This window comes from Acomys minous (genome assembly GCF_964271855.1).
Source record: "Acomys minous genome assembly, chromosome: 1".
Lineage (NCBI taxonomy): Eukaryota > Metazoa > Chordata > Mammalia > Rodentia > Muridae > Acomys > Acomys minous.
This window is the reverse complement of record NC_140483.1, coordinates 70,915,869-71,060,047: the sequence shown is the minus strand read 5'-3', so window position 1 is coordinate 71,060,047 and position 144,179 is coordinate 70,915,869. Positions and strand designations below refer to the sequence as shown.

At 42.8% G+C, this 144,179-nt stretch overlaps 3 long non-coding RNA genes and 1 pseudogene across 5 annotated transcripts in view; 1 reads left to right on the top strand and 3 right to left on the bottom strand.

Annotated features, from left to right (window-relative positions):
• Positions 1–10,183: 10,183 nt before the first annotated feature.
• On the bottom strand, positions 10,184–17,566 carry LOC311605961. The gene is made up of 4 exons (XR_014782126.1): positions 16,589–17,566; positions 13,730–13,851; positions 11,316–11,427; positions 10,184–10,251 (listed from the first exon to the last, which is right to left on the bottom strand). It is a non-coding gene; the product is annotated as an uncharacterized lncRNA (long non-coding RNA).
• Positions 17,567–56,887: 39,321 nt separating this feature from the next.
• On the bottom strand, positions 56,888–113,816 carry LOC311593478. Of its 2 annotated transcripts, XR_014777722.1 has the most exons (4): positions 97,176–97,218; positions 95,745–95,851; positions 57,483–57,532; positions 56,888–57,115 (listed from the first exon to the last, which is right to left on the bottom strand). It is a non-coding gene; the product is annotated as an uncharacterized lncRNA (long non-coding RNA). The 2 variants fall into 2 exon arrangements; XR_014777721.1 differs by lacking the exons at positions 95,745–95,851; positions 97,176–97,218 and adding an exon at positions 113,721–113,816.
• Positions 63,512–63,909, top strand: LOC311592098 (large ribosomal subunit protein eL27-like; annotated as a pseudogene). Its single transcript has one exon. The product of its transcript is annotated as a large ribosomal subunit protein eL27-like (transcript).
• A 28,152-nt stretch (positions 113,817–141,968) lies between the features above and the next one.
• The window catches only part of LOC311593493, a 12,777-nt gene continuing 10,566 nt past the window's right edge, over positions 141,969–144,179 (bottom strand). The window contains exons 3-4 of the long non-coding RNA XR_014777726.1: positions 143,735–143,902; positions 141,969–142,112 (exon numbers count right to left, since the gene is read on the bottom strand). This is a non-coding gene — a long non-coding RNA (uncharacterized lncRNA). The remainder of the gene's footprint in view (positions 142,113–143,734; positions 143,903–144,179) is intronic.

Here is a 144,179-nt window from a genome sequence, read left to right as displayed (position 1 = left end):
CTGAGATTACAAGTGCATGCCACCATGTCAGGTCGTCATCTTGGCAGGTACTTCCCTCCACTTGTGTTCTGTTCTCTTGTGTCCCACGCAAAACTGAAGCGCTCTCTCTGGTGGTTCACCATCTATGGCTAGCTTTGGAATATACTGTGGAGACCCACACTGGGAGATCTCTACCTGTCATACATTTCAATGTGTGTACTTTTTTATCACAGGGTATGATGAGAATATGCATAGTAACAAGTACTTAACAAACCTCGGTGGGTTTAACGAGCAGAAATCCATTTTACGCTCACTCCTTCACTATCTGGGCAGCCTCCAGGACTTCAGTGATCCAACATGCTTTGTCTTATGTTTCACAGCCATAAGAGTCTTCCAAGCTCCCTGTGGTGAGAGAGACTATGAGACCCGCATGTGGGCTTGTCACTGACCCAGCCAGATTGACAAACATATTGTTCCCAACTTCAATTACTTTGCCTGGAAGTGAGCACATTCTAACAGCAATGTATAAATACGTGTGATGTCCCTGTGACTAAAAAGGAAGAAAGACTAGATGGTGTGTAGCAGCCGTCTGGGCAGCCCACCAGTTTCTTCTGAATAGAAACCTTTCACTCTCAAAGGAGGCTTCTTAAACCTCAAGAAGTAGACAGCTCACAAGACTCAGGAAGTTCCTGAGATTTACAAGATTCATGAGGGACCCCCCCCCCATTCCTCAAGATTATAAATGCAGCAATGACTACTGTGGAGAGTAGACTCTACTCCAGCTCAACCTGCTGAACTGCATGCAAATCATGCAAGGAACTCCAAGAATATGTCTTTTGTGAGTCATCAACCCAGGCTGGGGTATACTTTTAAGTCATGCAGCTACCTTTAAGTCATCCATACACCTGTAAGTAGCACTAATAAATTTATCACATCACCAAATTAAGCTTTTGATAGAATTAATATTTTGTTCTGCCTTTTTTTTTTATCTACCTGGGGTGAGTGGATGTTTATTCAATATCTCCAGACAAAGTCACTAACACTCTTGGGGAGATGAAACAGCCTTGTGAGAACCCACTGAGCACAGAACCACAGTGCAGCAATAATGGCCCAGGAGATCCCATCCAAAGCCAAGAACATAAAGCTAGATTTTCCCCAGGGCTAAGTAAGAGAAGATTCTGGTCATTCAATAGAGCCATGAGTGATGGCAAATCCTTCTGTTTAGAAATAAACTTCTCACTTTAACAAATCCACACCATGCATGTTATTAATCTAATACAGCACTGGCTTGCACGCATGCCAAGATGTCAAAGTGAATGTCCACAGATGCCACAGGCTCACCGGGAGATGAGTGGGGAATTCCCAGAATAAATATGTGACAAGTGACAGTCACAAGCAGGCTGGCTCCAACTGGCTGACTTCTTGTTTTTGATGATGATAGAAGGGGCCTGAAAGCACTTAACAGCCAGACAGGAGGCATCGTCCACTGTCTAGTATCTATGGTGCCAGCATGGACATCAAAACAGCAATAAAAAAGATCCTCTGAGAATTCAGTTACAAAGTCCCAGAGGGAGGATAACAATAAGGTTCTGGCATTATGGGAAAGTATTGCAGCTAATCATAACACAGGTTCAGCATTAACAAGATCAGTGTGGGCCTAACAACCGATAAATATAAAGGAAACAAATGAAAGTGTCAACCCACACTGATTCAGTTTTTGATGATCTAGTCCTGATTTTTTTTCCTTGACTCAGAAAATTTTATTTTTATAAGAATAGACACTTGGAGTAGCTTTTTTAACCGTTGACATTGAAATGCTCTTTGCCAGCCTCAGTATAGCCTTATTTCTGAGCTGCTTCTAATGCCTCCCCACATGGAAACATAAACCTCAGCCAAGCAGCACTGGCAACCTGTTCCTAGCCCAGGAAACAACACACATTAAATGGAGGAACTGGTCCAAGACCCACAGGGATGGAGACAGTGGACTTGTCCCCAAATGGAGAGTGGAGACAGCTGTCTCACCCTGAGAGGTGCTCTGCCATAAAGAAGCTGGCCAACACTTCTTATCATCCCTATTCTTGGTAACCATTTCATCTAGGGACAGACACGCATAAACCAACCCCGCCATTCCATCCTTATGCCCAGTGTCCCAGCTCTTTTCTGGACAGCGCTTGTCAGTCAAACATTAGCATCCCAGCAGAACAACCTATAGTCTGTCATGGAGCCATTTAAAGAAAAAGAAAAAAAAAAGGTACTTTGCATTTATAGAAGGCACTTAGAGACAGGAACTTGTATCAAGTAATAAAATTTTAATTAGCTCTCTAAAATGTAAGCCGTGAGCTTGGTGTGAAGCAATACATTTGTCCAAAGTGATCATTCTTTCAGGATGAGAGAGTTACCCACTTGGTTAAAACAATGAGCTGACCCATCTAATAGACTTATTCAGCTGGAATAATGGTTTCTGAGTCTTGGAAGGAGCAAGTTTTCTTAGTGTGGAATTCAGTGACTCAATCTCTTTTACTTCTCCCAACAGACTATAATACTGAGGCTGAGTCCACAAAGAGAAGCCTGGCGTTCTCTTAGGCAGCATTGCAGCAAGAAGCCTCGAGCCAGGGGAGGAAGCGGGGGAAAAAAATTTTTTTTTCAAAGCTGTCTTAGTAAATGTACACATCGCCATGTCAAAACCCCTTACCAAAGCAGATTAAGGAAGAATTGGTGGATTCCAGCTGATGGTCCAGGGAAGGCAAGGTGGCAAGAACAAGAGGCTGGCTAGTCACACCCAATCAGCATCCAGGAACCAGAGAAAGGGTACAAAGTGGGTCCCAGCTATAAAGCATCAAGGCCTGCCCCCAGTGACATACTTCCCCCAGCAAGGCTCTAAAGGCTCTTCCCAAACAGCACCACCCTCTGGAGACTCAGTGTTCACACACCTGAGACTACAGGAGGCATTTCACACTCAAGTCACAAGATATTGATGATGTACTCAGACCTTGTTTAGGCAGCCACATTCTTAGGGTGTCGTGGGTGAGGCTTCCCTGCCATTTCTAGGAGACACAATCTCACAGCAGACTTCTTGGTCTTCTGCCTCTTACAGTCTTTCCACCTCTCCTTCTGTGATGTCACCCGGTGTGTTTGTGTATATACTGCTTAGGGTTGGGCACTCCGTAGTCAGTCCTTCTGTGCATTTTGACCAGTTATGGTTTTTCTGTTATGGTCTCCATGTTTGGCTAAGTAGTTTCTTTGATAAGGGGACATCTATATTTATCTGTGGGTATAACAATAGGTATTTAGAATACAGTTCAAAACTATACTGGTTTCTTAAAATGGTGGGAGAAAGTTCTTCCTAGAGGCCATGACCTCACTAGCCCCAGGCTATTGTGTAGGTTTCCAGTCCCAGGCATGATTTCCCCCTGTTTAGCAGGCCTGATGGCCAATCAAATGCTGTTAGTTCCCAACAAGATATGAGTGTTACTATGCCACCCTTGGGGATATCTTGCCGTGCTTGTCATTGCTATGGTTCACAGGCGTCACAGTGAGGATGGATTATTGGCTGCTCCCCCATTGCTTGGCAGTTTTCATGACACCTTCTGGTACTATGAAAGCATGTTCTTAAAAAGAAGATTTTCAAGCTGGATCCTGTTCAGTGTTATATCCCAAGAGAATGATGTCTTCAGCAAGTCACTTACCTTCAACCTCTGAGAGTAACCAAAAGCAGTAGCAATACCCTGGATTGTTTTGAAGTCTCCCTCGACCAACAACTGGCAAGGGAGTTACTTGAGCCTGGTACTGGGGTTTTTCTTAGGCTATGGATGTTAGGGAAAACATTGTCAGCCCAAGTAGCATAGTTTCATTTAAACTATATATGTATATGTGTGTAAATATTTATATGTATTATATGTAATTTTAAGTACATTAAAAAAACAATATGGTTCCTGTGGCTTTTTGAAAATATCTACAGTGTTGTTTTCTCCTTTCCCTTCCTCTCCTTCTATATTGATCCCAACCAAGCCATTTTTAAAAATTAAAAAATAAAATACTAGCCTCACAGGCCCAATATGTGGGTTCTAGTCCTGACTTTCTCCACTTTTTTTGTGAGAAGTTCTGTGAAATCATATCACTTTGAGCTGCTGTTTGCTTCACTGTCCAAGTTAACTCGGTATGTATGGCTAGGAAGGCATCCTCACTCCCAACCTGAATCTATGGCTGTCCAGGGTGAAGTTTCTATAAACATGGCCATGGAGCCTGATTCTCGACACCCCTTCACTAGGGGACTCCTGACCACCTCTGCTACAGAGACATTTCATACCTTGATAACCAGGAAGCAAAAGAACAGAGATGGGAGACAGGAGAAGTGGTTCAGTTCATAAAATGCTCATAACACAAACATGAGGAACTCAGTTTGATCCCCTAGAACCTGCGTAAAAAGGCTTGGTGTGGTGGTGTACACATGTAATCCCAACATTAGGGGGAAAGAGACAGAATAACCCTAGGGGCTGTCGGCCAGCCAGTATAGCTGAATCAGTGGACTCCAGGTTCAGTGATAGACTCTGTCTCAAAATACAAGGTGGTAAGCAATTGAGGAGACATCTATAATAGATTCCTGGCCTAACAATACACACACACACACACACACACACACACACACACACACACACACCAAAAAACCTGTTCACCAGGAAGGAAGTACAGGAGGTAGAGATGGAAGCTAAGGGCTGTAAAACAGGAGGAGCTGAGTTAGCTGCACCAGCAGGTGAGACCCAGGATCTTGTCTGTGATGCTCTGCCCAGAGTCGGTCCTTGCATTTAACTAGAACAGACACTAAATCTTGCAGAGACAGTGGATGCAAGAATGAAGAACAAGCATTAGAGGGCCAAGGTAGGCCAAGTGTGAAAGAATCAAATAGAACGTTTTTACCAAAGGTTATCTATTCATATCATAGCGCTAAAGGCAACCTCACTGATGATACAAGTCCAGGAGGCCCCATTCTCTACATAGAATATACACAGAGTTCTGCAAAGCTTGTGCAAAACCATCAGAAGCCAACTGTTAGTGCTGCTTCTGGCTGCCTCCTTTGAAATGCTCCAATGGAGGGGGTACATGCCCTGACCCAGGTGAAGTTAGGTGTTGATGGAGTTTGGCAGGAAGCCTCTGTAAACTTCACAGGCAACTATGAAACAAGCTGTGGGAGGCAAGAAGGCTGTTCATTGCAACACAATTCAGTAGCCCATATTAGTTCAAACTTCTGGGGTCTGACCTCGAGTTGTTTATTTTAGACATATTTAAACATAGCACAGTCTGGTGAAAACTAGCCTTGGGATGGCTAACTCAGTCCCATGTGTACAACAAATCTAAATCTCTTTGAGAAGCAAAGTTGCCAAATATGAATCAGAATGTGACTACATTAAAACTCTTAGCAAAGTACATGTGGCACACTCCATAAAGATTGATTCTACAGATTGGCTGAGAAAAACAACTTTATGAAAACAGATCTGGAGAAGGGTCAGTCCCAGAAAGTCTTCAGCCACACAGATTGCACAAACATCCCCAGGCTAGAAAGCACATCCGTTCCAGCCTTCTTTTTTTTTTAATTAATTTATTCAGATTACAACTAAATTGTTATCCCATCACTTGTATCCTCCCATTTCTCCCTCCCTCCCACTTTCACCCTATTCTCCTCCCCTAGGTCTATGACCGAGGGGGACCTCCTCCCCCACTATATGGTCATAGGCTATCAAGTCTCATCTTGGTAGCCTGCTGATTCTTTCTTTGAGTACCACTAAGCCTCCCTACCAAGGGGAAGTGGTCAAATACAGAGCACCAGAGTACATGTCAGAGTCAGTCCCCACTCTACACATGACTGTGGAGAATGTCCTGTCCATTGGCTAGATCAGAGTAGGCGTTCGATGTTTACTACTTGTATTGTTAGTGCAATAGTTTGAACAGACACCCCTGGGCCTCAATCCACCTGTCATGATATTCTTCTTGTAGGTTTCTAGGACCCTCTGGATCCTTCTATTTCCCCATCTCCTATATTTATCTTACCCAGAATCCCAGGAGGATGCCCTCACATCTATCCCAATGTCCTGGTAAGTGAAGACTTTCTAAGAAGAACCTAAGTTCCACATTCCTTCCCTTGAAGGAACAACCCTGTATACTCAACCTTTCAAGTTCTCCAGGGCATGTCTGTGAACACAAAGAACATGTACATTTTAAGTACATTAAAAAACAATATAGTTCCTGTGGCTTTTAAAAATATCTATAGTGTCGGTTTTCCCCGTTCCCTTCCTCTCTTTCTATATTGATCCCAATCAAGCCATTTTTAAAAATTAAAAAATAAAATGCTAGCCTCACAGGCCCAATATGTGGGCTCTAGTCCTGGCTTTCTCCATTTTTTGTGAGTTCTGTGAAATTATGGCTCTTTGAGCGGCTGTTTGCTTAGCTGTTTAACTTAACTTGGTATGTATGGCTGGGAACATCCATGCCCCCTACAAAGTTCCCCATCTCTCTTAGACATTGAAATGTGCTAAGACAATGATGTCCCCACATGCCTAGAAAGTAAAGGTAAGATGCCTTGGGCAAAATCAAGAATAAGATGTAGGGGGGTTGATTTTTGTTTGTTTATGTTTTTGTTTTTATTGTATATGAGTGCTTTATCTCCAGAAGAGGCCATCAGATGACATTATAGATGGTTTTGAGCCACCATGTGGTTGCTGGGAATTGAACTCAGGACCTCTGGAAGCGCAGGCAGCGCTCTTAACCATTGAGCTATCTCTCCAGCCCCAAGAATAAGATGTAAAATCAGGACCAACTACGGATATCCACAGAAGGCAATCCTCACCCATCTGCTTTCCTTGGATCCTAAGCCAACAGCCCCTCCGTGCCCTCCAGGTCAAGTAGGACAGGGCATTTTTCCTTAGGGCAGTTTTCCTTGCCTGTATAGTCTTCTAATAACTTTGCCCTCTCTAGCCCCACACTGTTCAAAGCTAATTCTATTTCCACAACACAGTTCCTAGTACATTACTGGTGCCTGACCAAAGCAAGTCTGGTTTGCTAATGCACATGGGTCTGCTGTGTTGCTCTTATCTGGTTAGCCCCGTTACTTCTCAGTGTTCTTCTTCCATGAGGAACATAATATAGCTCTCTGAGACAATGCTGTCTGCAGGGTGCTCATCTCCTAGCCTGTAAAACTCAAACATAGATTTAGAGAGGAATAATCTGGAAATATTATGACCTGACTACAATCTCCTCCTGTGGAGTCCCAAACAGCAGCTGAAGGCCACAGAGACCCCACTCTTTAGAAGTAAACGAAAGGGTCACATCACCCTCAATATCATGAACAGAGATGAATCTCATGCTGTCCTGCCACACATCCTTTTCTATCTTGCACGTTTGTCCAAACTGTGGGATGCATGTACCCTAAACTAGCTGTGAATGCTGCCCAACCTATGGTGACATACTTTCTCAAAACATTGAGGTTATTTTGTGTGATTACTCGATTTTTAATAGGAAATCTTTGATCCGTTTAACAATTTCATGCATATAAACAATGTATCTTAATCATATTTACCCCCAACTCTCCTGTATCGCACCCCCTAGGAACTCTCAATATGTCTCTCTCCTCAATTCATGTTTTCCCCCTTTTAAGCACACTACATCTAATAATTGATGCCAGATGGACTATTAACTGCTCTTGGTGGCTAGATCTTGGTCAGGTCTTATGCGGGTCACCACGGATGCAGTAGGTTTATGGGCACAAGGGCTATGTGCTTTCCAAAAGATAATATTCCATAGCGTTCCTCCACATTCTCTGGTTTGTACATTCTTTCTACACCTGCTTCTATGCTGCTCCATGAGTATTGGGAGATGGATTGATATAAATGGCCCATTTATGGGATGACACTTTTTTTTTCAGGGCACACCTAGAAGGCAAAGTGAGCAATGCACTTCCTTATTAATACAGCAAAAAACTTTAAAAATCAGAATTGTCCCTGGGGGAAACTTTCACTGTCTCTGCTCTTCAGAAATAAATGAAAAGGTCATAGCTCTCCTGATATTGTGAACACAGTCTTTGCCTCAGTTTGGGTTTCTATTGGTGCAATGAAACACCATAACCAAAAAGCAAGTTGGAGAGGAAAGGGTTTATTCAGCTTACACTTCCACATCACAGTTCATCATCAAAGGAAATCAAGACAGGAAGTTGAACAAGGCAGAAGGGGCGATGCTTACTGAATTGCTTCCCCTGGATTTCTCACCCTGTTTTCTTATATAACCCAGGACCATCAGTTCAGGCACGGCATCATCAACAATGGACTGGCCCTCTCCCATTGATCACTAATTGAGAAAATGCCTGACAGTCAGATCTCATGGAATCTTTTCTTTCAACTGAGGCTCCTTCCTCTCTGATGACTCTAGCTTGTATCAAGTTGACTCAAAACCAGGCAGGAATGTGTATGACCAGGACTGTGTATGTCAAATAAATTTGTTTCTCCTCAAGTTAGTTATTGTCATTATTACAGCAATAATAAGCAAACTAGGACAGTGGTCTTTCATTTCCCTCAAGTCTTGAAAAAAAAACTGGTTGGCTTGGGAGAAGGTTCAATTGTTAAGGTGCTTTCTACACAAGCATGAAGACTTTAGTTCAATGTGTCAGAACCCATGTAAAAATGTTTCACAGGATGGCCTGCCCTTGTAATTCCAGCACTGGGAAGGTGGCAGCAGGATGATCCTGGGGCTCTCTGACCAGCCAACTTGGCCAAATCTGCAAGCCAAAGGCACTGAGAAGACTTTAAAATCAAGATGAATAATGCCTCAAGTAGACATTGAAGGTTGACATCTGGCCTCCACATGCATGCACAACACATGTGCACACACATGTGTGCACATGTACATGTGCACACACAAACATATACATACACAAAACTGGTTCATATGTAAATATTATTATGATCTCTAAAAAATTCAGAAAGGGTTTGTGGCCAATCGTCAGTTCCACAAAGCACAGGAACACTAAGGTATTTGTGATAACTTACTAGACATGCACACTTAGTGAATTACCATAGAAATATTATTTTTAAAAATCAAGCAGGAAAACAATGAGAAGGATGGCATAACAATACCAGGGTAACAATTGGTTATTACTTACTATAATAAAAACCAGCCTGCCAACTGCAATTTGCCGTTGTATTTCTTGGCAGTCAAAATGAGAAGGGATTGTGTATGAATTATTCAACATACCTAGTCTGTTACAGAATATTTCAACTATTGTTTAAGGACAAAATACAACAAAGATTTAGTGCTCAGATTCAAAAAAGACACCATCCAAGATCTTCTTACACTGGACAGTTCCGGAAGAGTAGGAATAACTATGAGAAAGTTCCTACAGTAAACAAAAACTCCATCTCAGCAGAAACACTTCCTAAGAGACAACTAAAATGGGGTTTGGTGCTGTGGTTGGATCCTCAGAACATTATCGTAGTATCTTCAGATATGTAAATTAGATGGCTTACAGCAACAGAAACCTAGGTCTTATGTTGCTGGAGACTGAGCTGGCCAAAATCTAAAACCAGAAGTTTCAGTACCTGGTGAGGACCTGTGTCCTGATTCAGGGATGACCGTTTCCTCCCTGGGTCCCCATATGGTGAACAGACCAAGGCAGTTCCCTAGGATCACCCACTAACAAGTGCTTTGTCTCTTGACTGCTCACATACCAAAGCCCCGACCTCATAAAACCATCACTTCAAGGACTAGGTCTCAATAAATGAATTGTACATGTGTGTGTACCTCTGTACGTGTGTGCATGTGTGTGTGTTCATGTGCACAAAGGTGCACATGTGTATGTGGATATGTGTATGAATGGAGACCATTCTTCAAGTGCTGTCCATCTTATTTTTTATAAGGTGGAGTCTCTCAATGCCTGGAGCTCATCAAGTAGGCTAACCTGACTGGCCAACAAGCCCCAAAGACCCTCCTGGCTCTGCTTCCCCAGTTCTGGGATTGCAAACATATGCCACAGCAGTCAGGTTTGGTTGTTTAGCTCTATGTGGGCTCCAGGGCTAGAACTCAGGTTCTTGTGCTTGTAATAAGACAAGTGTTTATCAATTAAGCTGTCCCCCCAATCCCAACATACAAGTTTTGAAAAGGATACAACATTCAATCACTTGCATATATAAGCCAAAGAGACAGAAGCACTGAAATGGAGACCCACCTGCTTTGGCCATGCTGAGCCCACCTCATCCTCTGATCATGTTAGAGCTTTCCTTAGTATGTGGGCATCTGAAAATGAAAGAACAGTAGTGTTTAGAGATGGGGGATTATTCAAGACAGGGCTTGCTGGGTCATTCAGTAAGACTCAGAATTTCTCATCTACAGAAAGCAGTTTGCCAGCACTTGGTCCTGGCAGCCACCTCAAGAGAAGATGCACATGGCCAACCTTGTTTTAGTAAGCAAATAGTTAAATGTCAAATACAACCAAAAAACTGCTACCAGGTGCCAGCAATAACAGCTGCCTGGAAGAGGTGATGGTGACTGGAGCAGCTTGTGGCCAGCAGACCTCCCTGCTCAGTCTATTGTGTATGAACAAGACTCAGTCCCTGGGGCTATGCTGATGTTCAGTGACAGGTGTCTGGACCTAATCCTCAGACCTCTTTCTCCCTGGCACATGCTCACGGCATCCACCTGCTGGGATGGCAAGCAGCCTGCCATGGCAGAGATGTTCCATCCACTTTGCCCTGCCAATTAAGTCCAGACTAATAGAAAGAGGCAGAAGTGTGGCTCCTACCATGCTAACGGATTGCTCCAGTATCCAGAAACCAGCTGAGCTTCCTGGCAGTGATCGGCTGATTCCTAATGGCCTCAAACCCCTCCCCAACCTCAACCAAAGAAACCACCAGAAGAAGGTTGCAAATGCAGAGCCTTTCAGAGAAGTTGTTTATTCCACTGGCGGCGAGAGGAGGGGTGGAGGGTGAGGGTGGGAGGGAGGAGGAGTTTATGACATGCAAGAAAACTACAGATGCCTTTACAGGTTAGGTGAAGCATGGCCTGAAAGGGTGGTGGAGGACCAGGCCCACACATTCAACAGATGCCAGCAGACCATTGAGAGGCTGCGTCTATCTGACAGGTCCATTGACAGCAGGATTCAGTGGGAGTTGGCAAAAGGTGGCCCTAAGCATGACGATGACTCACAGCAGAGTCTGAATACATGTTCTTGTGACTAGTGTGGTAAACGAGCAGGAATCTAGATGCTGTCATCTACTTATTACCGCATGACCCTCTGTAGACTTCTACTACACAGCAAGAGCTTATAGACCCTCATCATATTGGGAAATAAAATACTTTACTGTATGCATGTGTAATCCCAGCTCTGAGGAAGAAGAGAAGAAGAGAGGCAGAATCCTGGGATTCATTAGCCAGCAAACATACCACTTGGTAAGCTTCAGGCCAATGAGAGACCTTGTCTGAAAAACAAGATTAAAAGGTAGCTAAAGTATAACACATAAAGTTGTCTGGCCTCCACACATACACACATGCACACAAACAAAGCAATTCTTTTAAGTTTCCTTAAAAGGGAATTTCTTCATTAGAGAAAATAAAAGCATGGAATTTGTGCATTAATCCATCAGCTGAGGGCTTACTAATTAGGGCGATGAACTTTTGGAGTTCATTCTAGCGACCTCCTCACATGCCTGGATACTACCATCTACATCAGTATGCCTCACTATTCCTCTAGCAAGCTCTAGAGAGTAGTGGAACTAAGACATAGAAGAAGAGAAGAAAGAAGGAAAAGGAAGGAAGGAAGGAAGGAAAGAGGGAGAGAGAGAAATGAATCCCTCTACAAGGGTAATCCCAGGGCCAATGAGATGGCTCAGTGGGTATAGGCACTTACCCCATGCCTGATGACCTGGGCCCCATGTGGTGGAAGGAGAGACCTGATACCCTTTAATTGTCCTATGACCACACTAGAACCATCCTCATACACACACACATACACACACACACACACACACACACACACACACACACACACAAATATATAATAAAAATGATTTAAAAAACAGTAATAACTTTTAAATTGAACAGAAGCACAAACTTCACTTTTCATAATCCCCTCTCAAATATAACCCTTCTAATTAGAAAGCAATGTGGAGCCCACTGTTTGATTGAATGTTTCACTTGCCTATCTGCCCAGCCTAATCTTAGATTGTGCTCATCAGTAACTCGCTTTTACATATTCGTGCAGAAAGACTCAATACTTTAATTATAGACGTTTTAATAATGTGCCTTTGTCTGGCCCTTGTGCTGTCACCCTTTATTTAGACACAAACCATCCAAGAATTTTTTTTAGATCCTCTACAGCAATTTCTCTTTTAAATACTTTCAGGGACAGAGTTACTTTAAAGTAATAAGCAAAGCAAGGAGACGTAGCATGAAATTACATTCCTTCTCTGGAGCCTTTGTAATTAAATAAAAATGTGTCACTTACAAAAGCTTATAATCGTAATGGGTGGGTTTTCTAGAAGAGATTGCTGGCTTTATTAGTTAATGGTGCTGATACCGTGTTCCTTAGACATCCCTACAATGAAGAGCACATGGGAATTCTCTGCCGAAGTGGTGTGTGTTCTCTGTTAAAAGCACTGGTGTTGGAGCTGGTGGGGGGGGGGGGATTGCTCTGCAGGGTAAAGCACTTGTGGCACAAGCATGCAGACCCAAATTCAGCTCTTTAGCATCCAAATACATTTCAGATTTCTGGAGTGAGCAGGCTACATGACTGGCTGAGTCAGCAAGATTAGGGTTCAGTGAGAGACCCTGCCTCCCTACAAAAGTTGGAGAGAGATAAAGAAAGACACTCAACTGATGACAGCCTATGATCTTCACAAGCACACACAGCATATACATTTAGCCACAAACATTTCTACACACATGTAAATACAGAGAGAGAGAGAGAGAGAGAGAGAGAGAGAGAGAGAGAGAGAGAGAGAGAGAGGCATTGGTCATTCCACTTAAAGACACATCATGTCAAAGATCCATGGCCTTGGCAACCAGGTAAAACCAGGAAAACTGGCATTTTCAACCTGAATAACTTTGAATCTTTTACTGGATTTCTCTGCACCTTGGTGATTTTGTCCAATTGGCATAATGCCTGTACACAGCTCTCATGGGAATCAAACAGGTTTGCCTGATATCTACCATGTATCTTGTGGTACATGTACCATGTAAATTCTTTTTAGACCTCTGTGTGTGTGTGCATGCATGTGTGTGTGTGTGTGTGTGTGTGTGTGTGTGTGTGTGTGTGTGTGTATAAACACACATGCATGGCAGTCCACTAAGACGCACTGGATCCCTAGAGCTGACACTCATTACAAGTGGTCGTGAGCAGCAGAGGGCACGACTGAGCTCAGATCTGCTGTGATGGCAGCTAAAGCTCTTAACTACTGATCCATCCCTTCCTGTTAGTGTTTTTATATTATGCCACTAGCAAAAGACAGAGCACTAAAATCTCCCCTAAATACAGCTCTTAACATGTTTGTCTAGGGGTAAATTGTAGCGATTACTGTGCCCCTTTGCCACAGGAATTCCAGCGAGTGAATAGCTCAACATGGCTTTTTTGAAACTTCAAATCATGCAATTTTCCAAGATAGGAAAATCTTTTTAGTCTAAGCCTTTTAGTAATAAAGAAAAACCTCCAGGAGCAAAAACATTTAAAGTTATGCTGTTAATTGCCAGAAAAGATTTTGTGAGAGCAGAACGCAGGGACCTTGCCTGACAGTGAACGACTGTTACTTTATGAGAGATTCTCACTGAAGCGATGCTGATTTTTACATCTTCCTGTGTGTGGTAGGAGGTGGGCAGAGGTGTGTCTGTATCTGGAGCAACTTTCTGTAAGAGAAAGGTGACACATGTGAGCACATTTGTACCCGGGCCTTTGAGGCCAGACAACTTTGCATGTCATTTCTCAGGAGCCACTTTTTATACGTGTATTTACTTATTCACTTTGTATTCTGATCATACTCCCCTCCCTCCTCTCCTTCTGGTCCTACCCCCCCCCTCTTCTCCTTATCTCTTCCCCCCTTCTCCTCAGAAAAGGAGAGCCGCCGCCACCACCACCAACCCACCACAGCACATCAAGCCACATCAAGACTGAGCACATCCTTCTTCACTGAGGCCAGGCAAGGAAGCCTCACCAAGGGAAAGTGACCAGAAAGCAGGCAGCAGAGTCTATGTCAAAGACAGCCCCTGCTTCTACTTTCTAGGGAACGCACATGAAGCCTGAGCTGCCCATCTGGTCCATATGTGTAGGGGACCTAGGTGCAGTCCGTGCCTGGTCCTTGGTTGCTGCTTCCATCTCTGCTGGCTCCAGATCAGCTGGCTCAATTGTCCTTTTTGTAGCGTTCTTGTCCCCTCCAGGTCCTTCTATCTGGAGCAATTTTTTTTGGGTTTTGGCTTGTTTCTTTGTTTTTTCTGACACAGGGTTTTTCTGTGTAGCCTCAGAGTGTGGACTCACTTTGTAGACCAGGCTGGCCTCAAATTCACAAAGATCCTCCTGCCTCTGCCAGCCCAAGTGCTAGGATTACAAGCATGGGCCACTTTGCCTGGCATGGAGCCATTCTTTTTAGGACAAGTTTTTTTCGAGCACTTCTAATGTCTATTCTAGTTGTCCTTCTAAATGAGCATTAAGCATCTTCTCTAGGGTTCTCCGTGTTATTTAGCTTCTGTAGGTCTGAGGATTGTAGTGTGATTATCCAGTATTATATGTCTATATATAGCCACTTATAAGTGAGTATATATCATGCGTGTCTTCCTGGATCTGGGTTACCTCACTCAGGATGATCCATTTGCTGGCAAATATCAAGATTTTCTTGTTTTTAATAGCTGAGTAGTATTAAGAGAAGAAACAGGATGGGGCCAACCACGGAGGTCCTCTGAAAAACTCTGCCCAGCAGAGGATCAAAGCAGATACAGAGACTTACAGTAAAACTTTGGGGCAGAGCACAGGGTGACTTTGGGAAGAGTTGGGGATTAGAAGGGCCTGAAGGGGACAAGATCTCCACAAGAAGAACAGTGCCAACAAATCTGGGCCCAGAGGGACCTACCGAGACTGATGCACCAACCAAGGACCATGTATGGAGAGGTCCTAGACCCTCTGCTCAGATGTAGTCAATAGGCAGCCCAGTCTTCAGGTAAGCTCTATTATATGGGTAGCAGGGGCTGCCTCTGACATGGATCCTTTCACCCACTCATGTATTACATCCCCCCTGGTGGGACAGCCGTGCTGTCCACAGAGGGAAACAATGCAGGCAATCCAGATAAAATGGTAGGCTGGGGTCAGATAGTAGGGGAGGAGGACTCCTCGCTTCTGAGGTCTAGGGGAAGTGGGAAGGGGGAGAGTAAGGGAGGCTGGGATTGGGATGAGAGGAGGGTTCTACAAGCAGGATGTAAAGAGAATAAATTAAAAATAAACAAACTTTTTTAAAAAGACAGGGTTTTTTTTTAACTCGCTTGGAACTCACCAAGTAGGTTAGGCTGGCTAGTGAGCCCCATTCATTCACCTGTTTCCATTTCCCAATTGTTGGGATTACAAATTCAAACCACTAGACTGACTCTCTCTCTCTCTCTCTCTCTCTCTCTCTCTCTCTCTCTCTCTCTCTCTCTCTCTCTCTCTCTCTCTCTCTCTCTCTCTCTCTCTCCCTGTGTGTGTGTGTGTGTGTGTGTGTGTGTGTACATGTATGGATATGTGTGTATGTCTACCTGTATGCAAGTAGAAGCCAGAAGTTAACATCAAGTGGCTTTCCTCTATCACTTTCCACCTTATTTTTTTAGACAGGCTTTCTTCATCAAACATGAAGCTCTCTGTTTAGGATAGTATCTAGCCAGGGAACACCCAGCATCTGCCTATCTCCTCCCACTACCCCTCCCCAGCTCTGATTACATTCACAAACTACCACCCCCATCTTTTCCATAGGTCCTGGGCATACAAACTCAAGTCCTCACACTTTTAAGGCAAGCACTTTACCAATAAGCTCCCTCCTCAGCCCAGCTCCTTTCTTTCTTTCTTTCTTTCTTTCTTTCTTTTTTTTTTTTTTTTTTTTTTTTTTTTTTTTTTGCAATTTTGTTTTGGTTTTGGTTTTTATTTAATTAATTTATTCATATTATGTTTCAATTGCTATCCCATCCCTTGTATCCACCCATACCTCCCTCCCTCCCTCTTTCACCCAATTCCCCTACCTTATGTCAGTGACCAAAGAGGGCCTCCTCCCCCACTATATGATCATAGGCTATCAAGTCTCATCTTGATAGCCTGTCTATCCTTTCTCGAATGCCGCCTGGCCTCCCCATAAAGGAGAAGTGGTCAAATATGAAGCATCAGAGTTTGTGTCAGAGTTAGTTCCCACTTTCCACTCATGTGTGGACAATGTCCATTGGATAGATCTGAGTAGGGGTTCACTGTTTACTGCATGTATTGTCCATGGTTGGTGCAATAGTTTGAGCAGAACCCCTGGGTGGAGTTCTACCCACCCTGATGTTCTTCCTGTAGGTTTCTAGGACCCACTGGATCCTTCTATTTCTCCATTCGCCCATACATCTCTCATCTAGAGTTCCAATAGGATTTACTCACATCTATCCCAATCTCCTGGTAAGTGAAGACTTTCATGGGACATGCCTCTTGGGCTAGTGTCCAATTATAAGTGAGTATATACAGTGTGATTCTTCTTCTGGGTTAACTCACTCAATATGATCATTTCTAGTTCCATCCATTTGTCCACAAATTTCGGTATTTCCTTGTTTTTAATGGCTGAGTGGTATTCCATAGTGTAAATGTACCACAGTTTCTTTATCGATTCTTCAATGAAGAGGCATTAAGGTTGTTTTCAGGTTCTGGCTATTATGAATAAGGCTGCTGTGAACATGGTTGAGCATACGTCCTTGTTGTGTGGTGGAACATCTTCTAGGTATATTCCAAGGAGTGGAATAGCTGGGTCTTGAGGAAGCCCAATTCCCAGTTTTCTGAGATAGCTCCAGATAGATTTCCAAAGTGGTTGTACAAGTTTGTATTTTCACCAGCAATGAATAAGTGTTCCTCTTTCTCCACATCCTTGCCAGCATGTGCTGTCACTTGAATTTTTGATCTTAGCCATTCTGATGCATGTAAAATGGAATCTCAGAGTCATTTTGATTTGCATTTCTCTAATGACTAAAGACGTTGAGCATTTCTTTCAGTGTTTCTCGTCCATTTGATATTCCTCTATTGAGAATTCTCTGTTTAGTTCTGAGCCCCATTTCTCAACTGGGTTATTTGGTTTGGTGGTGTTTGATTTCTTGATATATATATTGTCAGATGTAGGGTTGGTGAAGGTCTTTTCCCAATCTGTAGGCTGTTGCTTTGTTCTGCTGATGGTGTCTCCTACCTTACAGAAGCTTCTCAGCCTAATGAGATCTTATTTGTTAATTATTGACCTTAAGGCCTGGGCTGCTGGTCTTCTGTTCAGGAAGTTGCCTCGTGTGCCAATTTGTTCCAGGCTCTTCCCCACTTTTTCTTCTAACCAATTTAGTGTCTCTAGTTTTATGTTGAGATCTTTAATGCACTTGGACTTGAGTTTTGTGCATGGTGACAAATATGGGTCTAATTACATTTTTCTACATGTAGACATCCAGTTAGACCAGCATCATTTACTAAAGATGCTATTATTTTTCCATGGAATATATTTGAGCTTCTTTGTCAAAAATCACGTGACCATATGTGTGTGGATTCATTTCTGTGTCTTCTATTTGATTCCATTCATCAACCAGCCTATTGCTGTTCCTTTACCATGCTTTTAATTACTGTTGCTCTATAGTACAGCTTAAGATCAGGTATGGAGATTTCTCTGGAGGGTCTTTTATTGTATAAGATTGTTTTAGCTATTCTGAGTTTTTTGTTTCTCCATATGAAGTTAAGAATTGATCTTTCAATGTCTTTTTTAAAATGTGTAGGTATTTTGATAGGATTGCATTGAATCTGCAAATTGCTTTTTGTAAGATGGCCATCTTTACTATGTTAATTCTCCCGATGCATGAACAAGGGAGATCTTTCCATCTTCTAATGTCATCTTCAATCTCTTTCTTCAGAGATTTGAAGTTTTTTTCAGACAAGTCCTTTACTTGCTTGCTTAGGTATTTTATATTGCTTGTGGATATCATGAAGGGTGTAGTTTTCATAATTTCTTCCTCTGCATGGTTGTCATTTGTATATAGGAAGGATACTGACTTTTTTGAGTTAATTTTGTATCCAGCCAACGTGCTGAAGGTGTTTATCAGCTGTAGAAGTCCTCTGGTGGAATTTTGGGGGTCATTTATATACACTATCATATCATCTGCAAATAGGGATAATTTGAATTCCTCCTTTCCCATTTGGATACTCTTGATCTCATTTTGTTGTCTTATTGCTCTGGCTAGAACTTCAAGTACTATATTGAATAAATATGGAGAGAGTGGGCATCTTTGCCTCGTCCCCAATTTTAGAGGAATTTCCTTGAGTATCTCTCCATTTAATTTGATGTTGGCTACTGGCTTGCTGTATATAGCCTTTATTATATTGAGGTATGTGCCTTGTATCCCTGATCTCTCCAAACTTTAAACATGAATAGGTATTGGATTTTATCAAACACTTTTTCTGCATCTAAGGAGATGTTCACATGGTTTTTTCTTTCAGTTTGTTTATATGGTGGATTACATTGATGGATTTCCATGTATTAAACCATCCCTGCATGCCTGGAAGGAAGCCTACATGGTCATGGTAAATGATATCCTTGATGTGCTCTTGTATTAATCTTGCGAGTATTTTATTGAGTATTTTTGCATCAATGTTCATAAGAGAATTTGATCTTAATGTCTCTTTCTTTGATGAGTCTTTGTGAGGTTTAGGTATCAAAGTGACTGTGGACTCATAGAATGTATCTGGTAATGTTTCATCCATTTCTATCTTTTGGAGTAGGTTGAAGAGTATCAGTATTAGCTTTTCTTTGAAAGTCTGGTAGAATTCTGTGGTGAAACCATCTTGCTCTGGGTTTTTTGTTTGTTTGTTTGGTTGGTTTTTGTTTTTTGTTTTTGTTTTTGTTTTGTTTTTGGTTGGGAGAATATCAATGATTGCTTCTATTTCTGTAGGGGAAATGGGACTATTTGGTTTGTTTATCTGATCTTGATTCAATTTTGGCAAGTGGAATTGATTAAGAAATTTTTCCATTTCCCTTAGATTTTCAAATTTTATGGCATATATGCCTTTAAAGCAGGATCTTATGATTCTTTATATTTCTTCAGTGTCTCTTATTATGTCTCCCTTTTCATTTCTGATTTGTTCATTTGGATAGTGTCTCTTTGCCCTTTAGTTAGTTTTGCTAACGGTTTGTCTATTTTGTTGATTTTCTCGAAGAGCCAGCTCTTTGAATTTTTCTTTTTGTTTCTAATTTATTGATTTCAGCCTTGAGTTTGATTATTTCCAGACATCTACACCTTTTGGGTGTTTCTGCTTCATTGTTTTCCAGGGCTTCAAGATGTGTCATTAAGTTCTTTATGTGCGATATTTTCAATTTCTTTACAAAGGCACTTAGTGCTATGAATTTTCCTCTTAGCACTGCTTTCAATGTGTCCCACAAATTTGGGTATGTCGTTTCTTCACTTTCATTTCATCTTCATTTCAGGAAGTCCTTAATTTCTTTCTTTATTTCTTCCTTGACCCAGGTGTCATTAAGTAAAGAGTTGTTTAGTTTCCATGTGTGTTAGACCATGGTGATCTGATAGGATACAAGGTATTATTTCGATCTTCTTCTATCTGTTGAGGCTTGCTTTGTGACATACTATGTGATCAATTTTGGAGAAGGTACCATGGAGTATAATCCTTTGTGTTTCAGTGAAATGTTCTGTAGATATCTGTTAGATCCATTTGATTCATGACATTGGTTAATGTAGTTATTTCTTGCCTTAGTTTCTGTTTCAATGACCAATCCTTCAGTGTAAGTGAAGTGTTGATGTCTCCCACTATTAATGTGTGGGGATCAATGTGTGGTTTAAGCTTTGTTAATAGTTCTTTTACAAATGTGGGTAACATTGTATTGGAAGTGTAAATGTTCAGAATTGTGGTGTCATCTTGATTAACTTTACTTTTGATGGGTATGAAGTGTCCTTCATCATCCCTTATGATTAATTTTGGTTGAAAGTCTATTTTATTGTATATTAAAATGGCTATACCAGCTGGCTTCTTGTGACCGTTTGCTTGGAATATTTTTTCCAGCCTTTTACCCTGAGGTAATGTCTATCGTTGTGTCTATGATGTGTTTCTTGAATGCAGAAGAATGTTGGATCTTATTTATGTATCCACTCAGTTAGTCTGTGTCTTTTTATTGCAGAATTTAGTCCATTGATGTTGAGAGATATTAACTATCAGTGACTGTTAAGTCTCTTAATTTTGATGTTGATGATGTTGGGTACAATAGGGAGTATGTGTGGTTGTGTTTTTGCGATGGTGTAGTTATCTATTTCCTGTGTAGTTTTGGTTGTAGTTTGTCACTTTGGGTGAAGTTTCCTTCTAGTAATTTCTGTAAATCTGGATTTGTGAATACGTACTGTTTGAATTTGATTTTATCATGGAATATCTTATTTTCTCCATCAGTGGTTATTGAAAGCTTCACTGGATATAGTAATATGGCCTGGCATCTGTGGTATTTTAGGGTTTGCAGGATCTCTATCCAGGCCCTTCTGGCTTTTACAGTCTCTGTTGAGAAGTTGGGTGTAATTCTGATAAGTTTGATATTATATGTTACTTGGTCCTTTTCTCTCTCCACTTTTAATATTTTTTCTTTGTTCTGTATATTTTGTGTTTTGATTATTATGTGATGGGAAGTTTTTCTTTTCTGGTATATTCTATTTGGTGTTCTGTAGGCCTCTTGTATGTTTATAACCATCTTCTGTAAATTGGGGGATATTTTCTTCTATGATTTTGTTGAAAATATTTTCTGGGCCTTGGAGTCAAGTGTCTTCTCTTTCTTCAATGCCTATTATCCTCAGGTTTCATCTTTTCATAGTGTCTTCGATTTCTTGGATGTTTTGTGTCAGCAATTTTTCATATTTAGCATTTTCTTTAATGGTTGCTTCAAGACTTATGACTGTATCTTCTAGTCCTGAGATTCATTCCTTCATCTCTTGTATTCTTTTAGAGAAACTTGCCTCTGTGTTGTTTACTTTCTTCTCTAAGCTTTTCCCCATTTTTCTTCTGTCTGGGTCTTTATGATTGTTTCCATTTTCACCTTCATATCTTGAACTGTTTTATTGATTTCTTTCAACTGATTGTTTGGTTTTTCCTGGACTCCTTCTAGTGTCTCTCTATAGGCCTCTTTTATATCTTCTACCTGTTTGGTTGTGTCTTCCTGCATTTGTTTACAGATTTTATTTGTTTCTTTCCATTATCGTCTTCATTACTAGGGATTTGAGGTCATTTTCTTGTATTATAATTGTACTTGAGTTCTCCAGGTTGCTTTTTTTGGGGATAGCTGGGATTTGGAGATGCCATATTGTTTTGGGTTTTGATGTTCATGTTTCTGCACTGGCCTCTAGTCATCTTGCTGTGTCTGATGTTGTGAGGTATCTTCTGGAGTCCTTCACTGGTCATTAAGAGCAGTTTGTTGGTGAGTAATTGTTGATTGAGGTCCTTTGCCTGTGGTTGTCAGGATATTCTTCCCTGGGACAAGCAGGCACCCTGGTTTGGCTGCTGAAGACTTTTCTCCACACCCTGGGCTCCCCACTGGTCAGCCAAGGTAGGTGCTAGTGCTCTGCAACTGCAGTATTGGTTTTAGGTAGTGTATGTAGAGCCAGTTTTCCTATCTTTGACTGGGCTTTGAATACCCTGCCATCAGGCCTGGGGCTTTGGTCCTAGGCTCAGATCACCCTAGAGTGCCTGAACCTCTGTTGGCTTCTTGAAATTGTTTACATTTCTGCCTGCTCCAACCAAGTAGTAGGGCTTAGGTTTGGCCTGCCATGGAGCGAGCAGCTACTGCCGTTTGATTGTTATTGGTTGGCTAGATTTTAGCTCTAGCCCCTCTGACCTGCCCAGCCACTCCCAAGAGCATGAGAATTCCATCTAGGCTGTGGAGCCTGGCTAGGTTGGGTCCATTGTGACCAGTTGTGCCAGGGTAGTCCTCTGAGGCTAACCATCTGGCTTCTGCCCAGGCCTGCTCAGAGGGCTGCTGCAGTTCTTGATGCCTGAGGGTCTCTGGTCTCAGTTCATGCTGCTGTGGCTGTGTATACCTGGTTTCAGGAGCTCGCAGCTTGCAGGTGGGGTCCTGGCCAAGAGCTGGGGATTGGATTGCTGGCTATAGAGTCTCCTTTTCAGAGCATGCAGCAGCTGGAAAATGTACCCACAGCCATCTGGGCACCCTTGTGGCACCTAGGCTTTCTGTGGACTGGCATAGGGTAAGTGGGGGTGGGCCTGAGGCCCCAATCCACCCATTTCCCATAGATTTCCCTAGTGCAGGAGGTTTGAAGCACCCTCACCACAATTTCAGTCCCAAATCCTGAGTTCGCCCGCCAAGCAAGGCTGCCACTCATAACTCGTCACTTACAATCTGAGTCCTGTCCAGGCTTTGGAAATTGGTCTGTCCTCCTTTCTGGGGTGCTGGATGACCTGAGGTCTGACTCAACCATGGTCTGTTCTGTGTGTATCTCTCTCAACCAGTTATCCCCATCTCCCGTGGTCCATGGGTCCAGTTAGTATCTGTGGTCTCTTCCCTGCAGATCAGGCAGTGTGCATCTTCATCACCACCATCTTGACCCCCAGTTCACCCTTTTTTGCAAATTTTTTTTTTACTTTTGGTTTTCCGAGCCAGGGTCTCTCTGTGTTATCCTTAGCTGTCCTGGACTCATTTTGTAGACTAGGCTGGCCTTGAACTTACTGTGATCTACCTGCGTCTGCTTCCCAAGTGCTGGGATTAAAGGCATACACCACCAAGCCTGGCTTCTTTTTTGCAATCTTATACAGTTGAGTTTGGTACTGAAATGACTAACTGCCTCTGAGCAGCCATGAACAGTTGGATAGGCTCCCATTACAATCACACAGTGCTCTTCTCTCGTGGCCTCTGCGACAAGTGCCACATTGCAAAGGTGATTGCTTCTCTCTATAAAATAAATGAGATAAAAACAGGAGTGAGTAGACGTGGCTCAGCCTTGCCTGCCCATCTATGTGTGAGGACACACAGCTGCAGATACATCCCTTATAACAAGGCACACAGTTGTCTCTTTGCATCTCACTGACCAAGTAGTGTGAAGTTGATGTCCTGGGATGTCAAGAATAGCAAAAGGCCCTTTGATGGGGAGGGGAGTTACTTAGAAACCACAACTGGATCCAGAAATAAACTCACAGATTGTCCTCGTCATGTCTGTTACCGAATACCTCACACAATCAGCTTAAGCAAGGAAAGGTTTATTTTGACTCACAGCTCAAGATAATCATTCCATTGAGGTTAGAAAGGGTGATTGTAGGAGTGTGGTCACATGGCATCCACAGTGAGGAAGAGAAGAGATGAATACCAGTGGTCAGCTCACTTTCTCCTTTTATTCAGTACAAGACCTCAGCCTTGGAGCAGTCCTAGACACATTAAGGTGTGGGTCTTCCCATCTTAATTAAGCCGGTTAGAAACTTGATGACAGAAGTTCCAAGACATCGTCTCTAGCTGGTTCTGAACCCTGTCAAGTTGACAATGTTAACCATCACAGCCATGTCTGTTATACCTCTACCTACAGCTCACACTTAGAATGGCTACACTCAACTCCCTCCCAGGTCTAAGCTAACTGGTTAGAACCATAAGCTGGTTAACTTAGGTTGCCAGCTGTCAGTCTTCTGATGTGCCTTTTCCCATGGACTTCTTCATTCTCTTTTTCATTCATTACCAGACCACACTCTGACCTGCCTTTATCTGGGAATGGTGTTTCCCACAGCAGAGCCTATGGTACTTTCCCCTCCAGACAATGAATGCACCCCCTCTCACCCCATTCTTTAAAATCTATCAACTCTACTTCCAAGAAGGCTGTGACCTGGTGCAGCTTATAGGCTCATCTGCAAACACCTGGAACGCTCACTGAAGCTTCAAGGCTCTTGGCAGATGATGCTTCTACTATTGCTGCTACCGTGCCTACGTGGATGAGATACAATCATGAGTTGCATTCTAGAAATTTTCTAGAAGCTCCCTCAACTCAGTTTTTTCATAGACCACAGCATGCAGACAAATGGAAGTGACTGTGGAAAGAGCAGTCTGAGAGGCTGACCCTGGACAGATTCTTTCCCTCCTGAAAGTCACTAAAGCCTAATTTGCTAGGTTTGTACTGGATCTTGTTAGAGTCCAGCTCTACAACATACATTTACGACTTAGAAAGTGTTTGATTTGGAGCTGAAATGCCTCCTGCAAGCATATGTGTTAAGAACCAGTCCTAAGGTTAGCACTAATGGACATAATGATGAAACTTTTACTACATGGAGTCTGATTGAAGCTTCTTAGGCCAGTGGGGGGCCCTGAGAGGGCTATGGTACTCCAGCCCCTTACTCTTTATGATTTGCTTGTTTGTTTAGATTTTTGAAACAAGTCCCTTGTAGCCAAGGCTGGCCTCCTACTCACTATCTAGCTGAGGATATCCTTGAACTTCTGACTCTCCTGAGTCTACTTCCTGAAGGTGAGGATTACAGGAATGTGCCATGGTGCCTAATTAATGTGGTCCTGGGACTCAGGGATTTATGTATGCCTGGCAAACATTCTGCCACTAATGTGCAGCCCCATCCCCACCCTGACCCCCAGACATAGATACAGACCTTACCTGCCTTTTGCTGCCTGGTCATTGCATGCCTAGTTTAATTTTATCACACATTTCTGCCTCAACACAAAGACAGGGAACCAACTGACCATAGACTAAAAGCTCCAAAAGAGAGTCAAATGATCTTTTTCTCTTTATAAATTGATTTATCTCATGTATTTGTTATAGTGACAGAAAGATGGGTGACACATGAAGTTTCAATAGAGTTTGAAGCCCGAGAACAGACACAAAGCTAGTGTGAGACAGGAAGGGTCATACACACTACAAGAGGAGGGCACCCTAGGGTCAAGCTTACTGATTCTAGAGCATTCCAGCCTTAACAGATAGAACAAGAAAGACATGGAAAGATTTACACATGGATCATGTTAAGTCTTGTGACTTATAGCAATATACTCTTACCACACAGAATGGGGCAAAGGTCATCCCCACAAAATGGATTTCTGTTTGAAAGGAAATATATGGGCTAGCCTACAGTATATTGTGGAAGCAAGACATCTCCCATTTTAAAAGTTGGAGGGAGATAAAAACCTGTCAATTCCCTCTTTAAAATGTGTTCCATAAATTGCAAAAAGAAAGAAATTATTTATAACCCTTTTTAGCACAACCCTACCACCACTCTGATCTGTCTTTGCCTCCCTTTCCACAAACCTGTTATTTCTATTAAAAGTCCCTTTCATAAAAATCAATTTTCAGAGCAGATTTATAAGAGAGATGTTGGTAATAGATGGTGGTGGCCATTTCTGTTGACCACCAGTGCCATCAGCAGTCATGGGTGAGGCTATAAAAATCACCTGTGACCCTTGTATTTTATCAATGCCAGATATTTGCAGGTCTTCCTAATTGTTCTCCTGCCATCTGTTGACAGTCAGGGCCCAAATAAAAGTCAGTTAACCAGTTTACAGACCAGTAAGTCTTTGTGGAGCACAAAGTGTGCTCAGATCCTGCACTGGGGATTGAGGAGGCTGAAGACTGTGGCCATTCTTTACTGTGCATTTTACAGAAGTCACAGCATCTTAGCCACCAGTCATTGGAGTTACTCTGTGAGACAGTCAACATAAAGAGATGGGTGGTAAGTGAGCGAACAATTAGAGTTGTGTGTATCATGGCTAAGTGCTATGGGGACAGGGATAAAACAAGGCAGTGACTTGGAGAGAGAAAAGAGCTTGGGTATAATTTGTGTTTGGAGAATTACAGTGTCATAGCTGCTTCTGGAACCATGAATGTTTACTGTATGCCACATCTCCTATGGAGCAAGAGAAGGCTTACTGCATGTGGGCTCCACCATTCCTCTGACTTGTCACTTCTTAGGATCACCTCACCATTTTGCTTGTCAGTTCCCTGGGAGCACACATAAAGCCAGCTCTAACTGAACCCTTTCATCTCACTGTATACTATACTGAGAGCACAGTGCACACCTCACAAAATCTCACAATGCTTCAAAGGGATAGATACTGCTATTTTCTGTATATGCTCTTTGCTGTAGCTAAAAGAGGCTTAACACCAACACATTATCTATACGGTTTGAAGGTCTCTATTTCCTTCCACGTTTTGGCAGGGTAAACTTGGACATTTACTTCACTTTATTCCCAGGTCTTTTCACTTACCTGATTGCTCATCTAATTGCTTTTTCATAGTTTTCTATAAACTTCTTGAGAGTTTTTTATGAAGTTAGCTACAGAGAAATGATGGATGTATGCATGCATGTCTCTATACCTCACAATTTTAATATAGATGGCATAATGTTCAAAAACTGTTTCTATAGCTTACAGACATCCAGGGTAGGCTAGAGAGAGAGCTCAGTCTGTAAAGTACTATATTGCAGGCATGAAGACCTGAGTTTGATCCCTGTGACTCAAGGGCAGAAGTAGAGTATATTGGAACACACCTTGGCATGTACGTCTGCCTGCATCATCATTGAGTTCTCAGTGGCCTCCATCTGAACCATGAGTCTACACAGTGAAGGTTAGACACACAAAACTCTCACCAAGATCAAGTCATATGACCAAGATCAAGCTGTTCCACAATAGGTGATGACTCTGCTAGCCAGTTTTATGTCAAGTTAACATAAGGTATAGTCATCAGAGAGCTGGAAGCTTCAGTTGAGAAAAGGCCTCCATAAGATCTGGCTTTGCACAAATGTATAGGGCATTTTTATACTTACTGGCTGCTGGGAGAGGCCCAGATCATTATGGGTGGTATCACCCCTCAGATGATGGTCCTGGGTTCTATAAGAAGGGAGGAGCAGGACAGTGAGCATCATTCCTCTATGGCCTCTTCATCAGCTTCTGCCTCCAGGTTCTAGCTCTGCTTGAGCTCCTGTCCTGACTTCCTCTATTGATAAATAGTGACATGGAAGTGTAAGACAAATATACATGCCCAGTTTGCTTTGGGGCATGTTGTTTCATCACAGGAACAATAACCCTAACTAAGACACTAACTAATAACTGGATTTCCCTGCTATCTGCTTATTGATCTAACATGTGGGATGTTCATTCCTAGGGCATGAGGTGATAGGAATAGCTAGAAAATGTATACTCCCCAAATGAGGAACCGCAGCAAAACACGTGTGGAACTGTGAACAAAGAGTTGCTCCTATCTTTTCATGGATTAGTGAAGAAATGATAGTAGCCATTCTTCTACCCAGTGTGACTGATGGAAATAATCCTTTTATGATAAGAGAGACAGTGACTAATGTCACTCATGCTGAAATTCATGCCTGTTATGTGTGGCCCTTAAAATTTAACTCTTGGGAATTACTATGTACAGAAGAAAGCCACTGTGGCAGAAACCAAATCAGCAAAGTGTTCCTATTATAACAAAACTGACCAGCAAATTAAACCTCTGAGGAAAAATTATATGAAAAGAATTGATTTAGATTAAAAAAAACTTTCAGGCAAGTAAAAGTTGAAACTTTTGAAGACCATTTAATTATACTCCAGAGAGTTTTAAGAAATTAAAGTGGGAAATAGAGTTTTCTCTAAAAACACATTTTTAGTGACCATCACTACACACAGGTCTCACTCTTATTCAAATATTTGCATTTATAATGGGGAGTGGATGAGCTGAATGGAACAAGAGGGGGTCTTGGGACCAGGTACACACACAGTAGGTCTGGCTGCATTGCTGACCAAGCTGTACACATGGTTAGCTACTGTAGAGTGTAGAATGAATGAAGGAGCTGATGCTGCCCTAGTCCTCCTAGTCCCCAGAGCATCTTTCATAAAATCCTTCCAGAATCAGCTTTGTCTCTCAACCACATCTTAAAATGTTTAATCCAGAAAGAACAGAACAAAACTGTCACCAAGATTCAAACCTTTATAAGAAAAGTTCCCCTGACACAAAGCGCCCTTCATAGCTCATACATGTATGCTAAGTAGGCACACTCCCGGGTAGTTGTATCTCCAGGCCTTTTTGCATCCCTTTATTTTGAACAGAATCTTACTAAATTGCCCAGGCTGAGGATGAAGGAAGGCCTCAAACTTGTGATTCTTCTTGACCTCAGGAGTGGCTAAGATTTCAGGACCTTGCCACCATACACGGCTAAATCACCATGCCATTTTTCAATGTGTTTCTTTGCTTGGTGGTGGTAGTGGTGTGGAGGGGGCAATGCATGAGTGTGTGTATGTAATGCACATGAGAATATGTACATGTATAAGAGGCACAAGTGTAAGTACAAAGGTTGTGCATCTGTGTGTACACATGTGGAGACCGGAGATTAAAGTTGAGAGTCTTTATTCTTGATTACTCCCCACCTTAAATTGAGGCAAAGTATCACTTCCTTGAACTCACCACTCACTGATGTGGCTAATCTCTCTAGTCATTTTGTTCTAGGGATCCTTTGTCTCTGCTCCCCAAATTCTAGCATTATCCACAGCTACTGTATCCGTCCAGCTTTATGAGGGCTCTGGAGTCCTCAGCCTTTCCTGCCAGGTGCTTTATCTGCTGTCTTAGTCAGTGGTCTATTGCTATGAAGACACACCACAAGCACAGCAGCTATTCATTTATTTTTTAATTTTTTATTATTAATTTATTCTTGTTACATCTCAATGGTTATCCCATCTCTGGTATCCTCCCATTCTTCCCTCCCTCCCATTTTCCCATTATTCCCCTCCCCTATGATTGTTCCTGAGGGGGATTACTTCCCCCTGTATATGCTCATAGGGTATCAAGTCTCTTCTTGGTAACCTGCTGTCCTTCCTCTGAGTGCCACCAGGTCTCCCCCTCCAGGGGACATGGTCAAATATGAGGCACCAGAGTTCGTGTAAAAGTTATACCCCACTCCCCACTCTCCACTCAACTGTGGAGAATGTTCTGACCATTGGCTAGATCTGGGTAGGGGTTTAAAGTTGACTGCCTGTATTGTCCTTGGCTGGTGCCTTAGTTTGAGCGGGACCCCTGGGCCCAAATCTGCCTATCATAATGTTCTACTTGTAGGTTTCTAGGACCCTCTGGATCCTTCTACTTTGCCATTCTCCCATGCTTCTCTCATCTAGAGTCCCCATAGGATGTCCTCTCCTCTGTCCCAGTTTCTTGGTAAGTGAAAGCTTTCGTGGGACATGCCCCTTGGGCTAGTATGCAGATATAAGTGAGTATATACCATTTAAGTCTTTCTGTTTCTGGGTTAACTCACTCATTATGATCATTTCTAGCTCAATAGGGCAATCTGGCTTCGACATCTGTCACTCCGTTGATCGCCAGAGTTGATTCGGCTGATATGGCTGGCTAGGCGGGTGTCCCCTTCCTCCCTCACCACTCCATGTGCGTCCCTCCCGAAGCTGCTCGCTCGGTCGAAGAGGACGACCTTCCCTGAATAGAGGAGGACCGGTCTTCGGTCAAGGGTATACAAGTAGCTGTGCTCCCCTGCTAGAACCTCCAAACAAGCAGCTATTCATTTAAAAAGTCATCTTCATCAAGGCTGGCTTACAGTTTCAGAGCATGGCAGGAAACATGGTGGCACACAGGCAAACATGGTGCTGGAGAAGAAGCTAAGAGTTTTACATCCAAATCCATAGGCAACAGAGGGAAACACAGGATGTGGCTTGGGCTAAAAAAACAAAAAACAAAAACAAAACTCCCCTCTAGTGACATACTTCCTCCAACAAGGCTGTACCTCCTAATCCTTTCAAATAAGCTACTGGATGGTGAGCAAGCGTTCAAATCTAAGATCCTATGGGGCACATTCTCATTCAAACCTCAACAGCAGTGGAACCATCTTCTCTGCTCCTGAACCACCTTACTGTGGTTTTTCAATACACAGAGAGTTAGAATGGGTGCAACTTCTTTCCTTAGTGAAGTTAAGGAAAATTATTTTAAACCAGTTTAACCTGCTTTGTTACATTTCAAGGCTGTGTGTTTTCTGTCTGAATGTTTAAACTGCACAAATTTAACATTAAGCAATTCCAAGATGCAATGGTCAAATAGACATCAACTCCAAGTTCTGTTCACTCCTCATCTGTGGGGACCAGCCAGATGTTGTCTACCAAGTATAGTGACTGAGCAATAGCTTCATCTTGCGCATGTGTTTGTCATACGAAATTCCATGCACAACCTTGACATCATAATGGAGATGAAGAAAAGTACAAGCAAACTACCCCATACTTGATTCCATAAAAGAAAAAAATATAAAGAATGTTCATCGGGGTATCCAATCAGCACCAGCCCCATGGTTTGATGCTAAGTCACCTAAGAATAAAACATTAGGGGCAGAGAGATGGATCAGCAGATAAGAGTCACTAAGCCGTATGACCTCACTCTGCTCTTCAGGATCCACATGGTAGAGGAAGAGAATTGACTCTGGCAAGCTGTCTTCTGACTTCACACACACACACACACACACACACACACACACACACACACACACATCACATCACATCACATCATATCACAAATGCAAAACAAGTTTTAAATAACAAAACATTAGTCTATTTCTGAGAACATATCATAATAGGGGCCTTTGAACAAGGTGTCAAAGAGTTGTATCAATGAGAATTTTCACCCAAAACACTATTTTCAATAAGAGTAACAGTAGAAAACTAAGACTCAATGAAAACTTGACTAGAAAAGATTTAACTATTTGCCTAAAAGCACTGAGTGAATTTCTTTCTTCAAAACTGGATCCAGATAGGATTAATTTTCCCATTAAAAAACACCTTAAAAAGCTACATGTGGGGCTCAGGAGATGGTTTGGTTGATAAGCAATTACCATGGAAAGAGGAGGACAGGAGCTTGAGTGTCCAGCATTCACATGCATGCTAGCTGGGCTTGGTGGCCCACCTGTAATCCAGCACTCTTGGGGGACAGAGACAGGGCACCCACAGACAAGCTAGCCAGCTAGACTGGGTTCTTCAAGAGGCTCTGCATCAGTAAGTAGAAGCACAGAGAGAGGAAGATGTTGGGAATCAACCTCAGGCCTCCACATGTTCATATACACCTACACAGATATGCACCCATGCATGTACACACAACACACACACATACAGGCACGAATGTGTGCTCACGTGTGCGCGCACACACACACACACACACACACACACACACATTTTTGAAAAAAGCAAAATAAGTAAGGCTTATAAGGATATAGGCTACATGGCAAAAGCCAGTTTTGTGAGCAGGAAAAGGGCTTTCTTAAAGCTGGAAAAATACAAAGAGAAAAAAACATTCTTCCAAGTATCCTCCACTAACAAGATACTGAGGGTTGATAGACCGGGATCCAGTAAAAGGCTAGGATGCTGAGGGCTATGGCCGCCAATGAAGGCTCCTAATGTCTTAAGACACATGCTAGAGAAGAGGGGTTACTGAAATGACTGAGCTGTGTTTCGGAAATATGCAAATAATGGGACCTAATTCTTACCTGGTATCTTCTGTATTATTGTATATATTGAGGGGGCAAAACATCTGACAAAGGCGACTTTAGGAAGGAACTTGGGCTGAGGCTGATCGATGACATCTGGAGTCAGGAGTGCAGAGAAACAGCTATCAGTGCAGAGCTGGCCTTTTCATTTCATTCAGTGCAAGACCTCAGCACATGGAATGGCAATACTCACACTTGGGCTGAATTTTCCCACCTCTTTAACCTAATCTAGAACCATTCTCACAGGCATGCTAAGAAGCTTGTCTTCTAGATGATTCTAGATCCGACCCAGTTGACTATTCAGTACTGACCATCACACCTTCCAAGTGAAAAGGCCAAAAATCATCCAACAGACCCAGACCCAAAGAGGTCACAGCTACTGAAATGACTAGATATAGATTGTAAAACAAGTACTTCAACTCAAGAATATCAAATTCAGTATTTAACGATTCACAGTCAAAATATACAAAATGTGCTATTAACAATTTGTGTATGTGCATGAGTGTGCACCTGTCCCTGTGGGGAAGTGTAGATCTGTGAGTGCCTGTGCATATGTGCATGCATGTGTGTAAGGATGGAAGCCAGAAGACAACCTCAGGCACCCTCACCCATCACCATCCACCTTGATTTTTGAGACAAGGCTTACTCCCAGACCTAGAACCCACCAGTTTATGTAGTTTAGCTGGTCAGTGAACTGGAGAGATGCTCCCATCTCTGCCTGCATGGGACTGGGGTCAAGCATATGCCACGATGCTGCCTTATTTTATGTAGTGCCAAGGATTGCTCTCATGTCCTCATGGCTACATGGTGGGCACACTTCTGAAGGAGCCACCACCCCAGCCAGACAAAAACAATTTTCAATATTCGAGTTACAGTAGAACCAGACAACAACAAACTGAGATGCCAAGGGCTCATTTTACAGCAGATCACACACAAGATTGACAGGTCATCAAGAACGGAGTAGGGTGTTTCCAAAGGAAGAAAGGTGAGAAGAAGAGGAAGGAGGGGAGGAATAATAAGGAAGAAGGGACAGGATAAATCAAAGCAAAGCAAAATATTTTAAGGAAGAGTAAAGACAGAAACAAACTGGTACAGAGTAGCCAAATAAATAGCATATCCTAAGGTGGATTTAGGAACTGGGGCATGGCTCAGAGGTGTAGAGCACAGACTATTCTTCCAGAAGACCTGGGTTCAATTCCCAGGCCCACATGGTGGCTCATAACTGCCTAAAACTCAAGTTCCAAGGAATCCGGTGCTTTCTTCTGGCCTCTTTGGGCATTGTATGCACATGGTCCACAGACATACATATAGTCTCAGACACCCATGAACACAAAATAAAAATAAATCTTAGGAGAGAAAGAGAAAAAGAGATTACCTCTCAATTAAACACAGAAGGTATATTTGAAAATAAATGTGTCAGGAGGCAATGAAACAAGTACACCAATTAAAAAGGAGTCAATGAAACAAATACACCAATTAAAAAGCAAAAACTACCATGGTAAGTTTTTTAAAAGCACAGTAGTCTATTCTGTTAACAGGTAACAAAATTAGAGCAAAATATAACATATGTGTGACAACATCATAATGAAACTTATCACTTTGCATCTACGTTGAAATTTAATTTAAAATGCTAACAATCACAAATCCTAAGCTATTGAAAGTTGAAATCTTTCAGTCAAAATCAATAAGGTAGTAAAATGAATAAAAGTAAATCATTAAATTATAAATAAAACACCTGCATATAAAACATAAGTTGAAAGCAAAGCATGTGTACATGTGTATGTGGCAGCAAGAGGGACTCTATGCCAGTGCTACAAAGCAGCACCTACTGTACCAATACACATCACACACAAAGTACAGTAGATAGCAAAATGTCCTCCTGGCAGTGAAGTTCTTTATCTTCCTGTGATTTTGTTTTTATTGTTTTTATTTTTGAGATAGCATCTCATGGTATAGGTTATAGTTTTGCTGGAACTTAATGTAAACTGCCTTCAAAATGGTGCTAAACCTCCTGCCTCTGCCTTCCAAGTGCTGGGCTCATAGGTTGGCACCAATACATCCAGTTCCGTGTGTGTGTGTGTGTGTGTGTGTGTGTGTGTGTGTGTGTGTGCGCGCGCGCGCGCGCGCACGCGCTTACACACATGCTTATATGTATATGTATGTGCAGGTATGCATGTATGTGTGTGTGCATGTGCATGTATGTGTGCCAGTATGAGTGAATTGTGTATGTGCATGTGTGTATATGTATGAGTGTATTATGCTTCTATATGTATGTGTACATGTGCATAGGTGTGTACATGTGTGTATGCATGTGCATTTATGTGTGTATATGTGTGTGCATATATATGCTTGTATGTGTGAGCATGTGCATATGTACGCATGCATGTGTATACATGTGTGTATGCATGTGTAGTTGCACATGCATGTGAAGGTCAGAAGTTGGCATTGGGTGTCACTATTTCACTTCATTATTTATTTATTTATTTATTTATTTATTTTTGTTTTGTGAGACAATAGCTCTCTGCTAGAGCTGGCTGCCCCAGAAAGCAATATGTAAACCAGGCTGACCTCGAACTCATAGAGATCTACCTGCCTCTGCATCTCAAGTGATGGAATTAAAGATGTGTGCCACCCTGTCCGGCTGCTTTGCCTATTTTCTGAGGTCTCTCAGTGACCCCGTAGCTCATCATTTCCACTAGTCTGTCTGGATGGCCAGACCCCATGGCCACTTGTGTCCACCTCCAGCACTGGAGTTACAGTCCTTCATCACTGTGACCAGCTTTTCCACGATGCTGATGAGCCACACCCGATGCTTACGCCACACCTCCTCCCAGGCCCACACCCCGCCCTGCCCACCCACCTTTGTGGACTCTGCTTTTTTTAATCCATGAAGTCTAAATTGTGCTGCCCATGTATTCTTGGGTGTGTGGCCTTCTACTGGAGTGGCTGACTTAGAAGGGTCTACACTAATAAAGAAAACTGACTCACCATCTCCCAGCAGCTATCAGCTGGATATGGACCTTCACATCCATGTGCAACCACACATGCATTCACATTCATACACACATGAACATATATACATTCACACATATACACACATAAACATATACATGTACCCATATATATACACATACATGCACATACATGCACACATATACACACATCCATGCACACATTTACACATATACATGTAGATATATACGCACATAAACACATGCATGTGCCCACACATATATATGCACATACATGCACACTTGTACACACATACACATACTTATGTACATCTACACACATACCTCCTACTTGACACACATGTACATGCAGACAGACATATACTCAAAGATGCACACACATATACATGCTATGCTAGCCTCGGGGGTAGAACTGCATGTATTCTTCCCCTCTCCATGCCAGGAGTCAGTCTGACTTGAGCCTGCACAGGTCATAACCACTGTAAGTTTACTTTGTCTGGACAACACTGCTGCCTTTATTCATCCACAGCTCTGAAGACATCCTCTGTACCTCTTTCCTCAGTTATCCCTGAGCCTTGGGAAAAAGGAGGACATAAATAACCCATATAGGGCTGGACCTTTCACAGTCTCCTCTTCTCTGCACCTTGGCCAGTTGTGGGTCTTTGTGTTAATCACCATTGCTGTAAATAGATGTTTCTCTGGTGAGGGCTGCAAGGTGCACTCCCCTACGGTACAATTATAAGTCATTAGGAGCCTGCTTAGTACTGCGTCCAGTACAGATCATTCATTTTAATGAGAAGTGCTTTGGTTCCGGATCTCAGAAATGGTACAAATGCTTGCACTTAGCGGTTTAAAAATCCAGGCTCTCTCCTGCCACCATGCTCTAAAATTCTTGCATTTTGGTACAAAGTTGCTCCTAATAACCTCATATTCTTTTTTGCTCCAGAATAGGGGATGAAGTAGAAACAACAAAATATTGAAATAAAAACTAAACCACAAGTAGGGATATGTGTTCCTATTATTCATGTCATGCTTAGACAAGACAGAAATGAACCAGAGAAACAGCTCAGGGGTTGAGTGCCTGCTGCTCTTCCAGAGGATGTGAGTTCAGTTCCCAGCCCTCACATAGAAAGGCTCAGCAGCCTCTGGTAAGTCCAGCCCCAGGAATTCTGAAGCCCTCCTCTGGCCTCTATGGAACCTCTCTAAATAAATAATAAGTAAATAAAAATAAATAAATCTTCAAAAGAGAAATGGGACAAGAAACACTTTGTGTACCACATCTAGACAGCTGGAAGTTTATTCAGGAGACCACAGGACATTCTAAACAGAAAAGATAAAAATAGAGAAATAGAGGTGGTGGAAAATGACATGCAGAGGCGCTAACAACTTTGCCTACATCACGGAAATCAAGTGGAAAAAGTAATAACCAGGCCCAGGTAACGTGGTTCCAACACTCTGCATACATCAACCACTACTTAAACTGTTCTGTTCTCAAGATAAGAAAAAACAAGAGAGAAAGAAGAGTTTTAAGACATAGACAGAATTGCTAACAAAAGGTTCACATTAACTGACCGCCATTTCTTACCAAAGCAATTGAGCTCATTTCTATTAAGGGGTCTGTGTCAACCCAGAAACACCACCTAGTGAAAACCATTGTCTTCTTTTCCTCCTTCATGGGGAGATTAGAGTCATTAAGTCCCAGAGACAATGATGGCTTAATTAAAAGGCAATTGTGGTACTGGAATGTTTCATCTGGGAGAGCTAAGCCCTGCTCGTTAGAACACCGCAGGCGGGAGCAGCCAGGTGACCACTGATGGATATTGGAAGGAGTTCCTGTTGGATGCTTTAATTCTTGGAATTGAAAACATGCTCTAGACGTCCACACAGCAGTGGCTGAAGCAATCAGGGAGCTATCGGCCGTGGTAGTAACACAGCAATGCAGATTCCATGTTGTAAAGAAATCTGGTGACATTTCTGCAATTGAAAGAATGCTAGAGCAAGAAACAAACCACCAGAAACCGTGTAGGGTTGGGTTTGGAGCTACTCAGGCCACATTCAACTAAAGGTGCCTCTCTCCACCCTGACAGCAGATCATAATTCCCACAGCCACAGGGAAATGACAGGCATTCTAAGATTCTGTCCCTAAGAAGTCAATAGCTAAGGGTGCTGCCTCCCACACGGCGGTCACAAGTTAACCTTTGCTCCTTATCTTTCCACCACAGAATCAGAGACAACAGCAGTGTAAGGGTTATTTTCTCCAAATCACATGAAATCTCTAAGAGGGGTCCCCACACTGAAACCTCCTCAGGGCCCTAGCCACGCCTCTGCCTCTCTGTGGGTTCCTTTCTCCCGGAGCCTGGGCTGAGAATCTGGTCACAGAGTTTTCTTCAGCCTTCTGGAGGCTCGCTGAGGAAGGCTCTGTCCTGAGGACCTGTCATGAGGAAGGTCTTCTGGGCAGGGAGGGAGCTTTTGAGCCAGATCCTCAGCTCCAGGGAGCTCAGGGTTTAGCCAAGGCTGAGGCAAGGGGAATCTACATCCCTTCCAGCAGTGGGAAGGGAGCCTCTGACTTGTGAAAAGCCAGATAACTGACCACACTTGGTTAAAATAAAGACAGGAGTTGAAGAGCTAGATTTTAATTCACTAAGCTTAACGATAGGATATGTGCTTTGGAAATGTCCCTGCAAGGAACTAGCCTTTTAACTCATGTGAGGGTCTGGTGGGTTGCTGCCAGCTGGGGACACACTTATCTATGTCCTAGCATGAAACTTACAGGGAGGGAACATTTCCTCTGCCTACAGACAAGGCCCACACCTATCTAAAAAAAAAAAAAAAAAAAAAAAAAAAAAACCCTTACTCCAAAGGGCAATTGGCTTCAGCATCCCTGAAAATACAAGGCCATACACAAAGCATATTCAGTTCAGGAGCACATTCGTACACGTGCTGAGTCTGAAGTCATAACTTAAAAGTGAGTAAACACATTTTTGGTGCACTTAGCCCAAGTTTTGGATCATATGTGTAGAAAATGAACGTGATGAGCAAAAAATGCCCCTGGGCATGCTCAGCTTGCCCCAGAAAGATTTAGCTGAAAGGCAAGGCACAGATACTTTGAAGGGGCATTAACAGGGGAGTCTGTGCCTGAGGGTCCCTGCCTCATTTAGCATCTGTCCAAGCAGGAGGGATCTGAGCGAACAGCACCAAAGGAAAAGGGCACCTACCACAGAGGAGCCCCTGCCCAGAGGAGTGTCAGCATTAACATTTTTTTCATATGCCTTGTTGAGCATAGCAAAGGATGGGAAGGCACAGAGAACGGGCACTGACTTCATCTAGGGGACCTGATGCCAGGCACAGTGCTGGAGGTGAGTGTGATGCCACCTGCCTCAGAGAACAGTTGTGAAGATCATGGCACCCCAGAGACATCATCTACAGTGCAAAGATGGCCCTGTAGGTAGACACTGTTATAGTGGCTCATGTTGTTCCTCTTGATGTGGCAGAATCAAACAGTTTAGAGATCAAAATGACTGACATTATGAGCACGTAGGCTCACGGTATGCAAGGAAAATATGAGATTGGAAGGAATGCCCTCCTAATGTTCAAAGCAGAAACAAAAACTAGTGTCAGCTGTCTGGATTCCGGACTATCTATAAGTTTATTAACATGCCATAGGAGGACTTATGAGTCAAAGCCATACAGTGTGATCTAAGTGTGTATAGACATGTACTCTAAGTAAACATAAGAAATTGGAGGAAATCTTGAAATTTGCATACAAATGGATGGAACTAAAAATGATCATCCTGAGTGAGGTAACCCAGACCCTGAAAGACATGCGTGGTATATATTCACTTATAAGTGGATATTAGCCTAACATAGATATCCTCTGAGAGACTCCATTCAGTGGGGGATTGGGACAGATTCTGGGACTCACTGCTGGACCACTGAGAGTGGTATGGAAGAATGGGGGAATGGAAGGACCCAGATGGTTCAGGAATCCCACAAGGAGATCATCAAGGCCAGTGGATCTGAACCCAGGGGGCCTGCACAAACTGTTGCACCAACCAAGGACAATGCATGCAGTAAACTTAGACCCACCTGTTCAAATCTAGCCAATGGACAGCTCATTCTCCTTGGTTGTGGGGAGAGCAGGGACTGCCTCTGACATGAACTCTGGTGGCCACAATTTGATCACTTCCCATTGGTGGGGAGGCCTGGTGGGTATACAGAGGAAGGGGAAGCAGGCTATCCAGATGAGACCTGACATGCTGTGGCCAAATGGTAGGGGAGGAGGTTCCCTTCTATCAGAGGTCTAGCAGAGGTACATAGAGTAAAAGAGGGAAGGAAGGTGGAAATGGGAAGATAACAGGTGAGGTGATAACATTCAGGATGTAATCTGAATAAATCATAATAAATAAAAAAATTAAAGTAATTGGATGACCAATGAAGACCTGTAAAAGAGAAATGAACCAAAGTATCAAGGCAGAAATTATCTTGACTGTTCTGTAGCTATCTCCTCTGAATCAAAACATTCTCTCCTAGTAAGAGGAAGAAGGTTCATAAAACTGCAAAAGTAAGCTGAACATATAAGACACAGGAAGTAAACAAAACTTACAAGACTTAGGAAGCTTCAGCTTCACAAAACCTGGGTTCAAGATTATAAAACTTTCTTTAAGTTACTGGAGGTATGAGGCTCTGTTCCGTGGATCTGCCTTATAATTCCTTACAGGGAGCTCTGTGGATGAAGTTTTTGTGAGTTGTCACCCATATAAGGATCAGCCTTTCTGTGATTCAGTTGCCTTTGAGTCACCTTTAGGTGACTTTAGGTAACACTAATAAACTCATTGGTGCACCAAGCTAGACCTGAGTGGAATCTCTTCAGTGTTTTGTCCCCAGTAGCCTAACTTAGGTTGACATATGCCCAGGGAAAAGGCACACAACGGTGATTCATAAGACCATGTAGAAATGACTGTATGCTACAGAAACCTGTACAGCCATACAAGTGCCTTGAAAGAGGGGATAAGACTCTGCCATTCGTGGGCTTAATTTCCAGCCCTAAATTTACCAATTCATTCCCTCAGCAAATGGGTAGTAAGCAACTGCTGGATGAAATAGGTTCTAGACTTACCACAGAGACTCACAACTAGTCAAAGTGCAGAAAATTAGCAATTGTGTAGTGCTTAGCCCTAAATGGGACATCTCTAGCACACTCCCTACTCCACAAGGATCAGGGAACATTGTGGAAGGGGAGACAGAAAGATTTTAAGAGCTAAAGAAATCCCAGCAGCTGTGGTTGCCTGCACAAGACCAAGTGAGTTAGCATTCCGGCATAGATGGAGGATGAACTCATAAGGGTCCATCCCTAACTGAGGAGTTGTTGAGAGTTGAAGACTTCTGGAGAAGCGAGAGTCAACTTCCTCCAGTGGTGTGGCCCCTGATAAGATGTGCACACATAGGCAACACTAACTCAACTCAGTGGGGTGTTTATGACTTTTTTATTAACTGCACATTCTGGTTACTCTCACTCTTGGCCATCTCAATGGGTTTTCTTTTAAAAGAGGAGGGAAATAGAAGGGAGTTCTGGGAGTAGTTAATGTGGTAAAGAGGTGATATGACCTAAATAGAATATATCTTACACATGTATGAAATCATCAAAGAATAAATTAAAAGTAAATGATAAAACATGTGGTAATAGTGCACTAGAACTAGACAATATGCCTCAGTTTTTCCATTAGTCAAAATAAGGACAATATTTTTTAGGCTATGAGAAGTTAAGTAAAATGCAAAGCCTAGAAGAGCCCATCACTTGTGCTTGATAAATAATGGCAGATTTTGTAAGTGCAACTACAGGTCAGTGTGAATATTCTCATTTCTCTGACCAAATGCCTCATAAGAATCAATTTAAAATAGGAAGAATGCATTTTTATTACATTTGATTGTGGTGGGGAAGGGAAGTGGCAGGACCAGGAGGCAGCTGGTCACACTGCATCTTCATTCAGGAAGAGAAGAGTTAGCTGGGATGGGATTGAGGCTACAAAACCTCAAGGCCCACTATCCTAATCTGTGTTCTCAGCAAGGCTCCACCGCCTAATGTTTCCACAACATCTGAAACAGCACCATCAACTGGAGGCCAAGCATACAAACAAGCACAAGAGCCTACGGGAGCATTTCTCATTCAAGCCTCACCAGGGTGCATACAAGAGTCAATACTTCTGCAACTCAGAAGCTGTTCTGCAACAAATCTGAGCCTTCATAACCTCTCCATTTGCCCAAATCACAGTCCCACAGCAAGGGTCTTCACATGGCTGTGTGATCTTCCCACATTCTGAGAGCTATGTACACAGCAGGCAGGAACACAAAGCTGTTTGTTACTCTGTGCAACCCCCATTGGAAACCATCTGGTGTTGTCAATGAGAGCAGAGTACCTTGTCATACAGCCTCTGCCCTTTCATAGTGAACAGCTCTCCACTTGTCAAAAACATAAGAAGAGCAATCATAATTTTTAAAGAGTAAAAAGGAAAAGATTATGAGGAGAGCTAGGGAGAAAGCCCAGACAGTAAAGTGCTTGCTTATAACTACCACAATGAGAAGACCAACAGCTGGATTTCTGCAGCTAGTTGGCCAGTAAGTGTAGCCTAGCCAGAAGGTTCAGGCCATTGAGAGACTCTGCCTAAAAAAAAAAAAAAAAAGAGGAATGATAGTCAAGGTTGTCTTCTGACCTGCACCTGGACATGGACACATGTGCATGCAAACCCACCTATATGTACATAGGGGCATGCATATACATGCTGATAGCCATACATACAAAAAAAGAAAGAAAAAGTGTTCATAAGAAATAGATGGCCATGAGCCCCGCAGTGAACATCACTGTCTTAGTGTGAAATCCCAGATTAAAGGGAATGCCTGACTTTTGTCTTAAAAAGGACAAGTGATGAATGTCCTTCACACAGAAGAAAAGGTTGCCAAGGGAGGAGGGGTGCTTCTCAGCATTTCAGCACACCCAGGAGTATAAAGTGCTTTATCTGAAATATAAGAGCCAGCCACTTGCAATGTCAAAAGTTTGGCTTATAAATGAATGAGGAAAAGAAAGGTTTCCCCAGGAGTGAAGTAACATTCAAATAGGACTATAGGCTTTCAATGCTGGAAGGGACATTGGCAATCAATCATCCACCAATAACTGAGCAGCAGAGCAAAGCCAGAGATGGAAAGTAACTTACCCGGAGAAATCCAACTCTAGAAGACAATGCTTTGGCTTGTGTTCCCCAGAGAACAGTAAAATGTGTGGCGCAGATGGTGGTGTGTGTGTGTGTGTGTGTGTGTGTGTGTGTGTGTGTGTGTGTGTGTGTGTGTGTATTGTGTGATGCGTTATTGGGAGGGGTATACTTTTGTATTTTATTTATTCTTTGACACTTCCATATGTGTACGTAGTAAATTTTAGCCATTTTATCTCATTATTCTCTCATCCCCCTTCCCTCTTCCATTAGAACCACTTTTCTTCTGGAAAATTCCCCCTATTGCTCTGATTTTTATGCTTGTTACATGTGTGACCCACAGAGTTTGATTACTGTTAACTGTATTGCTTAATTAAGTACGAGGTTAATTTGAGGCCTGAATAACTTACCAGTAGTTACACTACTGAAGAAAATGACAATCCTTCACTCAACAACCAGTATCCCTGGAGGGTAGGGGTGGGGGATGGGGCCTCGAAAGTGCTTCCCCAATCCATGGGCCCAATCATGTGAATGAGTAAGCACAGCTGTATCAAGTTCTTGAGTGCAATGTCATGTCATGTTCACAGGACGTTTTTGCACTCATAACCATCTTTTAGCTCTAATATTCTTTCTGCATCTCCTCTGCATTGGTCCCTAAGCCTTAATTGGGATGGTATGTAAGTTCTTCTTAGGACCAAGTGTTCTGCTATCACTTATTCTTGTCATTTTGACAGGTTCTGAGTCTCTGCATTAACCACTGCAAACAGAAATAAGGAGCTTCTCAGATCAAGGCTAAAAGCAGTACTAACCTAAGGGTACAAATATAAGTATTTATAAAACAACATGGGTACTTAGCAAAGCAACAGTATTATGTCCCTCTCTAAGGCCTAAGATCTCCTCAGCCATGGGATCTTGACCAAATTTATACTATAAGGCTCAGACTGCCTCCTGTAAAACAGTCTCAAATCAAATCAGAAAGAGGTTGGTTGACTCCATCATAACCCTGCCACCATAGCATCAGTGGACATATCTTGCCTGGCAAGTCAGTATTACAGCTAGTGGTGTGACAAGGAAAGACAGCGTGGTGTTTACTCTACCTTGTATTCTTGCTGAGGTCATTTTAGGCTTAACTAGAATTGGATCTCCTTGATGGAGATGCCCGTGGAAAATTACCCAACCCTATTCTAGGAACCCAAGGACAAAATGCCCCATCTAGTTTAGCTTCTGTTAAATTCTATGTTTGTGCAGAACTCTCTCCAGCTAACTGCTTATCTTAGCTTCTTTTGAACTGCCTGCTTCCTTGAAGCCTCCCTTCAACTGGGGAGAAAAATGACAGAAGGTGGATTTTGCCTCCAAAAGTCCTGTGTTCTTGACACTTGGGGCTGCAATAACCTGAATGTAGTCCCAGCTGGCTAAAATAGATTTCCAATTGGCTATAAACTGTGCCTGAGTTGTCATCTCTGGTGGGCTCCTGTGGGGAGCCACCTTTAGTGGCTCTTGGCTTAAAACATCAGACAACTCCCCCTTGTCTGTAGACTCCATTTTCTACACCTCTGCCTCGCACATACCGGGCTGAGGTCAACCCAGGCCACCCCTCCTGGTCCTAGGAAGCCACTTGTTTTTCTTTCTTTTACAGCTACATTCCCTCAGAACTTACTTCCTTATCTTGAAGTTTCTACTACCGAAGATAGATAGCAGGACATCTGCCATTAGGTTCCCATAGCAACCCTGCCTACCCCAAATGCTCTTGCCCCCAAGATTGCCTGTAAAAACCTGTGAATTTTTTTCAATAAACGAGGCTTGATCAGAATCCAGACTTGCCTCCCGTTTTCCATGCCTCCTGTCCTTTTTCACTCCCACATGCCCTTCTAGGGTCTCCATTTGAAAACCCCTTGGTCCCGGGCAGTTTCCCTAAAACAGTGGGACAAGACTCCATGGCTTTTCTCTGCTAGAGCCTGCAGAGAGCCTTCTGGACCCAGGAAAGTTAGCAGCAAGGAGGAAGCTACCTGCAGAGAGCCTTCTGGACCCAGGAAAGTTAGCATCAAGGAGAAGGCTGCCAACTGAGTTCCAGCTGGATTCCTCTGTATTCTGTACTCAACGTGTATAGTGGTGTCTTCAGCAATGGGGACTTATTACAAGGTCTGGTGGGAACCTAAGGGCAATGGCACTAGCCTATATTGTTTGAGGGACTCTGGGACTCCTTGATGAACAACTTGAAAGAAAGTACCCTACATTTAGTACTGGAAATATCCGTTAATAGCCTATTGTCCTGGGAGGAGCATTGTCAACCTATGCAGAATACCTCCATTCAGACTTCTTTTATTACTTATATTTTAATAAGTTTATAAAATAGATGTCTTCCAATGGTTCTTTTATCCATCCTTAGTTAGAGTTACTCCCCCTCCCATCCTCTGCCCTGTCATCCGCCTTGCTTTTTGGAGGGATGGTCTCTCACTGCCCCAAAACTTGCCACGTAGACAAGGCAAGTCAAGCAGCGAAGTTCCAAGGTTTCTTCTGTCTCCTTCTCACCGTTACTGAGGTTACAAGCACACGCACCCAGCTTTTCTGGTTGGGTCTTGGGGTTTTAACTCAGGTCCTCATGTTTGCAGAGCAAATATCTGACTGGCTAAGCTATTGTCCCAGACCCCTGAGGGCAATTTTAAATGCTAGTGTTAGCAGGAAGATGATCTCCTTGAGACTGCAGACAATACCATTTCTCAGTAATGTGTTGAGATGCAAATCTTTCACACCTAAAGTACCTTTAAGCTCCCTTTGATGTCAATATGCAGTAAAGGTCTGAAAGAAAGTGAGTTAACTTTAAAGGCAGCAGACCTCCAGAATCAATGCTGTTGCTTTCCTACCAAGCTGTTTCTGACATTCCTGCAGGAGACTCCATTGAAAATTAGGCACAATTGTCTGGGAATATCAAAATAGTGGCAGGTGATAGCAAAACTGTATCGTTATATTTTGCAACAGAGTCTATTAATTACCCATGGAACTCTAATGGTCAATTTCATTGTTCTAGGCAGAGTGCCTGTGCAATGTCATGCTCCTCAGATGGAGATTGGGAGGCTCCTAAGGCAGGCAGCTGGGTTCCAGAGGTACTGAAAATCACTCCATAAATATGCATCTACTCCAGGAGCATCCATTCTGCTCTAAGGCATCAGGGGGAATCTATGTGAGAAAAGATAGAGCCTAATTTCTAGTTGGTATTAATTTTTAAATATAAAAGTTATAGCTTTGAGGGCTTTCCATACTTTGATGGGCAATTCAGGTAGTAGCCATTGGAGCTCCTAATGCAATGAATCCATTCATTCTCTTATAGCCTGAGGGCAATTATAATGGAAAAAATGTAAATATATCCATGAAAGAAAAGTTCTCTGCAGTCAGATAGACCTGGATTCAGTCTCTCCAGTAGAGTTGCTGTGAATAATTCTATTTTTGAACCTCGATCTCCTAGTTGGATGAAGGCATATGTGTGAACTCACATATTTTGTCATTCGCTGGAACAAATACATGAGAAAATAAATAGAAGGCATATGTATTTGGCCACACATTTTCAGTCCATGGTCATCTGACTCATTCGGTTGGACCTGAAACAAGACAGAACATCTTGGAAGTGGGATTATATGACAGAATTCTTGTGACTGCTCTCTACATAGAAGCAGGAGCAGACAGAGACAAGAGAGAGGCTTTCACAAAGAATTGCTTTAAATGATGCACTTGTTGAAGCCAGGTCTCACCTCTTAGTAATCCATTCAGTAAGAGCTCATCAAGAGATTAATCAACTAATGAGATTAATCAATTGACACAAGCTAGAATCATTTTGGAAGAGGAAGCCACAAATGAGAAAGTGTTGCCACCAGAGTGGCCTGCAGGCCAACCTGTGTGCATTTTCTTGATTGATGATTGACATAGGAGGGCATTGTGGGTAGTCCAAGGTAAAAGGTCTAAGCCCAATTCTGGGGAAAAAAATATTAAAACCTACCAATCCCTGAGCACAAAAGCCCACCAATGTCTGGGCTTGCTCCATTCTCAAGGCTTGAAATCTCATCAATCTCCACCCTGGATATAAACTCCTCCCCCATTAAAAAAAAAAACTGTATAAGCCTCTCACCTGTCCAATTCTCTGCTTCTTGCCCAAGCAGAGGCAGCCACCCTCTTGTGTCTTTTGCAATAAATCTCCTATGTGAGGCATGTTGTATAGTGTGACTTTGTGGTGTTCCCTGGCTTCCAGATACCAGACTGTCTTTCCCTTCAGAGCTGCAACACTCGCAGTAGGAGAATCTCTCCCCTCCAATCTGTGACATTTCCATTGGGGAAGCTGTTCCACTCAGAGCTATAACACTTCCAGGTAATGCCATCCCTAGCCAGTGGTACTGGGTACTAGAAGAGAGCAGGTTGAGTAAGGCAGGAGGAACAAACCAGTAAGCAGTCTCTATGGATTCGGCTTCCGTTCTTGCCTTGAATTCCTGCCCTAACTGCCCTCAGAAATGGCCTGTGACCTGAGAGTTATAAGATGGAATAAACTTTTTGCTCCCAAATTATCACCCAAATAAGACAGCATCCAGTGACCTATCAGTGACTGCATTAGCCAGATGGAGACCACACTGTAACATATGAGCCACTGGGAGACAGACAAGCCGTGACAGTAGAGAACTATGCCTACTTGGTAGTTGGATTATTGGGAGAGTTAACTGGGACAATTTCACAAAATGTATAGTACAAGTTAGTATCTAAGGAACAATTCCCCTGCTCTCAGTTATATAGGATAGCAAATAAGATCTCAAGTCCAGAAGGTGCTTGAGAAGAATGTGAGTGTTGAGAACTATTGACAGAGATGCCTGCTAGAGGGTGGAGAGTAGCTCAAGCAGTAAAGTGCTTGCTGTACAAGCATGAGGTCCTAAGTCTGATGCCCACAACCCATGCATCAGAAGCCAGGTGTGGTGGTCCAAGCTTATAACCTCAGTGCTGGGGAGGTAGTGACAGGAAGACCCTTGAGGTTCACTACCTGAACCAATGAGCTTCAGGCTCAGTAAAAGGCCCTGTCTCAAAAAGTAAAATGGATATGCCTTAGGAATGGCACCCAAGGTTGATACCTGATCATAGGCATATACCCATCACATATGCATATACCCATACACACATGCACACACACATACATACAAACACACAAATAAATGCATTAAATAACCAAGTATGATAGCTATTAATGGTCCAGATTCTTCCCTGGCCCACATCTCCCATATCCACCTATGTATGTTGTGTGGCTTCAATGCGGTCCTCCTCTGATTCCAGGTATGACCATATGATTACATTTAGCATAAAGGATGAAGGTAAATACTATGTAAAAGTGGACCTGACCTGCTTAAACCTCTGCCATCACCTTGAAAAAGATGAGGTCAGGCTCCTCTTCAGATATGCAAATGCTCAGGGATCTGTCTTCTTCCCAATTATTCTAACCAAGGCTGGGCCAGAGAGTTTATACTCAGCCAGTGATGACCATGTAAGGGATCTATGCTCTGACCCCCAACACCAGACCAAGCACCAGGTTGTATTTTTTTTTGGTTATTTGTTTAATGTCACTTAGATCTTCTTAACTGTTTATTACACACCAATATTGGAGAATGGGAGGTGACCCATTGTTATGGCTAGCACTTTGCCCTCCAAACTCACATAGAAGACCTAATCCCCAGTACTTTACAATATGAATGTGTTGGGAGACATGACCTTCACAGAGGTGGTTACACTCAGACCAGGGCATTAGGGTGATCCCTGATCCAACCTGATTGAAACAAGCAGTTTTCATGGATAACTTAAAAACTGGGATTCTCTCCAACTTCCCACCTACAACATACTATGCACACAACCTCTCTTCAAACACAGAAACACTTAGCTCCTTAACAACTCCACACATGCAGGCATGAGCAAGAATGTATGCACACACATGCGCACACATTCATTACCACACACACAAATAAATAACTCAAATATGACTCTAGGCAAGAGGCAATTTCTCTATGTGAGTTGCAATAGGCAGCTGGAACCCGCATGGGTGAATTTTTGCAGTCTGTTAAAAACAAAAAACAAAAACTCACAAGTCTACCTTCCACTTTATTTGATCTTATGGTTCTCCTCTTGCCTGGGGTTGGGGTGGGAGGTGGGGGGGGGGGCGCACAGTGGGTGATGGCCACCACCCACCAAGGCAAGAGGAGAAGAGGAGGCACAGGGCTTAGAAGACTGTAAGCATAACAGAGATCAAACATTCCAGGAACCACTCCAGAAACTAGTTCAACTTTACTCAGGCACAACAAAAGCTATATAGCCCCTGGGAAGTAGGTCAGAGGCTTCTAGAATAGGTGTTCATAACTGGTTAAAACCAGGCACTGTAAGGATGTCTGTTTTTCATTTGGTAGCATGCTCCTATCATACAAACAGGAACACAGTACCTAATTATCCTATAGGTGCAGAGAAGGGAGAGATGTCAAGGGCCATATAGCAAATGTAGTTAGGGGCATCTATATCTAAAGACACTCTCCATATGGAGTCAGGCAGAGAACCAGAGGCTCTGCTGTGGAGAGGGAGTCCTGCACCTAAGAGTGAGCTCGGAAAAGCTATCCAGACCAGGAGGACTGCAACCTTGAACAGCAGGATCCTTTAGACATATCTTTTGCCTTTTCTTAATTTTCTTATGTATGGTATAGTGATTTAGTTGAAAAATCCCTGATTGTTCTATTTTACCAGTAAAGACTCAGGAGCCAGATGTTATGGTGGAAAACCTGCTAGCTCAGAGAGGCAGAGAAAGCACCCAGTTGAACTTTCTACTCAGCTCACATCACAATGGAGAAGGCCCAGAAGGGCTCACTAGCTCAGCTGGCAGCCCAGGAGGGAAAAAAACTGAAAAATCCGAGGTCAAAGACTTGCTAGCTCAAAGCCTGAAAATCTAAAAGCCAAGAAGCTGAGGAGCTCAAGAGCTAGAGAGCTAAGAACCAAGCTAAAATTCCAAGCTAAAGAAGTGTCAAAGACTTTTTCTACTTCTACACACTGTCTTAAATACCCCTCAACTCAAAGTCTCTCCTAATCTTTAATCGCTGTCGACTGGTTTCTTGCTCCTCCTCTTGACTTAGGGTTAACTTTATTAAATCCTGTGTACAGATAGACCTTGGATTAAAAGTGTATGTAAGGCTGGCTGAACCACACCTTAATCACCTGTTTACAATAAACAGAAAGTTCTTGGATTAAAGGTATGTTCAGGCTCAACCACAAAAAACAGGGATTTATCATTCAATCTCAGGGATCACAATGGAATCAACAACAGATTTTTGCAATTCACAATCTCAGGGATCACAATAGGATCAAAGATAGGTTTTTAAAGTTCACAATTTTATCAGGTGGTGGTTGCGCATGCCTTTAACCCCAGCACTTGGGAGGCAGAAGTAGGTAGATCTTTGTGAGTTCGAGGCCAGCCTGGTCTACACAGTAAGGCCAAGACCACCAGAGCTACAAAGAGAAATCCTGTCTCAGAAAAAAAAAGGGGGTCACAATTTCATGGATCACATTAAATTTAAATGTCTTGCAATATTTGTATTTAGAAAATATTGGCTCATTAAATTATATAGTTCTTCCAAGAATAGATACAGGCCAGTAATGTATCTGAGAGAGAGAGAGAGAGAGAGAGAGAGAGAGAGAGAGAGAGAGAGAGAGACAGAGACAGAGACAGAGACAGAGACAGACAGACAGACAGACAAGGACACAGAGAGAGAAAGAGACAGAGAGAGACACAGAGAGAGAGGTGTGTAGAAGGAGAACAGATATGCATGCCCATGGACACATGTGCTGAAGCCAAGAGAAAATTTTCTATGTCCTACTCCACCACACTCGGCCTTATTCCCTTGAGACAGGGTCTCACCAAAGCTTAACTTTAACTGACAGCCTGGTCAGCCTTCTGACCCTACACTATGTAGGGGCTTTTTCCACAGGTGCTGGGCTTCAAATTCCTCACGCACAGTGAGCACGATAGCTGGACCACTGAGTCGTTCTGCTACCTCCCTGCTACATTTCTTTAAGTTATTGACATCAACAATCTGCCGATGTGCAGTCTGTTTCCCTTTGCAGTTAATCTGTGGCATCAACTGCTTTGCTGTCTGGCCTCACTTTGTGCTGAAGTGTAAGCAGTTATACCATAATTCTGCATCCATGTGAAAATGTCAATGCCATAAAAAAAATGCAAGTGACATCTTCCTGTTATTATGAAAGAGGGTTTAAGCTCACAGTCTTCCTGAAAGGATTAGTCCCTAGTGTCTTCAGCCTTTCAATGGAGAAAACCATTGTACCAGACAATGCAGAAAATATCCATAGTTATGTCGTTACTTTGCTTTCAATTTTTTGATTATTTTCTTTTAGTTATTTTTTCCCCAAAGATATTCAGGTTAATTCAAACCACACTGGGAGCAGAGGAGGGAAAAGAAGAAGAGGATTGTTACATAGGACATTCATGGCTGTCATTCCTTAGGCATCGCATGTATGAGTCACACCACCCCCAGGAAGGAAGGGGTCCCTGCAGCTCTGCTCTGCCGACCTGAATATATAATCGAAACTGACAACAAGTCATGAAGCCTCCCTGAAAATAGGCTAAGGCTTCTTGGGGTAGCTTAACAGGCTTCACACCATTACTGGGTGCCTGCTTACCATTCATCAACTAAGTTAATTAGCAGATAATCACTGTCCCTTGAGCTGGATGCGACTTCAAACTCTCAGCTAATGAATTCAATTTTTTTTAAGCCAGCTCTTTAGAGTGTGTGAGAATATGGGCTTTTGTCTCAAAGGTTTACATAAGACCCAGATTCCAAGGCACAAACCTTTTACTGACACCTGAAAACTATACATATACTTCAACAAAAGCAAATAAGACCTTGAGTGACCAGCGAACCTTACAGTCTGTACTGTGCTATGCCTGCGTGGGGACCCAGGAAAACCTGGATCTCATTAGCTCATACGAGCTTGATTTATTCAGTTTAACAGGACCCTCCCTACAGCAGTTTATTATGAAGCTGTGAAAGAAAAACAATCAGGGCTCAAACAAGAAGAGAAGCATACGCAATGCAACATCAGTTCCGGGTTGCAGTCTCTCACTACAGAAGAATCACAACTCAAGAGCATGAGATAGCTAGTCACACCATAGTCAGTAAGCAAAGGGGAATGAGTTTGCACATGTATGCCTGGGATCAGAGAGTCCATTCTTATACCGTTTAGGATCCCCCTAACATAGGGAATGATGCCACCCACAGTGGATGAGTCTTCCCATTTTAACTAATGTAATCAAAATAATCCCCCACAAACATGCCCCAAAGCCCTTCTCCCATGTGATTCTAGGTTTTTTCAAGTTGACAATTAACACTAACCAGGACAACTAGTCATCAACTGCATTAAAATTCCATCTCACCCCAACCAAAGTGGCATGCAATTAATTTAAAAAAAACATGTAACAACAAATTCTGGAGGGAATGTGGACAAAATTCTAACCCTTATACATTGACAATGGAGATGTGACCTCATCCGATCACTGCAGACATTAATATGGAGATTTCTCAAAAACCTAAAAGTAGATTTTCCCTATGTCACAGGTGTACCCACCTGTCCTGGGATTCCAAGTCAACACATCACTGACCTATTTCCCACCATGTGTTTCATGCAACACTGTCCACAGTCAAAAGAATGGACACACTAAATGTGACATACACACAGTAAAATGTGTCATTCTTAAAAATGAATACAGTTAGAGAGAATCATACTAAACAAATTAAACCAGTCTCAGAAAGATAAATATTGTATGTTTTTTCTTTTTGTGGTCCCTAGATTATATAGATACATAAAATCATGTATAGATATATATGATGTGAAATTAGAAATAAACTGTCTAGGGGGATAAAGGAGACTGAGGGATAGAAAAAGGATGGGAAAGGGAAAGCTATAAAGCTTTGAGGAGAATATGTTCAGTATACAATATATAAAAGATTAAGGCATAAATAATAAAAATATGTAAATAAGTAACACAAAAAATCCAAAAGAAGAAATACAAATAACACAAATATATACAGAATGAAATCAACCTAGGAAAGGCAAAATAAAATAGTAAGATGGGCTTTTTTTACTGAAAAATAAAATCAGATACTTATTTTCATATGGTGACATCTTGTGCACCAATGACACAGGGAAATGAGTGCTCAGATGTGCTGCTGAACAAGCGTGCAAGAGTATCCATGGAATATAACTCTGCAGTGTGTAATGAGAGAGGTAAATGTGGAAACCATAATTGGCCCACCGTATTCATGGGAGATTGGGTCTAAGACTCATCTCTATAGCTGCTCAACTCTTTTGCATAATAGCACAATATTTGCATATAATCTTCATATGCTTTAAATCCTTTCTAGATTATTTATAATACTTAATACAATGTAAATGTGTATTGTAATATGTTGCTTCTGGCATAATGATGAGGAAACATACCTATACATGTTCAGTTTAAGTGCAATTTTTCCAACTGTTTTCCATACACAGTTGGTTTAATGAGACGATACAGGACACCCAGATGCAGAAGGCATCTGTACTTCTTCTGTAAATGTGTCCTAAGGAGCTATTTAGGGATGCAACATTTAGCCTCAAAAATGTTTTCTGCAGTTCTGGGGGGTTTTTTATGATAAAAGTTGGAAATAACCTAAATCTCCAAGAGTGGTTAACTAAATATGAACACAACATACATTTACATAAACACTAAAAACATTGTAAAATGCTTTTATTAACATAGGAAGATGGTCACAATATGTTAAGTACAAAAAATATTATAGGGGCTGGAGAGATCACTCAACAGGTAAGAGCAGTTACTCTTGCAGAAGACCTGAGTTCTGTTTCCAATACCCACATCACAGTTACAGCAATCTGAAACTACAGTTCCAAGGGATCTGATCCCCCTCCTCTGGCCCAAACAGGTATATGCTCATACATACATGCATGTGGGCAAACAGTAATACACATAAAAGTAAAAAACATTTAAAAAATAAAGCAAGATTATTCAAGGGCTGGATAAATAGCTCAGTAGGTAAAGTGTCTGCTTCACAAACTTGAAAACATTAGCTCAAGAATACACATAAAGCTGAGTGTGGCAGTACACACCTGTCACTCCAGAGCTTGGAAGGCAAAGACCTCCAAAGCTCACTGGCTGGTCAGCCAGAAGTTGCTGCTGAGCTCTGAACTACTGAACCAGTCACAGAAAATAAGGCAAACAGTTCCTGAGGAATGACATCTAAGGTTGTTCTCTGGCCTCCTTGTGCACACATGCACAGTGCATGTGTGCACATATACACACACAATTAATAAGTAAGGATATTATGGTCTGATTTTGTGAGTGTGGGAGAATGTCGTGTGTGTGTCTGTGCCTGTGTGTGCATGACTGTGCATGTGTGTGTCTGTGTGTATGCATGCATGTGTGAGTGTGAGTGTGTGTGTGTTTGTGTGTGTGTGTGTGTGTGTGTGTGTGTGTGTATTCATACCCCTGACACCTCTTTCAGTCCCTGCCTTGTTTCTTGAAAGAGGTTCTCTTTTACCTGGACCTTGCCTATTAGACTAGGTTGATTGGATAGCAAGCCCCAGCAATCTGCCCTTCTTTAAGGGCATCTCTACTTCTTTAAGCACTGGGATTCCAGGCAAGTACCACCATGCCTAACCTAGGGGTGGGGAGCAACACATGTGAGCATGTAAGGCCTGAAGTCAGCATTGTAGGGTATCTTCCAGTTCCTCTCAATCTTCTATATTGATGTGTGGTCTTCACACTCATCCCCATCTTGGTGTGGCCATGGTAACATGGGGCACTGCTGAGGAAGTGACATTCTCAAGAGTACATTGCATTCATCATACCCTCTTCTCAAGGCTCTGGCTTTAGCCGGTCTAAAACATCACCAGTGATGCTGCCACTAGCCAGGAGACCAAATCTGAGCCCCCATCCCAGTGATATCATTTCCAATGAGGTAGAACGAATGCCTGGGTATTTGGTGGTCGGCAGATTACAGTTCTCCCAGGAGTCTGTGTCTGAGCAGCCCTAGAAATAAGAACAAGTTGGAAACAGTTGAGGCAGGGAAGTGGATAAGAGTTCCATGACAGTTAAAAAGTGGAGGAGAGCTGGAGAGGTAACTCAGCCAGCAAGGCGCTGGGCCTGGTAGCATAAAGTCCTGAGTTTGTTGCTCAGAGTACAAATAGAAAGGCAGGTGTGGTGGCACACACTTGTTATCCCAGAGATAATAAAGGGGAAAAATCTTCTTTTTAAACTGCCTATAATCTCTTCGTTGCTGCTTATATTCAAATGAGAGCAATTATAGGGCAGGCCATGAAAGAACTTGTCTGAAACTATGAGGCAGATAGTGTCTGAGTGGTACCTGGAATAGCTAGCGTTGTCTTCTGGTCTGCACACACACACACACACACACACACACACACACACACACACACGCAGTATATGAAATTCACACAGATAAAGGTATACTCGTTGGCTGAAACCTTTCCTCTTGCTTCTTAGAGGGCCACTGTAGGAAGAATGTGCAAGTTCAGAAGCCATACATTCCACAAACACTTGTCATGTGGGTCTTCACAGAAAAGGCTTTTTCTAAGATAAGACCTTCATGGGACCCTGAAGAGGAAAATGAAACACCTAGCCATTGTCTGGTCCCTACACCCTTATTCTTGTGCTCTGGGTCCATCTTGAGATGGGTGCCTGGCAAGGATTAGCATTTTTAATATTTACTTACTAATAAAAAGAAAAGAGGATCTGGGAAGATGGCTCAGTGGTTAAGAGTACTAAGCGTTTTTACAGAGGACCCAAGTTCGGTTCCCAGAACCCACATCAGGCAACTTACATCTGCCTGTCATTCCAGTTTCAGGGCACGCAAAGCTCTCTGGGTCTCAACAGTAATCTATACATATAGCACATACACATAAACCCACTCTGGCACACACGCATAAACATAAATAAAAACAAATAAGAAGAATCTTTACCAAAAAAATTACACAAGTGGAAAAGACAGAGTTTTAAAAATGGATGTAATCTCTCCTCTTCAGTCTGCAGTTAAATGCAAGCAATAGCAGTGCAGGAGCCTGCTAAGAAGCATGAGAATTTATACAAAATGAATATAACAAAAGCTCTGAGCCGATGCAGTTATGAAAGAAAGTAGCTACATAGCCAGAGAGCCACAAATATGAAGTGCACAGGGAGGGAATCGCCAAACCTACGATTCTCAGTTGTTATTTCATTTTTGTTTGCATTTAAATGATTATGCATCTTGGCACAAATTACTTCATGCTTTTTCTACCAGCAAAAAGGGGAAAGAAAACTTGCACACTTCAGAGGAAAATCTCTTCAAGAGTCACAAAGTGATAAACGCCCCCAAGCCTGTTTACAAATGCAGGGGATGAGACAGAATTTTAATGAACTGTGCCACATAATCTAGTGGTTAATGATCTGTAAGAACCTTTGTCAATGCCAGTGATTGCAAACTCACTCTTTCAATTTCAAGATTAATATGAGCATCCACAGTTCCGAGTTACGCCAAAGGGCACTCCGGGGAGAGAGCTGTCAGAAGGCACGTGCTTTGTGGAGTACAACTGCAAGGCCATGGTCTGCTCTGTGCTCCTCTTCTTGTGTGTAAGCACTGACTTCGACCAGAGAGAACCCACAACAGTCTGGAGATCAAGCCACACAGTTCCTATGAAGTGCTGCTACAAAAAGGCCCCAATGGCTCTAAAGATATCTTTCTCCTTTTTCTGTAGGAGCTATATGGTTTTCCTGCTGGTGTGAACCACTGAGAAGGTGCAGTCCCAGGCAGACACTAGTCTTGATTTACAAAGAAAATGGCAGTGGACTGTTAACTGTGGGGAATTTGACAGATGGAGGCACCCTACTAATTCTGCTTTCTATAATAACTCTTGTTACAAATGTGTGTGTGTGTGTGTGTGTGTGTGTGTGTGTGTGTATGTGTGTGTGTGTGTGTGTGTGTGTGTGTGTGTGTAACAACAACCTCAGGTGTTAGTCTTCAAATGCCACCTCATTTTGAAACAATCTCTTTCTTGTTTGTATGCTGCATACATCAGGCCAGCTGGCCTTCTCTGTTTCCACCTCCCTCCTCCATATAGGAACCCTAGAACTACAGACTCTTGCTACTGTGCCCAGCTTTTTATGTGGGCTTTGACAAACTAAACTCAGACCCTCTTCCTTATACAAAAGCACTTTTGCCAGCTGTGTCCTCTCACTGGCCCCAAAATGACTCTTACCTGCTCTTTTTAGTGTGCTGTCTAAAGAGAGACACACTCTTCCTCTGACACCTCAATTTTGCAATTGAATTCTCTATCTCTTTTACCCAGAGTCCTCACTAAGGAGATGTGGTTGTCACTATGGTCCTAATGTCTTCAGAGTAGACAAGACAAGGCTCTCACCAGCAAGTCCACAGCATTTGTTGAGCTTCTAATACATGGAGGAGAATCTTCAGAAAGGGGGAGATGAGTAAGATTTCAGACCCATCCTTAATTTGCTCCCAATCTCTCATAAGGTACAGGAGCACTCATTGGATAACTAATAGATGATTGGATTGTAAACTGGAAGGGACTTTTTAGAAAGGTTTCATTTCAGCCTGGAGAGATGGTTCTGTGGGTAAAGTGCTTGCCGTGCCAGTACTAGGCCCTGAGTTTCAGATTTGTAGGGCCCATGTGAAGCTAAGTATGGCAGCATTTCTGTAATCCCAGCATTGCTGTAGCAAAGTGGGGTACAGAAACAGGAGATCACCCAAAAGTTCCCTGAGCAGCGAGCCTGACATACACAGCGACAAATAAGAGATCTTGTCCCAAACAAGGAGGAAGGTGAAGACTAACAACCAAGATTGCCTCTGACCACCACATGTAACTCACATGTCACACACACACACACACACACACACACACACACACACACACACACACACACACACCACGTCACAGACATACACATCAAACATGAGACAGTGAGAGACCTGAGACTTTTTTTAAAGGCTTTATTATTTCATGCCCAGGTCCCAGTGAATGTAGCCCAGGTAAACAGCAATGAGCTTGCATATCACTTATCACTGGCAGCAGTAGTGAGGCCAAGAACAGAACACACCTTAAGATCAGTTCTGGAAAAGCCATGATGATGGTGGTGATGGTGATGGTGATGGTGAAGGTGCTGAGGCCAGCAAGAGGGCTGGGAGGACATCACTGCGAAAGGGAAGATACCTGAGCTGCATCTGAGAAATCAATATACAGTATGTGATGACTGCCAAAGCTCAAGTGAAGAGGAATGGAAATGCATTGAGGCCAAGTCCTTCCTCCACATCTTTGCCCAGAGGATTCCAGAATGAGGTGCCCACTTCACCCACATCCCTGAAATGGCTCTCACCTTCCTCTGGTGACTTCCCTTGACAGCTTTTACTACATCATGCTTTCCTTTATCCACCACACAGCTGGTGACCACCCATTGGGAAAACCAACAAGCCACACGGCACTTTCTCCCACTTCTCTGTGGTTTTGTCCTAGATAAACTGTCAGTCTGGCCTTCTACCTGGCACTGTTCCAAAAGCCTGTTTCCTACTCTCAGTGTCCCTTCATGCTTACCTTCATCTACAGATACCACTTGGCAGTATCAGCGATGTAGTCATGATTGCCTATAAAAAAAATCATAACAAGTTTTTAAAGGTTTTGTGTTTTTAACTTAATGATAACTATGTGTTTGAGGGTATGTGCATTCAACTACAGATGCCTTCATAGTTCAGAGCGAGGTATTGGATCTTCTGAATTTGGAGATACAGGCAGTTTTTAACTGTCTGATATGGGTACTGGGAAACAAACTAAGTCTTCTGCAAGAACAGTGAGCACTCCTGACCACGGGGCTGTCTTTTTATCCCTATCATAACCATTTTTGGAAGCCAAGTGTATACTTAGTACCACTACAAGATGGAGATGGAGATCTATCTGTCTGTCTAATCCACACCAATGCCTATTATATGTATACACTGCTGTCCTACTTCCAGCAACAAAACCTCATATTCAGAACTATCTGCTTTTCAAAAGCCAGAAGTGTTCAAAGAAAAGCTGCAAAAGACCTAGGATTTACCTTTCTTGTAAACCAGTAAGTTAACCTGCCACTATTTAGACCCACATAGCAACAAAAGAGACAGGCTGGCATCTTTCACTCACTCTCGGTGGAAAGCAGAAGCAGGGCAATATTTTGCATGGCTTTCTTGAGCCCCAGTATCCACAGGGATGGAGAGCTGATGATACCTGTACGTCACAGGATGATATCTGTATATTGCAGGAGAGGACCACCAAATGATGAAACCCTCAGCTTAGATATGGCAGCAGATTGCCAGTGTGTGTGTGTGTGTGTGTGTGTGTGTGTGTATGCATGTGTACATGAGTGTGCAAGTGTGTGCATGTGTGCATGTGCACATGTGCACATGTATGTGAGCACTTGTGTGTGTGTGTGCATGTGTGTGTGTATGTGTGTATCTATGTGTATATGAGTGTGCAAGTGTGTGCATGTGCACGTGTATGTGAGCACTTGTGTGTGTGTGTGTGCATGTGTGTGAGTGTGTGCATATGTGCTTTTTTGAAATTTAGAATCTAGACAGATATCTCTAAGATGAAAAGTGGGGTTCGTTCATGCCTGATGTCTCCAGAGAAGCAACCATCCTAACTTCATCCTTTCTAGTTTCCAAGGCTCTTGCTCTTCAAAGTTGCTTTAACAGATGGTCTGAGAAGCCTGGGAACACCACAAGGAATTGCTCCTGATGTGTTCATGACAGTTTCTTGTTCTAAGACCAGTGTCACTATCCCTGAGGGTTGGCCCTATAAAAGCATCATGTGCCTTATCCTTGTGTGATATGAACTATTTCAGATGTTTTACATCTCTTACCTATAATCATTTCAATGACTCAGTAAAGTAAGGATCAGGGTTTCCTTTTTAAAGATAAGGAAATTGTGACTTTGGGCTTGGAGTCATGCTGTAAGGGGAAGAAGCAGCATTTCTCATCAAGTCAGCCTGACTGTAAAGCCTGGGCTTCTGCTCCGACAGCATCTGTTCTGGTGCATGAAGAGCCTGGGCTTTGGAACTGCTCGCTTGGTAGCGTGGCTGACAGCATGAGGACCCATGCTCACATTCCCAGCACTCAAATAAAAAGATGAGCTCATCAGATCCTTCCTGTAATCTCAGAATTGGGGAGACATGAGGATTCCTGGAGCTTCATGGCCAAACAATCTAGCTAAATCAGGGACTCTAGGTTCAGTGAGAAACCGTGTTCCAAAAGCTAAGGTGGAAACACAACTTCACAGAAAACTTCCTGTCCCTCTGGTTTTTACAATCTTTCTTCTCCCTCTTCAACCATGATTCTTGAGCCCCTGGTGCACTAGTTATGCTGTAGATATATTTGTCGAGACTGAGGTCCACAACTCTGCATTTAGTTGTACCAGAAAGCACAGCCACGAAGTCTCACCAACATGATGCCTAAACATGACATGAACAAAGATGACACCAATAGACATGCTAACGTGAAAGGAGGAAAGAGCATGAGGCCTCAGCCATACACAAAGAACTACAGGCAACTAAGGAATGCTGAGGATAGAAGACATAATCTTCCCCAGGGAAGAGTACCCCATGAATAACAATGTTTATTCAATAGGAAATGTCAACCCTGGAAATATATACACACGTCTAACATTATATGGACAAAACAGCTTGTATTTATGTACTTAAGAACACACACAAACACATATGTACATAATGTGTGTATATTTTTAAGTACATAAATACACACACATCATACATATCTATGTATGTATATGTACATAAACATATAGATGTATGCACAAAGTGTGTGTGTGTGTGTGTGTGTGTGTGTGTGTGTGTGTGTGTGTGTGTGTGTGATTAGGGAAAAAGAAGCCATTAATTTGAAAGAGTGTGGTGAGTACTGTTACATGAAAAAGTTTGGAGGGAGGAAAGGAAAGGGAGAAATAATGTAATAATCAATTGAGGAAAATATCTTGCATCAACCTGTTGCCTGACAATGTACACACACACACACACACACACACACACACACACACACACACACACACATACACACACACACACACACACACACACACACACACACACACACGCAGGCATAAACACAAAGAGTTCTGGCTTCTTTGACTCAGTGCAGGGAGTCAGAAAGCTGCGCAGCTTGCTATTAATTAGAAGTAAAGCCATTAGTTAGCTCCATTCTAGCAAGGTGGCCTTTAAAGAACTGCAATGAAGCATCTACATTTTAAAAGCAAATCCCATTTAACTTGGAACAGGACAAGATACAGGGAACCAGCTCATTAGCTTAAAATGCCATGCTACCTTTGCGCAAAAAGGATTATTTTTTTTAACCCAAGTGTCTTATAAAAATTCAAACAACATCCTGGCACCTTCCTACATGCATACTAAACACCATCAAAATGTTACCACCACATATGCCCACCCTCTTTGTAAAAATGTCATTACCTTTCCAGGCACCAAGCAGATGGAGAGAGAGTAAATGGCAGCAGTTAGGGAGCAGAGACCCCCAGATCTGCTACTATGACCTGTTGTTGCCCCACTCATGTCCCTGTCAACACATCTCACTGGCCTTTAAGGCCCATGGCCACTGTCAAATTAGCTTCAGACAAAATGCCTAGAAATATCTGCCTAATGGTTATTGCTTTTAAATCCCTAATATCCAGCTAGCATTTGTCTTTCTTGGGCTCAAAACCATTAGTGATACCTGCTGGACACTTTGTTAAGTCTTACTTGGAGCCATTAGACATGTGCCAGATTGGAAGCAGAGCTTTCTGCAAAATAAAAGTCAATAACCTGGTGCCAGGTGTGAGAGGTCAGCTCACTCCACGTACGTGGCTATTGTTGGAGCCACCAACTTGGGGCTGCGGTTATGATCCGGGGTTGGATATTGTCACTGTTATTCTCCATTGCCAACTAGAATCACCTGGAAAGAGAGTCTCAGTGAAGAACTGTATAGATGAGGATGGCCTGTGGGCATGCTTGTAACATAATTTCTTAATTGGGTAAATTGAGGTACAGGACCCACACTAGATGTTGGTGGTACTATTTCATGGGCTGGGACCTGGAGTGAGTGACAGAAGAGAGCACAAGCAGCAATGGTGAACGTGCTGGTAGCTGATCTTGACTGTGAACCTGTGGTCCTGTTGCCTTGATTCCCGCCCCCCCCCAAGGGTGACAATGAGCTGGAATTGCATACCAAATAAACCCTTTCTCTCACTAAACACCACAAAACCAAATAACCCAATTGAGAAATGAGGCTCAGAATTAAACAGAGAATTCAAAATAGAGGAATATTGAATGGCTGAGAAACACTTTTAAAATGCTCAACATCTTTAGTCATCAGAGAAATGCAAATCAAAATGACTCTGAGATTCCATCTTATACCCATCAGAATGGCTAAGATCAAAAATTCAAGCGACACTACGTGCTGGCGAGGATGTAGAAAAAGAGGAACACTCCTTCATTGCTGGTGGAAATGCAAACTTGTACAATCACTTTGGAAATCTATCTGGCACTCTCTCAGAAAACTGGGAATAGGGCTTCCTCAAGACCCAGCTATTCCACTCCTTGGAATATACCCAGAAGATGCTCCAGCATACAACAGGGACACATGCTCAACCATGTTCATAGCAGCCTTATTCATAATAGCCAGAACATGGAAACAGCCTAAATGTCCCTCAGTAGAGGAATGGGTAAAGAAACTGTGGTACATATACACTATGGAATACTACTCAGCTATTAAAAACAAGGAATTCCCAAAATTTGTAGACAAATGGATTGAACTAGAAATGATCATACTGAGTGAGTTAACCCAGAAGCAGAGAGACTCAAATGGTATATACTCACTTATAACTGGACACTATCCCAAGGGGCATGTCTCATGAAAGTCTTCACTTACCAGAAAAGTGGGATAGAGGTGAGGACATCCTATTGGGACTCTAGGTGAGAGAAATATAGGAGATAGGGTAATAGATGGATCCAGAGGGTCTTAGAAACATACAAGAAGAACACTATGATGGGCAGATCTGGGCCCAGGGGTTCTGCTTGATCTAAGGCACCAACCAAGGACAATACATGCAGTCATCATCAAACCCCTACCCAGATCTAGCCAAGGGTCAGGACATTCTCCACAGTTAAATGGAGACTAGGGATGGACTTTCACACGAACTCCAGTGCTCCATATTTGGCCATGTCCCCTTGATGGCACTCAGAGGAAGGATAGCAGTCTACCAAGAAGAGACTTGATACCCTAGCATCATATCCAGGGGGAGGAGGCCCCCCTCAGTCACAGTCATAGGGAAGGGGAATAGGGTGAAAGTGGGAGGGAGGGAGGAATGAGAGGATACACTGGATGGGATAGCAATTGAAATGTATTATGAATGATTTTATTTTTCAATAAAAAAGAAAAAATAAAAAAAAATAAAAACAAGGAATTCCCAAAATTTGTGGACAAATGGATGGAACTAGAAATGATCATACTGAGTTAACCCAGAAGCAGAAAGACTGATATGGTATATACTCACTTATAACTGGGCACTAGCCCAAAAGTCATGTCCCATGAAAGTCTTCACTTACCAGGAGATTGAGATAGATGTGAGGACATCCTACTGGGACTCTAGTAAGACAAATATAGGAGATGGGGAAATAGAAGGACCCAGAGGACCCTAGAACCTACAAGAAGAATATCATGATGGGTTGATTGGGACCCAGGGGCATCTGCTCAAACTATTGCACTAACCAAACATCAAATCCCTACTCTGATCTAGCCAATGGTCAGGACATTCTCCACAGTTGTGTGGAGATCCAGGAATGACTCTGACGTGAACTCTGGTGCCCTATATTTGACCACCTCCTCTGGGTGGGAAGGCCTGGTGGCACTCAAAGAAAAAATAAGCAAGCTACCAAGATCAGACTTGATAGCCTATGACCATATATAGGGGGAAGAGGTCCCCCTCAGTCATAGACCTAGGGGAGGGGAATAGGGTGAAAGTGGGAAGGAGGGAGGAATGGGAGGATACAAGTGATGGTATAACAATTGAGTTGTAATCTGAATGAATTAATAAAATAATAAATAAACTCTTTCTATCTTGATTACTTTTGTCAGAGTATTTTTTATCACAACAGGAAATGAAACTAAGACACATGGTGAATACCTCATCTGTACTGTCCTACCATGAACTAATTTCCCTGGTAGACCTCTTCTTGATGATCCTTCATTAAATACAGATGAAGATGAAGGGTGGTTTAAGATGAAGTCCTGCATGAACTCTGGTGCCCCCTATTTGACCACTTCCCTTTGATGGGGAGATCTGGTAGTACTCAAAGGAAGAATAAGCAGGCTATCAGGAAGAGACATGATAGGCTATGATCTTATTATAGTGGGGGACAAGGTCCCCTTCTGTCACAGACCTAGGGAAGAGGAATAGGATGAAAGAGGGAAGGAGAGGGAACAGGAAGATACAAGTGAGGGGATAACAAATGAGATGTAACCTGAATAAATTACTTAAATAAAAATAAAAAAAATAATGAAGTCCTGGGGTGCCAGCTGCTTGCTGTCCAAATGGGCAAGTTCATGAAACCTGGGAAAATGGTGCTGGTCCTGGCTGGATGCTACTCCAGATGCAAAGCCATCATGATGAAGAGCATTGATGATGGCACCACAGATGGCCCTGACAGCCATGGAATTGACTACTATCCTCAAAAAGTGATAGTGGCATTGGCAAGAATAAAATCACCAAGAGGTCAAATATCAAGTCCTTTGTGAAAGTTTATAACTACAATCACCTCATGCCCACCAAGGACTCTGTGGATATCCCCTTGGACAAGACTGTTATCAACAAGGATGTCTTTAAAGACCCAGCACTAAAATGCAAGGCAAGGCCGGAGGCCAAGGTTAAGTTTGACGAATGATACAAGACAGGAAAGAACAAATGGTTTTTCCAGGAGCTTCGATTTTAGGTATATTTTCATTTCCATTATTAAAAATTTGAAAAAAAAAAAAGAATAAAATCCTATTTTACAACTCCAACATTGGTAGTGGGGAATATACTAACATTCACCTTACAACTTCCTAACCCTACTTCACAAAAGAGCACTCCAACTCCTAAAGGTTTAGGGAAAAAACAAAACATTGCTTCTGCGGTTTTGATAAGGGTCCCTAAGGTCACCAGCCTGAATTGTTGAGAGGAGGTGGAACTGTGAGGAGATATCAGAGAAGAAGCAGTTAGGGAAGAGGTCAGTGGGAGAGAGGCAGCATTCCTACAGAGCAACTGGGCTAGTGAGACAATACCCCCACTCTCCAGCAAGGATACCACCTCATGAGCCTTGGTTCCCCCCTTGGACCTATGATTTTCCAAGGCAAGGAGATGAAGTAATGAAATGGAAGAGGAGGGAATTAAGAAAGTAAAAACAAAGAAGGGATCAAAAGAGGTGAGAGACCAGGGAACCAAGAAAAGACCATCTCAGAGTCCACTAGACAGGCAGAGAGCTCTGGAGACCCCAAGTGTCCCAACTGGGAGCATTCTCCTTCAATAAATGCCTTCCTCTGAGTTCTTCCTTTCTTAGTGGCTGCATGTTCAATTCCTTGTTCTCCTCTGGGAAGAACTGAGACACATGGGCAGCTAGCCATGGCTGGCATCAAAACTGGGGTTATAGAGCCAGATGAACAGGGCCTGTAGAAGATGTGAAGTCATTGAGTGTATGCCTTTGAAAAGGCTATTCCCAGCCTCTGCCTCTCTCATTCGTTGCTTCTTGGTCACCCACCATAAAGTGAATTTACCCTCTCTCACACACACTCCTGCAGTAACACTAGTATATGCCCAAAGGCACAGGCCATTTGACCATGGACTAAAATGAAATCATGAGGCAAAATAAACCTTTCCTCCTTTAAATTGAATATCTCAAATACTGTGTTACAGACATGAAAAGCTCCCACGGGCACGCATGCACACACACTGTTTGTCTCATCTTCCTGTCACTTATTTATGTATTTGTTACTTAAATATGATATTTTTAATTTTGAAATTTTAATAATGCATACAATATCTTTGTATCATATTTATCCCTGCTCCTCCCCTAACTCTTCTCAGGTCCACTCTCCCCATCCTCCCTCCCATCCCAACTTCATGTCTTCCTTTTTCTTTTTGTTTCAATAACTTGCTGGTTCTAATTTGTGCTAGCCACATACTCACAGATGTGAGCCATCCACTGGAGCAGGGTTTCCCTAAGTGCCTCACCCTTAAGGAAAACTCTGTCTCTCCTAGGAGCCAACAGCTCCTTATGAGGATTGGGGTTAGTGTGCCCTGTCCACGATGGAATGTTGACTGGTTTAGCAGCTGCTTTAAATTCATGAGCATCAATCACAAGAAGATGCTGTCTGTCTCCCTCTGGTGCTCCCTGCCCTTTAGTTTTGCCATCTTTCTAAACCTTTTCATGACAGTCATTTAGCCTTGGGATTCAAGGTGTGATACAGATATCCACTAGTAGCTGAGTGTTCCAGTGGCACTTTTTTGCACTTTGAGCAGGTGTAGGTCCTTCTTTTTAGCTTTTACTCTGATTAGAGAATTCATGAGAAACTAAGTTGAGCCAAATTTTTCTGAAAAGGTCTCCCTCCCTTTGTAGCATCTCTTCCCCCCCCCCTCTGTGTGTGTGTGTGTGTGTGTGTGTGTGTGTGTGTGTGTGTGTCTGACTTAACTACCTCATTTATTCCTGAAACCCCTAATAAATGAAAAGCCATCAAGAGTAAAAATATTTACATTGTTTAAACAGACTATTTTTCAATATTTACAAGTAAATAAAACTATATCCATTGAATTCTGGAAATAAGTTTAAGTAATAAACCACATGAAAGTAAATCAGTAAATACAGATTAACCATGAAATATAGGCAGTGACAAAAGGAAGTGTAGTTACGTGTGGTACAAGCAGTGGAGAGGGCTGAGAGGTCACCCTTTGGAAATACAACAGAGTTGAGTAGTCAACTTGTAGGGATACATTCAAAGTAAAACAAAAAACAAAAAAACAAAAAAACAGAAGCAGGGCCAGCATGATGCTTAGCAACAAGACTGATAATCTGAGTTCAATCCACATAACCCACATAGTAAAAGGAGAAAACTAACTCCCATAACTTGTTCTCTGACCTCCACATGCACTGTGACATGCAAGTGCACACACACACACTGCTCCCCCTGACTCACAGTAAAGGCTTGGAAAGCCTAGGGATGGTGTGATAGCTTAGTTGTTAAAGTTCTTGCATTGCAAGCATAAGAACCTGAGTTCAATCCTTGGAATTCCTGTTTTAAAAAAAAAAATACTGAGCTTGGAGTGACACACTTGTAATCCTAGCACTGAGAAGGCAAGGACAGGTGGAGCCCTCAGGCGCACAGATCAGCCAGCCTAACCTACTTGATGAGTTACAGATCAATACGAGATTCTGTCTTCCAAATAAGGTAGACGACACCTGAAGAACAGCATCCATATATGCACACACACACACACACACCCATATCTGAGCATACATAAATGTACATATAAACATACACACATGCATGTATACATATATTCATGCATGTATGCATGAATATATAAATATAAACAACCTTTTTTTATTTTTACTTAAGTAATTTATTCAGATTACATCTCATTTGTTATCCCCTCACTTGTATCTTGTCATTTCCCCCTCCCTCCATCTTTCACCCTATTGCCCTCCCCTAGGTCTGTGACAGAAGGGGACCTTCTCTCCCCTACTATAAGATCACGGCCTATCAGGTCTCTTTCTGGTAGCCTGCTTACTCTTCCTCTGAGTGTCACCAGGTCTCCCCACCAAGGGGAAGTATTCAAATAGGGGGCACAGAGTTCATATCCGAGTCAGTCCCTGCTCTCCACACAATTGTGGAGAATGCCCTGCCCATTGCCTAGATCTGACAAGGAATTCTAGATTTACTGCTTGCATTGTCCGTGGTTGGTACAGCAGTTTGAGCTGACCAGCCTGGGTCCAGATCCGCCAGCCTTAATGGTCTTCTTGTAGGTTTCTAGGATCTTCTGGATCCTTCTATTTCCCCATTCTTCCTTACCTTTCTCCCCTAGGGTCCCAATAAGAATTCCAAGAATATATCTCAATCTCTGGCTAAGTGAAGACTTTCAGGGAACATCTCTGTTGGGCTAGTGTCCAATTATAAGTGAGTATATGCCATGTGTATCTTTCTGGGTCTGGGTTAACTCACTCAGGATGATCATTTCTAGTTCCATCCATTTTCCCACAAATTTCAGGATTTCCTTGTTTTTAATAGCTGAATATTATTCCATAGTATAAGTGTACCACAGTTTCTTTATCCATTCTTTGACTGAGGAACATCTAGGTTGTTTCCAGGTTCTGGCTAATTACAAATAAGGTTACTATGAACATGGTTGAGCATACATCCTTGTGTGGTATAGCATCTTTCGGATATATTCCAAGGAGGACAACCCTTCTTCTTAACACTTAGAGACTAAAAGTTCTTGATGTAGAAGGTGAATCTATAATAAGGCTCTAGTTGAAGGGGGTGCTTTAAAACATAAGGAAGTAACACATGGACCATGCAGAGATGCAGAAAATCTACCTCTTTATCATCTCACATGGCATGAACATGCACACACAACAGTGGGTTCACTCACAACAGCACAAATTTAAATGTCTCCACATGGTATTCTCCATGTCACTTGCTATATTTCTGCCTGTAACTGTGATGTCAAAATACCACTTTGTGTTATTTATATAGTGTGTATGGGATGAAAAATCCTTGCTCTGGGGAAAGAGCTGTTAACTGAAAAGCAGTATAATTTCCCAGGAGCCATGTGGCAAACACCATTAGTTATAACATGGGGTAAGTGTGCCTGTGTGGAGATGCTGCCTGGCCCCGGGCCAGGGAAATGGTCATGCGCTACCACATGACTCTCACTTATGAAGAGGGCTGCTTTTTTTCTGCCCCATCTCCATGCATCTTTTTCTTTTCCAAAGTGCTCGGAAGTTTGCTAGTTCTTAAGAACTGTTTAATTAATAGGGTGTTGGACTAAGGAGATGGTTTAGGCAATAGGGTCCTTGACTTACAAGCTTGAAGATCTGACTTCAATCCTCACAACACATTTTTTAAGCTAGGCTGGCTTGGGATATTTCTCAGTGGATGAAACACTTTCTGACCAGGCACAAAAGTATGAGTTTGTGTGTCTAGAGCTCTGTAATCCCAGCTATGAAATGGAAGGTGGAGACAGGGGAATCCCAGAAACTCATAAATCAGATGGCATGGCATATTTAATGGTATGTACAACAAAAGAAACCCTATCTCAAACAAAGTAGAAGGTTATATGAGGTTATGATCTCACCCTACATGTACAACATATCATGCCTATGCATGCATACACTTAGGAGAGAGAGAGAGAGAGAGAGAGAGAGAGAGAGAGAGAGAGAGAGAGAGAGATGAGCATTGTGGAGAATGCTTATAACCCCAGTTCTGGAGAGGCAGGCTCAAGTCTCTCTGAGGCCCACAGACCTACCAGCCTAAATTCCTGGGTGAGTTCCAGGCCAGTAAGAAACACTTTATCAGGAGTGATCCAAGATGGCTGTGCCAAACACACACCTTGTTTGATCAGCCAGACAGCAATGACTGTGTATATTGTGACTTAAAGACCAATCTGGAACCACAAAACACCAGTGCTGGTGATCCTCAGGTGAGAGGGGTTCAAACTCTGTGGAGCATGGTTGAGTCTGGCCAGCCTAGAGAAAAGTCCAGGGTCCCTGCAGGCACAGGTACATGCTCCGAAGACTAATGCCACAGGCCTTGCTGGTGGGCAGCTTCTGAACTCCAGGGCTCAGAGGGAGCCATGGACTGCAAAAACTCTAACCCCCAGGGCTTCTAACTCAGAGTCAACCCCACAGTATGCAACACAAGTGGATCTGCCTTCAGGTCACCCAAAAAATCCACCGAAAGTTCTGGGATCCAAGCAGACACAGATGTGCTCCAAAGACTAGCATCACATGGCAGGCAGCTTCTGAACTCCAGGGCTCAGAGGGAGCTGTGTGCTGCAAAAACACCAGCATCTGTGGCTTCTAGCATAGACCTGACCCAATGTCTGGAACACAAGTTGATCTGACCTCAGGTCACCTGGCCCATCCACAGAAAGTCCTCAGGTCCCTGCAGCACAGGTATGCTCCCCCAAAGACTAGCCACATGCCTGGCTGGCAGGCAGGCAGTTTCTGAACTCCAGGGTACAAGAGAGCCATGAGCTGCAAAAACCCTAACTCCCAGGTCTTCTAACTCAGAGGCAAACCTACAGCCTGGAACACAACTGAATCTGTCCTAGGTCACCTGGCAAGCAGGCCCACAGGAGCAGCCTTCTGCATGGATATCTTTCCATTTACTCCCTAGATGCCTTGTATATCTGGTTCATAAACAGGGAGCCAATAGGGACAGTTAACCCAGCAGAAATGAGCAAGGTGAGGGCCCAAAGCCCCATTGTCTATTCCTACCCCCAAACCCTCTGAATATTAGATACCACCAAACCTGCTAACACCAGAGACATCACAATGGGAAAAGGTCAGCACAAGAACACAAGCAACAATACTCAGGGTATTTGATACCACTAGAAACCAGCAGTCCCACCACAACAACAGACACAAAAAGATCAAAAAATCCCTTGCATCTGACTTTAACATGTACTCTGGTGCCTCATATTTGACCAAGTCCCCTGAATGGGGAGACCTGGTGGCACTCAGAGGAAGGATAACAGGCTACCAAGAAGAGACTTGATACCCTATGAGCATATACAGGGGGAGGAAGTCCCCCTCAGTCACAGTCATAGGGGAGGGGAGTAAGGGGAAAATGGGATGGACAGAGAGGAATTGGAGGATACAAGGGAGGGGATAACCATTGAGATGTAATATGAATAAATTAATAAAATTTTAAAAAGAAATGAAATATGATGTGCATTTGTGATAAGAAAAGAAAATAAATTGAGCAATCAGAGGCTTCTAAAAAAAATATTTCTTGCACCATATCAAACCACCATGGATTAAAGCTGGAGCTCAATAACAAAAGAAAGAACAGAAAGCCTACAAACACATGGAAACTGAACAACTCCCTACTCAATGGCCTCTTCTTGGTAAGGGACAAAATAAAAAAGAAATTAAAAACTTCCTAGAATTCAATGACAAAGAAGGCACAACATACCCAAACTTCCAGGGCACAATGAAAGAAGTGCTAAGAGCAAAATCCATACCATTAAGAGCCTTTAGAAAGAAATTGGAGAGATCTCATACTAGCAACTTAATAACACACCTGAAATCTCTAAAACAAAAACAAGCAGACTCACCAAAAAGGAGTAGATGGCTGGAAATCATCAACCTCAGGGCTGAAGTCAATAAATTAGAAACAAAAAGAACAATTCAAAGAATCAACAAAACCAAGAGCTGGTTCTTTGAGAAAATCAACAAGATAGACAAACCTTTAGCCAAAATAAAAGTCAGAGGGAGAGTATTCTAATAAACAAAATCAGAAATAAAAATGGAAACATAACAACAGACACTGAGGAAATCCAAAGAATCATCAGGTCCTACTTCAAAAACCTATACGCCACAAAATTTGAAAATCTAAGTGAAATGGACAATTTTCTTAATAGCTACTGTCATGACCCCTCCAGTGGAGTCTGCATGACGAATGATGCTGCACAAGCCAAGGACCATGGCCCAGGGAGAGCCTCCTGGAATGGGTCTGATGTTCCTGCCAGGAATAACTGATTGCAGTCTTTTTTTTTTCTTATTCATTTGTTTTGGAATATTCTGTCTTTTTCTTTTTCTTTTTCTTTTTCTCCTGACCTACTTCCATATCAGAACTTTTCAAATGTAACTGGGTTGTTAGGAGATGCCCTAACTTGGGACTGCAGCCAAGGGCCATTCAGGCTATTTTCCACTTGTTAATAAAAACATGGCTAAGAATTAATCATCAGTTAATAGTTTACATTATGACTTACAAGTAAAGTGTTTAAGAAAGCTCCAGACAGTGATGAGAGGAGCTAAGAAAAAACTGCCTTGACTCACAGATATTTGGCATAATAAGAGAATATTGACCTTTGATAAACAGAGCACATGCATACTGATACCAAGCTAGTGACTCAAGATTGATGACAACATTATTACTCTGCATCCTGTATTTTGAATTGCATGAAAAAATGTAACCACAAAAAAACAACCACCACCACCACCACCCCCCACATTTTAAAAAGTGTGTAGCTAGCTTGCTTGCCTGAAAAATACACTCAGACCAAACTACCTCTGGGTTTGTCTGTTTGTCACTTCGTCTATCTTTGCCCAGCGATGCTTCACAAAGTCCCATTCCGAAGGACCTATACCTGACTGAGACAGTCAATTGCAAGCTACTGATTCCCAAAATAGAATCAAGATCAGGTAAACACACTAAATAGTCCTATATATCCTAAGGAAATAGTGGCAGTCATAAAAAGTCTCCTTAAAAAAGGCCAGGGCCAGGTGAATTCAGTGCAGAATTCTACCAGATATTCAGAGAAGAGCTAATACCAATTCTCTTCAAACTATTCCACAAAATAAAAACAGATGAAATATTACTGAACTCATTCTATAAGGCTGCAGTCACCTTGATATCTAAACCACAGAAAGATTCAACAAAGAGAATTTCAAACCAGTTTCTCTTATGAACATTGATACAAAAATAGTCAATAAAATACTCAAACTCAATCCAATAACATATCAAAAATATAATTCACCATGGCCAAGTAGGCTTCATCCCAATCATGCTGAGGTGGTTCAATATATGGAAATCCATCAATGTAATCCATTATATAAGAAAACTGAAAGAAAAAGCCACATGATCATCACCTTAGATGCTGAATAAGCATTTGACAAAATCCAACACACTTACAGTCTTTGAGAGAGCATGGATACAGCATACCTAAACATAACAAAGGCAGCAAGCCTATAGCCAACATCAAACTAAACAAAGAGAAACTTAAATCAATTCTAGTGAAGTCAGGGATGAGACAACGCTGTCCACTCTCTCCATATCTCTTCAATATAGTATTGGAAGTCCTCACTAGAGCACTAAGACAACTAAAGAAGATTAAGGGGATACAAATTGGAAAGGAAGAAGACAAATTATTAATATTCACAGATGATGTGATAGTATACATCAATGACCCAAAAAATTTGACCAAGGAACTCCTACAGCTGATAAACACCTTCCACAAAGTGGCTGGATACAAAATCAACTCAAAAACATCAGTAACCCTCCTATATACAAATGACAAATGGAATGAGAAAGGTATTAGGGAAACTACACCCTTTACAATAGCCACAAATTATATATAGTACCTTGGTATAACTCTAATCAAGCAAATGAAAAAAATTGTAAAAAAAACTTCAAGTCTCTGAAGAAAGAAATTGAAGAAAATATCAAAAGATGGAAATATCTCCCATGCTCATGGGTTGAGAGAATCAACATAGTAAAAATAGCCATCTTACCAAAAGCAATCTACAGATTCAATGCAATTCACATCACAATTTCTACACAAGTCTTTATAGGTGAAGGACACTGTCAACAGAACAAAGCAACAGCCTACAGGCTAAGAAAAGATAATCAACCCTACATCTAACAAAGGGATAATATCCAAAATATATAAATAACTCAAGAAACTAAACACCACCAAACCAAATATCCCAATTTTAAAATTGGGGTACAAGGCTAAGCAGAGAATTCTCAACAGAGGACTGCCCTGTAGAGCCAAATATCCATGTCCTATCAGGTCCTTCAGGGAAAAGCCACACACAATCTATGGCCCTCAACTTTAAGGAATAACAGACAGACAGACAGACCGACAGCACTATTCCCAAATATAGCCCTAAGGACCATTGGGGTTCACCTTCACCTGTAGAGATCATATCAAATGTCACTAGGTTGCCAGTCTCAAAGGTCTTACTTACTGACTGGATTAAATAGTAATGTCTCAAACCTGCTGATTACTGAGTGTATGTGAAAAATAATGCTCTCACTCTGTAGTAAGTTCTAGAGAGTAAGGAAAGTGGGGCAATTTTACTTTTCAACCCTTGAGAATTGAGAATATAAATAATGTGCCTATTTGATACAAAACAGTGGTTTTTATACCTCTGCTTAAAACTCCCCATCTCCTTCAATCCCCATTGGCTGAGTACTTCAGGAAGATACAACCTCCCTAGAATGTAGTATAGCCCCTCCCCCATATTCCTGATCCTGTTGGCTCAGGGCACAGAGATTTATCTGCTGTGTATCCCCACACCTGAGATTCCCTTTCCATTCTGATATATAGGCTCAGTCACACAGATGGTAACTTTTAACCCCAAGATAAACTAAAGTGCCAGGGCAAGCAGGCACCAGCTGCCCGCTAAGGAAGACGGAGCCAGTGCTTTCTGCTGCGCTGTGATTCTTTTTGGTCATCTCTAAGGCAAATGCACCTCACATTGAAAACAGACCATAATGATTTATATCTTGTGCTTAATAATCCCTCCCCAAGTTTATTCAGGGCAGAGGAAACTTAGAATGCTGAAAGTACCATTGCATTAATCCAAGTTCACCCAATCTACCCTATTGCACCCACAGTTCATTCAATGAGGGCATAAACCAGGCCATCTTCATCTCTGCACTTTAACAGCACAACACAAAACCTGACCCAATTGTGGGAATGCTATATAGATATGGTGGCCTACCTCTAACCCTAGCCACACTGGGGGTGGAGATAGGGGAGTCCTCAAGCAAACTGTTGCCAGTCTACTGTAACTGTTATGCTCAGAGTTTATGGTATAAGGGGGAAGAGACTGGGAAAGACACTGGACATCAGCCTATGACCTCTACACATATACATGCTGATGTGAGGATGCACCTGCACCCTTTTATGCACATATTCACACCACACACAAAAACATGTCAAAAAAATTAAGGTTTGAAACAGTAGGACTATGTATTTGAAGCTGTGCTCACTACTGACCTGTCTATGAACTTGTCCTGTCATTGACCACTGACCATGGATTCCAGATCATTTTACAGTGAAATCTCACTGGCACTAAGTGAAACATATGGCTCCTCTGGATAATGTGGCATTGTGTAGACATAACCTAAATTCAAAAGCCTCTTAAAATAGAAACCTTGGTTGCATCTGTCTCATAAAAAAAGAAAAACTCATAATTGCTTATAATCATGTTCATTTACCATTTTCTCAACTGTTTAACAGCTGGTACGGGGCAGAGGACAGAAGGGCAGGAGGAGACACAAATAATTAATAAAAGTCAGTCTCCTGCCTTGATTTTAAATGTTATCAGTGCTCAAAATGTTGTAACTATTTCCCACATTCTACTGTCTAGCCTGCAACATGTCTAACTGAATACAGCCCCCATGCTCACCCCTAGGGAACTTAGAATGAGCAAAGGAAACCTGACACCTTCCTTTGAATGACTTGATAAAAGCTTGACAGGGGGAATATGGCTGGCAGGGAGCATTCAACGGTTGGAGAACAATAGATGACAAGTGTTTACATCTTAACATTCAAGTTGAGTTTTTGAAACATAGAAGTCAAACCAGAAAGAAAGTACCCATAACACATCTGTCTCTGGAGATATAGGATGGCCACTTCAGATGTGTATACTACAGAGCTGGTATGTTTTTAAGAAAGAAGGCTCTCTGTGGGTACATCTGCAGGTGCACACAGGGCACAGGACATAATTCAACTTTATCGAGATGTATCTGACCCTGCCTACCACTGTTTCTCAGGCATGGGTATTTGAATGCAATGCTCAGATCACTTGTGAAACCCATACCCACCAGGTGATCCTAGAACAGCACTTTGGCCATTCCTCAGGTGTTTCTGATATAAGTTAGGGCTGTTTCCCTAGCTGCCCATCTCCATCTTGCATCCAACAGTGAGGCCAACTCCCAACTCTCTGCAGCCATACTTAGAAGGAAGCACTTTCCTCCAAGATTACAAGAACATGTAAAGAGCTATTGGAGGAAGGCTTTGTAGGCCTCAGTTGGATCCCCCAGGACCCATGTTTTTAAAATGCAGGCACAGTTGCACAAACTTGCAATGCTAGAACTCAGAAGCAGAAACAGGAAGGTCTCTAGAACTCTCTAGCCAGATAACATAGACAAATCAGTGAGACACACACACAAACAGAGACCCTATCTCAAAAATAACAAGTGAAGGCTGACTGAAGAAGACAACTGACATCAACCTCTGGCCTCCATACACACGTAAGCATGTGTACATATGCCTCTCTCTCTCTCTCTCTCTCTCTCTCTCTCTCTCTCTCTCTCTCTCTCTCTCTCTCTGTATGTGTGTATGTGCAGATGTGTATGCATATATGTATAAGCCAGAGAACTACTCAGGTGTTATTTCACATGTGGCAACTCTGTTCTATACTAATAATTATTATTATTAAAAACATTTTTTTCATACAAATATTTTCCCTAATCTTCTCACAGATTTTCCCATCTCCCTTCTCTTCCAACATCATACCTTCATTCTCTCCTCTTTCTCTCTATTAATAAAACAAAGAGTCAAATTTAAAAAAAGAATAAAGCAATGTGAACTAGCAAACAAAAAAGGAAAAGAAACAAAGAAAGGAGGAAAAATAAAGAAAAGAACAAGAAGAACAACAGGAACAAGAAGAAGAACAAGAAGGAGGAAGAGGAGAAGAAGAAGAACAAGAAGAACAAGAACAAGAAGAACAAGAACAAGAAGAGGAGGAGGAGGAGGAGGAAAATATCCATGAAAAACACAAAATCAGAATCCATACCAATAAGGTTTAAAAAAAAAAAAAAAGGTACTATTAGATGACCAAAACAAAAAAAAAGTCCAAAACTTCCTTTGAGTTTCTTTTGTGTTGGCCATCTACTGCTGGGCATGGGGCTGGGCCTGAAGCATGGGTTGTGTACACAATAAGACTCCCTTGGAGAAATTAACTTTTCTTTCATGTGTGGTTGTCAATTGGAGATAGTTTCTTAGTTAAGGATGGGAACTCATGTCTACTTTTACCTTCTCAATGCTAGAACCTTGTCTGGTTTGGACCTGTGCAGGTCTTGTGCAAGCTGACATAGTCTCTGAGTCTGTATGTGCGTTGGTCCTTTTGTATCTGGAAGATACAGGTTCTATCCCCCTCTGTCTCTTATAATCTTTGCACTTTCCCTTCTATATAGTAGCCTAAGTCATGAAGGGAGGGGTTTTCTAAAGAAATCAGATCATCCATTTAGTCTCTCACTCTCTGCCTTTTGCCCAGTTGCGGGTCTCTGTATTAGTTCCCATTTACTGTAGGAGATAACTTCTCTAATGATGGCTGCATAAGACACTGATTTATAGGTATAGCAGAAAGTCATTAGGAGTCTTTTTACTGCTGTGTTCCTTAGCAGAAGAATAACTTTTGATTTTTTTTTTCCCTGTGTCTATGTCCTATGTGTTCTCAGGTTCTTAGGCACATGAGAAGTGTCAGGCATGGGCTTCATCTCATGGAATGAGCCCTAAATCCAATCAGGCAGTAGCTGGCTGTTCTCAGAGCATTTGTACCATTATTATGCCAGCATATCATTCAGGTAGGTCATCATGGTCGATCAAAGGTTTGTTGCTGGGTCAGTGAATGATCACCTTCTTTTGAGACAGGATGTCTCACTAGCCTGGAACTAACCAAGTAGACTAAGATAGCTATTTAGTCAGCCCCAGGCTTACACCTTGCCTCTGCCTCCCCATCAGTGGGATAACATGCCTATGCCACCACACCCAATTTTTCCACATGAGTTCTGAGGAATTAACTCATATCATGCTGTTTTCAAGGCAAATGTTTTACAAACAGCTGTCTCCAAAGCCCTATTTGTACTTTAACAGATGTTAATAATGATGTTTTTTCCTAGCACCATCTTCCATCTTCTCCTTTACATTTTGCCCAATTAGAGACAACCAGAAAAAGACACACCCTGATTTTCTCATGGGACATGTACCTTACATGTCAGCAGATTATCCAGGAATGGATTTTTGTCTACTGCTGTGACCTTTTCTTTTTGTAATAAGGACCAATCCCACCAAGCTCCAGTGAGTCCATACAATGTCTCTGGTCACACACCAACCCATATTCGGTTTTTTGTTTTGGGGTTTTTTGTTTTGTTTTGTTTTGTTTTGTTTTGTTTTTTTAATTTATTCAGATTACAACTCATGCATGCACACACACACAGATGCATGTGAGTTTAGGTGCCCTCAGAAGCCATAAAAAAGTCATCAGATCACCTGGAACTGGAGTTACAGGCAGTTGTGGAGGCTGCGAACAAAATCTTGGTCATCTGGAGGAGCAGCATTCTTTACCCCTGCATCATTCTGAGAGTTCTTTGTTTTGTTTGGTTTTGGTTTTGTTTTGTTTTGTTTTTTTTAAATGTAGGCAAATTGGTACATCCATCCCTATATAACAAATATATAAATACATACAGCATCTTTGGAGAGTGAATTCTATCTAAACCTAAGGTAAATGATCTTTTTACCCAGCAAGAACTCTTTTAGATGTCTGTCTTTTGGATTCCTTCCATACGTGCGCAAAGGCCATGTGTATAACCCTCTACTCAGCCACCAAAACATACTTGCAGAGTAGCCACATAGCTCATCCAGGCTATGCTGAAAGTGAAGAAAATGGTGTCTATATAGACACATTGATGGAAAGATCATAGAGAAAATTAGTTTGAAACAAGATTCAAGAACCATTTATTCAAGAACCATTATTATAAACAGCCAGATAAGACTGGGTGCATAGGCAAATGCCTGTAGTCACAGCTACTGGGGAGACTGAGGAAGAAAAATGGCTTGAGTCCAGAAAATCAAGGCCAGCCTAGATGATAGAATAAAAGCCTATCATTTTAAAATGAGGAATAAATGAATATTAAGCATTTTAAAAATCAAATAATCATACAATCTCTGGCAGTAATTATTCAGTTTTGCCAGTATAGTACAAATGCAGTCATAGGCCACATGTCCATAGAAAAACATGATTTTGTCCTAGTACTGCTTTATCTTAAAACTAGCAGCCTTTGAGCTGTAAATATGCAAGTGTTTTCTTCTTTTTTTATTAAAGAAGATGACCTTGTTGTAATAATTATAAATATTCATAACACATATGTACAGGCATTTCAAAGGTCTTGAAAGACTACAAAAAATATTGTAATCATTTGACCACTTGAAATTTTTTTGACAGCTCTTTTCTTTTTCATTCATCAGTTAGATAACAATTCTAACACATTATTCTAAGAAAAGCATTAAGTAAGAATTTTCCACTCTTTCGCAAAAGAACTCCTGGCAGAAAACCAAATCCCCCAGCATCACAAAGGCAGAGCCAGCCCAAACAGAGACAGTCTTGTCAAACCAGTGACTTGATAACTGGTTTGCTTCAAGACCACAAACAAGAACTTTTTCTAAATACACATATTGTTTTAAAATAGTAACTATAGTTCAAATTTCTCCAAGATGGCTTGTCTTTAAAGTATATGCTCTGAAGATGCTAAGAATACAAAGCATATGACAGGCTTCTGTTCAAGGAATCTGCATATGAATCCATGGATGACTTAAGAAGAACCAAGGGAAATAAAGAGTGTCATGCCAGGCAGACAAGCCTGGAGCAAGGGCAGCATCAAACAGGACAAGGGAAGAACTGGCTGGGAAACATACCTAGGCTCAGCAGGCTCTCTTGAGAGCTGAAGCATGCTCTCTGGAGGAAGGGAATCATCCTCATTACCAAGGAACATAATCCAGCCTGTTGTGATCAGTGCAGCTGATGACCCTCTCTTGTTGGGTTAGGTAAGTAGGGCCACTGGGGACACAGAAATCTCAAAAATAGGTATTTCTCAATATTTTTGGACCAACCTTGGACAGTAGTGTTCTTAATTCTCAAAGTCCCTCTTGTGCTGGGGAGACAACTCATTCAGTAAAGTACCTATTCATTAGGCAGCACTTATTCCCCAGAATGCACATTTTAAAAAGCCAGGTGCACACCTATAGTCCTAGCACTGTGGAGACAAAAATAAACAGAACCCCAGGACTCACTGTCCAATCAATATAGCCTTCTTGGTGAGACCCAGGCTAGTGAAAGGCCCTACCTTAAAAACAAAACAATAACAGGTGAACCAGCACCTGAGGAACATCACCTGTGGACACCCTCTGCCTCCACATGCATGTGCACACATGTGTACACATGCCCTACATACAAAGGGTCTCTTGGCCAGTCCTTCCTGCATGGGCTCTTTGACTACTCCTGGGAAAGCCAGCTTTCCTGGTTCTTCCTCCAATTCCAAACTCCTTTCTTTTACGTTGTTCAAAGGAAGCATCTGCTTCCACACTCCTGCCTCACCTTTACCCACTGTGGTCATTCAAGTAGAATCCACCCTGAGGAAGAGTCTACCCACCATCATTTTCACTACCTCAGCCTATGCCCCAAATGAGCCATCAAACTTCCTTGTTAAAACAGAGTGTTACCCAACCAGGAAACCTTCAACTGAAAGGAAACCCCACCCCATCTTCCCTTCATAGCATCCAGATGAAAAGTGAGAAAAAGGAAACATGAAGGGTGCAGCCCTCTTGCTCTTGGCTCAAGGATGCAGTAGGTTGAGTCAACTGTGTGATCTTGCCTCCAACAAGGAGATATATCCATCCTTCATGTCTTTCTCATGAAGGGCTTCTGGGGCTTCTGTAAGGCAAGCTGCTTTTTTTTTTTTTTTTTTTTTTTTTTTTTTTTTTTTTGGTTTCTGAACGGCACCTGCTGTTTTCAAATTAGTGTCATCTATTTAAGAAAGCCCCATGGGTGCTGCTCTGACAACTAGGCCTCTTCCTGCTTAAATCTTTCTGTAAGAGACTACTTTCAGTCCCACTTGAATTGAGTTTGATCAAGAGGAGACAGATGGGGGCCAGGTGGTAAGGCTCAGTTGACAGAGTGCTTGCCTACAATGCATGAAGCCCCAGCTTTGAGCCCCAGGCAAGTTCAGTGATAAGACACCTACGATCCCAGTATTTGGAAGGTGAAAGCAAGAGGATCAGGAGTTCAAGGTTATTCTCAGCTGTGTAGCAAGATCAACTTGGTAGCCTTGACCTCCTGTCCTCCTGCCTCCACCTTCAAAACACTCAGATCATATGTGTCTATCACTGAACATATTTGTCTCCAAAAAAAAAAATCAGTAATGAGAGACTGAGACTCTATACAGACACAAGTCAGAGAGTGACACCCTCAGGTCATGTTTAGGATGTTGACAAAGTGCCACCACCTCCCTGAGCTTCAGTGTCCTCCCAGGTAAAGTGATTAAATAAAGACTTTATATAGACAGTACCTCCAAAGACCCTAGTGTAATGCAGGGAGCTGTGGAGACAAGATAAAAAGAAGCTGGCCTTCCACTCCACTCCCACAGGTACATGCAGGTTTCTAGGCTTCCAAGCACTCAGCTGAGCAGCCTTTCATCTCTCTTGGATAAAAGTTTATGAGCTGTGTCCTCCTTGTTCCTGCCAGTTGCTCTTTAACTAAAGGCTTGCATGTTGCAGCTGCTCAGCCTGGTTGGCTGTGAGAAAACAGCCAACGACCATACCAAGACACACGGAGCCATGTGCACTTGCTAGTGTGCCAAGGCCTGGGATTAAGCACATGGCTGACCCTGGCAGCTGGCCAGACTCTGCCTTTTATCCTCTACAGGAAAAATTGAGCATATCATCAACCCTCTATGCCACCACAGCTCTTATAACTAAAATGCCTTTCATGGAAGATTGTTACATTTTGCTAAGTTGGCTTGAGTCCGAATGTCCTCTACTAAAGTTGAGATCTACATACAACTTTTAGGGTCCTTCTGTCCATACCTGGAGTCCTAGACAGGCCACCGCTGAGGCTGGCATCGGTTCTTGCAGGAATCACCAAGGGCACTTTCAAAGTGTGTAGGTGTTTGGTGAAAGAGGTGTTCATGCATGTAAAATTGTGGCACCATAATGGATTGACCAATTGGATGTTATCAGAGATCTTCCCAAAGCTCAGCCTCTAAATATCACTGGAGCTTTCAATACACAAGCCTTTGGGGGACATTTCAAACCCAAACCACAACATATCACTTGCATCCTGCAGAGCACCCCTAAACCTCTAAAGACAACACAGCTGGATACCCCCATCTAACCTTCCCCATCTCTTTTTATTTAAAGACAAGGTCTCAAGTGTTACAGGTGGGCCTTGAACTTTCTGTGTAGTTGAGGATGACCTTGAACTTCTGGCCTTCTTGCTCCCACCTCCTAAGTGCTAAGATTACAAAAGTGTACCACCGTGTCAGGTTTATATGGTGCTAGGGATAGAATCCACAGTATTGTGCTTTCCAGGCAAGAACTCTACAAACTGAGCTACATCCCCCGGCCTCCCTCTGTTTCCCTATTACACAAACTCTTTTCTTTTTGGAAGATTTATAACCCTTGTTTTCCTACCTGTGTTCTCACTTTATCCCCCATCTATCCCCCAATTCCTCCTAGCATCATAAAATGGCCATGTACCCCACCCTTTTTATCAGAATCCCCTATCTCTCTAGTCCCTCAGAATCTCCTATCTAGCACCAGCCTTACTGAGCCCAACATGGTGCCTCCCATGGTCACTTAATCTCAACCTCACATGAGACATCTCCTCATCAGTGCAGTTGTGACTTGGCTCCTCCGCGTCATAATAATCAAGACCCTTAGTCCAGCCTCAGATAGAACAGCCCTTGGTCTTCATTCAATAGCATGGTGTGCGTCACCTTGTGCCTCCTATCTCGTGCATTTCCCACACTATCAGGATGCTCGTTGTGGTGCAAGGAGGAACATGTAGCAAACATGTCACTATCCCTGCAAAGTGAAAGCCACCAGGCCCCAAAATAACCAGTCTGTGTTACCTGAGAGCATTTTTATCTCCCCATTACCTGAGATCAGCCTAAGAGTGGGAAAGTAAAATGTTAGAGAATAGGACATAGGCAGAAAGCTCAGTAAGTAAAGTGCTTGTCGTACAAGCATAAGGACCTGTGACTAGATTCCCAGCACCCAGGGAGAGGGGAGGAAGCAGACAGGGACAAGGCAGTATACATCTACAGTCTCAACATTCAGGAGACAGAGGCAGGCCAATCCCCAGCACTCATTGGCTAGACTAGCCAGGTTCAATGAGAGATCCTGCCTCAAAAAAAAAAACAAAAAAACCAATATTTTTAAAAGGAATTTTTTTAAAATAATTGATGTCAGCATCTGTCCCAACACATGTGTGAACACATGCACACACATGAACACACAGAATCAGAGTCAGTCACTCCAGTTCTCTTTGTGGGCTGAAAACCCCATTCTGAAACTCTCATCTTCCCTTTTCACAGTCAGTCATTAGAAAATTTCCATGAAATTGCCTTTAGATTCGTTTGTCTTTGGTGCTTCTCTGATTTGAATATCTATACAGAACAGAAGAAAAGGTGTAGAGAAAATGAAACTTTTCATTTGCAGAAAGAAACATGATAAGTGCCATCCTCAAACTTCTCCCTCAAAAAAAAAGTACTGGGGGGGGGGGGGGTGTCACTAGTTTGCATATTTTCTTTCTCTGTTTTTAGAGAAAGGTTCTCCCCAAACCTGCACCTGAGGGCTTACCTCTATAGATGCATTTTCTGAATAAATCATCTGTCAGTCATCCACAATGCTAGTGTGACCTGGTTATCTCTCTTCTCGGTAACAACCTCCAGCATCAAACAAGAGGACAGGAGATCAAAAATGCAGGGTAGTGAAGTGGGGGAAGGACCGGACAGGTCCCCAGCATTTTGGGAACTAGCACTGCAGACTGTACACAGGAGGCCTCCCATGTCTCATGGCATGGCTTCCTTTGCAGAACCTCTGTTATATCAGCTGGCCCATCAATTCATCCTCAGGCTCCTTTATTTTCCAGCTCTATCTCCCACCATGCAAACCTCTTGCCTAGTGTCCGGATTATTTCCTCCTCATCTAGCCCCGTCCTGGCTTAGCCCATACAACAGCATGAAGAATGCTCTGTGTAACTGTGGGTCAAATGCACTCACAGCCCTTTCCTTAACCACTCTGAAGACCTCTCATTGTCCTTGGAACAGAATCAAAGAACCTCCCCCTTCCATGTATATCTGTGTCTGTCTGTCTGTCTGTCTGTCTGTCTGTCTCTCTCTCTCTCTCTCTCTCTCTCTCTCTCTCTCTCTGTGTGTGTGTGTGTGTGTGTGTGTGTGTGTGTGTGTGTGTGTGTACATGTATACTTGTACATGTAGAGGCCAAAGCACAATCTCAAGTGTTTCTCAGGCGCCATCCCCATTGTTTTTTGAGGCAAGGTCTCTCACCTTCTTGAAACTCAACAAGGAAGCCAGGCAAGCTCCCTCAGGGCTGAGATTACAAGTGGGCACCACCATATGAGGCTTTACATCTATAATGTGGGTTCAAGTCACGACCCCTCCAGTGGAGTCTGTGTGACAAACGTTACCACAGAACCTTGGCGATGACCCCTACTCATAGGGAGAGCTTCCTGGAAGGGGTCTGATGTACTTGCCAGCAGTAACTGATTAGAGCGCTCATTGTTTTAGGAACATCCTGACTGTTCTTCTAAATGTTTACTCTTTCCATCTTTGTTTTTATTTTCCTTATTTAAAAACTTTTCAAAACATAGCTGTGGGGGCTGGAGAGATGGCTCAGAGGTTAGGAGCACCGCCTGCTCTTCCAAAGGTCCTGAGTTCAATTCCCAGCAACCACATGGTAGCTCACAACCATCTATAATGTGATCTGATGTCCTCTTCTAGTGTGCAGGTGTATATGAAGGCAGAACACTGTATAATAAATAAATAAATAAATCTTTTTTTAAAAAGTAACTGTGTTACTAGGCGACCCTTTACTTAAAATTACAGTCAAAGGTCATTCAGCCCAGCTTACCACTGAGTTCCGTTCCACTTGTTAATAAAAACATGGTTAAAAATTAGTCACCAACAAATAGTTTATATTATAACTTACAAATAAGTTTAGAGTAAAATCCCAGATAGTGGCTGATGAACTAAGAAAACAAACTGTCTTGACTCACAGATGTTTGACATAATAAGAAAACATTAACCTTTGATAAAGAAAACACATGCACTGATACCAGTCTAGTGACTTATAAATGATTGTTCAAGATTGATGACAACATAATTACACTACATTCTGTATTTTGGTTTGCATAAAAAAATGTAACCACGTGTAAACGCCCACATTTTAAAATATGTACATAAACCCGGCTTGGTTGACTCCAAAATATACTCAAAATCAAACAACACCTCTGGGTGTGTTTCTGTTTGTCACTTGCCTTCTCCTCTGCCCACTGATGCTTCAAAACTCCCAACCCAAGGACCTATACCCTACTGAGATGGTCCACGACAGGTTGAGAAAATCAAACTGAAGTTGTTCCGCTTATAGGGCAAGCACCTTACAAATTTAACAATCTCCCTGACTTCTGCAAAGCTTTTTTTTTTTTAAGTTAAAAATGGAGACCAGGGGACAATGGAAAACTGGCCAGAGATGGTTCTATCCTAACACATCAGTGCCAGGGATCAAACTGAGGTTGTCAGGTTTGGGCCATCCTCCTGACCCCTCTATTTGCTTTTACCAAAGACCTATTTCAAGTAAACTCATTGTTAAGTGAATGAACAGATTAATCTATTCATGAGGGAAAATCCCTAATCAGCTTTCAAAGTTCTTAACACCCCATTATGTGGACTAACCTTTAAGATGAGTTTGGGAGGGGAGAAGGCACATTAAAGCCATAGCAGATCTTGGTGGATGGAGGGTTACTGCTCAGGCATCCTCTTCTGTGAGCACTTGTATGCCCAGCCAATGGGACACAGCAACAAAGCAATGACCCCTCAGCCCTCAAGGCCCCCTTAAGCAGTTGAGACACTTCACCTAAGGCCATAGACTTCTCAGACTGGCCCACATCCAGCAGCTGATCTGGGCCTAGAGATCTGACTGCCTCCCTCACAAAACAGGACACCCAGAGGACCTATTGCAACCCTTGGAGCTGTGCTACTTTGTGGGCCTGCATCCTAGAAGCTCATCTCTCCCCCTGCCCTCACACTGCTTTCACTTCTGTTGTGTAACTTCCCCCTACCCAGAGGCACAAATAAATGTATATTCACCCATATAGAGCACCAATGACAGACCTCCCTGAAAAATGACTCTAACTTAATGGACCAGTGAGTGTACTGGAGTTACCTACAGGAACATGGCAATTCAAAGGCAGCTGCATCACAGAAAAGCCCAGTACCACATGAGTGGCAGCTCATGGCAGCTGCATCCCTGAGGCTCCCTGTACCACTTACAGGTAACTGAGTGATAAGAGAGCCTTCTTCTCACAGCAATCATTATTGCTTATATAATCTTATGAGTCTTATAAGTTTTAAGAAATTCCTGAGACTTACGAGGTTTGGTTTTTGTTTGTTTGCTTCCCAAGCCTTTTAAGTTTCCTTCTAGAGTCTTAAAGTGCCTTCCTCGAAGAGCACAGATGAGGGTATCAAAGGTTCCCCACCAAACTGCCAGATTACTAAAATCCACCCTAGTATCTACTCCGGGAAGCTTGACCCACACCATGCTCCTTCCACTGGTGAACACCTGTCATGAGCAAGACTATGGAAAGGGTGTTCTTCACACCTAAAGAGAAGACTGTGTGACTTTACCAAGAGCCATGTGGCCCCTTCTAATGGAGTTGTGGTCAAGAAAGGCCACCAAAAGCCCAGACAAGGGCTCTCTAACTGAGCTCAGAGGGACCGAGATGAGCAGGGGCTCTGTAGAAACTTCCTAAAGAAAGGGCTGCTTGATTTCCTTTCTGGGAAACAAGCCAGAACTAGACAGGAAGACAACTGGAGCAGATGTGGACAGGCAATGTGGGGAGGATGAAGGATGGCAACTGCCAAGTGTTACTGGTGGTCAGGATCTCGGCCAGATGTTTCAAGGTTCTTGTTGTCTTATCTAAGAATGAAATAAAAGTGCACGCAGATTTGCAAAAGTAGTGAGATCATTTCATTGAAAGCATCTCAGCAGTCCGATTGGCAAACACTTTCGAAATTGGAGGCCACATGAGTGAGTGTATTCAAGATCCCTGTTATTGTTTGGACCTTCCTTTTACGGAATTCAAGAGAAGGAAAATTTTGGCTCATAAGGAGCGCAGTTTGGGTGCTTCTCCATTTTGACTATTAGTTTTCAAGTTATATAAATATTTATTTATGGAGCTTATCCTTTCCCATAATGCATCTGATTTTAATCATATGCATACCCAATTATGCATACGTATAGTGCGGTAAGTTGTGGGTTCTCTCTAAATGCTACACAGGTTGTTCTATTGTGCATGCACCCAAAACAAGTCCAGGCCAGATTGGCCCATCCTTCCTTGTCTCAGGATGTGTTCCTGGATTGTCTAAATGGTAACAGGAAATTCTCAAAGGTTGCCAAGAGTAGTAACTTATTTCCATTGTTTAAAGCTGATGTGGCCTGATACATGTGGAAGTCCCAGGTTGCCAAATGGTTCCTAGGTACATTCTTAGGAACAGCATACACATATAATCAAGGCCAAGTGGATTACCAAGTTGTTAAGATATTCTCTATCCTTGCATGCCACAAAGGATCAGAGAAGGGAGACAGAGAGATAATCCTTTGCACTCATGAATATGAGCTGTACCCACAAACTACTGGCAATGGGACTACATGGAGATGCCACAAAGAAAAAGGTGCCTTTGAGAAGGTGATACCATTAAGTGATTGGATATTCTGGTACTAGATTCTCCTGGCCCCTAGCTTCACGCACCCACTGAAAAGTCAAAGTACTGAGTCATACACCACAGTGCCTGTTCTATCTCTTCTGGGTAACCTGGGTCTCCAGGTTATGTGTTCCTATTGCTGTGGTTAACGAGCAAGAGGATGTTGTTTTCTGGTCCTCACACAATCTCAGAACAAGGCAGCCACTGTGTATGCTTTCCACGTGGTGGTATAGCTTGATTGTCAGACTGACAGGTTCTAGAATCTACAAGGCAAGCCTCTGAGAATGCCTGTGAAGAGGTTTCTAGAATGTTAATTGAAGTGAGAAGACACAACCTAAAGGTAGGTAGCACTGTTCCATAGCTTGGGGTCCATGAATTAATAAAGGAAAGTGAGCTAAGCACCAGCATTCATCTCTCTCTGCTTCCTGACTATGGATTCAAAGTGACTAGCTGCCTTATACGCCTGCCATCCTACTGTCCAGTGGATAGGATTTAGCATCACCGTGTAAACACAGCTCAGGCTGTGTATAAGAGAGAGGGAATTTTTTATATTAGGTAAATTGTAGTGGGAAGACCTACCCTGGCAGTGGACGGCACCATGGGCTAGGGTCCTAAACTGTGTAAAATGAAGGAAGTTAGCCGAGCACCAGCATTCATCTCTCCATGCTTTCTTGACAGTGGACGTGATGTGGCCATCTGGCTCATGCCCCTGCCGTCATGCCGTCCCCACCATGATATGCTGTACCCTCAAGCTATGAGACAAAATAAACCTTCCCTTCACTAGATAGCTTTTATCAGGTATCTTGTTACAGCAGCAAGAAAGTAACTAATACACTCCATTTTACCAGAGCATGCCCATCACTCGCCTAGAGCCCTGCTTCTTTCAAGTGCATCGATCACCCAAATCTGTCACTATTTATCCCACAATGGAGATCCAAGTGCACACATCTGAGAGAGGCCAGTTTTCTTTCCATATTTCCAACACACATTATCTTCTCTTGACCTGAACACTTGTTGACCTCCTCTGATAATGAACTATCCCAGTGATTAAGACCTCCCAAAGGCTTGATATTTGCAAGGGTTAGTGGCTTCTCAGAGAAGAGAAGTTACCAACACCAGAAAGGTATTGGTAGGGAAGGATCCATTTCAAACCCAGGTCTGGGTTTTTATCTTTCTTTCTTTCTTTCTTTCTTTTTTTAATTCATGTACTTCTTTGTTTATCATCCTTTTCTTGTTTGAGAAAAAGAAGAAGACAGCAGGGAAACTTTAGCTTTGGGCTTTTATTTTGTTAGTTGGCTATTTCTTGACATTTCCAAAAAGCTTTCAGGCTAACTGGTATTTTTATTCTAAAGGTATTTCCAGCTACTCCAGCCCACTGGCTCAGGCTTAGCTAATTAAGCTCACAAAATGAGGAAGTATATAAAAGTTCATTGCAGAACTGTGGGCTGAGATGAGTCTGCATGCTAGGTGAGCACGTTGCTCAACAGGAGACTAATGGCAGACCACCAAGGCACATGTCCAGCATATCCCTGGGCAGTAGCTGATGGAGCTGCATGGTGAAATTCATGGGGCAAAAGACTGTTATTTGGAACATGATGCATCATGATTTGCTTTCCAGTGTGAGATAGCTCCCTCTATAGTCTCCCTCCCCCCCCCCGTGTGTGTGTGTGTGTGTGTGTGTGAGAGAGAGAGAGAGAGAGAGAGAGAGAGAGAGAGAGAGAGAGAGAGAGAGAGTTTGTGTGCATACAAGTATACAAGAGTATAGATGAGCATGTATATGTGTGTGCTTGCATGTGGAAGCAGATTATTAGGAGCCAGTACCACTTCTCAGGGGTTTTCCATCTTGTTTATTAAGACAGAGTCTCCCATTTAGACATGAAACTCAGCAATCAGACTCACCAGGGAGGTCCAGGGATCTGCCCATCTCTATACAACACTGGGATTACAAGCACATGCCACCATGGCTTGCTTTTTACATGGGTAATGGGTATCAAACCCAGGTCTTAATGCTTGACTAGCATGCAGTTCACTGATTGAGCTAACGATGTACCAAGCAAGTACTAGAGGGATCTCAATAACTCTGTCAACTGTGTTTAAATAAGCATTCACGAGTTTCAGAGAAGACTAGGTGTCCATAGGACCATACATTTCATTAAATAAATATGTGATGTTCTAAACCACAAGGGTCAGCTCTTACCAGCCCTCTTATGCTGTGTGCTATTGAATGAAGACGCTCTCAGAGGAGGTGTTGTGTCACGTGGTCCAGAGGAAGAAACCAGTTCTGTCAGGTGAAAGCCTGAGGCTGCAGAGCAAGTGTGCACGATACTTGAACTTGTCTACCCCTCACCCTTAGTGAACACTCAGGCCACTAAGGAAGACAGCAGAGGCTCTATCTGTCTGGGCTAAACCAACACTGGCTGTGAGGTAGAGAGGCCATGATGGTGTTTTATCCTTTGTTCTGCAGTGGAAACTCTCCTGCTATTGGCAATGTGGACAATATCAGCTTTGCTGGTCTCTATGAGGAGGAACAATGTTTTGTTTTGTTTTGCTTTGTTTTGCTTTGCTTTGCTTTTGATGTGAGCTCTAATGTATGCCAGACTGGCCTTTTACTCACTATGTAGCTTATAATGACATCTAACATCCAATCCTCCTGCCTCTACTTTCTGAGTGCTGAGATTGCAGGTGTGTGCTACCACAGCTGGCTTATTCAGGGAACCAACTCCAGGCCTGGCATACACTAAGCAAGCACTCTACCAACTGAGCTACATGCCCATCCTCCTTTCCTGTCCTTAGGGAACAGAGAATGGAGAAGAAAAAGGATCATGCACCCTTCCTTTAAGATCTTAAACACTTTGTGTCTATTAATGCTTATGGTTGGAGTCATCCTAAAAGCTATGGCAGAGGAGTGCCTACAGTGGTCATATCTGAACAGTCCTAGTCTGAGGGTCAGATATTCTGCTGTTTCCTTCCCAAAGCAAAGCTAACTATATCCCTTCCTGTGTAAACCTCTGCAAAGGTGCTGAGGGGACGAACCAGTTTTTAAAACACATGCCTCCTGGGCCCAGATCTGCCCATCATAGTGTTCTTCTTGTAGGTTTCTAGGACCCTCTAGATCCTTCTATTTCCCCGTCTCCCATGCTTCTCTCACCTAGAGTCCCAATAGGATGTCCTCCCCTCTGACCCACTTTCCTGGTAAGTGAAGACTTTCATGGGACATGCCCCTTGGGCTAGTGTCCAGATATAAGCGAATATATACTTGCTCAAACTATGACACCAGCCAAGGACAATACGTGCAGTAAACTTCAAACCCCTACCCAGATCTAGCCAATGGACAGAACATTCTCCAAAGTTGAGTGGAGAATGGGGTCTGACTCACACGAACTCTGGTGCCCCATATTTGACCATGTCCCCTGGATGGGGAGACCTGGTGGCACTTAGAGGAAGGATAGCAGGCTTCCAAGAAGAGACTTGATACCCTATGGGCACATACAGGGGGAGGAGGTCCCCCTCAGTCACAGTCATAGGGGAGAGGAGTAAGGGGAAAATAGGAGGGAGGGAGGAATGGGAGGATACAAGGGATGGGATAACAATTGAGATGTAATATGAATAAATTAATAAAATATATTTAAAAAATAAAACGCAGGCCTCATAAGTATAAAGACATAGGTTAGTCACAAAAAGCCTGTAAAAAGCCAGGCAGTGGCACATTCTTGTCATTCCAGTGGTGGTGAGATGGTGAGAGGAGACAGGTCTCTGAAGTTCTCTGACTAAGCAGACAACCTAGTTTCCTTGGTGAAATTCTAGTCTAATGAGAGACCTTGAGGTTATTCTCTGATGTGTGGCAGAGTGCTTGCCTAGTGGTCTGGCCCTGAATGTTCCTCTCCAGACTGGGCCTCTCTTGGACAGAGCCTCTGCACATAGTAGGTTCACTCTCCCTGTGCAGCTTCCTCCTTCCTCTTTGCCTTTCCTCCCTGGCTAGTGAGTATGTGCTTTACATCTCAGATAGATCCAGCTTCCCTTTCACACAGGAAGCATGTCCTGGCTCCAGCACATTCTTGCACGGCTCCATCTCACCGACTACCATGTATTTACAGAACTCACTAATGTCGTGATTCTACATTTCCTTATGTGATTATTTAATTCACATTTGTCTCCTCCATCTGCACTACAGGCTCCCATGGGAAAGAGTTTTTCATTTGCCATTTGCTTTTGATTTTTTCTCCCTTATGTTCCCAGAACCTAAAACACAGTATATGGCACATCACAGATGCTCAGTTATTATTTTTAAGCAACTGTATAACTGAAAATAATATTTTTTCTCCTGTGATGTTTGCAAGTATCAAAAAGATGCAGGAAGAATCTGTGATTCTCATTTCCAAACAGAAAGAAAAAAACATTATGGGTCTTTTCCTGGGAGGCATGAGTAAATTTCTATGCACCCTAGACAGGCCACCAACAATTGACCAAAAAGGAAAAACATCCATCCAAACCTCATTAAGTAAACCCATGGGTTTATTTGGAATGCTATAAGCATTCCCAGGAAGGGATTACTCATAAGAGCATGGGTTACTCAAAAGCAGCTGCATGTCCAATAATTCTATTCTAGAATGGGTAGCAATTTATGAAAGCTGTTTCCCTGGTGTTCCTTGTGTGACTTTTGGGCAGCTCAGACAGATACAGAGACCCTTCTTCCCACAATTTGCTACTGATCTATTACCTTGCCAAGGGGTCTTTTGAGTTTTATAAGTTTCAGGAGCTTCCTGAATCTTGTGAATTGCTTTGTTTTTGTTTTGTTTTGTTTTTTCCTCCCTAAATCTTAGGAGCTCCTTTTCTTCCCTCCAAGAGGAAATATTTCCATTGGGAGGTAATAGCTACACAACAGATGCAAACTCACATTGCACCAATGGGGATGAATTTATCTATTAACTATAAATGTGCACAAACATGTGTTTAGTGGCAATAATGCTTTTTGTTTGTAATAGTAAAAGCCAAGATCCAGCACACACTTTACTCATCAGAGAAATAGGTAGAAAAATCATTGTCCACCCACACAGTAGAAGGGCAGTGGTCACTGTAGAGAACATTGCTGGTCTTATTAAGATTTGGGAAGAGCTCTACGGTAGAATATCTAGTGGAAAAACAAGTCACAGAAGGATCCACAAAGTGATTTTTGAGATTGATCCCAGGGTCTTTCACATGTTAAGCACACATTCTACCACTGAGCTATAGCCCTCCAGCCACTTCCATGAACAGATTAGATTACTTAATTTGCATGAGAAGTTTCTTGACAAATAAATAGTAAGTGTGTAGTCATGGTAACTTCATGGGGAATGAGCTAGAGAAGAAGCTATATATTTTTTTCCACATACCTTTCTGAAAGTTTGAATTTTAGTGAGACTATGCAATACATTTTTGTTAGCACAAGCTAGTTGTTTTCAAAACTCAGTTGTATAAAATGTATCCCAAAATAAGTTCATTAGCACAGTGGTAGAGAGTTTCATTATTTCTAATTACCTTTCCTTCTCAATTATCTTGAAGTTCAGCAATTCTTATTTGGAACTTGGAAGTCTGGCCCACATTTTCTCTGCAACACCAGTGAATTTTCATTAAAGGGACTTCTATATAAAGTGGTGTTTCTGAGTCTGGGTAGAGAGCTTAGTAAACTGCTTGTCATACAAGCATGAGGATCTGAATTCAATCCCCACAATGAAATTGAAAAGTCTGGGCAACAGGCTGCTGAAATAGCTCAGTAAATAAAAGCACTAACTGGCTTTGCAGATGACCAGGGTTCAGTTCTCAATGTATACACAGCAGTTCACAACTGCCTGTTAATCCAGGTCCAGGGGGGGTCTGACATTCTTTTCAGGCTTCTGTGGTACATGTAGTACACATAAACTCACACAAGCACAATAAATAAACAAACAAATAAATAAATAAATATTAAGCTGGACATTGTGGCACACAGTTATAGTCTAAGCATTGGGGAAACAGAGACAAGCATTTCCCTTGGGCCCACTGGTCCTCCACCTTAGCCATGTCAGCAGAGTCCAGTCCACTAAGAGACTCCTTCACAAAGATAAGGTGATATCTTAGACACACACACACACACACACACACGTGTGCTTATATATATGTATATATGTATATTACGTGTGTGTGTGTGTTTGTGGAAAGAGAGAGAGAGAAAGAGAGAGAGAGATTTTCATAAAGCAAAAGCCCTCTAAAATGCAAGCAAGCACTCCAATCACCCAGTATAATAAATAGCATTAGTCTGCATTTGCACACACCAAAGCTGGCCTAGATGAAGTGAGCCAGGTAAGTTCCTCCCATGAGCTTGCACCTCCAGAAGGAGAATCTGTGCCTGAATGGAGCCAGTGTTTCCCCACACCTCTCTTTAGTGCGGCAAGTAAATTCTTAGGTTGAGTTGCCAAAAGCTAGTTACTCCAGAAATAAATACAGACCCAAAATATGACAAATCTCCCTGTGATAACCATATGGAGTCTGCCCACAGTGGGTTTCGGAGGAGAGAGGAATTATATAACAACACACCATGGTGTAGTATAGCTTGAGTCCCTGACTTCATAAATAACAAAACCACCCCAGGTGCTGCCTTAAGTGAGCTGTGACGGATAGTCACTTCCTCCAGCTCTGTGGCTGTCCACCATCTGGTACGCCAAGAGCTGACAGAACAGACACGGCAAAGGGCCTCCTTCCCTGTGTCCTTCCCCGTGTGCTCTTCAGATCGTCTACACTGGTGAGGCAATGGTGTGGCCGTTCCTAAACAGAAGCTCTCCAGAAGTGTTTCCATCCCCTCCTCCCCTCTGCACTCAACCATGTTTACCTTTCCCGATGTTTCCTCGCATCTTTGAAGCAGATGGCAGTGAACACATGACCTATTACTCAGAACCACAACTCGATGCCAAGGAAGAGGTGACTCTGCGAACAGAAGACAGCTGCGAGAGAGGCTCTGAGCCTCTGTGTTAGAGAAGTCCCAACAGGTAGCAGGCCGTGGAGCAAAGTTGACATGTAGCAACTTCCTCTGAAGTTCTGTAAGAAGTCTCAGAAAGTCTCTAAAACTGACCAGAAGCACAACCTCCTCCCAACTTGTATAAGCAGTAAGGACAGCTGAGGAGACGGAGACCCAGCCAAGCTACCTTGAAGAGGCACTGACCAGTGCATAGAAGGCTCTTTTGTCTATTGAGCCATGAAGAGAGCTCCAGGCTTCCAGCTCCATGAGCCATCACCCGGGCTAGGCTGAGCTCTCAGAGTCTGAGTTATCCATGTTCCCGTAGGTAACCCCTCAGCCTTCTCCCTTAAAGAGCCCCCAAATAAATTCATCATTTCCCTGGGTTGGATTTTGATGGCACTTTTACTTTGGCTCCCTAATAGAATGCTTGTTCGCATCTCCATGGCAAAGACATAGCAGAAGGCCAGCTGGGTCAGTGGCTTTTCCTCCAGGGGGCTGTGTTTTAACACCACTCCTGGCAGGGTGGGGAGGGAGGGATAGGGCCCTTCCCATGGAGCCCCTGCAGAGCTTGCACGCACTTGTGTGTGTGTGTGTGTGTGTGTGTGTGTGTGTACTCCACTTAGCTCCCACAGTCCTCTTCTCGCAAAATCTCTGGGCACTCTCTTTTTGAAAAGCACTATTCCAGAGCCACATACTTGGCTTGACAAAGCTTCTCGTGCTGAAAGAAAGAGGAAACTATTTGTGCTGCACAGCGGAGACTTTGCTTTGCATTTCCTTCACTTAGTTCATTCTATAACCTGCATGTTTTCGCCAAAATATATTTTCCTTTGCCCTGAGGGAAAATATACACTTTAAACATACAAATAAATAAAAGCTAAGTTAGCCCAATATTAAGGTAAGTTGGAAAACTCTGCTAATGTAGACGACCTCTGATGTCCTTTCAGAAGTGCACTTTAAATGAGAAGTTTTATTGTATTATTTATTAGTGCATAATTTGTGCTGCTTAAAATAACAATATCACCAATAAAAATACCCTCTGGAGCTGGGGAGATTTCTAAACCCATTAAGTCCTTACCACATAAGCATACACACTTGAGGTTAGTCCCCAGGAGCCAGGTAAACAAGTCTGATGTGATGGTAGATACTGGTAATCCCAGTATCAGGGAGGTAGAGCTAGGCAGAGTGCCTGGGTAGAGTTGTCCAGCCAGCATTGCTTACTCTGAAAGACTGTGGCCAATAAAAACTATCTCAGAAAACAGGGCCCATGGCCCCTGAGGAACAGCCCCTGAGTTGGCTGGCTTCTTGCCTCCACAGAAATGCACATCCATATGAATATATGCAGATACAAACACACACAAAATCCCCTGGAAACAATTGTAACTGAAAAGTACAGGAATCCGCTTAAGAGAGCCTCCTGAACATATAGATACACAAAATAGTGCTGATCGGGCTATCTATGCACTTATATCTCAGAATTATGGGCCAAGTCATCAAAAACACACAAGACAGAAACAAAAGAAAATGGATTTAAATCTTTCCTCTTGCTACATGACATCTATACAACCTTAAGTCCGGTAAACTCCCCAAGATTCTGTTTCTTCACCTATCCACTGGAGATAGAAGAAGACTGCCACCATGGTTTGTCACCTAAGGGTTCATGTGCTAGACTTGATCCTCAGTGTGGTGATGCTGGGAAGTGACACAACTGTTCACCTGCTGCTTAATGGAAGGTATTTAGGACCCAGCAGGATCTGCCCTCACATGGGACTAAAGCAGCTGCCCTGGCATAGCTGAGATGTCTGAAGGGCACAAGTTGCTACAAGCCCAGTTTCTGATTGCTCTCTGGCTTGTGTTTGATGATGTGACCACTTGCAACCACATACACACTCTAGTCACCATGAGCTCCTCATCAAAGCCAAGAAAGGCTGTGAGGTAAATAACCTTTCCTTAAAAAAAAAAAAAAAAGGTAACTTACCCAGGACATTCGCTAATAGCAATAAAAAAATACATTGGAATACAGAAACTTACCTTGTTGATGATATGTGCTAACTTGTCCAAACCATGTGTTTATGCCCAAGAGTTTCAGAGCTGGAGGCAGAAACTGGGCCCTAGCATCCTTAAAACATCCTGGAAGCCTAACAGACCAATTAAATAGGCAAGGAAGAGTGAAAAGCAGAGAAAGGAGGTTGATTCAATGTGGTCACATGGGGAAGGGAAGTAATTCATGTAAAGCAATGCTTCCCATAATGAGACCTGTGCATAATTAAGCAGTCTTGGTCAAGGTGTGGTCCTGCCCATCACTGACCTATCATTATCTCAGCCCCAGTCTCTCCTGTGAGGTGTTCTGACACATTGTCAGAATTATTTGTAATCTATTCCTGGGAAATACGCTTCTGGCTGGCACCAGGGGCCTTGGCTTTTGGCTTCCCACAGCTTGAGACCTGGAGAAATGCCAATTTCTTATGGCTCCCCTGTCTTAAAACTGTGATAACTAAAGTGAGGAGCACAAATGTCTCCCTTGAGAATAGCTTTGCTCCTACCAGGATAGTTACAAAATGTGACCTGAAAAATCATTTGGAATCCATAAGAAAGAGAAAAATGCAGGATTGTCCCTGACAGCCCCAGGCTGCAGAGCTGTCGAAGTTCTCTGTGCTCCCCAGGGCATGGCATCAGCCAAATTGGCATTGCAGGGAGTCACAGCTGCCACTGTCCTCCTGCAGCTCAGGAGTGGAGTTCTATAGAATGCTGTAGAGCCAACAAAGTGCACTGGCAAGAAGTCAGCTAGAGACATGTGCTCCATCCTCAGTGTGTCCCTGGGAGCATCCCGACCAGGAGGCTGGTAAACTAATAGTGACAGGCACAGGGAGGCCTAGACCAACTTCTCTTGAGGCACATAGAGACCTTAAGAGCAGAGGACTCTATCATAACACCCCAGCTCCCTGCTCCATCCATCTCATCCTGACAACCAGGGGTTTCAGCTGGGGTTTCCTGCAAAGGAATCCTGGTAGACTCCAGACTGCTTCCAAGTCCTCAGTACCTGCAGCCCCTTTAAGTACTGACAGGCACCCAGCTGGGAGCACCAGTCATGAACCTCTAGCTAGCAGGCTTCCTGGTACCTGAGTTTCTTACCTGGGGAAGTGAGTTTCTAGGTATACAGGCTCAGACACATCAAAGGAGTGCTGGTGGTCACAACTCCTGCTCCCCATTCCTTCCCTACTACCTGCTGGGGAATTGGTGAGCCTGACTACAAGCTCCTTCTGAACTCTTCCTCAGCGATGTATAAGCAGGGACCACAACGTTGCCATGTGGCTCAGGTCCTCTTCCGGCTCCTAGTATAGTCTTTCCATCTCTAGCACTGGGGCCTGATGTCTCTTCAAACCCCCTAGGAGGCTAGTGTGTCTACCTGCCTGCCTGTTTCTCTGTCCATGGTGCTAATACATCTTGTAACAAACTTCTTACCTCTGACAATTTAGTCCAGTGTCCCCGTTGAGTCTCATACCCAAGACCTTGGAAAATCTAAATGAGGGAAGATCAAATGTCAGCTAGGCTGTGACAAGCTATGGTGTGGCTGCAGTGCTGCTAGTCTACAGTTTGGAGACCCAGGATCCTGGTGTAAGGAAGTCGATCTCACGTCTATCTGTTGCTGAGATAAAACACCGTGACCAAAGCATATAACAGCAGAAAGCATTTAATTTGTATATTTATTGTTTCAGAGGGTTTGGGTCCACAATAGCAAGAGTTGGTAGAAGGAACAGCTGAGAGCTCACATCTTGATCTGCACGTTGGAGGCAGAGAGAGCTAACTGGGAATGCTGTAAGCCTTTTGAAATCTCCAAAGCCTAACCCTAGTGAAATATTTCCTCCAATAAAACCACATCTCTTAATTCTTCCCAAATAGTTCCATCAACTAAGGACTAAATATTCAAAGATATGAGAATAGAGATCACTCTTATTCAATCCAGTGTATTCTAATCTTCAGATTATGCTAGAATCCTAAAGAAGTAGGTTCTAACACTGGAGACGGAATTCAGGATAAATGAACTTGCAAGAAAGAGTGAGAACAAGCAAGCAAAAAACCCAAAATCTTTCTTCTTCCATGTCCTTTTTATGTAGGTTATCACCAGATGCAGTCCAGTTTTAAGGTGAGTCTTTGCACCTCGAATGATCCAGTAAGAAAAATCATTCATAGGTAAGCCCCACTAGCTGAATTTAAGTTGATTCCAGTTGTAGCCAAATTAACAACAAGAATCAGCCACCACACCCATCCTGAGCAATCAAAAAGGCAGCAGTGGCCATGTCTAGACCAGGACACAGAGGAGTTTGAGGGGTCACCATCTCTTTCAGGAACACTTCCTAATGACTGGTCTTATTGTGCAGGGTATCCCACACCATGCGCTTAATGTCTGTATAAATTCTGAGGTGAACACTGCATTGCACCCTCTTGTCTGGTAAAGGCATCAATGCTTAGGTTGCTGTGTAATGACCCTGGCAGGAATGAAGACATTCTAAAAAGACACTGTGCATCTTGCTTTGACTATCAGACTGTTGAGATGGTTGAAACAATTGTTCCTATAGAACTGGAATTTCTCAAGGCATGAACTACCTACACCTGTGATGCAAGCTTCAAATCTAATCAGAAAGTGGTTGGTTCTTCTTATCCTAGGCTTCCATTATAACCTATCATGTGCAACAAACTGCTTTATTTCACACATCTTTAATTACTCTCTTCCCCAGTGTTACATTGTACTAAGTCTTGGAGCCATTTAGAAGAAATGAATATGGAAGATTCCAAGATGGTGGCACCTAAGACATGTGGTGTCTGATCTACAGGGAGGAGAAAGAGGATGCTACTGGGGGCCACGGACCACAGTGTCTAGAGATCACTGGATGAAAGAGGTCCACACAGTGCAGACCATAGGCAGGTCTGACCTCTGGTCATCCAACAGCCCATGGAGGACAACAGTCCCCAGAGCCTGGACCAGAGCCTGGACCAGAGCCTTCCTGCAAAATAGTAGGAACTCGGTATATCGGACTGAACACCCAGCAGGAAGCATCAGAGTTCCTGACCTAGGGAAATCTTGGGGAAATGGGTGGATCTATCCTCAGACAGACTGTACCCACCTTGCACCAGTCCACAGAATGCCCACATGCCACACAGAAGCCCAGATGGCTGTGGACTCATTGTCCAGCCACAGTAGCATGGTCGGAGCGGGGCCAGGCAGGAGCCTAGCTGCTGGCCCCAGAGGATTGTCCCGGCACAATTGGTTATAACAGACTCAACCTAGTCAAGCTCCACAGCCTAACAGGGACCCCACACTCTCAGGAGAGGCTGGGCAAGCTGGGGGCAGAAATCTAGCCAACCAACAACAACCAGAAGGCAATAGCTGCTTTATCCCTGGCAGGCAAAACCTAGGTCCCACTGCCTGGTTGGAGCTGGCAGAAACCTAAACAACTACTACAAGCCATCAGAGGTTCAGAAACTCTAGGATGATCTGAGCCTAGGACCCAAAGCCCCAGGGCCTAAGGGCATGGTATTCAAAGACTAGCCAAAGACAAGATAACTGGCTATACATACACTACCTCAAATCAATACTGGAGCTGCAGAACACCAGCACTTACCTTGGCCGGCCCAGTGGGGAGCCCAGGTTGTGAAGCAAAGTCTCCAGGAGCCAAATCTAAATCACCTGCCTGTCCCAGGGAAGACACAACAGGCAAAAGCCCTTGACATATAATCACCCACAACAAATTATGCTCAACAGCCAGTGAAGGACAACCAGAATATCCTCCCAACATCAGAGAAAGCAAGATGACTGATGGCCAGTGTAAAAACATGAATAACAAAAAACAAAACAATATGGCATCTCTAGATCCCAGCTACCCCAAAGAAGGCAACCCGGAGAACTCAAACAAAATTAATACACAGGAAAATGACCTCAAATCCTTAGTAATGAAGATGATAATGGAAGAAATTAATAAAATCTTTAAATAAGTGCAGGAAGATGCAGCCAAACAGGTGGAAGACATAAATGAGGCCTATAGAGAAGCACTGGAAACTCAGGAAAACAAACAATCAGATGAAGTAAATCAATAAAACCGTTCAAGATCTGAAGGCCTATAGAGAGGCACTAGAAGAAACTCCGGAATATACATATAATAAGATGAAGGAAATCAATAAAACAATGATACAGACACAGACAAAAGAAAAACAGGAATGAGAGAGCTTAGAGAAGAAAGCCAGTAACACAGAAGCAAGCTTCTTTAACAGAATCCAAGAGATGGAGGAACTTACCTTGGGACTAGAAGCTACAATCATAGATCTTGAAGCAACCATCTAAGAAGATGCAAAATCTAAAAACTGTCTGACACAAAACATCCAAGAAACCAAGGACACCATGAAAAGGAAAAACCTGAGGATAGCAGGCATTGAGGAAAGAGAAGATGCCTGACCCAAGGCCCAGAAAATATTTTCAACAAAGTCATTAAAGAAGATTTCTTCAACTTAAAGAAGGAGATGCATATAAATGTACAAGAGGCCTACAGAAAACCAAACAGAATAGACCAAAAAAGAAAATCTTCCTGAGATCCAAGATGGCAGCCAGCAGTGTGGACTGTGTTTAGAAGCTCCAGTAAACAATTCAGGGAATTGCACAGAATTCTGAACCAGGAACACCGAGGTCCCCACACCACTGCAGCAGGAGTGCTCAGAAGTTCGAAGGGGCCAGGGTGCAGAGGACCTGCATGCCCCTCACACAGGACGAGCACGGATTTTCTCGGACCAGAACAGCAGTGGCGGCAGCGGCGGCAGCGGAGGCAGAGGCAGTGGCTGAGGTTTGCAGCTCGGAGCCCTCCGGCAGAGGCAATTGGTATGGTGGCCGGTGGGAGTTGCTGCGGGAAAGGGGACTTGGGGCAAGATTTGGGCCACGCCACACAGTTTGGGCTCCGTGACCCAAGCTCAACTTGGCAAACAGCTCATGCCCTGAGACCCAAACTGGATTCAGCATGCAGTTCAGCCCCAGAGACCCAAGCTCAGCTCAGTGCGCACTTCTGCCACAGAGACGCTGGCTAAGCTCAGTGTGGAGACACTAGCTCAGTTCAATGTACAGTTGGGTCCCAGAGAGCCAACCTCAGCTAAGCGCGCAGTTCCGCTGGGGAAATGCTAGCTCTGCTCAGCGCGCATTTCTGCCGCACAGACACTAGCTCAGCTCAGCGCACAGTTCAGGGTAAAAGGTTGGGAAAAAATATTCCAAGCAAATGGTCACAAGAAGCAAGCAGGTGTAGCCATTTTAATATAGAACAAAATAGACTTTCAACCAAAATTTATCAAAAGGGATGAGGAAGGACACTTCATACTCATCAAAGGTAATTCAACCAAGATGACATCACAATTCTGAACATCTATGCCCCCAATACAAGGGCACCCACATTTGTAAAAGATCTGCTAATGAAGCTTAAACCACACATCAATCCCCACACAATGATAGTGGGAGACTTCAACACCCCACTCTCACAGAAGGATAGGTCATTGAAACAGAAACTAAGCTGAGAAATAGCATCATTAACCAACATCATGAATCAAATGGATCTAACAGATAGCTATAGAATCTTTCACCCAAACAAGAAGGAATATACCTTCTTCTCTGCATCCCATGAAACCTTTTCCAAAATTGATCACATCGTAGTTCACAAAGAAAGCCTCAACAGATACAAGAGGATTGAAATAATACCCTGTATCCTATCAGATCACCATGGTCTTAGGCTGCAATTCAACAACAACAGAAATAACAAAAAGCCTACACATACACGGAAAATAAACAACTCTCTGCTAAATGACACCTGGGTCAGGGAAGAAATAAAGAAAGAAATCAAGGACTTCCTGAAATTTAATGAAAATGAAGGAACAACATACCCAAATTTGTGGGATACATTGAAAGCAGTGCTAAGAGGAAAATTCATAGCACTAAGTGCCTTTAAAAAGAAATTGGAAGCATCGCACATAAGCATCTTAACGACACAACTGGAAGCCCTAGAAAAAAAGGAAGCAGAAAAAGCCAAGAGGAATAGACATCTGTAAATAATCAAACTCAGGGGTGAAATTAACAAATTAGAAACTAAGAAAGCAGTCCAAAGAATCAACAAAACCAAGAGCTGGTTCTTTGAGAAAATCAACAAGATAGACAAACCATTAGCCAAACTAACTAAAAGGCAGAGAGACAGTATTGAAATCAACAAAATCAGAAATGAAAAGGGAGACATAACAACAGACACTGAAGAAATACAGAGAATCATAAGATCCTACTTCGAAGGCATATATGCCACAAAATTTGAAAATCTAAGGGAAATGGACGGTTTTCTTGATCAATTTCACTTGCCAAAATTGAGTGAAGAACAGATAAATAAGCTAAATAGTCCCATTTTCCCTACAGAAATAGAAGCAATCATTGAGAGTCTCCCAACCAAAAAAAACCCAGGGCCAGATGGTTTCAGTGCAGAATTCTACCAGACCATAAAGGGGACACTAATACCGATACTCTTCAAGCTACTCCAAAAGATACAAATGGATGGAGCATTACCAAATTCATTCTATGAAGCCATAGTCACATTGAAACCTAAACCTCACAAAGACCCAACAAAGAAAGAGAATTCAGACCAATTTCTCTTATAAATATTGATGCAAAAATACTCAACAAAATACTTGCAAAACAAATACAAGAACACATAAAAGATATCATTCATCATGACCAGCTAGGCTTCATTCCAGGCATGCAGGGATGGTTTAATATACGGAAATCCATCAATGTATTCCACCATATAAACAAACTGAAAATAAAAAAACCACATGATCATCTCCTTAGATGCAGAGAAAGCATTTGATAAAATCCAACACCCATTCATGTTTAAAGTTTTAGAGAGATTGGGAATACAAGGCACTTTCCTCAACATAATAAAGACTATATACAGCAAACCAATAGCCAAAATCAAATTAAATGGTGAGATACTCAAGGAAAATCCTCTAAAATCGGGAACAAGGCAAGGCTGTACACTCTCTCCATATCTCTTCAATATAGTACTCGAAGTTCTAGCCAGAGCAATAAGACAACAAAAGGAGATCAAGGGTATCCAAATGGGAAAAGAGATGTCAAATTATCCCTATTTGCAGATGATATGATAGTGTACATAAGTGACCCTCAAAATTCCACCAGAGAACTCCTACAGCTGATAAACACCTTCAGCAAATTGGCTGGATACAAAATTAACTCCAAAAAGTCAGGAGCTTTCCAATACATAAATGACAAGCTTGAAGAGGAAGAAATTAGGAAAACCACACCCTTCACATTAGCCACAAGCAATGTAAAAAATTTAGGAGTTACTCTAGCCAAGCAAATGAAGAACTTGTTTGAAAAAAATTTCAAAACTCTGAAGAGATAGAAGATGACATGAGAAGATGGAATGACCCTCCTTGCTCATGGATGGGGAGAATTAACATAGTAAAAATGCCCATCTTACCAAAAGCAATCTACAGATTCAATGCAATCTTTATCAAAATACCTACACAATTTTTAAAGACATTGAAAGTTCAATTCTGAACTTCATATGGAAAAACAAAAAACCCAGAATAGCTAAAACAATCTTGTACAATAAAAGATCCTCCGAAGGAATCTCCATACCAGACCTCAAGCTGTACTATAAAGCAGCAGTAATTATAACAGCATGGTACTGTCACAGCAACAGGCTGGTTAATCAGTGGAATCTAATCGAAGACCCAGACATGAATCCACACATATGGTCACTTGATTTTTGACAAAGAAGCCAAATCCATTGAATGGAAAAAGGATAGCGTCTTCAACAAATGGTTCTGGTCTAACTGGATGTCTATGTGTAAAAAAATGCAACTGGACCCATATTTGTCACCTTGCACAAAACTCAAATCCAAGTAGATCAAAGACCTCAAAATAAAATCAGAGACACTAAGTTAGATAGAAGAAAAAGTGGGGAAGAGCCTGGAACACATTGGCACAGGAGACAACTTCCTGAACAGAACACCAACAGCCCAGACATTAATGTCAACAATTAATAAATGGGACCTCATGAGGCTGAGAAGCTTCTGTAAGGCAGGAGACACTGTCAAGAGAACAAAGCGACAGCCTACAGACTGGGAAAAGATCTTCACCAACCCTACATCTGACAAAGGTCTAATATCCAAACAATATAAAGAACTTAAGAAATTAAACACTACCAAACCAAATAACCCAATTGAGATGGGTTGGAACTAAACAGAATTCTCAACAGAGGAATATCAAATGGCTGAGAAACACTTAAAGAAATGCTCAACCTCCTTAGTCATCAGGAAAATGCAAATCAAAACAACTCTGAGATTCCATCTTACACCCATTAGAATGGCTAAGATCAAAAATTCAAGCGACACCACATGCTGGCAAGGATGTGGAGAGAGAGGAATGCTCCTTCATTGCTGGTGGAAATGCAAACTAGTACAGCCACTTTGGAAATCTCTCTGGTGCTATCTCAGAGAACTGGGAATAAGGCTTCCGCAAGACCCAGCTATTCCACTCCTTGGAATATACCCAGAAGATGCTCCAGCACACAGCAAGAAAATTTGCTCAACCATGTTCATAGCAGCCTTATTCATAATAGACAGATCATGGAAACAGCCTAAGTGCCTCTCAGTAGAAGAATGGATAAAGAAACTGTGGTATATTTACACTATGGAATACTACTCAGCTATTAAAAACAAGGAATTCCCAAAATTTGTGGACAAATGGATTGAACTAGAAATGATCATACTGAGTGAGTTAACCCAGAAGCAGAAAGTGTTAAATGATCTATACTCACTTATATCTGCATACTAGCCCAAGTGGCATGTCCCATGAAAATCTTCACTTACCCGGAAACTGAGACAGAGTGGAGGACATCCTATTGGGACTCTAGATGAGAGAAGCATGGGAGAATAGCAAAGTAGAAGGATCCAGAGGATCCTAGAAACCTACAAGAATATTATGATAGGCAGATTTGGGCCCAGGGGTCCTGCTCAAACTATGGCACCAGCCAAGGACAATACATGCCATAAACTTCAAACCCCTACCCAGATCTAGCCAATGGACAGGACATTCTCAACAGTTGAGTGGAGAATAGGATCTGACTTTCACACGTACCCTGGTGCCTCATATTTGACCACATCCCCTCAATGGGGAGACCTGGTGGCACTCAGAGGAAGGATAGCAGGCTACCAAGAAGAGACTTGATACCCTATGAGCATATACAGGGGGAGGAAGTCCCCCTCAGTCACAGTCATAGAGGAGGGGAATAAGGGGAAAATGGGAGGGAGGGTGGAATGGGAGGATACACCTGTCCTTACTTCTACTTCTGACAGCAGGCTGTCTAACTGTGAACAAGCAGGACACTGGGAAATTGACTGTCCAACTTTGCAGAAACTAAGACCAGTCCTTCAACGTTCTTGCTTTACAGAAAAGTCTGTCATATATTATGGGCCAATAGGCTGAAGTTTGATGCCCCAGTGACACAGTTGATTGTCCAGGCAGCCAGATGCCTCTGTCATTTATGTAGTTCCGGAAGCTGCTTGTTCTACACTTCCTACATACTTAAGTAATATTATTTCCTTCTCAAGTCTTTGATGGGGTTGAAGACTAGATAGTCACAGTCTTACTAGAATTAAACTTAGTTGTTTAAGAATGAAGACAATGTTTTAGGCCTAAAAAGATGTTTTTAGGTTGATAAATGTAAGTTATGATAAGAAAGTAATGTGTGTATAGAACTTTGGACTCACCAGGATAGATAATGGAATACTTTTCCAAGGTTGCTGCACACAAATGGACTGGACATTGTAAATGTAATTCCTGATAATTCTCATAATTATTTTTATTGTATATAGTTTATTAACATTAGAGAAAAGGCTGGGTTTTTGTTTATGCTTTGTGTTTTTGACAAAATGGGGCACATGTAGTGGAAGTTTTGGTTTCTTTAAAACCCAGTTATATTATGTTTTTGTTTTAATCTCAAGTATGGGATATTGGTCTGCTTTTAGTTTGTCTATAGCTTATAAGTGTCTTGTGCAGGCTCAGAGAGGAGCATGGTCTTCAGCAGCTGAGATACTTGAACTCTGAGGACTCAGAGTTTATAAATACTATAGCCCAGAGACAGAAGGCTTTGAGAAAACATTTTGAGGAGACACTCTGAGGAGGAAGAAGCCTGCTGCTGGTTCATCCTACTGCTGGGTTTACTGTTTTCTGTTTTGCTGGACTGCTGGACAGACTGACTACAGATTGGAATTACCCCCAAGGAACTAAGTCTAAATAAGTCTATGTCTGTCCCCTGTCTCTTCTAACCTTCTTTCTCTCCTACTTAGTGCTGGGGAATTGGAAGGGAGGTAAATTCATAAAGAACCTCAAATAAAATAGATTTTTTAAAAGTAAAAAAGAAAAGAAAAGAAAATCTTCCCATCACATAATAATCAAAACACAAAATATGCAGAACAAAGAAAAATATTAAAAAACAGCAAGGGAAAAGGGCCAAGTAACATATAATGGCAAACCCATCAGAATTGCACCCAACTTCTCAGCAGACCATAAAAGCCAGAAAGGCATGGACAAGGTCCTGCAAACCTTAAAAGACCACAGATGCCAAGCCAGACTACTATACCTAGCAAAACTATCAATAAGCATTGATGGAGAAAACAAGATATTCCATGAAAAAAACAAATTCAAACAGTACCTTTTGACAAATCTGGGTTTATAGAAGTTACTAGAAGTAAAACTCCACCCCAAAAGGACAAGCTACAAGCAAAATTACATGAGAAATAGATAACTACACCATCGTAAAAACACCACCACACAAACTCTGTACTGCAACCAACATCAAAATCAAGGGACTAACAGTCACTGGTCATTAATATCTCTCAACATCAATGGTCTCAATTCCCCAATAAAAAGATGCAGACTAACTGAATGGATGCATAAACAAGACCCAACATTCTTCTGCATTAAAGAAACAAAGCTTGAACCATACATTGATCCCCACATATTAATAGTGAGAGACTTCAACACTCCACTTTCACCAAAGGATAGGTCAAAGAACCAGAAACTAAACTGAGAAATAATGACACTAACCAACATCATGAATCAAATAGATCTAACAGACATCCACAGAACTTTTTCCCAAACACAAAGGATTATACCTTCTTCCAGCACCCCATGGAACATTTTCCAAAACTGACCATATACTAGGTCACAAAGCAAACCTCAACAAATACAAGAATATTGAAATAATACCTTGTATCCTATCAGATCACCATGGTTTAAGGCTGGACTTCAACAACAACAGAAATAACAAAAAGCCTACACACACATGGAAACTAAACAACTCTCTATTTAATGACACCTCAGTCAAGAAAGAAATAAGAAAGAAATTAAGGACTTCCTGAAATTCAAGGAAAATGATGGAACAACATGTCCAAATTTGTGGCATACATTGAAAGCAGGGATAAAAGGAAAGCTCATAGCACTAAATGCCTTTATAAAGAAATTTGATATATCCCATATAAGCAACTTAATGATACATCTGGAAGCCCTAGGAAAAAAGAAGCATAAACACCGAAGAGGAGCAGATGTCTGGAAATAATCAAACTCAAGACTGAAATCAATAAATTAGAAACAAAAAGAACAACTCACAGAATCAACAAAACCAGGAGGTGATTCTTTGAGAAAATAAAAAAGATAGACAAACCGTTAGCCAAACTAACTAAAAGGCAGAAAGATACTTTTTTGAGTTAATTTTGTATCCAGACATTTTGATCAAAGTGTTCATCAACTGTAGGAGTTCTCTAGTAGAATTTTGGGGGTCACTTATGTACGCTATCACACCATCTGCAAATAGGGATATTCAATGGAAAAAAGGATAGCATCTTCAAGAAATGGTGCTGGTCTAACTGGATGTCTACATGTAGAAAAATGCAAGTAGACCTATATTTATCATCATACACAAAACTCAACTCCAAGTGGACCTCAACATAAAATCAGAGATACTAAATCTTTTAGAAGAAAGAGTAGGGAAGATCCTGGGACTCATTGGCACAGGAGAAAACTTCCTGAACAGAAAGAACACCAACAGCCCAGACATTAATGTCAACAATTAATAAATGGGACCTCATGAGGCTGAGAAGCTTCTGTAAGGCAGGAGACACTGTCAAGAGACCAAAGCGACAGCCTACAGACTGGAAAAAGATCTTCACCAACCCTACATCTGACAAAGGTCTAATATCCAAACAATATAAAGAACTCAAGAAATTAAACACCACCAAGCCAAATAACCCAATTGAGAAATGGGGCTTGGAACTAAACAGAGAATTCTCAACAGAGGAATATCAAATGGCTGAGAAACACTTAAAGAAATGCTCAACCTCCTTAATCATCAGGGAAATGCAAATCAAAACAACTCTGAGATTCCACCTTACACCCATCAGAATGGCTAAGGTCAAAAATTCAAGCGACACCACATGCTGGTGAGGATGTGGGGAGAGAGGAACACTCCTTCATTGCTGGTGGGAATGCAAATTAGTACGGCCACTTTGGAAATCTATCTGGTGCTATCTCAGAAAAATGGGAATAGGGCTTCCTCAAGACCCAGCTATTCCACTCCTTGGAATATACCCAGAAGATGCTCCAGCACACAAGAAAATTTGCTCAACCATGTTCATAGCAGCCTTATTCATAATAGCCAGAACATGGAAACAGCCTAAGTGTCCATCAGTAGAAGAATGGATAAAGAAACTGTGGTACATATACACTATGGAATACTATTCAGCTATTAAAAACAAGGAATTTCTGAAATTTGTGGATAAATGGATTGAGCTAGAAATGATCATACTGAGTGAGTTAACCCAGAAGCAGAAAGTGTTAAATGATCTATACTCACTTATATCTGCATATTAGCCCAAGGGGCATGTCCCACGAAAGCCGTCACTTACCAGGAAACTGAGACAGAGGGGAGGACATTCTATTGGGACTCTAGATGAGAGAAGCATGGGAGAATGGCAAAGTAGAAGGATCCAGAGGGTCCTAGAAACCTACAAGTAGAACATTATGATAGGCAGATATGGGCCCAGGGGTCCCACTCAAACTGAGGCACCAGCCAAGGACAATACAGGCGGTAAACCTTGAACCCCTACCCAGATCTAGCCAATGGACAGAGCATTCTCCACAGTAGAGTGGAGAGTGGGATATTACTTTCTCACATACTCTGGTGCCTCACCTTTGACCATGTCCCCTGGAGGGGGAGACCTGGTGGCACTCAGAGGAAGGACAGCAGGTTACCAAGAAGAGACTTGATACCCTATGAACAAATACAGGGGGAGGTAATCTCCCTCAGGAACTCAGGAACAGTCATAGGGAGGGGAATAAGGGGAAAATGGGAGGGAGGGAAGAATGGGAGGATACAAGGGATAGGATAACCATTGAGATGTAACAAGAATAAATTAATAAAGGAAAAAAATCAAATGGAAAAAAGAAAAAATAATAATAAAAAAAGAAAAAAAAGATGGGCTCTAAATTAAATAGAGAATTCTCAACAGAGGAATATCGAATAGCTCAGAAACACTTTTTTAAAATGCTCAATATCCTTAGTCATTAGAGAAATGCAAATCAAAATGACTCTGGGATTCCATCTTACACCCATTGGAATGGTCAAGATCAAAAACTCAAGTGACAGCACATTCTGGCGAGGATGTGGAGAAAGGGGAACACTTTCATTGCTGGTGGGAGTGCAAACTTGTACAACCACTTTGGAAATCAACCTAGCACTATCTCAGAAAACTGGGAATAAGGCTACTTCAAGACCCGGCAATTCCACTCCTTGGAATATGCCCAGATGATGCTCCACCACACAAGGATATATGCTCAACCATGTTCATAGCAGCCTTTTTTATACTAGCCAGAACCTGGAAACAACCTAAATAGCCTTCAGTCGAAGAATGAATAAAGAAACTGTGGTTCATTTATACTATGGAATACTACTCAGCTATTAAATCAAAGAAATCCTGAAGTTTGTGAGCAAATGAATGGAACTAGAAATGGTCATACTGAGTGAGTTAACCCAGACTCAGAAAGACTTACATGGTATCTACTCACTTATAGTTGAACACTAGCTCAAAAGGGATGTCTCATGAAAATCTTTATTTACCAGGAGCTTGGGATAGATGCCAGGACCTCCTATTGGGACTCTAGGTGAGAGAAGTATGAGAGAGTGGGCAAATAGAAGGATCCAGAGAATCCTAGAAACCTATAAGAAGAACATCATGATGGATGGATCTGGACCCATGGGGGTCTGCTCAAACTACCGCACCAACCAAGGACAATACATGCAGTATATTGTGAACCACTACTCAGATCTAGCCAATAGACAAGACATTATCCACAGTTGTGTGGAGAACAGGGACTGACTCTGACATGAACTCTAGTGCCCCATATTTGCCAACTTCTCCATGGTGGGGAGGCCTGGTGACACTCCAAGAAAGAATAGGGAGGTTACCAACATGAGACTTGATAGGCTGTGACCATATGGTGGGGGAGCAGGTCCACTTCTGTCACAGACCTAAGGGAGGGGAATAGGGTGAAAGATGGAGGGAGGGAGGGAGGGAGGAATGGGGGGAGATAAGCAAGAGATGTAATCTGAATAAATTAATTTTTAAAAAGAAGAAGAAATGAATATGTAGTCCAGGCCCTCAATGAACTGACCATGCAGTGATACAAAGGAAAAATTGCCCCTATGAGTGCCGTCGCTTTATCATGTGAACCTGAACAAGATGACGGTCCTGGCTATATTGTACACTAACCACAGCAGTCTACATACAAATCTAACTCCTTCCCTGGACTTCCTTTCTCTTTTCTTTCTGGTCTTATCCTGTGACTGGAAGAGATTAAACTAACCTCTAAGGACACACAGGGAGATAAATTTCCATGACAATTGTAAATTCCATCAAGTTGACAATTATCAGAATACCATATCTTTGAGCACATAAACATGCCAAGAAGTTTCTTCAGAAATGAAGCCTGCTATTTTACGCCATCAGCAACCAGAGATGCTCGAACTGATCTGCCATCAGGGAGGCACAGGATAAAGTAGGGGGGACTAACTGTTCTGAAGCCTATAGCGTTCTCCACCTCAACCCTCAGGCAACGTGTGACAGAAGTGCTCAGCAGCTGCACAATGAACGCCTCCATATCTTAGTCCTGATCATTCCTGCAGAGGAATTATCTCTAAGGGCTCTCTTTGAACCATCAGTGTCTTAAGAGCTTTGATCCATCCCCAGCAGCTGCCATTGAAAACTAAAAAAAACCACAGCAATCAGGAAATTCATAGCCGTGGGCAGCCCTTGATTCGCATTCTACAGAGATTTCCTGCCTCTGACTAGAAGGGGGTGCTTATCTGCGCTGCCAGGAACCAGGCTGCAATCTTGGGACATTAGTTCTAGAAACTGAAAATAATCCATAATAAATAATGAGAGCAAGGGAAAAACAGGAGTTCAATAACAAAGGCGGGGGAAAGGCACATCAGCCTTTGGTGCTCAAAGCTACATGGATGCGTGTTTCTCAAGGCAACAGCCTGTTAAAGTTTACCCCCTTCCATGAGTGCTCAAAGAATCAAAATCCGTCTCTAGATATAAATGACCCCACACTTGCACTTCAGATATTCAGGGGAAGGCTCTATTCAGACACATTGATACTGTCTCTGAGAATGACTGTTCCTTGTATTCAATCACAACTCCCTCCAGGTCTTCTACCTGCTAGATTTTTTTTTCCGAGAACAGTTAAAAGCAAGACATCATGGATATATGAATTCCAAAAACCTACATCTACATCCCAGGCACCCAGAGCCAGCTTACTCCGGACTGCTTCAAGCAAGGCCGTACACATTATAGATGTGGCTTAATGGCAAAGCATCCATAGAAAGCTAGGCTTAACTACCCAGCCTCCATGGGCCACATACAGACATAGCTAATAGTGAAAGCAAGAAAGGAAAGGTTATTCAATGCAGGTGCATAAGAAAGAAGAACAAAGATGTCCAGGGACCTGCCTCCCCATGTTCATTTTCTGAGTCCTGATAGGATGTCCAGGTTAAACAGAAGACAAGAGGTGTGAATAACTAAGCAGTCTCAGTCTAGGAATGCTCCTGCCCATCACTGACCCATCATTGCCTTGGCTCCAGCCTTTCCTGCAAGGTGGTCCATCAAGTTGTCAGAACTGTGTGAAATTTCTTTCTGAAAAAATGAATACACACACACACACACACACACACACACACACACATACACACTTTGCTAACATCTGACTCCAGGCCTTTCTTTACTCCCAGAATAGGATTCCAGGAAAAAAAATTGAATTCCTTGGCATTCACTTTTTTAGTAGTCTGATAAACAAAGGCAAGGGGTATAAGTATACCTTTAAAATATTCCTTCCAGGATGGTTGCATGCAAGGCAGAGAAGACCAGAAGACTATGGAAGCTAAAGAATGTCTCAAATCAAACCTACCAACTATGATCCAGGCTCTTGTCTTGTGTAGAAGGAGCCCTATTCTCTCTCTCTCTCTCTCTCTCTCTCTCTCTCTCTCTCTCTCTCTCTCTCTCTCTCTCTCTCTCTCTCTGTCTTTCTCTGTCTGTGTGTGTGTGTGTGTGTGTGTGTGTATGTGTGTGTGTGTGTGTGTATGTGTGTGTGTGTGTCTGTGTGTGTGTGTGTCTGTGTCTGTCTGTCTGCTCAGATATCCAGAATGGTCTGGGTCCAGCAAGTGTTCTCCAAGGCCCTCACTCTGTTTACACTACACAAGCCCACAAGGCCCAGCATTGGAAATCACCTCTTTCCCTTGGAACATTAGTTCTATAAAGACCATTCAACCTTGCATCATCCTGGCACACAACACATAGAGGCAACACAGCAGAGCACAGCCCATGCTACAGTCATGCTCAAGTTAATTTTAGCCATGTGTACCGACTGCAAAAACAAAGGAAACTCTGAACGTCCACAAATGTACTGGATTTTATTTTTCTAAAAAAAATTTTTTTGGATAGTGTTTCTCAGCTTCAGCTGCAAGGAAGCTCAGGTCCAACTTTGCAATGACCTCTCATACCTGCCGAGAACCATAGTTTATAAGACACTGTTCTCATTGTCATGACAAAATGCCTGACAAAAGCAGCTTATAAAAGTGTTTATTTTAGCTCATAATCTGAAGGTATGGGCCATCATGGCACTGAAGTTGTGCTAGCAAGAACTTGAAGCAGCCGGTTACATTATACATACAGTCAGGAATCAGAAATCAAAGCATGCTAGTGGTACTCTCCTCACTTTCTCATAGAAAGGTGCTGCCTACCATTAAGATGGGTCTTCCCACTGCAGCTAGCCCAGTCTAGGAAGCCCCTCGCAGGCATGCAGAGAGGCTTGTCTCCTAGGAGATTGAAAGTCTGTCAGGCTTATAGAATTAACCATCACACCTAGTATCAACTACTGTATCAGAGTCACTTCCTCAGCATTTACTTCACTGTAAGACCATGACCTCCTTGAACCGGTGTGTTTACTGTGTATGCACATGGCAAGAAGGAGAGCGGGGAGACTGAGGAAGGATGGACGTGTAGAGAGAGGGAGACACAGAGGGAGAGAGAAGAGAGCAGAAAGCACAGAGTGGAAATGGCATGAAGAGGAATCTCAAACCTGGGCTACTTCACCAGGCTTTATTCAGAAGCTGTGTAAGCCCTCCCTTCCCCCATCTCAGAAATAATGTTACGTAGGTTGAGCAGCCAAAGAGTCACTTCCTGAGATGATTTATAAACACGGGTGATTCCTGATTAAAATGAAGTCATACATTTCAGAGAAGTCAGATAAAAATTAGGGACTCGCTCAGAAAGTACTCAGAAGCGACCAGACAACCAAGGAGATGAAAGCCTGTGAATATGAAAAGGACATGCCTGCTGACTGTGTAATAATTAGCTTACCTTCAGACAGAGCCTGCAGAATGGAGCCAAACGCTATGCGGAATAATTTAATGACATCCGAACCAAGGTCATCCTTGGATGCTTCGTTCTTGGGATTCAGACCAGTTCATAAATGGTAGTTAATGGCCCATTCCAAGGAGAATCTCTGCATACCTAATGTTTGTAGATGACATTTTAGAATATGTGTCTCTTCCTAGTTACATATACAAGGGAATCTGTGATCGGGTACTTGCCATATAGCCCAAAATATAAGGAATATGTATTCTTTTTACTAAATATTTCTATGTATCTATTGCATGGTGATGATTACATCCTCATCTCCTCTCATCACATAATTTAACATGTGACTTGAAAGCAGTGATGGGTGTGAAAGATATCCCACTACAATAGAGACCTATAATATAGTACACCAGAGATGGTACTTTTCTTGTTACTATGATGAAATACTTGACAGAAGCAACTTTCAGAAGAAGGGGTTTACTCTTGCTCGTATTTTGAGGGTAGAGTCCATCACAACAAGGAAGGCCTGAGGCAGAGTGTGAGGCAGCTGGTCATACTGCATCTGCAGTAGGGAACAAGACGGAGATGGATACTAGCACTCAGATCACTTTTTCTTTAGGCAGTCCAGGATCCCAGCCCATTGGATGGTGCTGCCCATAACTAGGATGGGTCTTCTTACCTCCATTGCCCAGTCTAGATACTCCCTCACAGACAAGCCTAGAGATTTGTTTCCATGGTGATTCTAGATCCTATGTAGTTGACCTTCAAGATTAACCCATACAGAGGGCAATCTTGTTGGATGTTCTAGGAAGACAAATATTCTGCACAGTTCACATCTTTTGATTGCAGTGATTTCCATAACTGGCAACAAGATTAAGCTGGACCTCACCTGGGAGGGTGTCCAAAGCATAGTCCCTATTTCCAAGAAATGTATAATCTATTTATAGAGATGACATCACGAATGATCCCTTTCCCTTTAGGGATAAGTGAAGCAAAGAGCCTCGGACTTTGTTAGTGACAGAACCAGATATAGGATCCAGCCCTGAGTTTATGTAGGTTTATGTAGGCTATGTGCAAGGCTTCTAGTACCATCCTCACATCATTCAAAGATACCCATTTATGTTTCAAAGAGCCAGTCACCACCAGTCTCCCATTCTTTGTGCCTGGAGACTGTTTTTGCTACAAATAAATGGGAAATCTTGAAGGCCATAGATAGGCTAACTACACTGCTTCTCAGCTGCTATACATGTAGATGTGTCAAGGAATCACATCTTGCCTCATTCATACACTTATGATAAATGATGCCATAACAATAACAAGAGAAACCTTTAAGGGAACCTGGCCCTAGCTGAGGTGTTCCAAGTCTGTCCTCTCTGTACAAGTGAGTGCAAATGCAAAGCAGTGTGAGGGCATAAGAAAACAGAATCAGATCTCCCTTGATAGTCTGGAAAGAGCCAGAAGCTGGATCTCTGAAGACAATTGAGCTCACAAGATCTACAAGGGAGAGTGTGACTACTGATGGAATGAGCACCACAGAGAGGCTGGAAAAGGCCCAGCATGTTTGAGGAGTCACATAGGTTGATAGGCTAAAAAGCAGGTCCTAGAGGAAAGAAGAGATGCTAGAGAGCTCAGCAGCCAATGACCTCCTCCTATTTGGCCTGAGGCACTGCACTATTCACCACTTTAGAGACCCTGGAGATGATCAAAAGTCTCTGTTCCAGGTGGTAAATTGAATCATAGTAGGCAAGAGGTGTCTTCTGAAATAAGCCCACTCATTTTGATGTATCCTAACAGGACATTGCTCTGTGGAAGTAATGGTCCAGACTTCCAGGCTGCTTCACGCCCATCAGACAACACAGCTGCATCCAGGTCTTGGGAAATGTTCCAGGCAGAAATAGGATCTATGATGGAAGGACTGATCACCGTGACCACAGTTGTGTGAATGCAAAAGTCTCACCTTGAATGAGACAGAACGTCATTGGTACCATCAATTCAGAGGACCTTCATGAATAATGACAGTAAAGGGTTGAGCTCAAAGAAGGGGAACTAGGGACCCACAGCAGAAAGACAATGGTGTGGGGGACAAAATAAGAATGCATCAGTTGAATTCTAGAGACCAGGTAGGAAGGAGGCCCCACTCAAGATAGAGGACAAATGTACTTGGCCTTGGGACTGACTGGGATTTGTTTCTCCTCTTTTCTTCTCTACCTTCTGCCTCTAAAATCCTTACAGTCTTGAAATGGAACATGTAGTTCTTACGACAAGCACATAGCAGGCCAGGGATGTTGACTAAATCCTTTTAGTGTTGGGCTCTAGGACAAAAAGACACATTGGAACATAGACGAGCCACTGTCTCCATGTGACTGGAGTGGAATTCAGCCCCTGCTCACTTTGCCGTAAATCATTCTGTTGGACTCACAGCCTTGAATAGTGCCAGAATGCTGATTAATCTAATGCAGATTAATCTAAGACCTGTACTAATTGGGTCTAATAAACACAGCCTTGGGCTTCCTCACATTTGTGACCGTTCCACTGACCTAATAATTACAATGTGTGTGTGTCAGCAACGGTGCATGGAATGGGAAAGATTTATTTTGTTACATTGAAAAATAGCATCCACAGACCCTGTCAAAAAGAAAGTGATATTTCCCTTGATGCAGCATACCACAGAAGCCTGGCAGGGTGGGAGAGGATCTACTCAAAGTCCATCCTCAAGACTTATGCTTTCTTCGGTGCCTAAAGAATGGGAGACAGATGGATGGTCAGAGCAGTCACACAGGCTTTCCCATTGGGATTCACCTTTCCACAGTCAGGCTTGTACACACATCCAGGTCCAACTATATAGAAAAGAGATTTTATAAATTTGTTATTAAATATTCACACTGATGGTGACCATTTTTGCCCTTCATGAACAGCAGGACTCATTGGTGTCATTGGGTCAGAGGTCAGAACTTTCCAGGTTTCATTTCATCTTAATATTGAGACTTTGGACATCAAAATGTCTATGAAAAAGATTGCCAGAGTCATGATGGTAAATGCTGAACCTGGATCCTCATTCTCAGCCTAAGAGAATTCTTTATCATCTCCAGGAATACAAAATGGATTCTTAACTTTGGAGAAGGCTATGCTGTGACTCCTACCAACCAGGTTACACAGATTGCTGAATGTGGTCCTTCAGCTGGAGGAGGTGTAGGCGGTGGCACTGGGCCTTGACTGCCACCTTGAAAATCAAGGTGGTAAAAGTAGATGATAAAAAATACTAAAAGTAGAGAGTGTAGTACCTTCTGAGAACCAAATGGGAACCTAATTGGATCAAGGATACTCTGAGGCCAACAGAAGCAACTAGAAAGTCAAGGGTCCCTTCATCAGTAAGTCAGGATTATGTCTGTATTAGGGGTAGAGTGAAGTGAATGTTTCAAGCTCCTAGTCATAATTAAGAAGCCCATTGTTGGAGAGATGGCTCAGTCAGCAAGCAATGTGCTTTCCATGCAAGCTTGAGGACCTGTCTTCACATCCCTAATACTCACATTACAAGCCTATAATCCCAGTGCTGAGAAGGCAGATAGAGGAAGCTTCCTGGTGCTCCCTGGCCAGCTGGTCTTGCCTAACGAGGAGTTCCAGATTCAACAAGAAACTCTGCCTCAAGAAATGTGGATTGGGGCTAAAGACATGACTCAGCAATAAAGAGTATGGATTGTCTTTCAGAGGACTTGGGTTCAATTTCCAGCATCCAAATGGTGGCTCACAACATCCTGTAACTCCAGTTCAAGGGGATCCAAAGCCCTCTTCTGGACACCATGGGCACCAGCTATGCATAAAGTACACATACATACATGCAGGGGAAAACCCATACACATAAAAATAATACAAATAAAAATCTTTTTAAAAATCTCTGAGAGAAGCTGGAGAACTGCTACATGTAGGCTACAGGGCAGGTATGGGGATGATTTTGGCTGAGCTTTCTATCAGCTGGGGATATGAAGACTGAGGAAGCCATCTTCTAGCCAGGCAGAACTTATAGTGGTGGAAGGGGAACGCCAATCTACCTACAAAAACCTTTAAGCCCAAATTTAACTTGCTTAAAATATGTGGAAAAATAAAGATAGAACAGAAACTGACAGGATGCCCAGCCAATGCCTAGTCTAACCTGAGACCCATGCCATGGGAGAGAGTCAACCCCTGACACCATTAATGTTGCTGTGCTATTTTTACAGACAGGGGCCTAGCATAACTACCCTCTGAGAGGTCCCATTCATCAGCTGATCAAATCAGATGCCAAGATTCACAGCCAAGCATTAAGCAGGGCTCAGGAAGTCCTGCGGGAGAGTTGTGGGGGTGGATTGGACTAGGAGGGGACAATAACGCTACAAAAAGACCAACTGAGTCAACTAACCTAGACCCAGGAGGAGCTTACAGAGATGGAAGCACTAACCAAAGAGTATGCATAGACTGGACCTATGCCCCCTACACATAGGGAGCCAGTGGGCAGTTTGATCTTCATGTGGGTCCCCTAGTAAGTTGAACGGGTACTATGACATGGACACTAGTGCCTGTTCAATCACTTCCCCTTAGCTAGGCTGCCTTGCCTGGCCTCAGTGGATAAGAATGAGCTCAGCTGTCCCAGTGAGACTTGGTATGTTGAGGTGGGTTGGGGGAGGCTCCCCTTTCCTAAGGCTTAGGGGATGGAGAACAGGGGGAAGAGGGAGCAAGGATGGGACTGAGAGGAGAGAATGGAGGGGTCTGTTATTGGGATGTAAAGTGAATGAATAAAAAAAATTTTTAAACAGAAGAGAACAATAGAAGAAAACAACCATCATTGACCCTCTGGCCTCCATACACAGCCCACATATGTACAAGAACACATTACACATGCACCACACATATGCACATGCACACACCCACGTACACCTACACAAGTATTAAGAAGAGACAACCTTCCAAACCCCAATATGAAAGACACACTCATTTCTATACACCTGCTAGGGCCAGAGAGTATAAAGTCAGCTCCTACCAAGTCCGCAGGAGTGACACAAGGCTTGTGTCCTCTGACATATCTACAATCCTGTAAAGAGGTTCTAAAACTATGCTTCAATTTGGTGGAGAAACTCAGAGAAAGCCACATGTGTCCCTTAATGATGGCTCAAGCAGGAACATAGGAGGGTATGAGTCACCAAATGGAGTCAGTGTGCTTTACTGAGCACTCTCATCACTGAGCTGAGAATTTATTAGGGACTTTCCTATCTTTATGATGTAATACCTGACAGAAACAATGTAAGGGAGAAATAGTTTATTTTGGCTCATGGTTTCAGAGAGTCTCAGTCCACTATGGTAGTATATGAGATCCTGAATCATAACAAGATGGAGGAAGAGGACTGACTCCCCCAGACTTACTCTCTGGCACTCACACATGTACTATGGCATGTGCACACACACAAACCCAAACTACCACAACCACACAAATATAGAAGAAAGGGAGAGCAAAACAGAAATAGAAATACAGAGAAAATTCTAGGTTCCCCTAATACCTAGAAGATTTATATTGCGGGAGTGTGAACACAGGAAAACAGGGACTACCATCCCTGAAGTTCAAATGCATTATGCTAAGTAATGGAAGCCAGGCTCTGAGGTTATCTACTCCAGAGTGTGGATGGCAGCTTAGGATGCATCGTTGTCCTGAGTCATTTCTGACTCAAGAAAAAACCACCATCCCTTCAAGGCCAAGCTCTTGGGTCAAGCCCACACATATATCACTACAATAAACAAACAAAGACTTAATCCAAGCAGTGAAAAAAACTTGCCTAAGATGGGCAACAAACAAGGATCTCAGAGTTTAACAATGTATAAACAGATAACCTTAGTTTGTTATATTATTTCATGAATATAATTCAATTCTCTTTTTGTAAGTTAACAATTTTCTCCTGTTGTTTTCTTGTTTATTTGCTAGTAGATATTCAGAATAAAATATTTCATTATATTAATGGGAAAGCAGCGTTTTCAGAATGTGTACTGTTCTTCCAGAAGACCTAAGATTAGTTCCTAGCTCCTATGGCTCACAACTGCCTATAGCTTCAGTTTTAGAGGGCTTCTGTTGGCACCCACCCATACATTACATATATACACAGAGACATAAACAAATAGCAGTAAATCAAGTAAAAATTAATCCAGTAAGAAGGAGAAAGGGGAGGAAAAGATAGAGGGATATAAATATAAATATATATTTTATTAAGGAAGATTAAAAAGAAAGAAATGCCTTTTAGCTAAAGAATGACTTTAAATGGTAAAATAATATGTGTGATCTGAGATGAAATGAGTGGATTTTTCCAAAACAGAAAAAGAAAGATAAAGACAGAGCCAGAAACTTTCTACATGTCACAGAAAGAAGAGGTAAGTCCCAGATTTTTATTTTTTTAAAAAGGGGGTAGACTCTTAAAAATAGAGTTTGCATGACTCCAAAAGTTACCAAAATTCCTAAGGAGGTAATTAAGAACACTGATAGAAAAGTAAAATCTAGTCCTCTGCTTAAAACAATGAGGCTTTCTTAGGATGGTGATCTGATTTTGATAATAGTCATTAGAAGTGATGGAAGATGTTCTGTTAACCGGGTGTAGTGGCACATAGAGGCAAAGGCAGATGGATTGCTGTGAGTTTGAAGCCAGCCTTGTCTACAAAATTGGTGCAGAATGGCTAAGGCTGCACAGAGAAACCCTGTCTCAAAACCCTGCCAAAAAAAACAATGTTATGTTTTGTCTAGATAATTACTCAATGCTTTTTGCTAACTTGTCAAACTTTTAACTACTTGAGATACTGAATCTTTTTTAAAAAAAAAAACCATAATTTCTTCAAAAATTGTTTTGTTCTCAAAGCTTTGTCCGAACGTTATATAAAAGTTGCACTAAAGCTCATTGCTTGCTATTGAAGATTTAGGATACTGTACTTCTGAGTGTTCAACCACCAAAATTTGGAGGCTGAAACTAAAGAGAATAAAAGAGATGAAAGGCTAGTTAATATGTGAGTCCTTGCTCTCCATGGTCAGCCAAGAACAAGACACAGTGAGACCTATAAGGACCAAACAACACCAGTAGGTTGCATGTTCTCTTGACCAAAGAAACCATGGAGATGCCAGAGTATATTGTGTTGCCTTAACCAATACACACAGCAAGACTCTAAGCCGTCCCAACAGCTAACACAAGTGATAGAGTAAATGGTTCCAGTCTCTAAGAATAACCTATAAGGAACACCACATCCCTTATCAGTAGGAATGAAAGGGTTAATTTTTTGAGCTACCAGCATGGCCTTAACTACGCACAGGAAACCATGATTGAAAAGTAAAGACGATTGGTAGTACGACAAAACAAAATTCTCCAGGACCATAGTCAAGATTCTTATTCCGGCCAAGTTAAGCCAAAAGGCTTGATTCTCCTAAACTCACACAAACACACATACAAAAAAAAACAAAAACAAAAAACCTCAGCAACAAACTTCAATCTGTGTCAAAGTGACCTTACAGGATCTTAGTGCATAGTTCAATGTCAAACTCCAGCCAGTCCAAGAAAAACTTCACCAGTCCAAGATAAAACCCTGTTTTGCAGAAAGTGCTCACAATGAGGCGTGAGAGCCCTACTGGAAAAGTAAATTAAGGGGTGCTTACCTTCTTCTTCAAAGGGGATACCAAAGGTCGGCTTCAGACAAGCAAATCTGTGGAGCCGCTATTTAATCCACAGCTCTTCATTTTAGAATTCTCCAGATGGGTGCTTGTTTTAATCACACCCATGTTTACCCTGACCCGTGTTCCACCATTTGATATAAAAATCTTTCCAAGATAGTTCATTCTTCTATTCAATTAATTTGACTGGCTCTGGGTGAATAAACCTCTCTTACTGGAGAGATAGCTTTGTGGATAAAAGTCTTTGCTGTGTAAGCATGAGGACCTGAGTTCAAATCCCAAGCACCCAAGTAAAAGACCTGGTGTGGATGCATACCTGCAATGCCGGCACTGGAGACTCAGAGGCATGAGGATCATGGGGCTTGCTGACCGGCTAGTCTAGTCTAGTTGGTGAACTTCAGGTTATGTGAGAAACCCTGCACAAAACCATAAGGTGAAGAACAACGGAAGAAAATGCCCAATAACGACTTCTGAACTATACACACATACATGCATGCACACAAACACAGACAGTCACATATATTTGTGCACATATGTATACAGACATGGATATACACACACAGTCTGCAGAGATATAACTAAATAAGTAATTACCCAAGTTTCTAAAGTCTCCTCTATTGTCACTAGGGAAAATCTCCATCACACCTGTACCTGTTGTACTCATGCTCAGATTCAGGCCTCGGCCTGCACTTAACTTCAGTCTTTGAACCACATCCCTTAAACCTTCATTCAGTTCCCAAGCCCTAGGGGAACCTAGTGAGATCACTGAGCAAATGGTACACACTAATTGATCATATATAAAGCTGTTCTCTCTTGCTTCGACTCTCCTAAAGTACAGCATGCTGTCACCGGCCTGTTTTCATCCCGGGTAGAGCATGTACTTCATGCTAGGCCTGCTGCTCTGCTTTCTTCTTGATGACAGTTTTTCATTATTTACATGGTAAAGCCATAGTTGACGCTTATCTTTCTAGCTAAATCTTTTAGTGTGTAAACATGCATATGTGTGCACAAGTGTATGGCGGCCAGAGCTGAACCACAGATGTTACTGCTCAGGTACTGTCCACCTTGCTTTTAAAGACAGGGTCTCTCACTGGTCTGGGGTTCAAAGAAAACTAAATTGGCCCACTGGCTTCTCAGTGTTCCACCTGTCTTTGCCTCCCCAGTGTTTACAAGCGTGTACCATGGCACCCAGCATTTCTATACATGGGTTCTTGGAGCCAAACTCAAGTCTTCACACTTACACAACAAACAAGATTTTACTGATCAAGCCAAAAGCTGAAACACATCAGTAAGCTTCTTACATTGCTCTACATATTCAGTGCCCGATGCCTTTACTCTTCATATGATTATACAGCAGAGATGCTGGCCATCTCTCCAGAACCAAACCCAAAAACTCCCTTCTCTACCACTGGACCCAATAGGGGGAAGGGGGGATTTAGAACCCACCAGTCAACAAGATCAGATGTTACTTATTCCAACAAGCTCTCATCTTCAGCCTAACCAGCCTTTGATGCCCCGCCAACACAAATAACAAGATGTCAGACCCATACAAGGCAACAATGCTGAGACTCTGATGGAGATCCTAACAGCTTCCCTAAGCTTCCACACATTAGTCCCTTGGAGCTGACCACCACTTTTCCAACCCCACTCTATCCAGCACCCCTGGAAATCCCTATCATGTAGTAGCTCAAAGAAGCTGCTAAAGAGAGCTTCACATAGATATCAAAGATATAGCACTGCTTATGTGTCAGGAGAGAAATGTTTGGGGTAAATGGCTGTCCAGAGGCAAGTCTGACTAAGGGCAAGACCATTATTAAGGCTAGGTTGTTGCTTAAGCACCTGAAGTTCCAACTGTAATTGTTGCACGGCACCATGACAAACGACTGCCTAGCTATCTATGTACTGATTTGTCACATATAATCATTCCTTTAGAACCGGGGAGATGACTCAGCTAGTACTTGTAGGACAAACATGAAGTCCTGGATTTGTTATCCAGAATCCATAAAACAAAGCAACGACAACAAAGCCAAGCATTGCAGAAGACGCCTGTAATCCAATCCCAAGGAGAGGCAGAGACAGTAAGCCCTGAGGCTCATGGGCCAGCCAGCCTAGCCTGCTTGGTGTGCCCTAAGCATGTGAGAGCCTGTCTCAAAGAACAAGATGCAAAGCACTTGAGGAATGACATCTGAGGTTGGTCTCTAGCCATCACGTATATTCACATACATGTGCTCGTGCACACACTAGGAAAAGTAGCACTTTAGAAACCTCATCAACTGGGACAGCATTTGGCAGGAGCTGGACTGCAAGCACACTAGTACTCTAGAATTCCATGTGCTAATAATGAATCTCGATGATATATTTGTTCGAAATTCTCAAAACTATAACTTCTAATTTTTAAATTTTTCTATTATTTGGATACTTAATTCTTAAAACCATGTATTTAATTCTTAAACTCTTGCAAGTTATTATAGAAATAACAGCATTACACAAAGGACAGATGAATGGGTAAAAAAAAAAATTGAATTACAAAGACAATAAGAGGTTTGAATAAAGCAAGAGACTTAGTTTGTTGCTTAGTCGGGGGAAATAACATGCAAATGATACCAGGGAAATTGGAGTCCCCTACGGAAGTTCTTAGTCTCGTTAATAAAGAAGAGTTAAGAGCACATTCAAACGGAAGCTCAAGGGCAATTTTATTCAAGTTTAAAAGAAAAACCCCCAGGTCAGGCAAGCTGTAAATCTCAGCAGCTACCTAGAGGAGAAGAATGAAAGAGAAAAAAGGGCGGAGGGGTAGGGGAAGCCAAGCTACTTGAGCTAAGCTCCATGGAGATGGAACACATGGCAGCTGCAGCCACACGGTGGGGAGGGGACCTCAGAGACAGAGTAAGAAACCCAAAGGGTTTAGGGAGAGCAGCTTAGAACAGTGAAAAAGAAGAAAGGGAAAAGGTGTGCTCATGTCTGGACAAACTCTTAGGGAGAAGATGATGCCACGGCCCCACCTAGATGGAGACTCCAGTCTTAACTCTAAAATTGTAGACCGCAATGCGGTCGCTTTAAAACCACTTAGGAGGTGGGCTGAAAGCAGGGAATATAGCTAAGCCATCTCACCATGACTATCTAGAGAGCCAGTCCCAAAGCTGCTCAACCAAAGGGATCAATGTCTGGACTGAAGTTCTAGTCTCCACATGCATGTATAGCCTTCAGGCAGGGGTAAAAACTATAACATGAGAAGGCTGGGAGGATGACTCTGTCACTATGGTGCTCACATGAGGGCGAGTTCAGATCCCTAGCACCCACATAAAAGACGAGGCCCAGCAACATGTGCATGCAGTCCCCCTGCTGGGAAGGCAGATCAGAGCATCCCTGAGGCTTGGCCTGTCTAGCTGAATTGGTGTTGGAAACACTGAGGCCAACACTGACACACATGCACGTGTTCACACCCACCCTACTGAATAAACATATACACATACAAAAGTAAATAAATAAAGGGCAAACTTTACTTGTTTTTAAATGATAAACTATGTATACCATTGGGGCAGAAAAGGGGTAAGGTGGAGATCTGGCTCCTGTTCTGTTGCCTGTTGGTTTACATGTATATTGTCTTTAATTCTCTGTGTGTGTGTATGTGTGTGTGTGTGTGTGTGTGTGTGTGTGTGTGTGTGTGTGTGTACACGTGTGAGTGCGAGCATGCTCGCGTGCATGAGTGTGTATGTGTCTGTGTGTATCTGTGTGTGTGCATCCAAACGCAGGCCAGAAGAGGGTATGGGCTCCCCTGGAGCTGGAGTCCCAGGGAGTTGTGAGCCATCTGGTGTGAGTACTGGGAATAAGCCCTAGTCCTCTGCAAGAACAGCAAGTGCACTTAACAGCTGAGCCATCTCTCCAGCTCCTGGTTCTGGAACTTTGCCAAGCATATGCTGACCCCTTGTGAACTGCCAGGACTCTCTTTAGCACCCAGGTCTACTCCTGGTAGGTCACAGAGGGCTTGGCTCCCAAGGCAACATAGGTATTGCAGCTGCCTCACCCTCCTAACTTAAGACAAATGGATTTCATCACTCAGCCTCCAAGAATGAGCTTGCTTACAGCCCAACAGGAGACCTAAATGAGAGCTCTCCAGTGCAATTTTATCTTTTGGTTTTAAGAACAATTTTTGCAATCCCTTTATAGAACCAGCATGAGACTAAAGATGCACACAGTCTCGGGAATGGAAAAGCAGGGTGACTGCAGCTCTATGGCTCCCAGTCTTCCTGTGGAAGGATTACTTTTGGGTCAGGCCCACACCAGCCCAAGTGCCTCTCCTCCTGCTCCCAACCAAATAAGCATATCAGGCCTGTGCTGGAAAACAGGCCAGCACTTCTCAAACATCGCAGTTTCTACCCTGGCATCTTCCTGACAGTTTGTCAAGCATATTAAAAGTAGTGGCTAAAAATGCAACCTTGAATTGATGTATTCCTGGAAGACTAAGCCATCCCGTCCCCTCCTCCTGCACTGATATTAAGGGAAAACCACCTTCTCTAGACCCACAGTGCCCAGGAGAGCTCATGGAACACATCTGACTACTAAAATTATATAATGAATCCACAAAACAGTCAATAAGTAAAGCAGTTGGCATCTTTGTATATGGAGAGATGTATGTTTGTGTGTGTGTGTGTGTGTGTGTGTGTGTGTTGTGTACACATGCACATGTGAGGAGGACAGAGGTCAGCCTCAGGTGTCATTCCTCAAGAGCCATACATACCTTGGTTTTTGAGACAGTTTTTCTCATTGGCCTAGAATACCAAGTAGGCTAGGCTGGCTCGCTATTGAGACCAAAGGACCTTCCACTCATCTCTGCCTCCACAGTGGTGGTACAAGGACATGCCACCATAGCTGAATTTTTTAATGGGTTCTGGAACACAAACTCAAGTTCTCATGCTTGCATGGCAAATACTTCACCATCTGAGCTCTAGCCCCACCCACTTACATAGAAATCTTTCAATCAAAGCATTGAATATATTAGATAAATGTATAAGAGACAATGAGAACAATTAGCTCTTCACCAAGAGAAAGTGGAGTATGTGAACATTCTTTATTAAATATGCACATGTGTGTGTGTGTGTGTGTGTGTGTGTTCCTAAGAACCATGAAGACTTCTAAATGCCTATGCCTATACACCGGCTTGCCTCTGTGACTCAGATAACTATGAGATCATCTTGACACCTATGTAAATGTGATTACTCCACCTCTTGGCAGTTAAAGGCCTTCACTGAGAGGCTGCAGAGCTCTGAAAGGTTCTACTGAGGCAGCCCCACAGCTTCTGGGCTCTCTTCCACTTCCACTATCTCTATTCTGTGCCATGGCAGCCTATCCAGGGTTCTCTTCCACATGTACACTTGGAACAGTCAGTGTACACTATTAAGACGTTCATACTGAACATCAGCAGGTGTCATAAGAGTCACCAAATACAAAAAAAAAAAGTGTCAGTCAGGCCAAACCCAACAAACTTTAATGAACCCTGATTTGTGTCCCAGGTACTCCCGTGTCCCCTTAGTGGCCCTATGCTACTTGGACTTTTCATTGATATGACAAAAAAGCCTGGTTCATAGTTCCAAGGAGTTCAGTTCATGGCATCATTGATTTTAGACCCATATTTGAGCAGCCAAGATGGTTCAACCAGAAAGCAGTGGGAAGGCCTGCTAGCAGAGGAAAGGCCATTCATCTCAGGTTGGGGGTGGCGGGAGTGGAGACTTAAGGAAGAAGCCAGGAGTTTGCCATCTTCATTATTTGTCTGTGGCCTTTTTATCTGTCTGTCTGTCTGTCTGCCTGTCTGTCTGTCTAGCTCATACTCCCTCACTAGAGCTTGATAATTGGCTAGACTGATTGTCCAACAAACCCCAGAGATCTTACTGCCTTGGCCCCCTGACACTGAGGTTGCAGGTACTCACTAGGCATCATTACCTGGGCACTGAGGATTTGAACTCAGGGCCTCACACTTGCATGACCAGCACTTTGTCAACTGAACCATCTCCCCAGCCTCAGTTCCCCCACTTTACCTCCTACTCTGTCCTGTACATTTTTCCTCCTGTTACCAAACTTGACGTCACAGTCTGAGGCCCAAAAAGTGAAGCTCAGTCACCCATCCTTAAGAAGCCAATTAAAACAACCCTATTACTAGTCAAAAACACAAAAAGGATTCCACGTGGCCACTTTGGGAAGAGGGTCAAAGAGATTTAGTGACCATCTTAGAGGATCCCGAATTGAGATTACACTTTAATGATGGGAGCAAGGATATGCACATCCCACTCACCACGCACCCATCAGTTGTCTGTCAGGGTTTCTGTCCACCTTGCAAGGTGGTCTGAAAGTTGTAAATCTCTTTTCCTAGAGACAAGTTTCCTCTGGCCTTTCCTTCTTCAAACATGAGACTCCTGGGGAATTTCCAGTGTGGAGAGCCACAGATAGCAGCACCCCCTGCTGCTTCCCCGGCGCAATGCGCCCCCTTTTGCGCATGCACAGTGCGCTCCTTTTTTGCACATGTGCAGTGAGTAAACCTTGTGCGCATGCGCAGTGAGCAAGCCCCCTATGCGCATGCCTGAAGGCATGGCGTGAGGTGGCCTGATTCGAACAAGGCATAGCGTGAGGTGGTGTGATCTGAACAAGGCATAGCCTGAGATGGCGTGATCCAAATGCACCAACCAGGAGTGATGACCTGGCAGTTTCTGATAGGACAGGCACACTATAAAGGTTCTGTGGGAGCTTTTCCCGGGGTCACTCCAGGATCCTGAATAAAACTGCTGCAAGAAGAGTTCCCGGTGTTGGTGTCTTTCCTGCTGGACGGGAGCGGCATCGACACTCCAGTTTCTTGGGGTCCGCTGGTTCCATAGTCTGATGCTCAGAATAAGAACCCTGAGTGATCTTTAGCATGCCTTCTCTTCTGCCAGGATGGTTTTTGGGTCCCTTCTTCTCTCCTCTCACACAACATAAAAGCAGCCCCCGCTTGTCTCATTCAGAGAGGCTCAAGATCTCTTTTTCTGATTCTATCATCCAGGTCCAAAGGTCTCACCTTCTTCCTCAATAATTTAAGATCTCTTCCTAAAGCCTGCTCCTCCTCAAGATGGAGGTTGAAGTAACTGCTGACTCTGCCCTGAGACCTGCACAGTAGGATCCAGAGGCTCAGGCAGGCACATTCCATCACCACTCCTCCATTTCCACAGTGCCCTCAACAGAGAAAACTCGGGGTTAAGGCTGTACATTTCCAACCTCGCCTTTGAGTGTCTGTCCAAATAGTTAAACATAACCCTTTAGTATCCTAGTCACTCCCTGGTCCAGAACTCACCAAACCCAACTCATACCTATTATTTACACAAACTCCTACCTCCCACATTGCACTGTCAGTAGCTTGACAACCAGAATTTGATTCCTAGAACCTATATAAAGGTAGTGGTGTATCCAGATCATGAGACCCAAAAAAACCCTACCAGGACTCAATACTGATGCAATATACGTGAGGACCTTTAACCAACTCGGAGCCAGCCTCTGACCAGACACCATCACAGTGGTATCCAGAAAGAGCCTCAATCTCTGGACTGAGGGTAAGTTTATAGGTTCCTATCCCTCCCAGTGCCCCAAAAGCAGGGGCGTTCCAACCTGGCAAGCATTCATTGGTTGAGTAACATAAAGAGGTTTAATGTCTAAAGTGACAAGCTACAGAAAAGGGCTCCAAGACCACCCATGGCTTAGCTTTCTTTGTTCACTACTTGTCCAGAGAAGTGTCTGGTCTCTTATTAACCCAATCTCTGGTGGGCAGGCAGGAATGTGGCCATAAAACTGGGTCTCTTATTAACTCTACCTTCAGTGGGACCCTTCGGGTCAGTCACTAGACAATGCTATCTCTAGTGGGGCTGCTCTTTGCAGCTGGCCAGATTATCTCCTGTAGGGCTATTTCTTAACCTTTGTCCCAGTAACCCTGAAAATCCAATTTTAGTTCTTCTGGTATCTCAGTAGAAAGAGAGAACCAACTCCATAAAGTATTCCTCTGACCTCCACATGCATACCATGGTACATGTGCCCCCAGTGTGTGTGTGTGTGTATATATATATATATATATACTTTTTTTTTCAAGTCAAACAACTACAGGCTAGGAAGAAACTTCTATAGGAGCTAAGATGACTTCCATAGGCTAAAGGAATCTGAATTACAGCCTGCCAATCAGACAACTAACAGTGGCCTGTGAGACCCAGATAGTTGGGCCACCAACGTCGGACACTTCCAGGAGTTGGGTGTGCCTTCCAGGCACTTTATTTCTGTCAAGATGCTTTACTGCCATCTGCTGGAAATTTATAGTAATGAATACCCTGCCTTCCAAGCGAAAGGCAGCTGCTAGGCACTTCACAATGTTGCAGATACACTTCCTGTTTCCATGACCTCCCAAAACAGCACCACCTTTGCAGGATTCAAGTCCTGGGCTATGGGGGATGTTCATATTCAAATCATAATAGGATGACCATAGCAACGCCCACTTTACGTAATGAGGAAATCAGTGCTGTCAGGCTTCCACAGACTTCCACATCCCAATCATAAGCTGCAAAGAGAAAGAGAACCTTTATTTCAGTTTGAAATTTTTAGCTGTATGCCTATTGTTGTCAATCCAAACCGTGCCTGTCCTCCAAGATCCCTCGGAGCCCATCCCTGAAGGCCTCTCAGCTCCTCTCACACACTCTGGCCTCTCCTCTTTCTAAATGACTGTGTCCTACTTACTCCTCTACTCTGTGGCTTCCTTCCTTCAGCCTCCAGTTAGTTACTCTGTGTGTGTCCTTCTCTCCAGGCACATACCACTCCTTTCCTTAGCTTGTGGCAGGTCAGTTCTGTCTCATTTACAGCTACCCACCAACCCAAACTGGGCACATCTATCCAGTCCTCTCAACTAGTATTTCAGGCACAAGGGGGGAAAAAAAATCAACCACGGTGCCTCTCTCTCCAGACATGGAGCGGGTCAAGCTTGTGTCCCAAGAAGCTGAGTTCAACCACCCAGCCTCAATAATCCAAGTAAAACAGCCAAGATAATCATTAAAAGCGGAAAGGGAGCTAGAGAGATGACTCAGAGATTAAGAACACTGGCTGCTCTTCCAGAGGTCCTGAGTTCAATTCCCAGCAACCACATGGTGGCTCACAACCATCTACAATGTGATCTGATGCCCTCTTCTGGCCTGCAAGTGTACATGCAGTCAGAACACTATATACATAATAAATAAATATTTTTTTAAAGCGGAAAGGGGAGATTTATTCATTGTGGCCACATTGAAAAGGGGGACAAGATCCAGTTGACACCCACAACACACACAGGTCAAACTTCAGGGCTCTAAAATGGACTTAAAATTTAAACAGGAGGCCAGAGAGATGTATCTCTATGCAGTGCCAGTCCACTGGAGCCTCGCCTGTCACCTCAAGCCAGAAGTCTAGGCTGAGCCCATCAATTATTCCTCACATATCTCCTGAGTGATTCAAATGTACTGAAAGATTTCAGAAGCCCTAAAGCAAGGAAGACAAACAATAACCTTGCGATGGCTTCATTTGGGTCTGTCTTTGATGTTTATAATTGAAGTTTTACACTATTTGGCCTGGAGAAATGGCTCCCTGGGTAAAGTGTTTCCTGGACAAGCCTGAGAACTTAATTTCTGGCCCCAGAACCTGCAGGAGAGCTGAGTGTGGTGACATACACCTGCAACTCCATCCTGGGAGCCAGAAGCAGTTGGATCCTGGGGAAATGCTGGTCAGCCAGCCAAGCCAAAACAGCAAGACCCAGGTTCAGTGAGAAACTCTGTCTCAAAGAAAAAAGTGGAAAAACGATGACGGCATCCCGATGTCAACCTCTGCCCTCTGTATGCACATGCATACACTACACATGAGGTAGGAGAGGAGGAGAGTTTTAAGAAGCTTTGTGTAACTTTATCCAGGGACATACACCTCCAGGACTGCAGGAAAGACCTATTCATAAAGCTTTAATGGCTGTGCCTTGCCCTATGCGCCACCAGAGATATAAAGATGAGTGACACACAGTGGCCGGCCCAAGGGAACGTGTAGTCACTAGAGACAAACATTATCAGAGACTTGGAGCAGAGGACTTGGTCCCAAGTGAGTATTGTCACCAGTGAAAGCAACTACCTGGGAAACCCAAGGAAGGGCTCATGAGGGGATATAAAAATATGCTTTTTGTCCATGGGGATGGGGAAGGATCTTTTACAGCCCGGGCTGGTTTTTAACCAAAGGATGACCTTGAACTTCTGATCTTCTTGTCTTACCTAGCAAGTGCTGTGATTACAGGTGTGAGCTGCCATGTTTGTTTTATGTGGTGCTGGGGGTGGAGCCCAGGAATTCACATGCCATACATTATACTAACTGATACATTCCCAGCCTCTGCCTTTTCCATTTAGGTCTGAATTTGGGAGTTACATTTGTAGTCAGTGAGTCTGGAATCTGATTTTACTATTTTCATTTGAAGCAGCAAATGTCCCAACACTAATAATGGCATGGTCTTTCTTTGTATTATTGATTTGCAAAGCCACCTTTCTCAAATGTTGCCAGGATGCTTCTGAGGGAAAGCAGGTCCTGGTGAGTCAGACAGGCTGCCTAAGCTCTAGGCTGTGCATGCCATCCCAGCTGGCCCATGGGGAGGGGCAAGTGTTCTCTGCTGGTCTGGTCTGGTCTGGTCTGGTGTCTTCTCTTTCTTAATCTTTTTTCTGTGTGAACACACACATCCATGGTGGGGTACAAGAGTGTGAGGGTGTGTACCTCATGTATGCATGCTCACTCATGCAGAGGTGTTTGGATGCTGACACTGACCTTGGGAGGTTTTCCTCAATAGTTCCTTAGCCAGAGCCTCTCACCGAACCTAGAGCTCACCGTTAGGGCTAAGCTATCTGGTTGTCAAATCCCAGGCATCCACCTGTCTCCACCTCCCCAGTGCTGGGATCCCAGGTGTATGCCTTAGATTTTTATAGGGTTGTTGGTGATTGGAACTCAGGTCCTCATGTTTGTGAGGCAAGCACTTTATTCACTTAGCCATCTCTCAGCCACTCTGCTACAAAACATCTTCCTTTCCTTTCTTCCCTCCCTGCTTCCCTCTCTTTGCCCTTCCTGCCCTCCCACCTTCCCTCTTCTTGTCCTTCCAGCCCTCTTTCCTTCCTTTCTTTTCCTCTTTTGTCCCAGATGGGTATAGATTAGACCCTTGATGCCTGTTTTTATGTGTGACACAACCATCAAAATGAAGCTATTCTGCAAGAGACTAAACATATATTATAATATATATTATATATGTGCCTCTGCTGGAATGACCTATGTTCTGTTTAGAAGGGATGGATAGTTGGGACTATTAAAATCTACAGTGCCTTGCTTGGCTCCTGGTGATTCATGGCTGCTAATCCCTGGGGATGTATTTTTATTTTCTTGGAAATATTGGATGTGCAGGTGGTATATATTGGAAAAGCCTGATGTTTATTGGCATGGGCCCAGTAAAGACTCTGATTAATCTTAAAAATAAATAGAGAAAAGTGGAAGGTCACGCTCCAGATCAAGAGCTTCGATTATATCCAGGTGCGCCGAGTTATTTATTTCCAGTTGAGAGACATCTTCCCCGTGTAGGTATTGGGCAGTGGATGGAGATTAACAACACAGGCTTTGCTTGCTCTGACTTGGGATCCTGCACTGTCTTTGACAAGAACTGCTTACTTATGCATACTGCTGCCCTGCTATTTACACACAAACCTCCTCCTATTAACATGCTGATGACGGACTCAGGGTGGGGGTGGGGGGTGGCGGGAGGCATAATGGTTAGAATTGCCCCGGGGGGGGGGGGGGTGGAGAGAATTTCAACTGAGAAATTGTCTAAATCAGGTTGGATTGTGGGATGTCTGTCTCGATGGTTTTAACTGAGGTTGGAAGGCCCGCCATGAATGCGGCACCCCATTCCCTGGCTTTAGGTTCTGAATAGTAGACACAGTTGTTAAAATGCTGACTGAAAGCAAGATAGCAAGCAGGACTGCTAGTGTTCCCCTCTGCTTGTGACGGTGGATGTGAGGTGAGAGTAGCTGCTTGAGCTTTTCCCTTAACTTCCCCAAAATGGTGGACTGTGACCAGGAAGTGTAAGCCGAATAAACCCTTTCCTCCCCCAAGGTGACTTTGGTAAGAGTGCTTTATCACAGTGATGGAAATGAACCTAGATTGAGGGGTCACTGGGACTCTGTTCCAATTTCCATCATGGCCATATTGTGTAAGTCTGCATTTCCCATGGTTACGTGTCTGTTTAACTGGTACATTGAGGAGTAGTGGCAAACCTGGCCTGTTAGGCTTACAGGGTCGAGACTGTGGCCCTAACAACTCCAGTACCAAGGTGCCACATGAAGGGACCATCAAAGGACCACAGGGTACACAGCACCACGGTCCGTTACTTCGTGCCTGTCACATTTCTCAGAGTAGCCGAACAAATGAGGTCTAACACTGCAACTTACTCAAGGTGAGAGATGGGTGATTGTTCATTCTTCCCATATCTATTTCTTCCTGCATTCTTTAAAATAGTTACGGCAATATTTTGACAAAGTGAGTAGCTCCCCTCATCCAGCTTTATGAGAAACAATGAATAAATTAAAACAGCATATATTCAAGCAGCCTGAGGCGGCAGTTCAGTGTTCGAGCACTTAACTAGCATGCAAATGGCCAAGAACCCCATCCCCAGCAGTAGGTAAAGCACGTAGTCACAGCATATAATGTGACTGTTTGATTTGGTATGCCTTTATTGATGGCTGCAATCAAATTAGCATATCTCTCCCACAGTTCCCATGCGTGCATATGCTTGTGTACATAGAGCACTTAAAATCTGTTCTCTTGGAGTAATTTCAGTAAACAATAGAAAATTATTTTACATAGTCACCATGAAAGGTTGTGTTTTAATCAGCTTTCCTTAAAGTAGTTCAATTAAAAAGCCATTATTGTACTGAGGGCATAGTTCAGTCACTACAGTACTTGCTATGCAAGCTTGGGCTCCAGAACCCATACCAGATTGTCGCCATGCTGGTGCACACTTGCAATCCCAACATCGGGAAGCAGACATGGGAAGACCCATGGGCCCCCTCACCAGCCAGTCTAGCCTAATTGGTGAGTTCCAGGTCAACAAGAGGCCCTGCCTTAAAGGAATTGGACAATGTTTCTGAGCCCATGACCTTCATAAGCTTGTGAGTGTCCTGTCATAAAGATTCCATAAGCAGATATATTGGGGAAATATTACTTTCAAAATCTCCATTCATAAGGGTTGGTGTACACGAGAACATAGTAAGGACTCAGAGAGGTCTTGCAACAAAGAAACTTGGTTGACTATGTGGATGATCTAAAGATACTTAAGTACAGAACTTCAGCTTGTCACCCAGGGGTCCTTGGAAACACTCAGGGAAATGATGGGCTATGAGTACTGTTATTGTGTTTCTGTGACAAATGTCTAAAACAGTCTAGAATCTAATCCATGTCATCCAAACAAATGGGTAAAACTAAAAGGAACAGAAGCAAGTGCTGTGATCATGGCCAGCCATTTCAGCTTCAGTGCCTTGTTGGGGACACTGAAAGAGACTCACTACATGTCACGCTCTGAAAAGCTCAGCACTATAGGCTACTGTTCCCTGTAGGTTCTACTCAGCCTTCCTCACCAGTCCACTAAGATGCCTCGTCCCTGTCATGCCCCCATTTCAGATGGTGACATCCCAAGCCTTGTGCCCTATGTGTATCTCCTCTAAGCCATCCCTACATCTAGTGTCCCTGGTCCTTACATCTGGCTCAGCTTCCTCCTCACTCTCTCGTCTGAGCACACAGCAGTCACCACCATCTGCGGCGTCCTGGATGCAAGGCCCAGCCACCCTGCAGATTTCCACATCTGTCCTTCCTGTCCTTCAACCATGCCATAGCTCTTTTTTCAGCTTCCAATGACCAAAGGACATTCCAGAGATCCTGTGACTGTCAAAATTAAACCCCTGAGGCTGGAGGGGTGATCTAACAGTAAAGAGCAATTGCTGTTCTTCAAGAGGATTTGAGTTTGGTTCCAGGCACCCATGAGGGTCAGTTCACAGCCACATGTAACTCCAGCTCCAGGAGAGCTGATGCCTCTGAAGACAACTGCACTCATGTAAACACCTCCACACAGACACACAGGGATACACTAATTTAAAAATTAAAAGAAATTTTTAAAAATGACTGTGAAAGACTTGTGAGGTGGCTTGGTCAGCAAGCATTTGAACCTAAGTGTGAAGGCCATGAACTCATTTTTTAAAAAAAGCTCAAAGGCATGCACTGCAAAGACAGAAACAGGGGGGTCCTTGAAGGTTACTAGCAGGTTCAGTGAGAGAGCCTGTCTCGAAGAGTTATGTGGACAGCAACTAAAGACAAGAAGTGACACTGGCCCCTGGCCTCCACATACATTCACTTGTGCACACACTCACAGGAACATATACATACACCTCAAAAGAAGGAAGAAAAATAACCAATCATCATGAGATTGTGTATTAAAGACATTTAGGGTGCTTTGCAAATGAATAATTTAAAATAGAAGCACTGTCATACCCAACACTAAGGCCTCAAAGCCTTCCTGTCTCCAAAATTCATTTTGATCCATTATTTTGTTTCTTAATTTTCTGAGAATGGTTTCACTGTGTCACTCAGAATGGCCTTGAATCTGAGGGCCTCCTATCTTTGTCCCCTGAGTCCAGGGACACAGGTGTCCAGCACCATATCTACTTCCAAAATTAATTTGTATTTCTCTCTGCGGCCTCAAAAGAAAAATCATTAAAGTTAAGAGAGTAAAAGCCCATGACTTGAATAATATACCTCAGAAAAACACTAACCTCTTATCAAAAGAAGTCAAAACACAGCTGCAGTCCTTTTGTGCCCCCCCAAAAACTATCAAAATAACTCAACTCTCATCCTATGTTATTTGTGTTTCCTTCACCAACTTTGAGGTTTACCCATCTCATTCCCCTCTCTGCCCTCAAATACATCTCTATTGCTCTGTTAGTAGAGTTTGGTATGGAGGGAAAACACAGCCTTCAAATATTGAATCTGAGCTTCACAAATAGAGAAGTAATGAAAAAGTCAGACGGAAAACCTTTGTAGTAATAGACACAGACAAACATGAAGCTCGGAAATCAACCAGGATAATGAAGTCCAAATTGTTTATGGAATCAGTTATGCTCTTTGAGCTTCAGGGACATGTGGCTTTTGACTTGGCCTCTCCTCTGTGCTGAGGCGAATAGTCTGGTTTTTGTCCTGTTCAAAGTTTTTATTTGTGTGTGTGTGTGCACACGAGTGCACGGGCATGATTGTGTGAGTGGGTAAGAAGACTTTCCCCATGTATACTAACAGGACTCTCAAATCATCTCAAAGTCATGGAAGTCTTGGAGAACTCCTCAGTGCATCTACACATAATGCTACACAATTGTGCCTGGTGAGAATAGATGAGGTGCTTATCGGGTAAAGGTGCCTAATTGTAAACCTGACAACCTGGGCTCAATGCCCAGGACCCACATGGTGGGAAGAAAGAACAGACTCCCCCAAATTACCCTCTCACTTCCACACGCATCACACACACACACACACACACACACACACACACACACACACACACAAATAAGTAAACTAAGAAGCTCCTGTTCATCATTCAGTCTTGAGAAGACAGGAAGCTGACATGGGGCCTCCATTTATCCCTGCTACACTGTGGCTCCTGATAGAGTCACAGGCTCCTGTGGCGAGGCAGTCATCTTCCTCACTGGGTACCCTTGGTGAGCCTATCATGTTCTAGTAAATAGTTCTGAACCCCAACCGCAGTCACACAGAGGATACCTGTTAAACTCCCTGGGCCACAAAACAAACAAAACCAAAAAAAGTTAATTCAAAAAAAGGACTTGCAAGGAGTATGTTTGACAAGGCTAAGAGAGAGGCCCAGATGGTGAAAGAGAAATCATAATACATCATGTGCATGTATGAAATGATCACAGAACCGGCTTAATTAATTTTTTAAAAATCTCAGAAGGACCCTTGTCTCTAAGCCCTTGACTAACTGCTGGGAGGTTAGGTGTATGAGAAGGTTCTTCATGGATTTTCAATGTATGATGCATTCATTGGGGCATAATCCCACTGTAGATCAAGGAGCATCTGTATAGGTAAAGAACTCAGCACCGAGCATGGCCAGTTACAAACACTATTTCATCAATCAACAAAAAACATTATATTGCAAAACCAGAACAAAAGTCCTGTCCTCTGGATTTGTAGTTTGTAGTGATGGGGAAAACAAGTAAAATACCTAGGGATGCAGGCATGTTCTGACTTTGGACACTGGGACAAAACATTATCACCATCTTGTGAACCATTAAGCAGAAGTTTTGGGGTTTGGGATGTATCGATTTTTTTATTTTTAGTTTCATCACACTTTAAGTAAATCCACAATTTTGTGTTGAGTCTCATTTGTGCACAGGGAAGGTGGCAATATGCTATTCAGAATTCAAGAAGGTACTGCTGGGGACATGGCTTCAGTGAATCAAGTGCTTGCCTCACAGGCCTGATGACAGGAGTCTAGAGATCAGATTCTTCAAAACCCACATAAAGCTGAGCAGGCATAGCAGCCAGATTATAATCCTGGCACTCTGAGGATAGAGAACGAGGATCTCAAGGTAAGATGGCCAGATTGGCTAGCAAGAATCCGTGAGCTGTGGGTTCACAGAGACCCCGCCTCAGTAAAGAAAGTAGAGAGCAATCAGTGAAAACATCTAGTACCAATTTGGGACTCCACAAGCATATGTACATGTACATTCCCATACACATGTGATATACAAGCACACATACACATGACACACATAGAAAGAGAGGAAGGAAAAAAGGTAGGAAGGAAGGATCAAAGACACATCACTGCCCCTCCCAGGCTGCCATGTAATCTAAGGGTGAGTTTCTGGGCCTGCTACCCTGTTTTAACATTATCTTACTGTCTGACCTTTGAACTTTTGACATAATGGGACAATATGCATGTGTGCAAGGAAAACCAGTCTGCTCACCTAGAAGGAAAGGAGTCAATTTTATCTCAGCAACTCAGACCCCTCCTTGCCACTCTGGTGTGCCACTCAGGGCAAACAATAATTGCATCCCCCAGCAAGGTCCAGGTAGTTGTGATCTGAAACAGGCACTGTATGGAAGGAGTTCCCAGGGACTCCCCGTACTTCCTTTCTCTTCCGCTCTGACAACACTGTGATTCATGGCTCTACTGTTGACGTCTCTGCATCACTGAGCACGTTTTAGGGTCATCGGCACATTTTCAATCTGTTTGTCTTCAGAACATTTGTTCTCCCTGTGCTCTCCATCGATGTCAAGCTCCGCATGAGCATCCCTGATGAGGGGCATGGTTCCATTTGGATGGCACAGTCTCCACAGACCCAGAGGCCAGGCACTGATCACTCCAGCCATCACTCAATCTGTCTACCCACATAGGGCAGCATCCCCCTCCTGGACTCCTCCCTCCCCACAAATCCTCTCTCCTGAGCTGGGAGATGATTCAGTGTATAAGGTACTTACAGCACAAGTGTAAGGACTAGTTTTCAGAAGCCCTGCACCTATGAAAAGGCTGAGTGGGCGTGGCAGCCTACCTGTCACTCAAACCGAATGAAATCCTAGGAACAAGCTGGTTTGCTTGACTAGCTGATCCTCCATCTCTGTGTTCAATTGAGAGGCCCTGCTTCAATGAGTAATGTGAAAGACAATCAAGAAGCGCACCCAGTGTCAACCTCATGCACCCATGCATATGTGCACCCACACACATGTGTACCATACACATGCAAGACACACATACACTCTCATGCCAAACACACATACGTACATGTGCACACCACACACATATATACATGAGACAAATTAAAAACCTTCAGAAATCTATTCCCACACTGGCTAAGAAGCTACAAGCCAAACTATAGTATTCTTCTCCCCAGCTAAAACAGATTCAACCTGGAGCTAATATAGGTCACAAGTTCTGGCCCAAATCCAGCCACTGGCAGGCAAACCGCCAAGCACGTGTACTTCCTACCTAGTTTCTGGAGGAAGAGACAGAGCCCAGTGTGTCAGTGGTGGGCAGGAAAATATCATCAAGCAGCAACCACTCAGACTGAGCTGGGGGATCCTTGTAAGTATGCACTTGGAGGTGGCTATAGAAGCCAAGATGGGAGCTGGCTGTCCAAAGTAAGGAGGCAGAAGGAGATGCCACCAGCCTCCTGCCCATCATAACCAGACCATAGGGTCCCTGAAGGGGTCAAGAATTAATACCTCTGGAAGTCCCCAGAACTCCTGTGGTATAACCCTCTCTCATGCATAGGAATACAGGGGAAATAAAGACTGGCCAGGGCTACCCAGGGTGTCAGTGATGAGTTTAAATTAGACAACTACCTTAGATAGACACTATGTCCAGATGTTTGTGAAAACATGAGCACAGATGTTGCATTCTACATGTCCTTACACCGAAGTCAGAGTCCTTTAATATGTGTGGATTCATCTGCTCTGCTCAAATTCTTGAGTGGAAACTGTGGACTTCCCAAAGAAAAGAGCCCAGCCTCAAGACTGCCTCACAGAAGCCCTATGTTGAGTACATTCCCAGGCCACCGGCACAGTTTGCCATCTGAGACTCAAGACTGCACCAAGCCCTCCTACCTGAAACTGTGGGCTGTCCTGCAGACCTCAAGACTTGCTCACACCACTCCAACCTCCATCCCAACACCAATCACTTGAGCCAGATCCTCCAAATAAATGAACAAACATGGAACACATTTATTAAATTATTCCCAGTGTTCTGTCTTGCCAGAGAACTGTATCTCCTCTTGTAAGCCATAGGCATTCTTCTGGCTTTCTGAAAAAAAGAAAAGAAAAGGAAAATTAAAATATATTATATATATATATATATATTGCATCAGTAAAGAAAGGCAGGGCTGGAGAGAGGATTGTAGCATCTGTCCTGTAAAATGCTTGCTGAGTGAGCATGAGGACCTCAGTTCAAACCCAGACACCATATTAAAACCAAACAAAAATGAGTGTGGCAGTACACACCTGTAAACCCATCACTGAGGAGGCAGAGGCAGGCAGATCCCTGGCCAGCTGGCCTAGACTACTGATGAGCTCCAAGCCATTTCAAGACTATCTGAAAAGAAAAAATGGAATGGACTGCTCCTGAGGAAAGGCAAACCCAAGGTTGTTCTCTGGTTCTCACATACATGTACACATATGTACATGTATATGTACCTACCTGTGCTGTTGGGAGCACAAGAATCCTTGCACCCACAGGTCCCCAGGGAAGACAGAAGTGTTAAGCATGCAGGATTATCCTCTCAATGGAAATGACATATAACCTGTTTTTCCACATGAAGAGCTTAGAATTGGAAATGATTAATAACCTGGTTATCTTCATTAACTATTGTACCAGGCCAGATTAATCTTCTACAACCAGGACTGCAGATAGATAATATTCCAAAGACCTTTACATTATCTGTATAGTCAGGGGCTCCCCCAAGCTCCCACAACCGTGACTGGAGGTGACTAATAGCCCAACCCACCTCGTTGCTATCTGTATGAATGAGGCCATGGCAGATCCTTCCCTAGGTCCTTAAGGTAGTATGGGCAGTCCATCTCGAAAATCCATCTTCTTGGAAGAAACGGCATGCATTTTTTGAATTAAGTTTCAGTGTAATTATGCCTCCTTGCACACTGGAGATTGTGTTACACCAGGAAACTTTTTTTTCCAAATTGAACTGTGTTTACATATGCAAGAAATAAACTGACTGGCATCAGTCTCCCAAAGTTTGACCCAGCCTAAGGCAGGCAGAACTGAGTTTTCATTCTCACTTCTTTGCAGATCATCTCCCTGTCTGCCATGACACCTGCAAGGACCCACTCAGTGCATATACACAATAATTAATAAACAAATAAGAATAAATAAATATGGCGTGGCTTCCCACCAGCATCCCACATGGCCCAGTTCATCTGCACAGTGACTGTGAGACAGTGAGGAGCCTCTCTGTTGCTTCACTTTATCATTTGAAGTGGGGAAGAGATAAGCAGGCACTGCTGCTGGGGAGGCTTCAAGGGTACAAAACACTTGGTGCAAGACCCAACATGTCTGTGCTTGGTGAGTGGCAAGTACTGGTAAGTATCTGCTGCTGACTATAACGACTAAAATCACATCAAAATGTTCACCATTCCCACAGTCTGCTTTGAGCACTGAATGGGTCAAGATGCATTCCACTGTAAAAGGCAGACATGAGGGGCCACCTGTGAGGTGAAAGGGCAAAGATGTGCCTTGTTATCCATGCTGGATCCTGGGCTTGGGGAGGGGACAGAGTGCCACCAGACTGTCTGCTGGTCTTTCCCTCTTTTTCCCCCATTTCTACTTTTCTGCTTTGCTCTTCTGACATATCTGCTTGTTAGCAGCAGGCCTGGGCTAGTCATCTCTCTCCCAGTGCACCAGCTGCTCATCTTATTGTTCTGACCAAATAGGCAAGGAGGAAGGCTTATCCTGCCTCACAGCTGACCCTACCTTGATAGCGCATCCATTTCTTCATTGGCACTGGAGCCTAGTTCTTCTGGATTCCAGCATATACAAAAGATCAGCTGAGACACCCAGCCTTGTGCGACTGAGAAACTACTAGATTCTTGATCTTTATGTTCACATCTAGGCATTGTTCGATTAGTTGGAATATAGCCTGTAAATATATATATATATATATATATATATATATATATATATATATATATATATATATGAGAGAGAGAGAGAGAGAGATTTCATAAGTTCTGTGACTCTAGAGAACCCTGAATAATACAATCTATAAGCCCCCAAGGTTCACCCCCAGTGTCATATTCCTTCAAAAAGGCTTCACCTCCTACAGATTCCATACCCTTCCAAAATAGCATCCCTAGCTCAAAACCAAGTATTCAAACATTTGGCCTGAATGAATAAGGGTCCCAAACACTGAGGTGTCAAAGGGGAGGGCCAGGGATGAGAAATAAAGAAGAGGTGAGTCGCTGACTTATTTACCTAGAACTGTGTCTCTAGAAGCAGTAGGAAGTGAGACAGGTAAAATATCATATTTACAAATTAAGAGAAAGATAAGGAGAGAGGGATACGGGATTACAGAAAATAAGTAAATTTAAATGAATATGTATAAAAGTGTCAAAAGGAAGTCTGTTATAACAAAATACCTGGGTCTTTATTTAGCTCATAATTTTGAAGGTTAGAAGTATAAGATTCAGTAGGCCCATCTGTGCTGTCGCTTGTGAGGGCCACAATTACCACATGGCAGATGGCATTGTGACAAGAGGATATGCAAAAAAAAGACATTTTTTAAAATCCTGAGAACATAAGGTGAGAGACATAGGGGGAAAAGGGTTGCCCTGGCACCGAAACAGCGCCTGTCACCAGAGCTGTAGTATTTTAAATGAGAAATGTCCCCTATAGACTCATGTATTGAACGCTTGGTCTACAGTTGGTAAGACTGCTTATGGGGAAGTTATAAATGTAATGACTTATATGAGAGATGTCCCCCTTAAGGTCATGTGTTTGAACATCCAATCTGCAGTTAGCAATGCTGTTTGGGAAGGTTGTGAAGCCTTTAGGAGGTAGAGCCTGGCTGGAGGAAGTATTTCACTGGGGTCTGGCTGTGAGCTTTATAGCCTGGCCCCACTTCCTGCTCTTGTGCTCTGGTTCCTGTGTGTGTATGAAATGTGAGCAGCCAACATCCTACCCTACCACCCTGCTGCCATGCCTTCCTCGCTTGTCTTCTGTGACCACAGACCTAAATAAACTCTTCTTTCTTTAAGTGACTATTGTTCATGGTTTATGACAACAACAGAAAAGAGACAAGGGAACTTTAAGCTAGTACTAACTCCAAGAGACAGAAGCACCTATTTGTTCTCAAATAAATGGGTTTTGTGGTTGTTGTTGTTGTTGTTGTTGTTGTTGTTGTTGTTGTTGTTGTTTTGTGATACTTACTGTGCTCTCTAAAGCTTGGAGAAGAAAAGACAACTATGTCAGAAGAGTAGGAAGCCCTGCAGACTTTAGAGATGAAGGTTGTTTTTAAAGAAAAAAAGAGAAGATATGAGTTGCAGAAGCACCAGGGAAAGGTAATACAAGCTGATTAAGTTGTCAGATTTCCCTTGAAAAAATACTAGTTGATCCTCAAATTTTGTGAGAATATATGGATACAGTAGAAGAGTACCACAAGGCATCATTTTCCACTTATGCAAACTTCCATTGCCTTCCAGTCTTCAGGTTGCACCTGGAAACAAGAGGTCAGCACCTCTCATCTGAAATAGAGAACACTACCTCAAAGGGGATGAGTACAGTTCTCGAAAGTCTTCTCAGTCCCCGCAAGAGCATGCCTGGCTCCAGAATCTTTTCCACATGCTGTTTTATTTTCTCTTTTGCACATGTTTCCATCATGATAAAAATCCCCCACTCTGTGATGCAGCCACATGTCTCTCAGAGGCAGAACTGAAAAACAAACATATGTATACACATGTGCAAATAACACATCCCATTCCGAAGTAATCGCAGAAAAAAAAATAAAAACTAGTACAGAGTTTGCCATGCAAGCACGAGGACCTGAGTTCCATCTCCAGAAAATGTGTAACAAACCCTGGCACACTGATCCTCACTTGTAATCCCAGCACTACTGCGGCAGACACAGAAGGACACCTGGGGCTCACTGACCAGTGACCTGTTGCCTGACCAGTTGGATGGTGCCTAAGGAATAACACTTAAAGTTTAC